The sequence below is a fragment of the Xiphophorus maculatus genome, chromosome 6 (genome assembly GCF_002775205.1).
Source record: "Xiphophorus maculatus strain JP 163 A chromosome 6, X_maculatus-5.0-male, whole genome shotgun sequence".
Classification (NCBI taxonomy): Eukaryota; Metazoa; Chordata; class Actinopteri; order Cyprinodontiformes; family Poeciliidae; genus Xiphophorus; species Xiphophorus maculatus.
In genome coordinates this window covers 584,143-712,830 of record NC_036448.1, presented here as the reverse complement: position 1 = coordinate 712,830, position 128,688 = coordinate 584,143, and the positions used below count along the sequence as shown (strand labels likewise).

The 128,688-nt window shown below is 38.5% G+C and overlaps 5 protein-coding genes across 8 annotated transcripts in view; 4 read left to right on the top strand and 1 right to left on the bottom strand.

The window, feature by feature from the left end:
- Window positions 1–1,293, top strand: part of LOC102230409 (carbonic anhydrase-like) — an 11,279-nt gene extending 9,986 nt beyond the window's left edge. For all 3 annotated transcript variants that reach the window (XM_005809214.2, XM_023335676.1, XM_023335677.1), the window contains one exon: window positions 1–1,293. This exon is cut by the window's left edge and continues 1,024 nt beyond it. The gene's annotated coding sequence lies outside the window, so the exon portion shown is untranslated.
- A 15,371-nt stretch (window positions 1,294–16,664) lies between these two features.
- LOC111608834 lies at window positions 16,665–20,875 on the top strand. The gene is made up of 7 exons (XM_023335127.1): window positions 16,665–16,918; window positions 17,386–17,417; window positions 17,744–18,009; window positions 18,179–20,035; window positions 20,122–20,193; window positions 20,576–20,635; window positions 20,731–20,875. The coding sequence occupies exons 3-7, from the start codon at window positions 17,751–17,753 to the stop codon at window positions 20,751–20,753; spliced, it is 2,271 nt and encodes a 756-aa protein (XP_023190895.1). The 5' UTR covers window positions 16,665–16,918; window positions 17,386–17,417; window positions 17,744–17,750; the 3' UTR covers window positions 20,754–20,875.
- Window positions 20,876–25,298: 4,423 nt separating this feature from the next.
- Window positions 25,299–45,815, top strand: exoc3 (exocyst complex component 3). Its single transcript, XM_005809213.2, has 16 exons — window positions 25,299–25,430; window positions 25,856–26,014; window positions 30,003–30,222; window positions 30,308–30,480; window positions 32,473–32,685; window positions 33,273–33,451; window positions 33,631–33,747; window positions 35,773–35,890; window positions 37,591–37,716; window positions 40,312–40,412; window positions 40,505–40,615; window positions 41,291–41,432; window positions 41,676–41,798; window positions 41,949–42,110; window positions 44,110–44,231; window positions 45,154–45,815. Exons 2-16 carry the CDS (start codon window positions 25,871–25,873, stop codon window positions 45,353–45,355), a joined length of 2,253 nt encoding a protein of 750 aa, XP_005809270.1. The 5' UTR covers window positions 25,299–25,430; window positions 25,856–25,870; the 3' UTR covers window positions 45,356–45,815.
- Window positions 45,816–50,670: 4,855 nt separating this feature from the next.
- On the top strand, window positions 50,671–68,150 carry LOC102232225 (potassium voltage-gated channel subfamily B member 2-like). The gene is made up of 3 exons (XM_005809221.2): window positions 50,671–50,843; window positions 52,624–53,375; window positions 66,013–68,150. Exons 2-3 carry the CDS (start codon window positions 52,791–52,793, stop codon window positions 67,954–67,956), a joined length of 2,529 nt encoding a protein of 842 aa, XP_005809278.1. The 5' UTR covers window positions 50,671–50,843; window positions 52,624–52,790; the 3' UTR covers window positions 67,957–68,150.
- Window positions 68,151–77,534: 9,384 nt separating this feature from the next.
- Window positions 77,535–114,477, bottom strand: sdr16c5 (short chain dehydrogenase/reductase family 16C member 5). Of its 2 annotated transcripts, none has more exons than XM_005809212.3 (7): window positions 114,363–114,477; window positions 106,572–106,899; window positions 105,826–105,957; window positions 102,231–102,330; window positions 99,479–99,623; window positions 87,126–87,251; window positions 77,535–77,815 (listed from the first exon to the last, which is right to left on the bottom strand). In XM_005809212.3, exons 2-7 carry the CDS (start codon window positions 106,890–106,892, stop codon window positions 77,719–77,721), a joined length of 921 nt encoding a protein of 306 aa, XP_005809269.1. In that variant the 5' UTR covers window positions 106,893–106,899; window positions 114,363–114,477; the 3' UTR covers window positions 77,535–77,718. The 2 variants fall into 2 exon arrangements, with proteins under 2 accessions (XP_005809269.1, XP_023191446.1); XM_023335678.1 differs by lacking the exon at window positions 114,363–114,477 and adding an exon at window positions 114,200–114,305.
- Between the last annotated feature and the right edge of the window lie 14,211 nt (window positions 114,478–128,688).

Here is a 128,688-nt window from a genome sequence, read left to right as displayed (position 1 = left end):
AGACAACTATTACGCGTTCAAAAGTTAAGAGGAGGAGGGAATAATATTTAACAGTCTGGAAAATCAATTTTTTTCCATGTCATTAAGAAAATAAAAAGACAAAAGTTAGGCGTTGATGAGCCATTCTCCTACTTCAACTGAGAGAATGGGCAGTGTAATATTTCAGTATGTACTTCCTCCTCCTCATCAAACAGTTTCTCTCTGACTGAAAAAACAATGCTCTGACTATCTGAGATACCCGACTAAATTGCACAGATATTAGTTAGATCAGCGGCCCATGGAAATTGTGTGGCAGTATCCTGAATGAATATACACACTCATGAAATTCAGACCAATCACACAATCTTTCAGAGAAGGGGCAAAAGGTTCACCAGGGGGACAAACAGCATAAGGAAGAGAACAAAATGATGCAATTTTCTTCATGCAACTGCAACAACAAGAACTGTTTTCAGCAATTTAGCTTCTATAGACCATCAGTTTGGACTGAACCAGCTGATATTCATTTGCACTTAAAAGCTCATTCATTTGCAGGATGTCTTCTGATCACTGATGGATTTCCACGACTTTGTCCACTTCCCTTTCTGTGTGTTCAATACTTTTACCTCTTATTACTGCACATAACTTAATGTCTGAACTTGTTTGTTTTGGTTTCTTCTATATATGGATTACTTAAATTGTTACAAACACCTGGTTAAAAAGTCATATTTACTATGACAAATTGTGATGTGTTCAATACAGCTGTATTCCAAAGTGTCTTTATACAATAGCTTTCCATTTCATGTTCATTCTTTGAACTATTAATACACAAAGACAGCTTTTTAATTTACTGCTTGTCTCCAGCTACTTGAAACTTAAACCTTCTGCTTCATTTTATCTCTAGAATGTTTTGCCTTCTTTTCCTCTGAGGATGAATAAATGCCATTTTTGTCTAACAACAATTTGTAATCTTTGAAACATTAGAATATCTAACTAATCCATAAATAAACGCACCCATGAAATTCATGGGTGTGGTTGTTATTTAAAAAAATATAATCTTTGAAACTTTGGCTATCTTTATACTAAGATTTACTGAGGTCTGAAGAATATGACCAAATGCATAACTGAATATATTGTTAATCTTTAACTTATAATTATATCCTGCCTGTTTATGAAGTATGTGGAGTTATTTCAGATTTGTTTGGTAATAAAAGCCTGTGTGTGTTTTGTAGAATGCTCTTTTCCATGCTCGAGTGTTTTCTAGGATTGTATTCCACTCATTAAATTGCTAAATAAAAGCCGGTATTGAGAATCTCATTTGTGAGTTGGTGAGACTTTATTCCTATATAAAAAAAACCTTCAAATATATGAGTACTTATGTTATAATTAACCATTTAATTGACTATATGCCATTTGTATATTAGAAGTTGCTTCTTTATTTTAGTGCCTAAATGACAAATAATTATATTACCAAATGCAAATATGTGTAACCAAATATACACCAGTAACTATATGAAGAATTTAAGTAAAATTTTATTAAAGCTTGCTTCTTTCTAATTACATATCTTTTAAAATGACACTGGTACTTTAGAAAAGTATCATTCTGGTTTTAGGATGAACCACAGTATAGAGACTGCCCTTCTAAAAATTTTAAATTATGGTATCTCCAAATACGTAGTTACGTGAAAGCTAATTTCTCATTAATGCTGCCTCGAATAATGTGGATTGATTAATGTTTGGATATGAATCTGATTGATAAGGGCTTAATATCAGTTATATACGGCAAAATTCAGAACACTGCGTCCCCATCACTTAGACATCTGAAAGAATCATAGGAAGAAGAGTTAGGGGAACTATTTACTGATACAGCCTGGAAGGCTGCAATTTCAAGAATCCTCTCTTCTTCAATTTGCATTAGACATAGCCTGCTACAGTTTAAGGTGCTGCACAGATTATACTTGTCCCCTAATAAATTATCTAGAATGTGTCCTGGCGTAGACTCACCTTGTGTTAGGTGTGGGCACAGCCCTCTTGATCTCAGTCATATGTTCTGGCTTTGCCCCAGGCTCCTCCCCTTTTGGGAGTCAATCTTTAGGACTATTACATTTATATGTAAGAGGAATATCGATCGAAGTGCTCTAACTGCCTTATTTGGGGTTGTCCCTCCGACTACACCAATAACAACTCAGCAGGACAATGCCACAGCATTTGTTACACCACTTGCAAGACGCCTAATATTATTCAATTGGAAGAGAGCTGCTCCTCCGTCTCATAAGCAATGGATCGAAGATTTTATGTTCCATCTGAAGCTTGAGCATCTGAAACATACAGTTAACGACTCAATTCAACAATACAATGCCACCTGGCAGCCATTTCTTTTGTATTTTGAGAGACTTCTAATGAGTATATAGCCCTCCCACCTGCCCTCCCCTCCTCCATCCCTCCTTTTTCCCTCCTCTCCTCCTCCCTTCTTACTAAATATGTGTTGTCAGCACCTGTTGCCATTTTATTTTTGTTTGTTTCATTGTTGTTCTTACATGTTTAAAACAAATAAAAAGATTTGAATAATAATAAAAATTGTAAATTATTTGAAGTGTAATCTGGATTCACATTCAAGCTCTCAGTCCTTGTGCTTTTGGATCTGAGTGTTTCTTTGATTCAGTGGATCATTCGAATCTTTTAAATAGTTTACAGCATCTGGTTGGCCTTCCTGGTACTGTTCTTCAGTGGTTCAGCTCCTATCTTGCAGATAAAACTTTTTTGGTGGGTATGGATGCATGTTCCTCACAGATCCATGATGCTAATTATTGCATCCTCCAAGGCTCATTACCATTACAAAGTAGGGGATTATGGGTCCCCAACTTTTTAATTTTTACATGTTGTCACTTGGTGGAGTCACCAGGAATCATGGAATAAGCTTCCAGGGTTATGCTGACGATCCCCAGCCAATCACTGGCCAGGGGCTTTTAATTGCATTTCAGACATAAAGACCTGGATGTTACAGAACTTTCTCCAGCTCAACCAGGACAACACAGAAGTTTTAATCATTGAGCCAGAGGATCTGAAAGAAATTATAATTCAAAAATTACAAACTATGTCTTTTAAACCTTCAAAGCAAGTCAGAAGCCTGGGGGTTCTTCTTGACTCTGACCTTACTTTTATTCCACATATTAAACAAATAAATAATAAATAGTTAAAACAGGATTTTGTGATCTAAAAATATAGTCAGAGTTCACCCTATTCTATCTTTCGTCAATACTGACACTCTTAAGCATGCTTTTATTTCTAGCCGTTTAGACTATTGTAATGCCCTGCTTTCTGGTCTCCCTAAAAAACACTGCACAGCCTTCAGCTGTTACAAAACTCTGCTGCTCCAGTGCTAATCAAGACCAGAAGGCAGGCTCACATCACACCTGTTCATTGCAGTGGCTCCCAGTACATCTCAGGGTTGATTTTAAGATTCTTTTGCTGGTTTTAGATGTCTTTATGGTCTTCATTGTTTTTTTTGTAGATTTTTTATTTTATTTTTTTTTTTGTACAGCACTTTGAGCTGCTTTATAGCATGAAGGTGCTTTATAAATAAAATTGATTGAACACTAAATTTGTAGTACTTTGAGATTTACATGTAAAGTATATTATGAAAAAAGTTGTATTATTATTATCATATTCCCCCATTAAATATTTATAGAATTGGAAACAGTTTATACCCACAATGTGGACGGATCATTGTAAATAGCAGTGGTCCCCAACCCCCAGGCCGCACAAGAAATAATGAAATACTTCCGTTTCATGTATTGAGTCTGGAGGATCTTTTATTTTTGAAAATCCTTTAACTGGATCTAGTCGGTTGAGCGCCAACATTGAGCCCACAAGCAGCAGAATGATTTATTTGCTGGGGCTTCAGATCGATGTTCATCATTAATTGTTACCTGGGACAAGCCCTGAAAACACCGAGTGTAAAGAGCCTTTTTCAATAGATCGGAAAAGATTGAGCCGCTTTTCCCAGAACGCGGAAGCTGAGGTGCAAAGAGCCCATAAGCTGGAGAAAGGTTTTAAGATGTTTGCCTCGTTATACACAGATACAAAGGTGAGTTTTACTTTCTTTTAACTTTGTGGCTAACATTAGCTTTAGCTTATGCTAGACATTTTTCTTGTAAAAATGTGCTATTTAAGTATCTAAACATGTTTTATCCATTCTAACGGACAATGTTTTTACCTTATGTTCAAGTATATTACATGTGTTTATTGTCGTTAGTGTCAGAGACCAAGTAACGGGGATTTTACGGTTCAGGCTTTTTGCTTCTGAAGCCTGAGGAACAACAAGCCCATAGCTTAACAGTAGAGCAGCTCTGGTGTCAGAGTTCTAGTTCAGGTGACTGTTCAGGTTCAAAGTTGTTGCTTTTAGAAAAATATGGCCGTGTTCCTTATGGTGTCCGTGTTACTTTGCTTTATTAGTTTTGCATGCTTCTTGTGAAGCAGGACGGTGTTTACAGCAGTGTGTATCAGTAGCTTGGCTGTCTGGCTCTGGTCTGCTCTCTAGTTCCCATAAACTCTTTCAGGCTGAATGCAGAAGTGATTCCATGGAAATAACACAGGAGGCTCCTTTACCTTCTTCTTTAGGCTGAAGAAGTTGATCCGGAGTGAAGTGAAGGCTGTAAACTTTGCTGTGCGGCGTTAGCTTTAACTGGTAGCGTCAAATATTTACAAGCCACCGTCTTCTTAATTCAGGACCGCTTGGAAATCCATGAAAACTTAAAAGCCCATTATATTAGGAAGACAGCAATGTTCATAGTATAGTTTTATTTGCGTCTGAAATAAGACTTTGTCTTTTCTAGCTGTCACGGTAACTGAAAGCGGAAACAAGAGAGCCGCATTTGCGCATGTGGTTGTGACGTCAGCGCGGCAGGTGCAAAGAGCCCATTCAAAAATACAAAAGCCAGACTGAGACTGGGGTTGCTGTGATGGTGCAGGGGTTAAACACAACCCACATATGGAGGCCTTACTCCTCTATGCGGCTGTCGCAGGTTCAATTCCCGGCTTGGCGACCTTTGCCACATGTCTTCTCCTTCTCTCATTACCCACCTTCCTGTCAATTAACTATCAAATAAAGGCCACTAGAGCCAATAAAACCTTTTAAAAAGAATGAGACTGTACAATAAAGGCAGCATAAGAAAAAATAGCATAGCAAAAACATTTCACTTTTTTTTTTTAATTTAAGGAATGTGTAATATAACAATCACGAATTCAGAACTTGATGAATTTACCTGTTTCAAAGAGCCACCAAATAAATCAAATGAAAACAGGAAAAGATTAAACTAAAAACTGTGAATCAGTAGCTGTAATGCCCTTAGTTAAGGTGAGCACTATGCTTCATGTCAGTTGTGCTGACCCAACCCACTGATGGGTGGGTACGGTCTGTTATCATTCTGCAGTCTAAGAACCTGCATGCAGCTGATATCAGACACGAAGAAGCAGACTTTTTCACTCTTTAACACATTCACAGACATTCAGATCATTTGGAACACTTTACTAGTAAAAATACATATTTCTTTAAGATTTCTTTTCTCCACCTTATTCTATTTTGAATGTCGGTCATCTCATATTTTGGACTTATTCCGCAAAATTGATGTATATTAACAAAGTCTTTAATTTCAGAAAATCCAAAAGCTAATTGGTTAGTTTGTTTGTGTGATTAGATTAGTTAGATCAAACTCATCAGTTAACAGGCCATACCCCCAAACTAATATTCTTAGATGAGCCTCCCCAAAATTCTGCAAAACAGTCAGAAAAAAATGATCATGAACACACAAGAGCAGACATACATAATGTCCTAACATTTCAAATCCTAATGAGGTGCCAATGTTTTCAGATTTTTGTGTTTAACTTTTTGTTCAACAAAAACAATAAAAAAGATTATTTTATTTATGCATATTTATAGTGACAGTACATAGTATTCTCTCAGAGAGCTCCCATCAATTTCTGCCAAGGAGTTTATCTTTCCATAGTTACAAACAACAATATTCAATCAACTTTTTGGGGGTGAGTTTATGTGTCATGAATCATAAACAACTCTGATACTTTTTTCTATCTTTTTAGAAAGTGGTTCAAATGTTTTTGAAAATATTTTCCATGGGGAAAATTAGGTCTGCATGGAAACCATGCAGAGGGGAGTGGCTGCTGAAATGACATAATTTGACCATGTGTCAGGTATAATATTCAGTTTGATCTTGTTAGTTTGAATTAATTTTAATGTCTAGAATTTTGTCTGTAATAGATGTTTTTTTTATTGCATGTAGTTATGCAGCCCATTTTTCAGATGTTTTAAATATGGAAAACCAGATCAGTTTTCTTAATATTTCTGTCTTACCTTCAGAGTTTTAGATGTTCCTCTTCCACTCTATTTATTGACCTACATATCAGCAGCAAGAGGCTCTGACTGAAGCATGCAGGTGAAGAGGCTTTAGCAGAGACTGCCTTAAATCTTTGGAACAAAGAAACCAACATCTATAAATTCTATAAGCGGATTCAGATGTTAACAGTTTAAACAAAAGATTGGACATCTCTTATCAGCAAAGACATAAAGCTGTAGATCACACACATGCACGCACCCGCCTTCTCCCCCCCCCATACACACATACTCCCACACCCCATCTTTTGTGTTCAGCCCAAACCAAGTCTCATCTTCACATGTTTTTAGATAACTTTATGTTATGGCTACTCTTGCAACATAAAAATGTCCAAATATGAAAAAATACCAGAGTAGTTTTTAGGAGGAGGTTTTTGACTCACTCAAAATAAAAAGCACTCGCGGAGAGTTTTCTGGTTTTAAAAGGTGTGTTCTCTTTACTTATAAAAATAACAGAAACATTCTCTGAGTTGACTTCATGCAAAACATTTAAACATAAAAGTTAATTTGTGGTAGAAAAACTGTTTCACTCATCACTCCTTCACCAAACAATCAGATCAACCACAGCAGAAGGCTGACTGACAAGGAGGAGGGGCTAAGCAAAACAAACAAATAAATAAACAACAATAGATCTACCATTCACATAATCTTGGATCTGTAACATTAATAATTTAGCAAAAAATAAATTAATCTAATTCTTAATAGGCTCCAAAATTCTACAAACTGGACTTAATTCCCCATCAGGACAGCGCCTTGGTCACAAACAGGTTAGAGGTTTTAAGGTCATAATGATGCCACAGAAATGGAAAATATGCAAACTGGAAATCTTTGAATTTAAGTTAATGTTAAGCTCATATTGCTGCCTATTTCAAACCTTGCTTTCTTTTGCTTACACATTTTAAAAATGTGCAAGATGTTTGATGGTTGTGCAGAACCATTGAAATTGTTTTTAGAGAGGTAAAAAGCATTTTTAATATATGCTATAGGTCAACTTTGAAGCTGCAAAATAACTATTTAGAGGGTATCATGAAAAACTTTTTTTTTTTTTTTAAGATTTATGTCAGCTGCTTGTGGAAAAGCTAAGGTGAAAATATTCTGTCAGTGGTTTATGTTATGTAACCGAAACAATTTTGAAAATGCAGTTTATCTGCAATTCAGGAAGTGTACATTTATGTTTTTAAATTGAAATCAGAAAAACAAAAAACTGTAATTCAAAGAAGATTTAGTTTAGCTCAGTTCTGTTTTTCTTTTCAGTTACAGATTTTAGATCTTCAGATTCAAATCTGCTTTTGTTAAGTTCAAGTCTCAGTCATTATTATTTTGACTTTCAGGTTGCTGGTTTGAACCCACAACCTATTATTGTGTCCTTGGGCAGGACACTTCACTGTGTGCTTGTGGTGGTCAGAGGTCCCAGTGGATCCAATTGAATCACAGCCTTTCTTCAGTCAGTGTGCCTCAAGGCGACTACAAAGTAGCTCACCACTATTAGTGTGTGAATATACAGTATGTGTGAATGACTGAATGTAGCATAAAGTGCTATAGAGTCCTCTGGACTACATACAGAGCTATACAAGTTCAGGCCTTTTACCATATTATTGTCCTATCAGCAGCCCAAACTGTCAAGAAGTGCGGTGTGGAAGGCGGTGAGGCAAACGCTGTAGAACCAGGTTCAAATGAAAATGAAGGCTTATTGTAGAGAATAGTCCACAAAAAGTCCAACAACCAGGCAGCACGGCAGAGCAGAAAACCAGGGCTCAGCACCGGTAGCAGCTGGAGGCAACAAATGGACAAACAATACTGACTGGATGCATTGACAAGGACTCAACAAGGAACACAGGTGGGGTTAAATACACAGAGGGTAATCAAGGAAACGAGACACACCAGGGAGCAATCAAGGGGTAAGACAGGACAACAGGGAGACGCGGAGACAGGAACTCAAAATAAATACACAGAAGAACTCAAATCAACACAGATCACAACACAAACACTTTGCATGATACACAAACATGCATCAGAATGCTCCACCTTCACTTACAGTTACACATTATCTGTCACCAGCAGAATGTGCTGAGGAAGAATATTTCAATTTGTAAAGATTGTCATTATCCACAGAGAAGGCTCACAGACGGAGACAAGATCAGAACCATGCTCAGGAATGGTACAAGCTGAGTCAATCAAGGAGGACCTCATCAAGAACGAGGGAGGTGTGCCATGTGAGAGGTCATAGCAGTGCTGAATATCTTCCAAAGTGAATAATCAGTAGGATTAAAGGAAGAGCTGAAACACATTCTGGAATTTCAGGTAGCAAAATAATATGCCCAGAATTAAAATGTAAAGTAGAAAATTTCTGAAGAAATTCAAAAGGTGCCTTCCAAAGCATGCGTGTCGGTGGGAACCTAGCGTTCTAATGATGCCAGTGTTCTGACTGTCTGTGCCAACCAAAGATCCGTCCTACTTTGTAGCAATACGTATACACACACCAACATAACATTGGTGTGTGTGTCTTACTCCGCAGATTTGTTATTGATACATAACAAATGTATGTATTTGTTATGTACATTCTACATAGTCTGTGGAAGTTTTCTTTCATTTGTTTTATTTTGTCAAAGATTATGGTAAGCTTAATTTAATGTATTTTATAACTGGCTTTTCTGCTCCATTACTTCATATATTAGTTTACATGACAGGTGGCTTGTAAACACATTAATAAACGTCTTTAGTTTGCTATCTGCAATATTGTTACAATATTGAATACTCTAAAGAACAAAGTCCTATTGTCCAATGAATTTCAGTGAAAAAAAGCAGTTTGAACAACTCATTCTAGTTCAGGAACCATAAGACCCGACCTGAAAGCTGTTTGAAGCATGTGCGAGGTCCATTTGTCTTCTTTGATAGTACCAAGATTCATATCAGTACCTCAATCACAGTAAAAGCACGGATGAAGGAGAGAGATGTGTGCTGCCCTCTCAAATTTTTGAGGATGGAATGAAAATGAATGACATGAGTCTGAGTTTTCCCTTCGACATCAGAACTCTCTGAAGCACTTTGATGGAAAACCCTGAGCCCTTGAGTCATTTTGAGAAGATTTTATGGAAGCAGACCGTCGGCACAATGTTATAAATAAATATCAGGCCAATAGAGCAATGTTTGTAGGTGTGAGAGCAAGTTAAAAATCTTAAGCTGTCAAAAATCCAGTGTGTCTCCCACTCTAGCAGGGCAGATATTCCACTTCCTTAGTTTCCTTAGTTTTAGGAAAAAATAAAACTTTGTTGAGCCTGGAGACAAGTTGTGAAAAAACATAAATAGTATTGGGATACTGTCTTCACTTCTCAACAAAGCACAGATGTCTCTACAAACTGAAAGTGGAATGCAGTTTTAAGATGAAGCAATGATGGCACAGCAAATCCTCAAAAAAGTGGATTTTCAGGATTTTAAAGACCAGACTTCATTGACTTGAATTGGGTTTTTGAGCAGTTTGTTGTTGTTGTTGTTTTCACCTATTTCATTGCGATAGTAACTCAAAACACTAACAGAATTCATAGCACCCGTCTCTAGATCGAGCCACACCTTTTGATATAAATATTGTTGGTGTAATATTTGGTGTAAGTCAGTGACTTCTGATATTTTGCCTGCAGTTAGTGCTTCGGTGTTTTTGGGCAAAGTTTTTCTCTTATTATGTCGCCATTGTAAGTCAAATGGCAACAGAATTATTACACTTCATTACACATAATTTCATTTATTAATTACTTTGTTTTGATTTATTTTAATGTGCAGGTTAGTAGGTTTGCTACCAACATTTCATCTAAATTTCATCTCAATAGAAATGTTAGAAATAAATTTACTGAGGGAAAACATTGACATTTTCAAAACAGATCTTGCCAACTGTAGATTAACATGATTTTATCGTAACTTTTACAGGATAACATATAAATAAAACCTGAGGCAAAACTTCTACATTTTTAAGGACTAACTTGTGACTATTACTGTTCTGACAAGCATCATCACATCAAATCAAATTTTATATGTGTAGCACATTTTGTAATTGCCTTTATGTGGTTCTACAGATTCAGGTCAAAGTCCATCACTGATGTCTAGTTTCTAGCTGTAATAACTGAAGCTGTGCATTGACTCTAGATCGTTCCTCTTTAGGTTCAAATATAAGAACTTTGGTTTTGTTTCTGTTCAGCTGGAGAAAGGTTTGGCACATCCACACATTTATCTGTTCTAAGCATCTGTTCAGTGATTGGATGAGGTCAAAGGTCACCTGGTGACATTGTAATATAGAGCTGTGTATCATCCACATACTTATGGTAGCTAATATTATTTCCTGTTGTAACCTGAACATATAGATATTGAATAAGAGAGGTCCTAGGATTGAACATTGGGGTACACCACATGACTTCTATCCGCTTCGATGAGAAGTATCCTGTTCAAACAAAAAAATCCCTGTTCTTTAAGATTTGAACTAGTTGTGACGGACTGGAGAGTCCTACCCTTCTCTCCAGTCGTTCCAATAATATGTCATGATCAGCAGTGTCAAAAGCCGCACTGAGGTCCAACATAACCAGCACTGTGGTTCTTCCACCATCTGTCATGTGATTCATGCCACTGTCTACCTTTTTATGTAAGCACTATTAAAAGACAGGCATCAGACATACCTATTAAAAATAGTGAAAGTATTCCTTTAAAGCAGGGGTCTCAAACTCCAGTCCTCGAGGGCCGCAGTCCTACAGGTTTTACATGTGCCACAGGTACAAAACACTGGAATGAAATGACTTAATTACCTCCTCCTTGTGTAGATCAGTTCTCCCAGCCTTGCTAATGACCTAATTATTCTATTCAGGTGTGGTGCAGCAGAGGCACATCTAAAAGTTGCAGGACTGCGGCCCTCGAGGACTGAAGTTTGAGACACCTGCTTTAAAGCGTGTGTATAGAGTCAGATAGTATCTTCAGCTATTTACTGTTAAGGTTTCTTTATGAAGTTTTAGAGGTGCAAAGATAAACATTTTCTTTCTTTCTTTTTTTTTTTGGCCATGAGACAAACGTACGTTTTTTCTATGGGAAATGACTCGACATTGCAACAAAACGTCGCCACTGAAATAATTCTGATTAATATCTACTCATCAGAAAAACTTTCATTTATAGCTTAGCTAGACTCGCCATCTAGTGTTAGAATTGCAGAATGCATCCCTGTGATGCGGCCCTCTGATTGGCTTCAACATTTTCAGCTGATCTTAATAACTGCAGAGTTGGCTGATTACCGTACTTTAAATTTAGAAGTTAGTAAGAGTATTATTGAAGTAGCAAAAGAAGCAATCCCAAAAGGTAAAGGGATTAAAAAGAAAAGAATAGTCCCCTGGTGGAATATAGAATGTACAATGGCAATTAAAGCAAGGAATAAGGCTTTTAAAACACTTAAAAAAGATGTCAGTTTCCAAAACCTAATTAGTTATAAGAGGAAACAAGCAGAAGTCAGGAGGAAGATTAGAAATGCGAAAAAGTTTTATTGGAGTAAATATTGTGAATCATTAGGAAAAACTACAGCATTAGATAGAGTATGGAATACAATTAAGAAAATGTCAGGAATGTCAAAGGAATATAATTTCTCAATACTGAAGAATAATGGAAATATGATTATAGAAGATAAAGATAAGGTAGAATTATTAGTAAAAGTTTTAGCTAAAGTGCATAGTAATGAAAATCTTAGTGAAGGAAGAGAATTAACGATGAGAAAATATAATGAAAGGATAAATGAGGAAATGGTTGATAATGATACTATAAATATGAAGTTTTCAATGACAGAATTAAAAAAAGCATTAAAGAATACAAAAAATTCAACACCAGGGGAGGACCAAATAAATTATGTTATGCTTAAAAACTTGAATGAAAGGAGTAAATTAGTTTTACTAAAACTATATAATAAAATATGGGAAGAAGGAACTTTGCCAGATAAGTGGAAAGAATCAATTATTATTCCTATATGTAAACCAGGTAAGGATCCTCAGTTAACTGAAAGTTACAGGCCAATAGCGTTAACATCTTGTGACGGAAAAGTAATGGAGAGAATGGTGAATAATAGGTTAATTTACTTCTTAGAATCAAGAGGAAAAATAAAATATCAATATGGCTTCAGGAAAGGAAGAAGTACAACAGATCCTATGGTACAGCTTGAACATGAAATCAGTAAAGCACAGGTGAATAAAGAGGTTTTAATGGCAGTGTTCTTGGATATTGAGAAGGCATATGACATGTTATGGAAGGAAGGTTTACTGATTAAAATTAGACAAATAGGGCTAAGAGGTAAAATTTATAATTGGATTAAAGATTTTTTAACTGATAGAAATATAAGAGTTAAAATAGGAAATGAAGTAAGTTCAAAATATTTAACAGAAAATGGCACTCCTCAAGGTAGTATTATAAGTCCAATGTTATTTATAATAATGATTAATGATATTTTTAGTAAAATCGAAGGTAAGTTTGGAATGACTTTATTTGCGGATGATGGTCTTATTTGGAAACGGGGAAGAAATATAAAATTTATAAATGATAAAATGCAAGAAGCGTTAGGTAAGGTAGAAGATTGGGCGCTAGAATGGGGATTTCGAATTTCAAGTTCAAAATCTAAATTTGTTAACTTTACTAATAGGAAGGTAGGCACTAATATAAAATTAAAAATGTATGATAAAGAAGTAGAAAGGGTAGATAAATTCAAATATTTAGGTTTATGGTTTGATAAAAAGCTTACATGGAAAATACATATTAGTAAAATGTCAAGAAAATCCGAGCTCATCCCGCTTCCCCATGCTGGAGATTTTAGTTTAACAGTAATAATAAATAAAGTTATCTTTAAAATGAATCACTCAAGTGACATCAAGGCCCAACAGTAGACTTAAGTGTCAATAAAATAAATCTGGTTGTGTGTGTGTTGTTTTTGTCTCATGCAAACTTTGCTTTAATTCTACTTTTCTCTATCTAATCATAAGAAATCATAGTCAGTCAGAGAGAGTCATTAAACAGGAAAAGCAGGTTTCCTGGAAAAAGAGGAAGTTTCCAGCCTGCAGATTTATAAAAAATAGCTGAGACTATTCCTTATTTTAAATCATGAAAGTTTAAAGAATGAAATCTAAACATTTTGGTAATTTGATAAGATTCAAAGTAAAATACTTATATTAATATTGGTTTACTTGTAATAATATTTACACGAACATTTGTGGGAACACTTACAAGAAAAACAAGTAACTGTAACTTTAGTATTAAATAATTAGAATCATGGATTATTCTTGGTTTCTTTTCAGAAAAACATCTGTAATAACTCGCATTAAGATTATAATAAGTATAATTAATAAGTTATGGTTATAAAATCATAAATGAATGATAAATCAGAGAAGCTGAAGAAAATAAATGTGATATAAGTTATGGTTATAAAATTATAAATGAATGCTAAATCAGAGAAGCTAAAGAAAATAAATGTGATATAAATGTGATTTTGACATTGAACTTGAAATGGTGTAAGAAGGTGTAACTGCAATTAAACATCACTGATATGTTGGAGGTGGATGGTAGGTGAAAGGTGAACGGTTAAGGGAAAAAGAGGAACTAACAGGAGAGCAGAGATGATCAACGCCTTATTTAGGTGAAAGGTTGTGCAGACAACGGACATAGGAGGTTGAGCAACCCTGAGACATTAGCACAGACATTAGGACATAATGTCTGTAAGACAGTGATGGATATGAGATCATCTGTCTAAGCAGACAGCCAATGAAAACGCACCAAAAGGTGGATAAACCCTATAAAAGGTGGGTGCAAAAGAGGAACTGTTCGTTGGATCCTCCGGGCAGCTTCGAGCCAAGATCGAGATGGACAAAGAACTCTGCAGCTGAAGAAGAGCCGGGGCCACAGAGCCGAAGACTGTCCTGCCATGGGGACCAACCCGTCAGGCCCACAACCTGTGGCTTCGAATCGCACTTCTCTCATCGGCTGGGTTCAGACCCCAAAGACAAAGATGAAGACAAAGACAAAGGCAAAGACAAAGAAGAAGAACTGCTGCCTTTTTTCCTGCCAGCACCAAGTCCTGTGTGACCTCACCATCCACGCGGAGAGGAGGCTCATCAGACCTGCGGAGATCCCTGCCTTCATCGATCGGCGTCTTCCTCCTGCTGCAACATCTTCATCATCATCGAGCCAGGTCTGGGGATCGAAACGCCAAACTCCGTCCGTCTCTCTCAAAGGTTCCCTTTTTTAGTTCTCAGTGTCAGCAGTAGGGAAAGATAGACTAGATGATTGATTTTACTTATTTGATTATTTCTGATACTGAATTAAGCTGTACTGACCCTTGCAAAAATGCCTTACTAATAAAATATTTAGCATAAAGAAAATCTAAAAGATGTTGTGGACATTCAGTTAATGAGTCACCTTAAAGTTCTTTGATGGTTGTAAAATAGCTGTGATGTTTGATTCTGAAGAGGAAGAAGTGGAAAATGTTTTTAGGTTGCTGGTAGCCCAAATGTAAAACAACATCCTTGGGACTCGCCCGAGTCACTAAAACCTACCTGGTTCAATAACAAATGCAAGTTGTAAAATAGAGAACGAGCGACCGTTAACAGGTGTGCTCTGTGAAACTAGTTGGCTGTAGGCTGCTCAGTCTGGCTAATTCACAGGGGGAAGAAGGGTGGGACACCTGGATGTAGACCGTCAGAAACTAGGCGAATCGTTTCTCGAAACCAGCTTAAACAGAGTTTACTTCAGTTCTGGACAGGGTAAATCCCAGCAGATTTAGGAAACTCAATTAACCCGTTAGAAGGAGAGCTGGTAGCACATCTCCCCTCTCAGAAGAGGAAGTACGAGAGTGAGAGAGTAGAGACAGAAAGGAGGGGGGGGGGTGTTGCGCAACAACAAAAATAATAGAGAGAAGTAAAAAAATATTAAATATCATGAGGTGTTTAAGAGGTAAAGAATGGGGAGCAGGTAGGAAAACTTTGAAGATATTATATATTGGACTTATTAGATCGGTAATAGATTATGGATGTGTGGTATATAATTCTGCCTCAAGTAACTTATTAAAAGAAATAGATAAAATACAGTATCAAGCGTTAAGAATTTGCTGTGGGGCAATGAAGACAACACCAGTGTCAGCACTACAGGTAGAAATGGGGGAAATGCCATTGGAGTTAAGAAGGAAACAATTAGGAGTAGGGTTTTGGGCAAACGTAAAAGGGCATAAAAAAGTTATCCTATAAATAATATATTACAACCATGCCAAGAAAGTGTTAAGAATGTAAATGTAAATAGTTTTGGATGGATAATAAATAAAGAAATAAAGGAAATAGGATTAAATCAATGTTTAATTAGCCCGGTGGTGGATTTTTCATGTAATCCACCTTGGATACAAAAAGAGATGAAAGTTGATTTAACATTGTTGGACGAAGGAAGACAAACAGTAGAAGGAGAGGTGGAAAGATACATAAGAAGGGAATATGGAGAATACTTACAAATATACACAGATGCATCAAAAATGGTAAATGATAGAGTAGGGATAGCATTTATAATTCCAGATTTAAACATCATGGAAAATAAAAGATTAACGGATAGTTTGAATGTATACACAGGAGAGTTACTGGCTATTTCAATGGCGTTAAAATGGAGTGAAGAATTAAGGGAAAAGAAAGTGTTAATTTGTTCTGATTCGAGTAGTGCATTAATAAGTATTATGGAACAAGAGTCGGAAGCAAGACAAGACATTCTGATAGATATAAATAAATCAATACATAAAATGGGAATAAATTGATCTACTGTTAAATTTATTTGGATTCCAGCTCATACCGGAATAGTTGGAAATGAATTAGCAGATACATTTGCAAAGAGTGCGAGTAAGAGAAATGAAATTGAATTGGAAGTTAAGTATAGTAAAAATGAGATAAGGAGTATAAGTAAAATATTTTACAAGAAGAAGTGGCAGGAACAATGGGAGGGTGAAAAGAAGGCAAGGTTTTATTATAGTATTCAAAAAAAAAGTGGGGGAATGTAGAAAGGAAAATAGGAATAAACAAGAGGAAGATATTATATCTAGGTTAAGATTTGGACATGTAGGGTTAAATAGTACTTTGAAAATAATAAATAAACATAGTACGGGGTTATGTAATTTTTGTGGAAAGTTGGAAACAGTTATACATATTTTTATGGAATGTAATAAATATAATCTAGAAAGAGAGGAATTAGTAGAAGAGTTAAATAAGAATAAAGTTAAATTAAATATTAGAGATCTGCTACAAAAATCATCTGGAGATGTGGTTTTTAATTCCGTGTTTAGGTTTCTTAGAAAAACAGGTCTAATAGGGAGATTATAGGGATTAGACATCTGGTTCATACTCCAGTCCAGAAGGTGGCGGTAATGCACCTGAAAGTTGTTTGCCAACCGCCATAAAACAAAAAGAAGAAGAAGAAGAAGAAGATTACCGTACTTATTGTCAGGTGTGTCAGCTGTGATGTTTCACTGACTGGCTGCACTGCAAGTGGATACTTTGTCCGGCTTTCAGCAAGGTACAGGAATTCTTTCTCTTTGTTCATATTACTGTTTTTTTTTTTTTTAGTTTATATCTTGTATTAGTGTGAGACCTCTGAGGAGGGTTTTATTTCAGAGTGTGAACTTTTCATCTTTAATCATACCGCATTCTCACAGAAAAACACTATTTTAGGGAATTTTTTCATATACAATTGTAAGTTCATGTTTATCTTTGCAGCAACATTTGTCTGTACAAAATGAACCAAACAATATACGTATATCTTTGCCTGGCATGGAAGATGGATTTCAAGGCTTTTATGTTGAATTATTTAACTTTAAACAGGTAAACTTTCAATTGTTAAACTTAATGTCTAACAAATTAAAAAACACAATATTTTGGTGAAGCGAAAAGTTCTAACTTATGAAGTCAGTCTATGTTTGCTAAATGGGCTGGTATAAACCTCACTCAAGCTTGGTTGTTTTAAAATGTTTTTCTCTCTCCCAGGAGTATTCTTCTTTGCTTTGAGACCTTGTTGGGTATGTAATGATGCTCTATATCAGGGGTCTCAAACTCCAGTCCTCGAGGGCCGCAGTCCTGCAACTTTTAGATGTGCCTCAGCTGCACCACACCTGAACAGAATAATTAGGTCATTAAGGCTCTGGAGAACTGATCTACACAAGGAGGAGGTAACTAAGTCATTTCATTCCAGTGTTTTGTACCTGTGGCACATCTAAAAACTGCAGGACTGCAGCCCTCGAGGCCTGGAGTTTGAGACCCCTGCTCTATATGATGAATGATGGAATTTATTTTTAATTTGCTAGAACAGTGTTGCACAACTAACTCCACTTTCCTAATTCTGTAGTCTGAATATGGCAGCGATTAACAGACCACTTCCAACTCATTGTGAACCTGATGGAAGGAACCCCAGCAGTGGTGTGGCATCGTTGGCACAGCAGGATCCAGGTCCACAAAGTGCTGCTCAGGATCTGGGATTTCCCCCACATGCCCAACATCCCATCTTTGCCCATCCTGTCTTGTACATTCCTGCACCACTTCCACCCCCTTTACTTCAATACCAGTGGCTGATACCCTTCTCCTATAACCCCTCTGCTCACTTCCCAAGCATGGGTGAGTAATGAGTTCTTGTTTTAGCAAGTGTGTGTGGTTTAGAAGTTAGATTTAGTCTCAGATTTACATAAATGATCCTAACCCATAAATTTCAAAAAGCTACTTTATTCCTTCTATTTTACAGCAAAATATTTTTGTGAAAAAAACCCAAACTTTTTTTATCTTCTAGGCTATGGTATGATTGCACCACCTCCCCCACTACTCCAACCCCCTTACATGGAGACTCCAGGATATATTCTCCCTCATGTTCAACCAGTTGACTACAGGCGCTTGCACCACCCACAGTTACACACTCAAGATGCATCCCATCAGAACCCTAATCAGATGCGAAGAATTCGCCCAAATCATTTTATCCCTGTAAGAAAAACTGTGAATTCTGAAGTTCAAACTGAGCCTGCACAAAGAGGCATGCATGGGTATGACATGGGCTCAGATTCTTGGAGGGAAAGTCGTTCAAATTCTCCATGCTCCCCAGCCTTACGTTCCCCCAAGCAAGCCTTAACTGAGGTGGTAGTCTGCAAGTTGCCCAGCAGAGAAGAAAAAGACTTGCAAGTGAATGAGCCCGTCGCAAGTACCACCGTCATAACAGACTTTCACAGACAACCTGTTTCATCAACTGCTGTTGAATCATCTGGAAGCACAAGGCAAGACACACAAATTAATACTGACCAAGAGCCTATCCCTGACTTGCTTTCTAAAGATGGGGATTTCAATATGAGGATAAGGTCTCCAGATGGTTTACTTCCAGTGTCTAGCTCATCTCAGAAAGACGATGCTGTCCTTAAAGAAAGGCGCATCTCTGTTCCTGACATGTTGATGAACCGTGGCGGTGGAACACCACAAACAGCGCTGCTGAAAACGACAGATGTGGAGCTGTCCTATACTGATATTTGGATGACATCTCAGCATGATGTTGAGCTCAACAAACCTTTATCCCACAATTCCAGAGAAACAAACATTGGTTCTGTTAAAGGACTTGGCACTGGTATTGATGAAGGTATGACAAGTCCAAAAGTTAGTGAAGTGCTCTTCAGAAGCCTTCGACTCCCTTATTCTACAATGGATGCATTCCTGGAGTCTAGTACACATGAGGAGCCTGTAGAAGTAAGCTTTTCAGAAAGACATTCATTAACCTTCATAGATGATGTGCAAAATTTCTCCTCCAACAACTCTGAAACTGAGGTGCAAGAAAATTACAATAGGACATATCTACATAAGATCTCAGATGTTGCACCTCATATGTCTGCTAGTAGCTGTCGGGTGAAGAGAAAATCCAATGAATCCATTTGGTCTGTGGAGTTTCTGCCTGCCTATGTCCCTACTAGAGAGTGGCTGTTACAAAATGGCATGTTGGAGCAAAGTTATGGCAAAGTTAATGAAGAGACAGAGGAAGCTGAAAATGCTGGACTCTTCAACCAAAATGACAACCTCATGAATGAAGAAAAGAGAGGGCACAGCTTATTGACCTGTGTCTCTGTTCAAGTACCAGAAAACTGTCTTTGTTCCAGTATTCAAGAAGAGGAGCATAGTCCTGTGAGAGAGACAGGAACAGAAATGAAAGGGGATGTATCTGGATCTATAAAACCAGAACAAAGTCAAAACTTGCTTCACTCAAAAAAGAATGTCTCGTCTCCTTCCTCAGCTCTTCCAAGAAAAGCCGCATCTACTCCGACTGAAAGGGATGAGGCTGAAAATAGGTCTTCTGAACCTGAGGATGGTCAAAGCCCAAACCAGAACACCCTGATTGAGCTGCAGCAGAAAAGCCTTTCATCCTCTGAAGAAATATCCCTCGATTCTGCAGCAGAGGAAATTTCCTCATCAGCCATCCAGCTGATTTCCCAGAATGCAGTGGACATCAAAGATGATGAAGTTCAGATTATAGTTCAAAATGTAGCTGAAGTGTCTCTATCAAAGGGAACTTTGGTGGACTGTGGTGTCCAATGTGATGAATTCCATGAGCAACTTTGTTTATGTGGGGAGCTGAAGAATACTGAAACAAACGGAAGACATCATTTTAAATCTTCAGGTAGTGCTTTTCTTATTTAGTAATGAACGTTTACTTTGACTTATCCATAATATATTGATTACTGAAACTTGAGTGTTATCTTGTAGATATAAAAAAGGCAATTGATGGCAGAACTGGACAGCAGAGAAAGAATGGGCAATGGAGGGGGACAGGTCAAGGTAATGCAACCTCATTTGGTTCCATCAGGTGTAATATGTTCCTCATAATCTTACAAATATCAGTCATAGCACAGTTGATCAATCAAAAATACTTGCGTGTTGTAACTCTTACTGTTGGGTGTATTCAGTCATTGTAGATGATTCTTTGAAGAAGAGCTATGTTTGTACAGCAGGACTGCACTCTTAGTTCACTCTCATTAAGTGGATTCTCAGTGTTCATTATGTTCATGTTATGAAGCTTAATCTCCAGGAAAGCCAGAGCACAACCAGCTTTCTTTATCAACTTGTTCAACATTAAATTTTTTTAAGTGGATTATGTCCCTTTAAATGGACAGAAGGTTTTGCTCCCTGATATTCTTTTGAACAGTTTTTTATCCCACAGAGCGACAGTTTAACCATCAGGAAGCTCATAGTGGATACTCTAGAGGAGGGAAAACAAAAGGTGAGGATCTTGTTTTCCTCTATTGTTTGACATGGAGTTGTTTCTTGACGTCTGTATTTGACAGCGAGGACTTGTTTAATATTTTGCTTTTGCAGGTGGAAGAAAACCACGGTATTAACTGACCAGCCTCAAGACAATAGTTGGTTTTTAAAACAATTTGTTCAAACTTGAAATGAAACATGTTTTTGTACCTTTCTACTGAGTGTGTTTTGCTGTATATTAAGTAAATAAAGTTGAAATGAAGAATTCTTTGCATCATTGTCACCAGAACCTTCTTTATCAGGTTGTTGAGCTTTTTTTAGGTCCTTGGCTCTGATGCTGCTGAAACAGATGAGATGACGTTCTTAACAACAGACTTATAGAAGATTTGCAGCATCTTGCTGCAAACCTTGAAAGATCTTAGCTTCCCCGATGAGTTCAGGCTGCTCTGTCCCTTATTATACCTGGCTTCGCTGTTGCATTTCCAGTCTGTTGTCTAGATGAACACTGAGATATTTATATTCCACCACCTCCACTTCTCCCATGATGGAAATAGGGTTTTATCTAAATCTGCTGCCTGCTTTGTCTACAGGACATTGGGTTTGTTGAGGCAGGTATATAATGGTGTGTGAGCTACATTGGCAGAATAAAGCAGTAAAGAGATTTGTAGGACATAGATGTGCAACTTAATGTGGATCAAAGCACAAGGTTTTGCATGTCTGCCTTAAAGTAAAAATCTCCAATAAATGGATATTTAGAGGTTGACAGCTTATGTTATTGGCTTGGAAAATTCTTTTTAGCAACACAATTCATAAATATTTGGGTACAATTTTTGTTTTCAAATAAAGTCCTAGTTATGATCTAACTAAAAATAAAACCAAGGTGTGGTAAGCCAAATACTTTCTTACCATATTGTCAAAGGATTTTAACTTGTTTCCACCTGTATCAACTGTCTGTGCTGATGAGTTATATTTCTACCATTCAGAATGCAGTTGGGGGTCTGCACAAAAACAATGTATGGGGCTGTAAATTGCCCTGGGCCACACTTTGGACATCTCTGCTGTTCAGTAGACTACTGACATTTGAAGTCCATTTTTTTGGTTGGTTTTATATGATGCATTTTAACTGCATACTGATCATATCTGGAGTTTGCCATACTGTATATCAAATCATCATTACAGTTACTTGAGGTCTATGTTGTTGTTGCATCTTAATGTACTTAATATTGATTAATTATCCTACAGACAATTTATTTCTCAGTACCAAGATTTTTCAATCATTATGCCTGGATTTTATTGAAGGATGTAAGGACATTAGCTTCAAATCAGTTTGTGTTTTTAGGTACAAGTCTTTGGATCCCAGCCAGGAACAAAGACTTGTATGTCAACAGCAAAGGAAAGGATCAAGGAGACATGAGAAGAGGATCTTTGGGCCAGTACACGTTTTATAAAAGTTACATACTGCAGCATTTTTAGACGCAAGTACTTACTTTAACTCAAGTAAAAATCTTGAGTGGTACATTTACTTTTACTAGAGTACATTTTTGTCTGTTTATTTGTAATTTTGCTTGTATACAGTGTTTGAGCACTTTCATTATCACTGTTAGTACGTATATCTGTACAGCAGGGAGAGCTGCCGAACACAGTTTGAAGAGGTGCAACTATTGTTATCTGGAAGACTTAAAAAAATAAAATTACAAACTCCTATAAATCAAATCAAATTTTATTTGTATAGCACATTTCAGCAGCATTTCAAAGTGCTTTACATCATAACAAACACAGAAACACAAAGTCAACAAGTGGGTTCTTGCTTTTGCATCCATAAAAGGTTTACAGGTTACACTCCTACTGTGTTATATGGAACGAAATACCTATTGGTATTTTTATTCCCACTCACTCTCACAATCATGTAGTTTTAAACAATGTAAACAGCCTTTCAACGGGCTTCCAGCACGAGGCTCCGTACACCTCTTTCACGGAATTTCGAACAAGGACTCCACCGTCCCTCACGGATTTTTGTGCAATTCTATAGTATAAGAATTTTCTCATCAGCTTCACACAGCACAAATAATTTTGCACCAAAAATACTTTCACACTAAATGTCAAAATGTATTAGTTGATGTGGTGTGATTGGCTGATTTGCGTTGTAACAATGTTTCATTCATCAAAACATGTATATTCAGCATCTCAATATCCAAGATATCAGATCTGGAATATCAGTAGAAGTTATCTTCACAACCTTTAAAGATAAGTTAGAATAACCAGGAAAGTAAAGAAAAATGCTCTATTAAGAACTAGACATACAAGTCTAAATTACAGATTATATTTGATAATCAACCATTAAAACACGTTTTACTGTTTTTTACAAAGTATAATGATGAACCAGTTTATGTTTGTTAGTCACCTTTGCAGGATAAACAAGCATTACCAGTGTCTAACCATCTGTCTTTACATTTTCAAGACAAACCGGATTGATCAAAAGAAAATTATTTTTCTTTTCTTGCTTAATCTTCAGTTACACAGTCCAGCAGAAGTTGTTCATAAGCTGACAGAGGATCAGGCTATTGAGGAAGAAAGGTGGGGCAAGGGAAAGAAGATTGGTGCCCTGGTGGACATCAGAATGTACTGAGGTTATCAAGAAACAAAATAAAGCTTTCAAATTATTAAAAAAGATATCACAACTTCCAGAATCTGAATGAATACAAGAAATTGCAAGCAAATGTAAGAAGAATTATTAAAAATGCAAAAACAGATTGTTGGAGGAGTTTTTGTAATTCAGTAGGGAGGGAGACAGATATTTCTAAGGTCTGGGCAACAATTAAAAGGATGAATGAGATTAAAAGAGTGACTGGATATCCAATATTAAATGATGGAGAAATAACAGCAACTACTGACAGAGAAAAGGCAAAAATGTTGGTAAATAATTTAGTTAAAATTCATAGTTCTGAAAATATTAGTGAAGGGAAAATAGGAAGAGAAAAGACCATTTTAGAGAACAAGGAATTATTACAGCAAATGGGAGATACAAATGATCCATTGAATATGTTGTTTACAATAACAGAACTGAATAGGGCACTTAAAAAATATAAGTTGTAAAAGTTGTATTCATAAGGGAAAGAATTATAAAGGGTTGACTGTTTTTGATAAGAAACTAACTTAGGAAAATCATATAGAACATATTACGGAGAAAAGTAAAAAGGTTCTTAATATTATGAGGTGTTTAGCAGGTTGGCATGGGGTGCAGGTTTTCAATCACTTAAAAATGTTTGTGTCTCTAATTCGGTCAAGGATAGATTATGGGAGTGTGGTGTATGGTTCAGCGGCTAAAACTAGATTTAAAAATTAGATGTTATTCAAGCTAGAGCATTGAGAATTTGTTTAGGGGCAATTAAATCGACTCCAGTATGTGCTTTACAAGTAGAATCAGGAGAAATGCCATTATGTATCAGAAGACAACAGATAGTGGTTAATTATTGGATACATTTAAAAGGACATACTGAAGATCATCCAGTTAAGAAAGTATTAGAAAATTGTTGGGAAAGAGGAAAGGAACAAATGATAGTTTTGGGTGGGTTGAGGATGACAGAGCAAAAACATTTTATGTATATAACAAAGAATTTAGTCCAACAGTATTGTGGCCTTTGAGACCTACATGGACATGGAAATATATTAATATAGACAGATCACTATCAAATATTAAGGAAAGAAATATAATAGATATCTGCCAAGAATTTTATAATCAAATACAGAATAAATATAATGATTATTTGCAAATTTATACTGATGGTTCGAAAAAACCCAAAAATGAAGCGACTGGTATAGCAGTAGTGATTTCTGAATTAAAGATTAATATTTCAAAAAGAACATCTAATTATCTCAGTATATATGCAGTAGAATTATGTGCTATATTATTAGCTTTAGAATGGGTGGAGGATACTAATATAAATAAAATAATAGTTTGTAGTGATTCATTATCTGCATTGTTAAATATTGGAAGAGGAAGTACAAATAATCATCAAAATATATTATATGAGATTATGGCTGTTCATCATAGAATTTGTGAACAAAATAAAAATCTAATATTATTTTGGACTCCTGCTCATGTGGGTATTTTGGGTAATGAAAGAGCAGATAGGTTGGCTAAGGAGGCTATTAAAAAAGAAGATATTGATATGCCAATAAAGTTATCTAAATCTGAAGGCAAAAGCATAGTTTGGAGAGAAAGTAAGAAGTTATGGAAAATTAGGTGGGATAATGAAATAAATGGAAGGCATTTATACAGGATACGAAATACAGTTGATGTAGTAAAAATTAGAGGAATAAACAGGAGGGAGGAGATAATTATAAACAGAATAAGAACCGGTCACAGTTTTTTAAATGCAACTCTTTTTAAGATGGGAAAACATCTTACTGGTTATGTAGTTGCTGTGATGCTGTAGAAACGATGGAACATGTTTTTATTAGTTGTAGAAAATATGTAAATCAAAGAAGATTATTAAAAACGGAATTAGGTTTTAATGGGGAATTGAAATTTGAGAATGTGGTTCATCAGTTTAATAGTATTGAGGGGAAAAAGAAGATTTTTCATTTTTAAAAAAATACTGGGATCATTATGAGAATTTGAGGTATAGATATTAGGATCCAATAGATGGCAGTAGTGCAACAATAATGGATGCAAGCTGCCGTCAAAATCTAAAGAAGAAGAAGAAGCTAACAGAAGAGGAAGAGGAGGCAACAATACAACAAAGGCAGTTTCTATGTGAAACATTGTTTTATTTGTAGAGACAAAGACCAATTTTCTTCTGTAACTTGCTGAGGTAAGAATGTTTCCTGGTTCCTGTAGAGAAGCGCTTAGAAACACCAAGAACTTCGTGTCTCCAATTAGCTTAGCGATGCTATGGCAGCTTCAGATGACCTTTCTTGATTTATCAGTTCTCAGTTATCGTTTTTCTGACAAAGTCAAGTTGTGCTGTTGTTATTTTTTCTATGGGAATCTACGTCACCTTCGCTTACATGCCAGTATAATGTTCTTCTGGTGTTGGTAGCGATGACCTGCTGACGCCATTAAAGCTGTGGTCAGCTGATCAGATCCAGAGTCCCCAGATAGACCGAGTCTGCTCAGTGTCCTCAGTGGAAGTAGCTGCAATGATTAAGAAACTTTTCTACCAGCAGATTGAACTATTAACGATCCCCGTGGAAGTGACAAAATTCCCAAATTGCGATTTCAACCCTCCCTCCGTAGGTCCAGATATTCGTCATGGAGGAGACCAGCAGGGAGGCTGTAGCGACTGCAGTGCAGCGTGTGGCCGGCATGCTGCAGAGGTCCGACCAGCTGGATAAAGTGGAGCAGTACCGAAGGAGAGAAGCCCGGAAGAAGGCTTCGGTGGAGGCCAGACTTAAGGTACTTCACCACATCAAACCAGCAGCACTGTAACTGAATTGGAAATGTGTGAACAGTCTATTCTAATATACAATATATCGAGTCAAGCACTCAATCCATCCCTTTCTAACATCATCAGTGGATGCTGAGGCACATAAAGCCAAAACTGACAGCATTCTAGCTTATAACCTCCAAACATCATGTTTTTTTGTTGTTATTTTCCAGATTAGCTCAGGGACCGTTTTTAGAGGGGCTCTTGTTACCAAAAAAAAACCTTTTCTGACCTGCAATCCTGATCTCAGCCAGATTAAAAAAAAATATTAGGGATGACATAAAGGGGAGCGCGAAACAGCAGTGTCTGGCCTCACACTTGCAATTCAAAATTTCCCATAAACAAGCTATAGAAAGCTACCTTAAAATAATAATCGTTGCTAAATGTTTAAAAGGGCAGTAATATGTAAAATAGACTTTTCTGAGCTTATATAATGTTATGTTATTCCCTTATCAAAAACATACCTGTAGTGTTGCTTTGATTCTGTCTTACATGTTTGAGAAATCTTTGATTTGTTTCTTTCAATTAAGAAATATTTCTAATATTAGACAAATGGTCTCCAGAGTTTACTTAGAGAAAATCATGCATGTTTTCGTGTCATCTCGTCTGGATCACTGTAATGCCTGGATAAAACCTCAATTTTATGGTTGCAGTCAATACAGAACGCAGCAGCCAGATTTCTCACCAAATCCAGTAAATTCTGTCATATTTGTCCTGTTCTATATTCACTACATTGTCTCCCAGTTGATTTTAGAATTTGTTTTAAAGTACTTGTGCTGACATATAGAGCATTACATAGCCACTCCTGATTATCTTTGTCAGTTTGTAACTAAATATTCTGCTGCTTGTGGTCTTCGTTCTCTAAGTCTGAATCTCCTGGTTGTTCCACGAACACTGTTAAAAACTAAAGGGGACCGAACCATTCAGTCGGTGGCCCCGCAGTTGGCCCTTGCAGCTCAGTTTTTCTGACTCTGTCGAGGTTTTTAAAAAGCAACTAAAACATTTCTATTTTCCCAGTTTTTTATCTCTTGATTTTATTGTGTTTCTTATCTTGGTTTTATGTTTTGTATTGTTTCAAGGTTGATTTTTATTGTACAGCGCTTTGTGATTTCATTTCTGTGAAAAGTACTTTATAAATAAACTTTACTTACTTGAGAAATCTTTGAATCTCCCATGGAAACCATTCCAGGGTGTCTGAACACTTGCTCTCACCAAGCGCTGCCTTTTCCACACAGCTTCTCCTCAGAGCTGCAGTCTCCAGCTTAGCTTCCACCTCACAGATCAGCCCTCTCCTGTGATTTCCCCCACTCAGTTCCTTCAGACTAGCGCCATTAGCAGACACCCAATGGAACTGTGCATCTGCTGAGCACATCATGCTCAGCTGTAATGAAAAAACCTTGTGGTGACATGCAGAGAATAGTGGAAAAACCAGGAGCTTCTTTCAGTTGGAGCCATTGTGCTGTGAATTGCGATAAGCTTGGATGAGCATTTTGTGATGATTATTTGAGACATCTTCCCCCGTACACTGGTGGTGGAGGTTGGAGAAAAGATGGAAGGCTGAAGGAGCCGGGAGCATAGAGGTGGTGGAGATGTGTAGAGCACGGCTGGAAAGCAGATGGTGCCATTGATGAAGGTCCGTATAAACAGATTACTGAACGATGACTGGCTATGACAAAGTATGGAACAATGTCAATAGGCTGCGGCGGATGAACGTGACATGGTGATTGGGTGATATAGTTGGGGCTGAAGAGTCTTCCACTCTGAATTTATGCCTAGGCTTCATTTCAACCTGAGATTCACACAGAGAAAAACAGCAATTAAAAAGTTTTGTTGACATAAATGAATTAAAGTTCTTTGGTTCTCAGACCCCAGCAGAAGGCACTGTGCTGTGAATTGTGATAAGCTTGGATGAGCATTTTGCAATGTTGATTTGAGATGTCTTCCCTCGAAAAGTGAGTTCCAAGGCGGAGAGACGGTGAAAAGGGAAGGAGAAGGATGATTAACTAAGGAAGTAGGCGTGCTGAAGTGAGATCTTACAGGCTAAAAATAACAGGCATGGTACAGTTGGGGGTAGATAAGGGCAACAGTAGGGTGTTAGTCAGAAGGCTGACTGTTAAGGAGTATGTGCGGGAACCTGAGGTGATGATATATGATGTGATACTTGATGAATTTCCTTAAGTAAATATTCCATAATGCATAAACATCATGGGTGTCAATAATGGTAAACAGGACTGTAATACTTTGCCTTACTTAAAAATTTTAGTCATTTGAAGGTAAACAAGAAACAACAACTCTGTTTTTCTTTTTTAGATTTTTTCATTCAGTGCACAGATTCATTAATTAAATTAGAACATTATTGAAAAGTCCATTTATTTCAGGAACTTTTCAATAACGCACTGTTGAAACAGGGATATCAAGATTTTTACCTACCAAGTGAAACACATTGTTATAGATAATTACACATGCATAGATGTTTCAAAGCCTTTATTTCTGTTCTTTAAGATTCTTCTGTGCTTACAGGTCATAATTACATGACATTTAAAATTAGAACCACATATGATTAATATATACTCATCCTTTAAAACACAAAACTTTGTTTTCTTTTCTTTGTTTATTCTGTGATTTTATTTTTTAATTCTCTTTTTCCTTTCATTAATGTAATGCACCACACCATGTGTTTCCTACTTTGATATTAAATAAATAAAAATAAAAAAATGAATAAAAACTAAAACTAATAAAAAAGCACATTTTTAAAACACCCTAATTAAGAGTTTGGGTGTGCGTACCCACCCGAATGACTCAACTGCTTGTTGAGAAAAACCAACAGCTGACAAACATTTGATTAACGTTAGGTGTAAATTTACGTCAAATTCTTGTAAATAATAAGTTCTATCAATTTTGTTTTTTCCTTAAGTAGCTAAAATATACCTGTGCTAGTTTGGAAACTAAATCTGTAGTTAATTCTTATATTTGGAAATGTTGTTACTACTTTGGAAACTTTTATTACTAAGAAATTAGGAACACACCAAACTAATTTGGTGTAGGGTTGATGGAGATGTTTTTTGTCAAATGTCCAGTGTGATGATGTGAAGATCTTAAAATGATATATTTGACCACTTTTTGAATTTGTTGGATCTAATTCAGCTAACTTGTCTTATGTATAAGTTTTAAGACATTATCAGATATTATTCTGTCAATGTCTTTGCAAGAAATGAACAACGTATATTTTTCAAAGAATCAAGTCGGAATGTGCTAGGAATCAAAATCAAATCAAATTTTATTTTTATAGCGCATTTAAGCAACAAGGCATTTCAAAGTACTTTACAACATAAAAAACACAAAACTACAAAGTCATAGAACAAACCACTTGATGCCACCCACAACCTTTTCTTGGAGTTTTTGTAATGTAAAAGGCTGTGACAAACAACAAATGCCTTTGAGAAATTAGCGGAAAGGGAAAGTCAGCATTGTTTGTTTTTTTTGTTTGTTTGGGGTTTTTTTTATTATCAAAGCTTCAGTTATGCCATTTAAAACCTTCAAAACAACAGTAACACCACTGAAGTTCTAGCAAAATTATGACTGAAATGGAGGCAAGATAAAGATCTGCGGAATTAGGGCTGTATTAGCATTAGGAGAACCTATTGTGTTTGGAGGCAGATGTTTATTTCTCAACATAAAAGGAAAACAGTGTCATTCCTCATTTTGTTGAGCCTGATAAGTAATTTTTTTGTCAGTATTCATATACATGTTAATGGTAGTAATCTTGCCGAGTCTCTGTAAAGTTATACCCCCTCCTATACAGGTTTACTTAAGCTTAAACACTAGCAGATGGCAGCTGTGAGAAATACAGGAACCTCTTTTAATCGGATTTTTGGTTTAATCTGCTGTGTTTTGGCAGGTTTGACTCACCCTTAAACAGTTCCAATAACTAGTTCTGTTTTCTGTGATTTTTTTCAGGCAGCAATCCAGTCTCAGCTGGATGGTGTTCGCACAGGATTGACTCAACTGCATACCGCCCTGCTGGATGTCAAAGATATCCAGAGCTCTCTGGCTAATGTGAGCAAAGACTGGAGGCAGAGCATCAACACTATTGAGAACCTAAAAGATGTGAAGGATGCTGTTGTTCAGCACAGTCAGCTAGCTGCTGCCGTGGAAAACCTGAAAAACATTTTCTCTGGTAAGTTTTGTCATATTAAATCTAAAATATGAGTGTTTTGGATCTGGTTAATGTTCTGTATGCTGTTCTATTGTTCTGGGTTCAGTTCCAGAGATAGTGCTGGAGACCCAGCAGCTGACTGAGCAGGGGGAGCTGCTGCAGGCTCACAGGAAGCTGATGGAGCTGGAGTGCTCTCGCGATGACCTTATGTATGAGCAGTATCGTATGGACAGCAAGAACACCAGTGACATGAACCTCATCTCTATCTACTTTGAAGATGTAAGTGTAGCTAAGTGCAATTATAAGATGTTGCTAGCTTTAGTAAGCATCCTGCTTCACTCTCAAAAGCAATACACACCTCCACAAATCTTCATAGTAAGGAGGGATCAATACACACCTTGATATGTCATGAAGTCAAGGATGCACATGAAATGATTCACAACTTTGGTATCAAGAAACAGAACTGAGATCTTAACAATGTTTCACTCACTACAGAGTTTATGCAGTTAATATTCAATGATGTAAATATTTTAAATGTTAATTAAAATAAAGATGACAAAGGGATTCGAGACTCAGTAAAATCTGTGAAATATCTCTGAAGTGTAACGGAATAGAAACAAAAGACAGCAGCTGTACAGTCTGTGGATACAGGGAGAGTTCCTGAATGATCATCCACTGTCTATCTGAACTGAACTCAATTGGATGCAGATAGAGCATGTTAAGGGAGGCACTCAATAACTTTCTGCATTAAGCACAGAAGGCATTTGTTCAGTCTGCTTGATGGGTCCAAAAAACAGGTGTTCTTCAATACAACAGCCATTGTGAAAAGAAGCTGCCCTTCAGCAGATGGGTTTTAGTTAACATGTCACACTTTCATGCAGTAAAACTCCTTTTCCTCCTAAAACTCAGTAGGTTAATGCAGTGTATTTTTGTTTTTAAACCAGTATCTACAGTACATTCCTTGTTGTTCAGTCCATCATTACTGGAGACCCAACAATGCTTAAAGACCATGCAACCTAGATGAGATGGAATGATTTGCCATGGAAGAATAGGCTCATACACTGCAAGAAATATTTGCCAACCTAGTGAAGAACTACTACAGAGAGAAGCTGTTGTCAGCTGTCAGAGAGACCACATTACCATTAAATCTCAGGAGGGTTAACCCTCCTGTTATGTTCTGGGTCAAATTGACCCGTTTTAAAGTTTAAAAATAGTTGGAAGTATTTTTTTTGCATGAAACATTTTCTATTTGTCTTAATAGGTGTACTCTACATATAAATTGAAAATTTATTCATTTTACACATTTGTACCAACCCCTAGGTCTACTTTTTACATAGATACTGTTCAGGTCAATTTGACCCAGCAGTCATGTTAAGGTGCAAAAAAAGATGAAAAAATGTCCATTTCTATATGTTTCCTTGCAGCTATGAAGCATACTTCACCACACACACACACAAACACATCACACCACACACATACATGCACACCCCGACACACACAAGCCCACTTTCTCACTACTCTCTTTACTTCACTAGGAAACTGCGAGAAAACAGGTGTTCATACAACTTTTGACTGAAATCTTTTCTGTTTCCGTGGACAAGCTCCACCTACACTGAGTGACACTCAGCAGAAGTGGGGGGAAACATAAATACTCTCTACATGACTCATTTGTCTTGATTTTAATCAGCAGGTCAATTTGACCCAGAACAGTATGTGTGTCTCAAATTCAATTATAAAGATCACCCATTGAAAAAAAAAAAGTGTAAAATAAAAAAATTTACCAAAGATCAATTTCAAGGAAATTTATAGTTTTTTTGTGTCTAGGTTTTTTTCAGTGGACATTAAAAATGTAAATTCCATTTTTTATGTCCAAATGAGTAAATGAGTAGGTTGTCGTCATTGATCCTTAATTTCTGAGAAATAAAAAAACATCATTGCACAAATATTGATTGAAATGGTTAATATTGGAGTTAATAATCAGATACAAAAATGTTTTGGAGGAATTTTTTGGTTTCTGACACTATTGCATGATTAAACACTCCCCGGGTCAAATTGACCCACGAACATTTTTGCTGTACCCTAGAAACGAACATAACAGGAGGGTTAAGCAGTTCAAATGGTTTTGATGTTGTCTCTATGTGAAGAAATTTTTTTTTATTGTTGCATTATTGTTGATAAAACCAGTTTGGGTGTTCTGATGGCTTTAACATTTCCAGATATAAAAACTCTATAAGTGTTAACTCTATAAATGTTTTCCAATTTTTCTGCAAGGTACAAAGACTATCAGATGAGCTTGCTAAGCAGTTGTGGATGGTACTGCAGAGGTCCATGGTAACTGTTCGTCGCGACCCTACCATGTTGGTGTCTGTGGTCCGTATCATTGAGCGAGAGGAGAAGCTTGACCGGCGGATGGTTGACCGGAAGAAACAGACTGGCTTCATTCCACCTGGGCGACCCAAACACTGGAAGGACAAGATGTTTCAGGTCAGAGGAGCTTAAATGGATTTACTCATGAATGCTTCTCAAAGCCTTCAAGTTAAGAATATTACTGAAACGGTAGGCTCAGAGAACTACTTCTAGGTCCAAATACTTCCAAGTCCCTTATTGGAATGCAGTGCTTTAGGCAGACATGGATTACTTTTGGACATTTCGTAATTATAAATCTGGACAAACAAAACTCAACTGTGGAGATCCACAAGGGTCCTTTCTTGGACCACTTTAACATCTCTTTTATTCCCGTTGTTGAGATCTCTTACCATATGTAAGCCGGTGACAGTTTTGTCAATGTATGACCCTAGTTCTGAACTGATAGTCAAAAATATGAGGATCGCACAGTCTCAATGGGGTTGAGAACCAGAGCATGCAAGAAACCTGGTGTAGTTTGGGCGTAGAATCTAAACCTCTACAACTACAAACACTTTAACTCAGATACAAAGTCAAAATGTGTATGAGTTTGTGAAACTTTGAATGGTGGAAATCAAAATGAGTCTTAGTCTTTCTATTCCACCTTTTTCTTCTTCCTTGCATACACCATCCTTTTTTGCTCAATCTGACCTTCTCCTCCTCATCAGGTGTTGGAGGGTACTGTGAGCACACGCATCGAGGGCACCCAGGCAGTGACCAGAGAGGCTGATAAAATGTGGCTTGTTCGTCTGCTGGAAATAACCAGGAAATACGTTCTGGACGACCTTATTGTTGTTAAAAATCTCATGGTGCAGTGCTTCCCCCCACACTACAACACCTTCAACAGGTGACGCATTTGGAATTCTTACTTCTTTGTAGCACTATGCACAATATAGTCTTTTCATTTAGAAGCAATAGATTTTTTTAAAGCTCTAAGTCAGAAAATCTAAATTAAACAAAAACAACTTATGAAATAACCCTGAATGGTAATATATTGTTCAATTTCTGGATGTTTTTATGGTCTAGATTTTTCAGCCTCTATCACAACGCTGTGTCCACTCGTGTGAAAGAGCTGGCCTGGGAGGATCTGGAAGCTAATGAAATTGTGTCACTGCTGACATGGGTTCTCAACACTTATAAGAGGTTAGTTTGTTACTCAACACCTTTGGTTACGATACATGTTTAAAAAAATCAAAAACATTTGAGGTTCTGGTCGGACACTGTAAAGATGGTAGGTTGGTAGAAAGGCTCTCGAGAACTGGATAAATTATTACAGAATTATTCCCATTCAGCTTAGTAATATTGCATTACAAAAAGCAGTTAAATAGTGTAAGACTGTAATGAAGCCCAAACAACAATATAACAATAGAGAAAAGAGGACAAAAAGATACAGACAGAAAAGTTACATCTAACTTATTAAGTTAAGTTAACTTAAGTTAGCTTATTAAGGTAGTAGGACCTAAGGGCAGAATGACTAGCCTGGAAATGTTAGCTGATAGGGTTCTGCCAGGAAAACAAAGATCAACTTTCAACTATCAAAGAGGAAATAAGAAAAGTGAACGCAAGAATTAATGAAGTAGAGTGACGGCTGGAGAAGATGGAGGACTGGACCTAGAACACGGAGGAAATAGAAATAGAAAAATGCAAATAGGCCCAGCCGATGTCCCGCCCCCGAGAGCAATATACTCCACTGTGATTGGTAAGTTCGTTCAGCTCCGCACACAACACTGAAAAGTGCCAATTATATCAAACTCGCGGGCCGCACTAACATTAAACTTTCATATTAAGGCGGGGGCCACAAACTATCATCCCGAGGGCCGCAGTTGGCCCGCGGGCCGCGAGTTTGAGACCCCTGATTTAAACTAAGACTAAGAATGACGGGATATTTAAAGGATGGATTAACTTTTTATTTTTCCCAAAGGGGACATTTCAGTGTTTTGAGAAATGTGTCTAATGTGTTGGAAAAGGATGACTTCTTCAGATATTTGCAGGTTAGGACATATTTTAATCAAAATACACAAGACAAATAGGAAACAGCCATACCAAGATTTTTATTTTTAATGTTTTTTTGTCTTTGTTGAAATCAGGTTCATGCATGAAATTTGTTTCTATACTATATTCTGGCATCTAAACAAGGTGATACAGACTACATGAGAAACAGCTGGGTGAAAGAATAAAATGTAATCATCTCATCTGAAGGCTGGGAAAGGCTCGACAAATTATACTGTATGGCCAAATATTTGGGGTTACAAAACACTGTTCGATATTTTGTAACCCCAACTCAGAAAAAACATCAGGGCAGTGGAGACACCTGTTGGAGACTCTATGGAACAATTGAGGCCAGTCATTGTCATATTTTCTGGGGTTGTCCAGTGATTAAACTATAGTGGGAGTAGTTATGAGATCACTTATACAACATCTTTACTGAGAGAATCCCCTGTAAATGTGAAGCCCTGTACTTAAGAGACATTCCATTTGATAACTGCTCTCTGAAAGATTAAAAAGTGTTACTACTGGCAGCAAGCAAAAAGACAATCACTAGGAAATGGTTCAAACTTAAAGCACCTACAGTTGACTGCTTCAAAATTGTACTGGACATTTGCATTGTAGAGAAGTTATCATTCTCTGTTAAAGGTTGAATGGAATAATTTTTCAGGATCTGGTCAAAATGGACAAACTGTAAAACCAGTAATCCCCATGGATTAAATGTCTTGTCACATGAAATTACTGTCATGTTATATAGTAATGTATCCCTGTTTTGATTCTGGCAAACTTACACACTTGATTGTGTTTCCTCCAAAAACAAGAAGAATGGGGTCAAGCCCCTACTTGCGTTGTTACATTTGTTCTTTTATTGTAAAAAAAAAAAAAAAAAAGAAAAAAAAGAGGGGTGGGGGTACCTGGATTAGCAAATGTTGGTCTGACACTCAATCTGTGAGGTGGAAGTTGAATTGTACACAGAAGAGATTGTAACATTTGATCCTAATAAAAACAATAATAGAAAAAAATCAAACCCATTTAAACTTGCAACACAAATCCATATTCTGCTTATCATTTCTAGTCCCTGCTTTGTTGTAGTAACTTACAATTACACATGTACATGAATTATTTTATGTTTATTTATGTGTATTTAACATTTTACACTCTGGATATCTTCTTGCTATACAGCGTGGAAATGATGGGGCATCCAGATCTGTGTTCAGAATTTGACATCAATCAGCTTGAACCGCTGCTGCCACAGGAAGTAGTGGATAACCTGCTTAGCAAATATGTGAAGACGTTTACTGTAAGCTTCACACACACACACCTGTCACACTAAAAGACATTCTGCTGGGTTTGCAATTCCAGTTCACAGGCAAACTGATCATTTGGAGTCAAAAAGCTGAGCTTTTCAAATGGAATAAAAATAACTTCTCAAATTAAAGACAACTTTATTTTGGGTTTATATGTCCGGACTAGAAATTATTAAAAAGAATCTTAATACACCTTCCCCGCTGGAAGGTTAACGGCCACATAAATTAAATCTCTCCATTTGCCCTTCTGTATCTAGCAGAGATGCGCAGTGCAGTGGATTTAGCTCATCATGGGATAACCCTGGACTGCAGTGGCGGTCCAAGGTTGTATGAGGCCTTGAGCAGAATTTGATTTAGGGGTCCCTCTTGCTGCCAAGAACATCGGCACCTCTAACAGCATTTCAACTTGGATTTAGTAAAATCTGGGAGAGGGGCCTAGTTTATTATTATTTTTTACATTTTTTCTCCCCTCCAAGGGGTCTTTTGTGGGCTCTAGTATCCCTTATATGAAAGTAGGCTGACAGGACAGGGGGAAGAAGAGGGGAGAAGACATGCGGCAAATGTCGCATGTCTTCTCCCCGACGCGGCCGTACGATTCCGCGACGCGGTCGTCGCGGGTACGATTCCGCGTTGAGGACTCAAGGCCTCCAAACGTGGGTCGCGCTATCCCCTACGCCACCACAGCACGCCCAAGGGGCCTAGTTTAATTGGCCAACCTAAAAAGCAATTAGTGATCATTGTAGTTTACTAAGATGTATTTGTGAAGAAACAGAGCTCAAACTCAGATTAAACTCATAGCATCAGATTGTTGCTATGGTAACAAAACTAACTGAAGATTTTTTTTTTACTTTTACAAAGTAAACTTGCCATCTCCTTAAAATTTTAAATTTAAATGTTAAACGATTTAAAATCTTTTATCGATGCTGAAACAATTAAATTTTAACAGCATTGACATTCTCAATAAATTAATGTTAAAATGCTATGTTAAAGTCTGTCTTAAAATGTTAGCATTTTGGGGAGGCCCTGAAGGACTGGGAGGCCTTAAGCAGCTGCTTAGTTCATTTATGGCATGGGCTGGTTAGAATAGAATAGAGTAGAATTCAACTTTATCGTCATTGCACTGTCGTAAGTACAAGCAACGAGATGTAGTGAATGTGATCAACTTTACACTGTGCTGTTAGATTCACTAACTGCTGACTTAATTCGGATTTAAAAGCAGTGCAAATAATTGATATTTATTTTAATTGTATTTTTTTTTTGTTTATTTTTAAGATTCTATAGTTGTGGGTTTAAGTATTGTCAGCAATATCTTCCAGTAACATAATTACCCAGCAATGTTTTTTACATTTCCTGTCAACTTAACATACAAAAACATGGTGAGCCACTGTTGGACCGCCTCGGCGCCCCGACCACCAGGCTTAGCAAACTTTCTGTGGCGAAACCTTGGTGTACATATTTTAGCCCATTTTTTTTACAATTATATCAATTTCAATGTGTGCATTGTTGCATAAAAATTAAACTTAAAAATTAAGGTAAAATCTTTTGAAGTTCATTGTAGACTGATTTTAATATGCGTTTTGACTGCTGCCTCCTTTATAGCCCACATCTCTAAGATGAGCAGTGGTTGTTACACTAGTTGTGTTTTATTTTATTAAATATGTCCATATTTCTTTGATTGTGTGTGTCTCTCCAGTCTAATATAACAGGTTGGCTGCGGAAGGCCCTGGAAACGGATAAGAAAGACTGGTTGAAAGAAACAGAGCCTGAGGCAGACCAAGATGGATACTACCAGACCACGCTGCCTGCCATCGTCTTTCAGGTAACACACAGTTTGTCATGGCATTGGAGGAGAACTTTTGATACTGTTCCTGATTTCATTTACAGTCAACTTATTTTGTTGTCCATAACAGATCAATTTTTCTGTATAGATTCTAAATGTTGCTCCAACTTGGGAAAACATCTAGAGAACATAGTTCTAAGAAGCTGCTCTTTGACTGACTGCCCTGTTGCTTATGTTATAGGATGACGTTGTATGAAGTACATTTAAGAAAAATTATGAAAAAAGGTCAATATTTTTAACACCTATTTCAAAAGGTCTATTGTATTGACTCTATGCACGTAACCTCCTGTTCTTCAAAACATGACCCACTGTGCCATAATGTCAAAACAAAGTATACACGTGTTGTCTCCTGTAAACCTGGTCAAAAGAAAGACAGTTGAATTCTCTGCAAAAGTGGTCATAGGTTGCTGTGCTGCCAGCTGCCCAAACAGACAAGGATGTAAACCAAATATAATTTTATCATAAGCCTTTTCATGAGGAAAGTCAATTGTAAGGACTCCGTGTTTGCAACAAACATTTTTTACAAGATAAGATTAACAGTCATAAGTAAGTAAGATTAGTAAGATGTAATCAAATATTGCATCATGTAGCCTACTGTGTACAAAATAACTGGTTAGCATCTAGACTTTTGTACGTTTTCAAGCCTTCTCCTGTGCAACGGGAAGCACTTAATGATATAGTGGTGTAATTTATGCGACATGAATTCAAGCAAATTCTGTAATTTGATCAAATCAACAAAAACGTCAGAAGGGATAACGGATGGTCTGCTTCTGAGGCAACTACTTCCAAGATTTGTAAACACAACTGTCTATGAGCCCTGGCCAGGTGTGTTACCTGCACAGATGAACTAGCTTGACTTGAACAAGTAGAAGCCAAGTACTGGCAAAAAATACTCTGGAGGCAATCCAGAGTACTGATGTACTCCCGTTCCTCACTTCCAACGTCTGTCATGGTAGAGTTGGGTCTTGTTGAAAAAAAATTACATTGCAGACGATATTCCACATTTTCTGCTTTCCTTTTTAAAGTCACTACTTTAAAAAAGTGTTTGTATATAAATACTAAATATTACAATATGTTTTTAATGCATCAACAAAAATATAAAACAGATGACTAGAAATGTAAACTAATTTGGCTTAAAAAACCCAGTCTGAAATCAGCTAATAAATGAAAATAAAAATATTTAAATACACCAATTACTGTACACAGTTGTGGTTCAACAGAACATTAGTTTTACAGGATGTTAAAAAGTGTTTCCCCCTGATGGTGTATTTTTAAAGAACATAAACCGTATGTGCAAAACTAAGAATAATGTTTATTTTACTTTTAAAACTGCTCAACTACCAATTTTATGTCACATAAAAACCCTGCAAACAAAAGCTTGCACACACTTCCTAATGATCAGGAGCTTTGTTCATTTTCATTTTGTCCATCTGCCACTGACCTCTCCAATGAAGTAATGACTGTCAGTGCTTTGATTTTTAGCTTTCATACTCGCCCCTCCTTGCATCCTTGCCGCAGCACTGTTTTCATTGCTTTAACAGCAATGAGCGTGCTGTTTCATATTTTTCCTAAACCAATAGCTAGTTTGGGACACGGAGCGATGAGCACCTTCAACTCCAGCTTCTATTGAGTTATTCAAATGTTTTAGCAGACCTGACTAGCTGTAGAGAGCTAGCTTGTTCTCAATGTTTCTGAGTAGCCTCATATCTTTGTTCCTCCAGACAAAACAGTCAGGAAATATTTGTCCTGTTTCATACATCTCGGTGGCCCTGAATCTTGCACTAAGCTTCAAGTTATTTATTTATTTTTTGGGAAGACGTTTGTGTTTCAGAAAGTTTTTCACCGTATCTGAATGGGTCATTTTAATTTTTTTTTTCTGTGTTGAGAGGAGAGGTGAGCCAACGCAGAGCTGGGCTCCTTGTTACAAGATAACGGCAGGTATGGGAGCTGCAGTGGCCAAAACACTACAGAGGCTATTGTCTATGTTTTTGCCCTCCAGCAGTGCGATGGGGGCGGGATCTTGCACTTGTGACATCACGGTGCAAGAGGTCCATAGTCTTACCTTATCGCAGGTATAATTCTGAGAAATTCAGTCCACTCCAGACTGTAACCAGTTGACCACCTTCTCCCTTCTTCTTATGGCAGTTCAGCCATGTCTGCCTTCACCTTTATAGCTTGAATTTATCTGCATGGATGATGGGGGGACATTGTTCCACCATAAAATTGGGATATCACAATAAAGTTTATTTTCCCAGACAAGTTTTTATCTATTTCTTTGCCGGTGTTATTGTGAATGATCTAACATGGCCCAGCCTTCTGGCATGGCACCTCAGCGTGATAAGGGTTAGATAATTGGGGCCAACATGGCACGGCAGTTGTTTAGAGGTTTTTATCTCCAGCAGTCATTGGGCAGAGTACATCTGGACTAGTCGCCAGTTCTCTACAGGGCAACATAGAATTAAACACAGGACAAGCAACCATGCATACACACACGCACACACCCAAGGGACATTTAGAAAAAGTAAAGTAGTCACATTTTTGGTGGTTATATGTCTTTCTTTAAATCTTCACCAGATGTTTGAGCAGAATCTGCAAGTTGCTGCCCAGATAGATGGGGACTTCAAGGAGCAGGTTCTGAAACTCTGTCTGAAACAGATGAATTCTTTCCTTATGAGGTATTCCCTTCAAATACTCAAACACCGTAATTGAACCTCATATGAAAATATTTCTGCAGTATTTATATTGCGCTAATGTGCGTTCCATACAGGTATCGGGAGGAGGTGGTAGTCTATAAAGAGGAACACCTGCGGGACAGACAGCTGCCTCAGTGTTACATACAGTATATGATCGCCATCGTCAACAACTGTCAGACATTTAAGTAAGACTTCAGTTTAAACATCAAAACGTAACTTTTAGTTACTCTTACATTATGTAAAGTTAGTCCAGCAGTTCAGGCCTCTCCCTGTTTGGCAGTCCTGTGTTTTGAGTCTTATTGTAGATTACCATGATTGATTCCAAGCAAAGACAAATCCAGACATGGTCAGAGGTAAACGTTTTGTTTTTTTGTTGTTGTTGCTGTTTTGTTTTGTTTTTTTTCCCCACAATCAGAGGTTTAAATAAATCTTTTTTTCTTCACCAGCTACTGTGGCTGGTGGAGAAATTTTTTTACCGGCCAGTCAAGCTTTTCACCACACACTGTTTTCCTATTTTTTGTGTAATATGTCCTTGATAACAAACTCCACCAGTAAGATCACATGTACAGTTATTCATGTACAGTTTAGTAGTCACAGTTTCCATCTTGAAGTGAAAGTCAAAGAAACTTTGCTATAATCAAGAGTTCTTGATTTTACAAAACTTAAAAATAAGTCTTGCATTTCCTATGTTGAGCATTTCCACATTTCACACTGGCTACAGCTTCCTCAGATAGTATTCAGTGAAGATGAATACTATCGGCACAGTTTAGAGATGATCTTATGGTCCCACTCCACTCTTAATGGTTATGAATACTTGTGGCTTTTCAGGGTCAGTGATTGTTTTCATCTGGGTTCCTCAGGGAGTCCATCAACAGTCTGAAGAGGAAGTACTCTCAAGCTTTGGATCCCTTTGATAGTGACGCTGCAATCGAGAGGACCCTCGGTGAGGTTGTGAAGGAAGGCTGTCAGTTTCTGCTGGATGAAGTCTTCTTAGACCTTGAAGTAAGACTTACTGGCATCAAACTGAACTAGTCTGACTGTACAACTAAGCTATTCATTAAGAGGTAGAGGGATCTAATGAAGCTTCATGCAGAGAAACAACTCAGTTTCTTTGTCACCTCACCCAACTATCCCTTTCCCTCACACAACTGCTGCTGTGGCACGCTCTCTGACTTCTTTGTTCTGCTCCCATCCCGATGCTTCCAGTTTATGTGACTTCTTTGACTATGGTTTTGTGTTAACCAGAGTCACCTGAATGAGCTGTTGACCCGGAAGTGGCTGGCAGGTTCTCATGCTGTGGATACCATCTGTGTGACGGTGGAGGACTACTTCAATGACTTCAACAAGGTCAAGAAACCTTTCAATCAGGTACGGCGAGGCTGCACACGGAAGGTCTTCTGTAGTACTAAATTAAATGTTTGCATTGGATGAGTCAGATATAACCCAACCAGGTAAGGTCCCTGTTAAGAAGCTCTGTGAGTACTATGACCTTTGACCTGCTGGATGTGCTGTGTCCAGGACATGACCAATGAGGCCCTGCGCAGGGTGGTGGTGGAGTACCTGAAAGCAGTGATGCAGAAACGAATCACCTTTAAAAATGCTGATGAGAGGAAAGAGGGAGCAGAGAGGATGATCAAAGAAGCAGAGCAGTTTAAGTTCCTCTTCAAGAAACTGGCAGCGGTGAGTTCACTGCTCCAGGATCTGTTTTAATTCTTTACTTTAAGAATGTTTTTATATACATATACAAAACTGAGAAAAACAAGGGGTGGGCAAAAATGAAAGAAAAAGACAAATGAACACTGGAGTGTGCCTCCAGTAAGAGCACTTTGAATTAAAGTGCAACTCTTTTAGACCCAATCTGTTCTTGTGTTTTCTGTCCTCAGTCCTTCCTTTCAATCTTTCCAAACATATATACTTTTGCATTCTGATGTAGAAAGTGATCCTTGCTCTTTTGAAGATATCATGGACTATTTCAACCTTTATTGCGGTTATTTTTTACTCAAGCCATTTTCTCATAATGACTTTTTTTCAATTTTATTTGATTCTCAAAGAAGGCAATTTTACATTTAAGACTGGACCATATCATATCATTCCCAATAATACTGGTACAAAAGACTTGCCCGGGAAGATAAACTTTATGGTGATATGCTAATTTCATGACATAAATATCATCACGGATGCAGCGATACTTAAGTTGTAAAGGTGAAGGCAAACATGGCTGGAGACATGTGATGATGCTTCCTATAGTTGTTTACCAACTGCCATAAAAACAAAGAAAAAGACTGGTTTATAGTCTGGACTGAACTGAATTTCTCATCCATCTGTGATAAGGTAAGAATATGCAGAAGCGTAGTTGTTTTGGCCGCTGCAGCTCCCATACTCGGAGCTCAGCTCTGTGTCAGCTCACCTCTCATCTCAACACAGACTGAATGAACCTGTTAACTGGAAGCTTAGGACAAAGTTCCAAGTCATTAGGAAGCGTGTACAAGATTTTATTGTTTGCAGGGATTTTATGTGACATACATTTTGGTGTTGAGCATTTTTAAAAGGAAGATTTCCTTTTATATTAAAACAAGATTCTTAGTTTTGCACATAATGTTTGTTTACCTCTGTTTTTGTTTAAGAATGCACATCTTAACATCTTATAAAACTAATGTTCTGTTGAACCACAACAGTTTAATTTGTGTTTATGTATTTTTTTTTCCATTTGGTAGTTGATTTCAGACTGCTTAATGTAAGCCGAATTAGTTTACATTTCTATTTATCTATTTTGTATTTCCTTTGACACATTAAACCTAATGTGCACCGTTGTCTTGCAGCAAAAAGGTCCGGGATCTTTCTGCATGGAGAAAGACTCCGGTCAAAGAAACATGACCGTCAGGTTGATTGGCCTCTCTAAATTCTCCTTATTGTGTGAGTGTGTGTGTGCATGAATATTTGTCCTGTCTGTCTCTGTGTTGCCCTGTGACGGGCTGGTGACCTATTCAGAAACAAAGTGGTACTGTGCATAAGTGAAACAACCGTTAAAAATGTCCCTTCCCTGAGAAAGATTACAGCATTTGAAATGTAAAATACAATAAAGTAAAATTAAAAAAACAAATTCAACAGTGAAAAATAAAAATAAATAAAAACCATACTGAATATTGATAGAGTACTGTATATCTACTATAATAGAATAGGTAATGGCTTTCCTGACAGCTGTTCTAAGGATGGAAGCATCTGAAACGAGTATTGTTCCTTGTGCGTTACTTTGTCCCAGAAGAGCAGAATGTCGGATTGGAACGTCGGTTTGAAAAATGCTCCTTAAACATTAGACACCTCTTTTCAATAAGAATTATTATTGAAGGACTAGTCCAAAACATATAACCTCCAACTGCCTCCAACGAGATGACTTGTGAAGTTTGCGATGTTTCCCCTTGGATTTCATGATAGCTTTCCATTTTCATGTCCTGATATGAAAATGACCTTCCTGTCTCCCATTATTGTTTCACGTGCAGTGAGTGAGCCTTGGGTTTTTGTAAACCTCGATGCAATTTTAAGATTACCTTTGATTATTGATTGGGTGTGTGTGTGTCCAGAAACACTTTTTCAATAAAGCAGATTACCAGGCTGTTCACACACTAACCGTGGCTGAGGAGGGTTCTCTGCAGGAAGCATTAAACAGGCTCTCTACCTGCAGGGTGAGGACACAGACCGGCTCTGTGGCTCCATCACTGCCATCGCTGAAGTCTTCAAGCTGACTGACCCCACTCTGCTCTTCCTGGAAGTCACCACTCTGGTCTCCAAATACCCTGATATCAGGTGGGCACAGCACATGCACATTCTTCCTGTTTCCCATCTGCAATGCTTAGAGCTGCACTATACATATAGCGTATAGTTACTGCTGTTTATAACAGAAAACTACAGTTGCCACTGCTGCCACCAAACCAAGATGATGCCCCGTCTACTACAGGTAAAATAAGGATCTCTGTGGCATCGATCTATGTTTTGATAGATTTTAGCACCGTTACAGAGGTTATAGGTCAACCACACATCTATCCAAGGTTCAGTTTATTGATCTTTGAATTTTTCTATCTAAAACACTGTAAATAAATAAAACATTATTTTTAGCAAGTATGGAACTAATCAGTTCAGCAGCTGGGAAACAGTGATAGCTTCAAACCTTGGTTTCCATTTACTGAACCATACACCCACTAGGGAATCACATGGTCTCCATTTGGAAGAAAAGACATTTACAACTGGATATCATCAGCATAACAATGATAGAAAATGTCCTTAAATGATTAAAGTGTTTGACCAAGAGGGAGCAAATAGAGCAGAAATGACAATGGCTCCAGAACACAGGCCTGTGGAATGCCAAAATGAATAAGACAGGAATGGAGTCTGTATAAGAAGGTTGATCCAACAGACAAGTAAGAGGACTACCATTTTAAAGTAGAACGTGAAACACCAGCAGGATAGGCTGAGGAGTTGGGCATGGGCAAAGCATGGTCAACTGTGTCAAAAGCTGACGTGAGGTCCAACATGAGCAGTAGAACGTTTACCTGTGCCAGGCTGCATCAAAATATCATTCTAGATTAAGAAGTGCTGTTTCAGTTGAGTGGAACAAAATGGAACCAGTCCTTCATTTCTAGTGGAATCATTTCAGTCTACATCTGTTAGTGACCAGCTCTAGACCGGTCCTGGTAAGAACCATCTGAATATAACCATTTTGTGTCTGCAGGGAGGATCACATCCAGGCACTGCTGGCTGTCCGCGGGGACGCCAGCAGAGAAATGAGGCAGATGATCATCGGGACCCTCAGTGAGAACAAAGTGTCCTACTCTGGTACCACACAGCCCATATTCAAAGACATTACTGTGCCCACCATCACTACAACCATGACCTCTATGACTTCCATGGCAACCGCAAAGCTGCTCAAATAAAGCCAGACGGCCTGACACCACCACGTTGAATCACAGCAGCACAAAGAAACCTATTTTTCTAAATCCGGTGTGATTTAAGCTTCGTCGGCTTCTCCTGTTACTCTTTCTGTTTTGCTTTATTATCAAACTCATCCCATGTTTTCTTTTAAAAACCAATAAACGCTGATTACTAAACTGGACTGTCCTTATTTAATAAATTCTTTTAACAGGCTCCTCTGTTCCTGCTAGTTTATGTCATGTTACACTGTTAGTGTTAGCATTCGGCTTAATCACAAACTTGTACTTCTGCATCTGTTGGTTCTCTGTTGTTGATGTACTGACTCAAAAATACAACAGAAGGTAGATGTTAGAAGGTGAAGAAAGCAGCTCTTTAACATTTCTGTTAACGGTTTTTACAAAATTGTAATTTGTTTTCTTTGTATTTTATTGTTAGTCCTCAATAAATTAGATATGACTAATCTCCTACTGGTCTCATAGCGAACCTAAACTCAGGAATAATGAATCTACTACCTCTTTGGCTTTTGACCTTGTATAAATTATATATTTTTTTTGTCTGTATTTTCTAATTCTTTCATTTGTTTCAATTTCTAATATTCAGTTATTAACTATTGTTTTTGTTGACCACTTTAGTCAGTGTCTCTTTTGTTTTTTAGTTCAGTTCAGAAGAATGTTATCCCAACGGGAAATTAAAATGTTGTCCACGCCGTGCAGCCGTGCAGAGACCTTTGGGCCCCATAGGAGATTTCAAAACACCTTACAGCAATAATAGGCTGAATAATGAAAACCCATATTCACTCAATACAGAATTGGATCACGTTATAACATTGTCATCAGGTACAGACAATGCAAAGCAAAATTAACCTTTATTTTACCTAATGGGTACATTGTTGTCTCTCATGCTGTTAGTCCTGGAGGGCAGGGCTGTGTGGCGATAGTTTGGACATGTTCTGAAAAAAAAATAGTGGGTACCGGTACATTGGAAACAGAATCCTGAAGCAGGATCTTAAGCTGAAAAAGCAAAGGACAGGATGAGCCAGAGGAAGGTGATGTGCTGTGGCGACCCAGACTGAAAAACCAAAAGAAGAGGAACTAAACACTCCAGGGCTAAGACATGCAATTTGATATTTATTATGAAGATAAATTATTTTAGTGGTTAATCACACATGAATCTGACACATACTCTGCACTGTATACTGCTTTATGACCATTATGCCATTAAACATTGTGGTGAAAAAACTGCAAATTCATCCTTTAAACATTGTCCTTACCAGTGGTGCGTAGAGTATCCAGAAATGGTTCTCAAGTAAGAGTAGCACTACTTTAATATATTTTTATTCAAGTAAAACATAGTCATCTAAAAACATTACTGATAAAGTCATCTGATGGAGAAACAATTTTATGTGCAAATTCTGGAACTTTAAAGACTAAAATGAAAGGAAAATATATAAATATATATTGTATATATTTATATATATATATATATATATATATAAATAACACTTTAATTTGACTTAAAATTCATAAAATCAATACTTGCAGCAAGCACCTGATATATTTGTGTGTATGTATGTTAGAACAGCATAATGTACTTTCAGCTGCATTATGATATGCTTATGTGCTTACTGCATCTTAATCTCCAAAGAGTTAAGCAGAACAACAAAGCTTGTGTACCAAAAAATGTCTCACTTTGTCTCTGGTGTGTTTTGGTTAGAAAGTGTTTGTTTCCCATTCAGGCTACCAGAACACAGAATGATCAATTACAACACACTTTCCAGGTCATACTAATAACATTGTGTTTTTAATATATTATCTTTTTGGTAACACTTTATTTGATGGGGTGTGCATAAGACACATATGACACTGTCATAAACTTGAAGGAGTCTTTATGAATGTCTATGACTGTTATTTACATTATTTACAAAATAATGCGAAATTGGCACTTTTGATGGACTTCTAATCTAACTTTTAAAGCAACTTCTCATTAAAAGTGTCATTATTTACTGAATGACACTTCATAACACCTGTTACTATGTTCCTAACAGGTGTTATGTCATGTTTATTATGACAGTATCATATTAGTCCTATGCACACCCCGTCAAATAAAGTGTTACCCACATTTATCAAGAGTACTTCGCCAATATACTATCACAGAATTGTACAAATTGTCAATATATTCAAAGTTTACAGACAACATGCTTATGAAAATTGGTACAATAAAACAACAGATACACTTTAGAGGAAATGTGAAAAATGTTTCACCAAGGACAGAATATTGTTTTAATACAACGTCACAGTATTCCAGTGTTACTGCAGACAAACTGACATTTCTCCTTCCTATGAACAGTGAGGATTAACAACAGAACATTCCCATTCACTGCACTTTACAGAAACCTACAAAAAAAGAATAAAACAATAGAGAAATTAATCAGAGTACAGAAAAATGGCAAAGGAAAAAGTCAAACTTACAATTTCAGGATGTTGTGGACTCGCTATGTATGTGACATCATCAGAACTGATGATGATTGGGACCGGAGTGAAAAAACATTTCTGAGTGACTTAATTGCCTGTTTATGTTAGAAGTAGAAAAAATAGTCAGTAATATCATAGAATCTATTGATTCTATTAAGTTGGTTTAAATGTGAACTTAAGGGAGAAAAACTACCTTAAAAGCTACCTTAAAAGCTACCTTAAAAGCCCATCTCCAGCAGTCATCAGATGAGAGGCAGAATTCACCCTGGACACTGAAAGCTAACAATGAATAAAATATATGAGAGACAAATGGTAGATTAACAAGGGGAATAAATTCTGTCCAATTATTTTTAAATGAAATCATGTTTATTAAGCAGTTAGTGTTGGAAACACACCAGTTTTTACTGTTGATAGAAATGTGGCCAGCTGCTCAGTGTAAAAAAATAAAAATCCTTCCACCATGAAGACGATGTCTTTAGATTTTCTAATTCCTGATCCCTGGTTTCCTCTTTCATCTGAATTTGCTTAGACAGCAAAAATATGTTGAAGATAAAAACAATGATGAACGAGTTATAACAACGGCCTCACAATATCAAAGTCTCTTTGGGATACTGAGCTTAATTAAAACCATTTTAGGAAGAAAACTATATTAAGTCGCAACAAACAGAACCTCCATGCAGTTATAACATGAAGCTGAATGATTGTTAAAGTAATAATAAAAGTCACAATAAAATTGATAAAATAACTATTTCTGAAACCAACGTAAGTTTGTTTTTATCTGTACTGTACTGTTTATCATTTTAATCAAACTTACCACCAGCTAGAAACATGTTAGCAGCCTTCGTCTCTTCGGTTCCTTTCGTGACCCACATTTCATTTCCATCCGGTTCTTGTCCTGTTGTGTTACTGTCTAACTTGGACTAGGACGTCACCACCTTCAATTTACCAAAACTACTAACTATTATCAAGGCCCTCTCTACTTTTAAAGCAATATTATGCGAGTAAAAATGGCGAATTCATGATTTTTCTTCTTTTTATGGTGATTTTCAAATTTTAAAGTAAACGTTAAGTGAATGTTAAAAAATTCTGTTTTGAGCATATATTTTAAAATATGCACAAAATATCTTTGACAGATATTTTAAAGATATTTTAAATATACACTTGAGTAAGTGTATACATATTTTGAAAATATATACTTTCATATTAAATAAAAGCTTACTTTTATTTCATATATTTCTTAAAAGTGTATTTTGGTACAATTATATTTAAGAGTGTTTAAAGTTATAATGCCAAAACAGGTACAATCATACTTTTAGTATACTTTGTATATATTTAGTACACTTAAAATGTACTTACACAAATGTAAGTATATTTGAAATATATTAAAGTATTTTTTTCATTAGGGCTACCAGCCTAAAAAACATAAAAGCATTTGATGCCTTCAAAGAGGCTTTTACAACTTCTTGCTGTAAAAGCAAAAATTTCAATTTGATCTCCGATAACAGATGATGTAGTCATGTTTTGTTTATTATTCAAAGTGGTTCAAAAGTTTTCTTTCATTAGTGGTTTTGTCAAGGACAGAACCACAGAAAGCACTGCGAACCTTCAAATCATTAATGAAGCAGGGCAGATGTAACAAGCTGAACATGGGATCATTTCTTATGTCTTTGTTGATTTTGACTTGATCATTTTTCATGTTCTGCCCATCGGCCTGCTCTCTGAGGGACAGTTTTCTGACTAGTCCATCACTGACACCATGCTCATTAAAGCAGTTGGCGTGTGGGCCGGTACCAGGTCCTACGGGAGAATAAAGGAGGATTTCCATAAAACTTGAAGGAAGCCTCGGAAAGAAATGTCCGAGTTTTCAGGCATTTGCCACATTCAGTTGTGCTGACTTGATGAAGCTGGTGTCTATCTGCAGCATCAGTGCAGATAGACACGGATGACTCCCAATGACTGCTGCATGCAAAAGTCATGTGTGTCCATGCAAAGAGAGACCTGACTGGGGTTCAAACCCAGAACCTTCTTGTTTCAAAGCAACTGCTCCACTGTGCAGCCCTGAGAGAAATTAATCACTTCAATTCCATTTATTTCACAACAAACGTCATCTCAAGGCACTTTCAGTACATTAAGCGCAAAGTTTGTTACTGAAAGTATTTTAAAATGTTTCTATCTAGATAGATTGCATCGAGTCATTGATTTGCAGAATTCACTCCTCCTGGACGAACACAGAAGTGACAGCAGACAATCGTTTGCGTTGTGTTGTGGACTTTACAGCTTCCCCTCATACTGAGCATGCGTGACGATAAAGAGGAAAAACTCCGTTTTAACAGGAAGAAGCAGAACTAGAACCTGGCTTGTTCTGAGCGACCGGCTGAGGTTTAAGACAGAGCAGAATTCATAAAAATAAAACAGATGAAATTATAAACATACAGATCAATCTGTGGCATGTTTGTTTCACTTTTCGAACCAAATTACTGACTAAAAGTTAAATGGATGTTTTTTTCTAATTTATTGAGAATTATATTTGGGTTTGTGTAAAAGTCTTTGTGTAAAAGTAGCTTACACAAATGTAAGTATATTTGAAATATACTAAAGTATTTATGTAAAAGTAGCTTTATTAAAGGATGACTTCGAACTTCTTGTATTGTGTTTCCGTGGTGTTAGTGCTTGCAGAGGAAAGTAAAGTAAGTAGGCGAGCTGGAGTTCAGCTGAAACAAGCTGTTGATCTGGAGCTGTTCTCGGTGCTGAACCGCTAAATCCAATTAGCTCCCTCCCCTCCCCGCCCTCATGGTGTCCCTTCATCCTGTCCTCTTAGGAACGATAGTTGCGGGCCAGGCGGTTCCTTTGTATGCTGTGCATATTTTCACCCTGTTTTCTGCTCTTCGTTGCACCGAAATGTGGATTTTCAGCGCCCGACGTAAAGATCCCAGGTCAGCGGCCGGAGGGGAGCGGAGCGGCTGGAAGCTGGGCTGTCCTGGGAAATAAAAAGTTCGGCTTGTCAGAAGACTCAGCAGAGGTAGGCTGAACACACACTCCGAGGTTGGTCTTAAAGTGTGAAATGTTTTAGGGATTAGAAGAATGTCGTGGATGTCTCTGGTCCGTCTTGCTGCTTTCAGCTATTAACTCATGGTTTCTCATTTTTCACTGATTTATTTTTCGTCTTTCTTTCTTTCTTTCTTTCTTTCTTTCTTTCTTTCTTTCTTTCTTTCTTTCTTTCTTTCTTTCTTTCTTTCTTTCTTTCTTTCTTTCTTTCTTTCTTTATATTTATTTATTTATTTATTTATTTATTTATTTATTTATTTATTTATTTATTTAAAGGGAAAATGAACAGCATTTTATTTTATCAACCTTTAATGAATGTCCGTTTCTTGCGTTTTTGTTTACTACAAAAGAAGACAAATATCAGGTTTCTTTCCAGGAGTAGTTTGTCTGTGAATAGGAGAAGTCGGAACTGATTTTTTTTATGGTGACGTAGCAGTTTAGTTTATGACGTAGCAAAGTGTCCCAGGAGAAGATAGACTGGCTATAAATAACAAAGACAGACCTGAGCCATGGGAGTTGCAGCCTAAGTTTCTCCGTGGATTAGTGGAATGTTACACAATCAGGTTCTCCCAGAGGGTTGCGGAGGGTTATATTGATGCTCACTATAAAATCGTACATACCATACCACTTAGAATTCGTATGATTTAGAATTTTGACCAAATGTTTCAGGTTGTCAAACAAAGGTTAATGCCAAAAAAGATGGTATGAATAAATATAAACTTCAGTTTTCAAATCATGATATTAAGGGAAAACCTACCCAAACCAAGCTGAATCCATATTCATATGTATTTGTAATTGTATTATAAAAAAAAATAATACTTTTGTTTTACAAGCTTCATCCAGACCTGATCAATGCCAGGCTTGCAGCATTAAGGCAGCAATATAATAGAGCATGTCGATCGCTGAACAGGATCATTTTTGAAAATAGTGGCGGCCCATGTCATGGAGGATTTTCATGAGCTGTCCTGTGAGCTCATTGGAAAGATTATACAGACCACACAGTCCAAAAGCAGAGGATGGTCATCTAGACCACGGGCAGTTTGAATGCAGAAGCTAGTGCAGTTCAATAGATCCAGTACAAGCCCCACCCCTAGCCCCGCCCCTTCATTTTGATGGGCGAGTTTGACAGATAAAATTATTTCATGGTGACACTGCAGGAACAGGAACCGTTATATGAACAAATGCACATTTAATGAATTACCTGCATTGACTTGAATAAGTTTGCATGTTAATGTTTTAATGACATATTTAAAAACATTATTTCTTTTAAATAAATTACTTAACATTAAATTAGATATTTATTTTTTCAAGGTTCATTTAATAAATAATTTAATGATGTGTTTATTCATTTAATTTTGTCCCTTTTAACTCTTCATAATAAGTAACATATCATGCCCTGATTGAAAAAAAAAGAACAGATGATAAAATAAGTCATTGACATCTATCGGGTTCCGAAGCCCGAATCAAATATCTATGAAGGAAACATGGAACAGTGCTGAAAGTTAGTAACATATCTTGCCTTGTAGATATTATTTCATGATATTTTTAGATATGTTACAATAAAAACAATAAAATAACAACCAGCTGGAGTTCACAGTATCTCTATACTGAAATGTACTGGGTGATATCAAAAGCAATGTTTGATCCCTTTCATGTTTTTCTTTAGATTCAACAGAGAACAGTCTCTTTATTAACTGAGATGAGTTTAAAATGTCTCGTCCAGCTTCTGTCACATGGGCTGTTTTGTTCTCCAGAAATGGATCTCATCAGGAGAGGAACGGCCTGAACACGGAGAAGTGAGCTCTGTTGGTCTTGTCTAACCAGCCAACACTCTCATCCCTTGGAAACAGTGAGGTCTCAAAACAAGCTCCAATAGAGTTGACTCAGATTCACAGGAAGGAACAGAACCAGCCGTCTCACCATGACAGACAGAGTGAGTTTCAACGCTCCCAAAGTCACCCCCCGGCCGGCCGCGCCTCCTATGCTCCCACCTGAGCCAATTGATATCATTCGCACCAAAGCTCGCTCTCGGCGAGTCCACCTCAATGTAGGTGGTCTCAGTCATGAAGTGCTGTGGAGAACACTGGATCGCCTGCCTCGAACCCGTCTGGGTCGATTAAGAGACTGCAACACCCATGAGTCACTGCTGGAGATTTGTGATGACTACAGTCTCCATGAGAATGAATACTTCTTTGACAGACATCCAATGGCTTTCTCCTCCATCCTCAACTTCTACAGAACAGGGAAACTGCACATGATGGAGGAGATGTGCGCTTTGTCCTTTGGTCAGGAGCTAGACTACTGGGGAATTGATGAGATCTACCTAGAGTCCTGTTGCCAGGCACGGTATCACCAGAAGAAGGAGCAGATGAATGAAGAGCTAAGAAGGGAGGCTGAGACGCTGAGAGAGAAGGATGGAGACGTTGAGGAGCAGGGCTGTTGTCCCGACCAAAGACAAAAGCTTTGGGATCTCCTGGAGAAACCCAGTTCCTCTGTTGCTGCAAAGGTAACAGTACACACACACACGCCTGCACACGCCCGCATCCCCCCCTCCCCCCCCACACACACACACACGCCCACCCCCACATGCGCACACACACACAATCCCCCTGCTGGTGAAGAAAACTGAAATGATCAGCTATAATTATTTCATCTCTTCACCAGGATGTTTGTCTGATGCTTTCGCATGTGGATAGTGTTTACAGCTCACAGCTGTAGTTTACTGAGATCAGTTATTTTCATAACAGTCGACCATGTTCTCTCCAGCTCAGTTTTGTTATAACTGGTCCCATTCTGACTGATAATACATAACTGTCTTTACGAAGTCTTTATCTTACATCTCATATCACAGGCCCAGATTTAGGCCCATTGGAGGGTTACCTACCACACGTTTCTTTAACTCATGCAGTTGACAATAGACTAAGAGTAAAGTTCAACGTCATATTCAAGCACAGTTAGTCTGATGCTAGCCTGCCTGTTGCCTTTTTACACTCTTCTGGCCGATTCAAATCTCTCCTCACAGGCAGTCCGGGCTTTCTCCCATTTACTTGTTTTTCTCTGTTAGAATTTTCAACCGGGTCAATCAACAAACTGAAGGAGAAGTTTGAATGATGATGTTGATCTTCTGCGCTGTTATAGAATTGTAGCCTGCCTGTAGTTTTAGCAATGACAGCGGAGGAAGTGAAGGAAGCTGTTCAGTCCATGTTGGCCATGCTTCTAAATTTTCAATTAACAATAAAAGCCATCTGGTCCTCTTTTCACAGTGGAGGACGGTTGTTTCTGGCAGGCAGGCAATTTCTGGTCAGCTTCATAGCGTCAACCTGGTGCATTACATACTTCACGGCCAAATGTTAGCGACTCAGTATAATTTAGAACTTCAACAGACTCCAAGACTCCAGGAAGCAATTAATTTTTAATAGCCAAGAGCCCTCTGCCAAAGCTCTCTGTGTAAAGCAAAGTGTAGAACAAAGGGCTGGTTTTTCACCAGTCCATCGCAGGGCAGCACAGAGACAGACAGGACAGACAATAATGCACAAATTTAGAGAACAATCAACCTGACAGTCATGTTTCTGGACTGTGGGAGGAAGCCAGAGTACCTGGAGAGAACCTGCGGATGCACAGGAAGAGCATCCAAACTCCATGCAGAAAGACCCCGGGCCGGGAATCAAACCCAGAACCTCCCTGCTGCAAGAAAACAGTGCCACTGTGCAGTTCATAGTTGTTTTGTCAAATTGATAATGAAAATAATATAGTTTATAACAGTTTTTCCAAATGGGAAAAAAAATAATTTCGGGCCGTGTAGATATTTGTATCAGGGTTCCTGGTGATAAACTATTGCATTTTCATACAGATAGGAGATGGAAACAGAAAACAAACAATCTTGTTTATTTATTTTCCTTGGAAGTATTGTTTTGTATTAATACAATTGTCTACTTGATTGTATGAACTGGATATACTACTTATTATCTAGTCAGATTGGATGTTTCCTTTTGTTTTGTTTTCTCTTGTTCTATTTAACATTTCTACTCTTACAAGCAAGTGAAAATTTACTCAATAAAACTAGATTGTTTGACAAGATGTCAGTGCTTTCTTCTGTAAGGGTTTGTTAAAACCTGCATGTCCACACTGTAAACTGAATAAATACTTTAATTGTACCCTTATATATATTTATTATATATATATATATATATATATATATATATATATATATATATATATATATATATATATATATATACTTTCACAGAAGTGGAAGTGCATATGCTGTGCATTGCTCTCTTCCACAGCAGAGCGATGCACCTGCCTGTTAGGAAGCAACATATTAGACTGTATGCTGTGACTGGCAGGCCAAATCCATTGTTCAGCTCAAGTTGCTGTAAAACTGTGGCTGGGATTTTTTTAGCCAGTCTGAGTGATCTCTAAAATCCATTCAGATAAGCTGTGCACTATAATTGTTAAATATTGGTGAAGTTCCCATTTTTATGGATGAAAATGAAGTAAACACACCTAATTCTGGTGACACTGAACAGCATTTTCTTTACTTGTAAACCGATTGTGAAGTCACCATTACCTTGTCTCTCCAGAGACTTAGGATGATTCAGGTTGTGGCATGATGGGTTCACCATGCAACCAGCCTGCACATACATGGATGACAGTTCTGTAAAATACCTTTGCGAGGAGCCATTGTTTATCAAATGTAGTTCCTCATTCTAAACTTAAGAGTTAAGCAATACTTGAAGCTGCTGTCACAGTTTTCTGTCTTATCATATAGACTGGTGTTTAAAAAGCAGCTGTTTTTTTGGCTCTGAACATAAAGAAATGAAGATCATTTGGTGGAAAATCAAGTCATGTGATGCCTTTGAAGTATTTCTGTTGCACTTCTGTTTACACTGGAGATGAATGTGGTGAAAGTCAAAGTGTGCTGTTGTGTTACTACATTGACATAAGCATCTCATTTTATCAATTTCTTCATATTAAAGGACTGACCATCAGTCCCCATAGAAGATTTGATAATTATTAGACAAATTAATCTAACAGGAAACAATTATGTGTAAAGTTTCACTTTCAGTTTTAGAGTTCATCTCCCCTTGGTGTCTGTTTTAGGTAATGTACTGTTTGTGGCTCACTGATGTGACATTTAACTTGCAGTGGTGTTGACCCAGCTATTCTCAAGTCTTTGTAAAGCAGAACTTTTCAGCACCAGTGGCGCTGGTGTATGGCAGCCTTGCTTCTGTCAGATTGCCCCTGTGGCTACTGTCCAGTTGCTCACCACCACCACTGTGTGAATGTGTAGTGTGAAGTGCTTTGTGGTCCTCTAGACTTGATAAATCTTATCAAGTCTAGAGGCCATTTATCATGTCCAAAGATCTGTCAGCTATTCATTTATAGAGTGTTTGCATTCTACAGTGTTAGTAAGACGATGTGGGAGCATTGTTTTATTAAGGGATAGTGTTTTCCACACTATAAAACATTTGAAGGTGGTTTACCTTGAAAATGAAAGTCTACCTGCTGCCTTGAAAAAGTCAACAAGAAAATTGCTTTGGTTTTAACTCAGAAATTAAAATTCATGAAGTTGATTTAACAACAAGGGACAAGCTGTCTAAACATGTTTTGTTAAGTTCATTAAATTTGATTTGTGAGTTTTAACTTAATGCTGCAATTTAAACGAAATAAATTTTTCATAATATGCAAGAAAAAAAAAATCCCTCCTGTAGTTAAAGAGCACACAGTTCTCTATTTGTGCTCTATTAGTTTTACTCACAATATCCAGTTAAAATTACTATGCCTTTTTCTTTAGAATAATATAAATTCTTGTTTCAAGTTACATGAACAAAATTTCTGATCTGATAAATAAATTTTATTAAACATCACAATGAATTCTGCTCCAAAACATTTAGTGTGAATTCTCAAGCTTTACAATCTGTTAGTAGCAATAAAACCAACATTTGCTTTAATGACACACAAGGGTTAGATCAATGTAACACACTTCCATCTCATTCACGGTGCCACACAGGAGACAAAAACACGCTGCTAAGCACACTGGGAAATATTTCCCATTTCTGTCTTTTTCTTCTTTCAGTTTTTTTAAGTACTAACCTAAAAACTCTAGTTTATCCAACTCTTGAAGGTTTAACAAAATTAATAAAAAGTTAAAACAACTTACTGCTCTAAATTTGTCTTTCATAAACTCGCACATTTAGGTTCAAAATCTAGATCTCGCTAAATTTATTTGACCTAAAAAGTAGAAGATAGTAGACACAATTAAATGCAGTTCAAATGTCTTACAGAGCAACACTAAAAGGCTGTTATGGAATAGTGTGTGAGGCATCAAAACCTGTCCAATCTAAGTTATGTTTGCACAGATGATTGTCCATCATCTGTATGTTGCTCGGCTCAGGCACAGATGACATCCGGAGTTGTCTTTGCAAATTAAAAAAAAGGTTTTATTTACCTTTATACAAAAATACAGCTTGACATACTCGGTGCCTAACTCTCCCCAGAAGAACGGAAACCGAGCACTGCAACCCAACGTTCCAGGAACACACATCAAAAACAGTCGCATTCAATGACATAAAGGAAATATCAGTTACTAAGTTATCAAGCTACAATGAAAAATGAATGAACTTATTATAATAAACAAAACAAATTGGGTGGGGTACCTGTGAACTATAATACACATGAACAGTACAATAAATAAATAAACTAATAAATTCAGGGTCTCTCACATGTACCTACTTCCTGCAAGAAGTTGGTATAAGTCAATCCAAAGAGTAAAGGTCAGCAGGAACAGAAATTGCCGTGGAAATACAGTTGACACCATTACTAACACGGCTGTTTGACTAGGATGAAACTATCCCACATGTATTGTTCATGTTGCTGTCCAACACAACACAGTTATGTGGTCCTTCAGACAAAATATTTAAGTGTTTTTCTTTTACTTGAGTAATGTTGTTTTGAAGTAGCACTACTCTTTCCTAAGTATAATTTCTGGCTACTCTAACCACCTCTGATCACTTCACTGAATGTTTACAACAAACATGCAAAGACACAGACACACACCCACACAATTCAAGGTAAATACTTCTTTTATGTACACAAATTGCCTTATTCTATTGTTATCTTCTAGTAGGCCAGTAACAAAAAAACTTTAATGACTCAGCTATTGCTAAAGAACAGTAGCTAAAACTTAAAGGGCTGGAAAACCAAAACAAGGAGAAGGTAAAGCAAGACAACCTATAGATATGTTTAAGTACTTTTTTTCTGCTCTGTCCTAGGACAACATGTATGTGCAAGAGTGTGGAGTGATAAAGGTTTTACAAGAACCATACTAGAGCATCTCAAACATTTGCATGAACAGTTTTTTGAAGAGTAAATGTTAGTTTGATCTGTTCAAAGGTGAAGTTTTAAGGTAAGACAAGAGAGGACTTCACCAGTTAGAGATGCAGAAATAGATTTTTCATTAGAAACTCCCACAAATCAAGGACTTCAACTGTAAATATCAATACTATAAACAACAATCCATGATTTTTCATTCTATGGTCAACATCGTGAATATTGTGTTATTGTTTGGTTATGTATTATACTCTGAATAAATATGTATATATCACCAGAAAACTTGAGATGATGGTTTGTCCTTCTGACAACAAGGTCAACAGTGTACAGGCTACACAGCAAAGAAGCTGGCAGAGTCTTTGCAACTGGAACACATGTACTGAATATTATTACTGGAGAACAGCCGAATGCTGAACTGTGTTAAGCACAGCATAAAATTAATAAACAACAATTTGTCAATACCTCCTCAGTATGGCTTCATTTTAGGTAAGTTCACATTTTTTTAGGGCAGTCAGCACATTTCAGTACTGCTTTCAGAAGAACATTGAGTTGATCCTGAACAAATTGAGAAAGCATGTGTTAAACTTTTCTCCCTATTGACTATTAACATGGACGTTAGAACTAGTTAGAACTTGCTGAAATCTTTCTTATGTTTTTTGAGGAGCTGGAATAGTTTGTGGTTGTAGGTATAGTGTGTTAGTGTAATGGAGATTGGAACAGGGGACACCCTCCAGGTTGAAAACATTTGCTTTGTAGACAAGAGATGGCCCTATCATACCTATCTGTTGTTGAGAGCGTCATCTCTTCAGCCATCATCTGTTGGGGCAGCAGCATGAGAAACCAGGGATTCAAAAAGGCTCAACAGGCTGATAAAGAATGCTGGTTCTGTTCTGGTTCAGTTCTGTTCTGGTTCAGTTCTGGTTCTGTTCTGGGGATGACTGTGGAACCTCTGGAGATAATGATTCAAAGAAGGATTCTTCATAAAATCAATAAAATTATGGACAACCCTGACCATCCTCTTCAGGAGACTGGCTTGAGAAAACAGAGAATCTCCAGTCAGAGGTTTCTTCAGATTCGCTGTAATACAAACTGCTACAGGAGATCTTTCCTGCCAACAGCCATCAAGATCTACAATAACTCTTTGAAGAATCTGAATTCATGAGTTACAACAACACATGGGGTTACAAAAGTATTTTTGAATTTGAATATTAATCATTCAGGTACAGCACTTTTCCTCTCCTGGTTATAGTCATTTTGAGGCTTGTAGATGTAAAGCAGTTCACTGTCATTTTCTATTCTTATTTCCGTCCTTTGGAGGTATCTGTCATAGTGGCAATGAATGGAACACAACAGTTGTGACAGCTTGTTGACACAGTTCCCAGTTAATATCGTAGGACTAAAAGCATCCAGATTATGATAGCAAGAGCTTTCATGCAGTGGAAAAGACAAGTGTGAACTTATTTTTTAAGTAGCTGAGGATAATAATGTTGCCTTCCCTGGAATTCAAATACAAACACCTTAACATACTTTTATCCAAGTCCCAGACATACGTATAATATTCTGTGAAAGGTCTACAAAGAGCTATTTATCTTCGGTATTCAACTTTATCTTAATTAACACCAAATTGCAATCCACATTATTTGATTTCTATATTTTCAGTTGTGGTTGTTGTGTTATAGTGATGAGTACCCTGACTAGTGGCAAGCTTCTGTAACTAAGGGAGATTGTTCTGCAGTTTATAGAACAATCAACATGAAAATGTATCATACACAAGGTGAAGAAAACAGGGCAGCTCTGTCTGCAGCTTCTAAGACCTTTAGGAGTTTCCAGAATGCATGCTACCTTTTTTGCTTAACTGTTTAACTCGTTATTTATTTATTTTTAATTTTAGCTAATCTTTGATGCTTAGAACCCAAACCATGTTAGAGAGTTAAAATAAAAACAGTAAATAATTATCGCTGGTAATATTTCAGCAATTAAAAAATACAATTCTTAATTTCTTGATCTTAAACATCAAATTCAATTCAGATTCAAAAACAACATAAATAAATAAGATAAATTAATTAATTATTATTTTAAATAATAATTAATTCTATATTAATACCTCTTGATCTTTGAGTCTTAATGGTCAGATTTAAAAAACAGCAGACTGCAGCAATTCCTCATACTGATAATGTATCTAGTGGCAGCAGAAAGGAATGTTCACCTTTAACAGGAAGAAATCTCTAGCAGAAGCTGAGCCTGAATCAATGTGAGCTGCCATCTGTCACAACCGACAGATATACATAGCAGCACTGATCCAGGAGTACTTTCTATGTAAAATGAATCTTTCTCTAGTCATACTAACCACTTTCACACTCAAACCAGACCCTCCCCGCCACAAACACGAAGCTTGGGGTTAAGTTGTTCACCCAAGGGGAAGAAACAGAAATCAAACCCACAATTTTCTATTTGCTAGACAATTGCTCAAGCCCTAGCGTAGTGCACCTGTGGCTCAGTGGAAAAACATTCATAATACTTCCAGTCAGAAGAAATACTTTGGTCAAAGTAAAAGATTATATTCAGTCCAAGCCTGCCAGCACTGTGAATCATATTGAACCTAGCTGTTTATAGGGGAAACAGGGACAGAGAAGTCTCTCAAGTTCTCTAACCACATATCAGTCAGGACTCTTTAAAATCAGGACCTGTGCACCTTTCCCCATCTTCCAATTTTATTTCCCATCATATCCACGTCCTCCCCATTTATTAAAACTATTGTGAAATATTACAGTGTCCAGTGGTACTTGGGGTACTGTGCATTGTTTAAATAGAACTGTGAACACACAGTGTAACAGTTGCTGAACATTTGGAGGTCATTGGATTGATTCATGTCTGAATTACCTCCCTGTAACAATGGATCAGAATGAGGTATATAAATAGAAACGAGATCTGCAGAAACAGCAGCTTTCCTATGGATCCTTGTTCTTCCAGAAATACTTCTAGGTATTGATTAGGACTTGGGTTTCTCTGTCCAGCCACTTTATCTACCTCATTTTCCGACTGTTTGTTTCCTTATTCTGGATCATACATGACTTCTAATAAGTCAACCAATGGGATTAACTCTAAAGCAATATCTATCTATCTTTTCATTTTTGGTGACATCAGAGAAGGGATACTGAATCCCAAATCTAAGGCTTGAGTTCTTTCGCCTTAATTCTTCCTCCTCCGACTAGCTTCTAAAGCAGCTTGTATGTTCCAAGTAATTCTTAGAATCTGCCCTGGGTGCCAAGGTCACAGCATTTGGCAGCCATTAAGCCATTAAGATGCTGCAAGGTAGCCAAGCTTGGATACGCCTGCTCTTTACTTGTTTTTGCTTTATCTCTCTTTTCTACATCTTTCTTCTCTCCTTTTCTTGGCAGTTGTTTTTGACTATGTGTTCCCTTTGATACAGTTATTGAAAATCCCTTAAATGTGGTCCATTCTGCTGTGTGAACTGTAAAGCAAAGTGTTTCCTGGAATGACCCTGTAAGCCCAGACAATCTTTGAACAGGTTTGGCTGATACAATCAGTCACATGACTTCATGACTCTAAGTAAAGTAAATGCTGAATAAATGTACTACAACTAAATATTTCCTCATTGGTTTCATACTCAGAAATTACAGACATTTGGTCATTATTGCTGTGTTCAATGTATGGATCTCAGTGGCAGTGATGGAGGGTGGTTTAGCTCCCCCTGAAGGAGTCATAACTCCCCAACAAAATATCAGATTATTATTTTCTTTTTCATCTAATTTAATATGTGGTTGTTGTGATATTATCCTAGCAAAACACAACTTATTTTTTTAAAAACCCAGCAAATTATAATCAATATCGATTGATATGAAATGCATATATCTTGATTTCAGTCATATTGTCAACCCCAATATATGCTTTAATTAATATCAAAATGTCACATATTCTCTAGCCATTTTATTGGTGACTATTGCAGATGTCTGGGCTCTCAGTGCACCTCTGTTTGTGTTGAGAACAGTTAGAACAAATGATCCATCGTAACACTCTCAATAAAACGCCTAGTCCTCCCTTAGCACCTGGAGCTGCCACTTATATATCTTAGTGCATCCCAGTTAGTATCAAACATGTCCGTTAGCATGGCTCACAGGAGTCCTGAGCCAGCAATTACTATGTGAAGATGTTTCTCATAAAACATGAATCCTTTCCCTACTGAATCCTTTCTCCGTTTGTTATTAGATGTGCAAAATTAATGTGGAAAGAAAATATCTGGAAATTACAATGAATGGTATCCTGCTGCAGTGGGTTGTGCAGGATACTGAGCAGGCCAGATGTTGATTCAGCTCCACAGGCACGGGAAGGCCTGTGATTTCCCCACACAGTGCTGGTGATGTTCAGCTGTCTCTCTGTCACACAGCCTGGCATCCTGTAGAGAGCTATATTTCCCTACATTTGTTTTCCCAGCATGATATCACACATGGATTATGTTCAAATGTGTAACAACTCAGAACTTTTTCTTCTTAGTCTTCCAATAACCATCCAATAATCTGGCCTCTAGGAAATCTGATATGTTAACACACACACTAATTCACATATCAGATATTATTTATATTACATATGTATGTAGTTTCATTTAGAAGTCAGTTTTGCTTTTTCATGGTACTGTAAGGCAGCAGTGTCCATTACTCTAGATAGGGATAGACCTGCAGCTTCATTTGATACCTACCTTTTCTTAGTGTGGTCATTTACAGCTTGATTCTTTCTGTCCTGGGCAAAAACCACTTCTGACCTCTCTCTATCTTTTCTATAGTTAGCCACTAAATCCTATTACAATTATCTTGAAGTGTCCTCTCAAAGGCTGTAGGGGAAAGACTTGGAGCTCACTTGACTAACACATGACATAGGTTGTATATAAAATAATTGTAGATCGTCTTTGAACACTATTCTAATAGTTGAACCATAAAAAAAATAATTTTATGTTAAGCTACTTTTTAAGAACATGAACAGTGGTGTTTACCAACTAGGAAAAGGTAAAAAAAATGAAATGCTATCTGGTGATTCCATTCAGCCAGTCTCTCCGCAGTTTGTGCTTTCTGCAATACCTCCAGCGACAAAATGTAATTTACTTTGCTAAGAAAACCCTCCGTTTAAAGCAGTTTATTTTAGAAATCATGGTCAAATCACTGTTACATCATTAAAGACTTCTATTTTTAGAGCCTAGACAAGACGCAGTGCAGTACAGTGTGTACAGTACAGTGTGCACATGTTAGGTGTAATGTGCATTGATAAATAATCTTATTTTATTACTACATTTTGTTGAACCATTTTAGCAAGAACCTCTCTCCCTTTCCTGTATTACTGTAGATGATGTAGATGAAGACATTCAATTTTTATTTGGATAAAATTATCACAGAATTTTTTAAAAATATTTTTACAATAGAAAATATTGGCAACCACACCAGTTATTTGTCTTTAAATAACCACACTTTTTGTTGAGTTTATTGTTGAGTAGGCAAAACAATATTTTTTTGGCCCTCAAGTCTTTTTGACGATTTTGGCCTATGTGACAAAACATCTGGACAGCCCTGCCGTAAATGTTTAATGCATGAACCTGCTCTTTAATGAAACCTCAGTTTAATATCTGCACCTTGCTATTTTTATCCTGTAAGCAAAACATTCTGTACCCATGTGCTTCAATCAATGTGTATCCAATAATTTTTCATTGTAAGTATTTTCATGTTATTATGGAGATACTTAGTCGAACAAATGCCCAACTGTTGTAAATTGTGAATATAAAAATTTTATATTACATTCTTTGACCATTAGTTGGTTGGAACAGTTGAGTCTCATAAAACACGATTGATCATGACAGTGAGTCTGAATCTGTTTGTCTTGGCTCAAATATTTCTGAATAAATAGAATCTTGACTGCAGTAAATCATGGAAATGTCATCAAAATAATTGTAGTTACTTTATAAGAGCAAAACACTAAATCTGTTTGACGTTATTCATAGTATCTGATTTGTGATCATTATTTGTGTATTAATTCAACTGCCTTTGAGATCTAATTCATACCTGAAAGTCTGATCTACTGCCACTGGCTGTGAAGTCTGTGTAGCACAACTTTCATTATAGTTGTCATAGAGCCACTAGGGTGTACTTAGGGTCTTTGTTGATGTTCTCATGGAGACCAGAATGCACATCATCATCGACAGTCATGCTTCTAGTTAGATGGTGGCATGTATATTTAACATAGAAAATGATGAGTAACACCAAAGAAAAATAACAATGATGCTTGTTTAGAAAAAAAACTTGATACAGGAAACATCTACTGTTTCTAAGGTGCAAATAACATCTCTTAGTGACAGCATGAGTACAGTCACAAATTAATATTCTGGTGAGAAATTATTGTTCTTGACTTTCACTTTAAAGAAAGCATTATTTTGGTACAATGCATTGGGTACAATTTGGATCACAACCAGTCAAACTTATGCATCCCATCAATATTAATTCTGTTGGTAGGATATCTGAATTTAAATTATTCTGTGTCTGAAATACAGATTATGATTTCATTTGGCATATGTCTGCTATATTTTAATGTCAGTCTGAACAAATTGAGTAGGAGGGAAAATGCCAGGCTAACATGTCCTGTGTCTTCTCCTGAGTCTCCTCTCAGTGGGACGTGCCTGGATCACCTCACCAGGGAGGCGTCCAGGAGGCGTCCTAACCAAATGCCTGAGCCACCTCAACTGGCTCCTCTCGACATGGAGCAGCAGTGGCTCTTCTCTGAGTCCTCACTGGGTGACCGAGCTTCTCACCTTATTACTAAGGGAGAGCCTAGACACCCTGTGGAGAAAGCTCATTTTGACTGCTTGTATCTGTGATCTTGTACTGTCACTGCCCAGACCATAGATCAGGATAGGAATGTGCCCTCATTATTGCTCTTATTACATGGCATAAGAGGAGACATCTACCAGCACTCCAATGCCAGACTGTTAACTATCGTGGTTTCTCAGATGAACGTTCGGACTCCATCTCAGATCACTCACCTTACTGGAGTCAGACCCACAGATCTCCAGCAGTTCCCTGGACAAATCTAATCAAGCTGGCAGCCTTGAATTTCTAATCGCCTTGTTCGTGCAGAACCGAGTTCAAACCTGTTCTGTCTTCCTCTGCGCTCCCGACCATCAAATCAAGCAAATCATCTGTCAAGATATCATCCAGCCCTCAGAGATACAATGATCACATTACGATTAATCTTCAACCACTCGCTCGATCCCACTCACCTCTTCCTGGCGGATATTATGCTCTTCATCTGCAGTATCTGGTTCATCTCCGATTCTCCAAACTACCTGACTGTCCGCCCTCACAGTGCGCTGTCTGTTCTGGTTTCCTGGTTCCTCGTCCAATCACCCAAGAACTTCAACATTGAACATTTCATATTTTGTAATAAATATTTTAAACTGATTTGTTGGTGTGGGTCAAAAATATTTCCAAAACCATGACATTATATAACTTGAAATGAATTTGATGTTTCATAAGGTATATACACTGGAATGCTAGGAAAACTGACACTAAAAAAACAGAACTCAAATACTTGAAAAGTTTTATTACATAATAGTATTTCATTAGAAGTCAACTAAGGAAAGAAAGGCAATAGACATCCATCGCAGTTAGTTCACAAAAAGGAATGCCACATCTATTATTACAATACCAGGTTTGCTCAAACATAAAAAAGATCTGCAGCTTTGTATAAATGTAACTATAAAATGATGTATGTTAAAAAGCCATCTAACATTCTTCATTGCTGTGTTTCTCTTACAGGTCCTGGCCATGGTCTCCATCCTGTTTATTATCATCTCCACCATCTCATTATCTCTCAACACTCTGCCAGAGCTTCAGGTTGTTGATGAGTTCGGCCAGTTCAATGATAACCCCAATCTAGCCCATGTAGAAGCAGTGTGCATTGCCTGGTTCACTATGGAGTACCTGCTTCGGCTGCTGTCAGCACCTAATAAATGGAACTTCATCAAAGCACCACTGAATATCATAGATTTGCTGGCTATATTGCCTTATTATGTGACCCTCTGCCTAACTGAGTCTAACAAGAGTGTCCTGCAATTCCAGAATGTGCGCCGTGTTGTCCAGATTTTCCGTATTATGAGGATCTTGAGGATCCTTAAACTTGCTAGGCATTCAACAGGACTCCAGTCCTTGGGTTTTACATTGCGAAGAAGCTATAATGAGCTGGGTTTGCTGATTCTTTTCTTGGCTATGGGCATTATGATCTTCTCTAGCTTAGTATTCTTTGCTGAAAAGGATGAGGATGCAACTAAATTCACAAGCATCCCTGCCTCCTTTTGGTGGGCCACTATTACAATGACAACTGTTGGATACGGCGACATCTATCCACAAACCCTGCTTGGCAAAATTGTAGGAGGGCTTTGCTGTATAGCAGGTGTGCTAGTCATTGCTCTTCCCATCCCCATAATTGTCAACAACTTCTCAGAGTTCTACAGAGAACAGAAGAGGCAAGAAAAGGCTATTAAGAGAAGAGAAGCCCTTGAAAGAGCCAAAAGAAGTGGAAGCATTGTTTCGATTAATTTGAAAGATGCGTTTGCCCGTAGTATGGAACTCACAGACGTGCTGGTAGAAAAAAAAGAGGAAAGCAAATGTCCAGTAGATAACCACCTGTCCCCTAGTCGTTGGAGCTACCACAAACATTACTCCAATACAGATGTCAGTAGCCCAGCAAAGTCCCAGCCGTACCAAGAGGTCACGCAGTGGGCTTCCCCTGGAGCAGGAAAACCACTGTTGAATAAAACTTCTCCTCGACACCTTACTGCAAAGCAACATGACAGTTCTTACAACAACACAGGAATCACCCAGGAGCAGCAAGACAAATGTATAGAAGAGCCAATAAACATGGATATTTTGACCTCTAGTCAAACCCAACCGGCTTCACCTAAAGTCGGCAATAGGGAGAAACTTCTTGGTTTGGTTGATTCTTCAGGTGAAAAAGACAAAAAAAGCTCTTTGTTACCAAGTGTAGTGGAAGGTCAATGTAGTCTGAGGCACTCTATCCCCCCTCCCTTAGATTTAAGTCAAATCAGCACAATGGAAGCATGTCAGCGCCTGGACAGTGGCCAACCAATGACGATAATCAAAGAGGGTTTGTATGAATTTGTGTCCACTCCCCAAAGATCAACAACTGAAGAAAATCCATTGTTACCACAGAGAGTCAATGATTATAGCAGTCCTCCAACAATTACAACTTTAAATGTGGACTTCATTGGATCGGAAGGTGATGTTCTTACAGCAATTATGACACCATTAGCAACCAAAGACTCCACTAGCTCACCCAAGGTTGATCAACTACTTTCTGAAGATGTGTTTTCTATGTTCTCTACTTCTCCCAGTTCTGCTACACCTGACACAGTGTCTGTGCTAACAATACCACAGTCTCCATCCTTGTCACAGGAGTCTGCCCGCCCTGTTGGGGAGAGTTCCATAATCAGGAGCTTAGAAGGTGAAGGGCAGCACACAAGCTTAAGCCAGCAGGGGAAGAATCACATGGAAAGGGCTGCTACTGGCTCTAGCTCAGCTAAAGCAAGCCCACTCAACTGCACAAATGAGCTAGTGACTATGAGAGAGGCAGATGGAGGAGGAGACACGGAGGGTAAAGGACAAGGACAGGGTGGGGAAAAACAAGAAAATCACATTGCTTTGGATGGAAGTTTGACACCACCCTGTGAAACAAGTATGTGAGCTCAATGATAAGGATAGATTGAAAGCAGAGATAGAAAAAACACATAAATAAAAAGAAACAAAAGCTTGTGGAATGCATGGTCATGACTTTGTTAAGAGTGATGGATGGTTACCTGATTGAGACCTCCTCCATGTTCAAAAGGACACTGAACGCACAAATTGTGGAAGCACAAACATAGATGTTATTTAAAGAAAGAAAAATAACTTCTGTTCTGTCAATTTTAATGAGCACCGATTTTGTTTGTGTTCTAATTGCTTGAAGACAAACCTGTACAATGACATGACTGAGAACAACCAATGATGAACTGCTAATTTTGTAAGACTCAGAAGAAAGCAAAACAACGCCTTGAGTAAATGAAAATATTTGTGAGTGTCATGATTTTTTTTGTTTGAATGCAATTTTGTCTGTTTGGAAAAAGAGAGTGGAATTTCACTCTTGTTTTCTACTCTGCAGTTTTTGCTTAGAATGGATAACAGGTAACAGTAAAAGCAGGATGACATTTTAGCTTTTGAATTTGTCAATGCAACGTTAACACATAAATTCAACAAATGTAGAAAATCATTCATCACGTAATAAACTCTACAGTTGGTCTTCCCATCTGTTGGTGAGTGAATTAAAGACGTAAGCATCTGAGCAATACATTACATGTGGGGTTGATGACTTTGTTCTGTTTTATGAATATTTAAATTTTTGTAACTTTTTCTATCGTTCTCTTTTTGTATAATCCTGTACTGACAGAGAACTGAATCTTTATGATAAAATAAGCAAAAGGAGCTGTAATCACTCCTGTATTCATCACTGTATGCACACTTTTGAAAACGGAATATCCAGCATCATATTTCTGACAGGCAACATCAATAATAAGCAACCCTGGAAATTAAAAGTGCAACAAATCTACAGTCATTTTCAATAAATCAGAATATGTGTTACAATGTGGCTCATTTGTCAGATTAAAATAATCTTTTGAAAATAACAACCTTTAAGCAGATATTAAACATACTTTTCATTAAGCCCAAATTCTGTATTGTTTTTTATTGATCTAATGTAATATTCTAATTTTAAATGTCATGTTTTCATTACATGTAAGCAGAAAATCATCATGATTAATATAAATAAAGGCTTGAAAACAGTGTGTAATGTGTTCCACATGGTGAACTGAGTTACTAAAGTAAATACAATTCTTATTTATTGAATATGACTGTATTGAGAAAGATTTATACTGTCATTGTTGTATGGATTGTGTAATCAACCTTGGCTCTTGTCTTTTAGTTATTTCATTCGTGTCTGTAATAAAATCCCAGAATGCACATCCAACTTCAGATTCGGACATGCATCTTAAGAAACAGTCCAACCAGTGGAACTAAACCTTTACTGTTCCAGTGTTTTTCCTACTGCTGCCACACAAGGAGGTAGGATGAAAGAAATTCCTCCCTCTGCCTGCAGAAGAGGTTCACAGAAGCCTGTGAACCTCTTCTGCAGAGGTTCACAGGCTTCTGTGTGTCTTTTTGATACTGCATTCCACCTTCAGCTGTTCTTATCTGTGGTTTCATTATAGACATCCTCTACTTCCTTTAAAACAACTTAAATTATTTATTTTTTGACAAAACTCTTCTCTGAGTCGCTTTCATACCCAAAAAGTTCTTACTTGGAACTTTTTCACCTGTAACTAAAGATTATGAAGTGTAAGACTTGAGGGTGTCCAGATACTGTGATGCTCCTTTGTAGAATAATCCACAGACACAATTGAACTCTTTCTCAATGTTGAACATTTAATTTCCTTAAAGCTTCATTGAACCCCCCAAAACTTCTTCTCAATCCTTTTTACCCATCTGGGGGAACATTTCACAGTAAAACATTACCCTTCAAAGTAAAACATTTCCAAAACATTTAACATTTTCATTACTTCAGTTTTCATTCTTACACTATTTCCCCCCTTACAACAAAAGAAGCTTCCCCGCTTCAAACATAGCAAACAAAATGGGCTGATTTAGTACAAGAAAACAGCCATTTTCATAAACCAGAATCATACTATTATATGGAACAGCAATGAACTCTTATCACGGGGACCTTTCACAGTAAAACCTCACCCTTCAAAATAAAACATTTCCAAAACATTTTACATTTTCATTACTCCAATTTTCACTCTTACAGAAGCATGAAATGATTATGACATGGTCTCTCACTCTCTGAGGCTGCAAAACGTCCTTATAATACAGGGCTGAGTGACCTTGTGTAAATGAAACATACAAATGCTTTCAGTATGCCCATTTTTATAAGCATTTCATAGAGACCGAACATCCCTTTTTACTGTGCTCTCTAACTGGGCGAGAAGGCGAAGCAGACTGGCTTCACTCCCCACCTTCAAGTGGAATCTTTCTTGCATATTGTAGCTGCAGTTGTCAAACTTGTAATGTACAATAATCAATTGTTTCCTGGTATTTCAATATAAAGTGGTTTTGATGGAATTGTTTTCAAATCTTCTGGTCTTGCAATGGGCTGTATGGTGATGCTGTTGTTGGAACTTTTCTCTTGCAGCAAGAAGATTGTGGTTTTAAATCCCGTCTGGCGTCTTTCTGCATGTCTCTTCGGTGCATGCACAAGTTTCCAGTGGGTAGTCCTGCTTTCACACACGGTCCAAACATACGCCTTTTGGGTTGTTTCTTTTAGTCCTTATGAGGGAGTTTGTATGTGCCTGGTTTTTTAGGTTTATTTGACTTTTAGGATCTGTTACAACTGCACTACGCTTCAAAAGTGTTGCATGTGATCATGGTTATTTGAAAACCTGGATTCCAAAAAAAGATCAACTTTTCTATTTAGAGGTTTGTTAAAACAGTGCCCTCTACAGGCTTTCTTCAGTACACAAAGTGGTGGGAGCCACAGAAGCAGAAACAATAACTAATCTAATTTATTCTGTTTTTTCACTTCTAGTAATTCAGTTTAAGATTAATGGACCAGTCAGAAGTTAAAATGTAAATTCACTTCATATATGTAAGTTACATTTTTTGTTCAAAATAATTTGTTTGAATTTTATAAAATCAACATTATACTCTGTGAAGTATGTTTAGAATAATCGGTGCCTTTTCATAAATGAATTTATGAGAAGGTGAAAAATATAATTTAGGATTTGTTAGGACTGCCTTTTATTAGTTCTAACTTCATACTTGTATTCTCACAGAATTTCTCAAATAACATTGTTTATTCTTTTACTGCTCTGTTGTCAACATAATTCAGTCAACTAAAAAGTGCCCACCATAGCTGAGGTCCATGTACTGTCATTCACAATTTCATTTTGTAGTTTGTCTCTTTTTTTGGAGAACATGTTCACTTGGGCTCAGTTTGTTAAAAGGTTTAGCTTGGATTATTTTTGTCTCTTAGTGATGAAAAATTTAATGTAGCATGGTAATACACAAAAGATAAACTCCAGATTCATAAAATGTACCTAGATTAATTTTAGAGATGGTAAAAATTAGGTTGCTAAAACTAAAATGATTTGTCCTCCAGGGTTAGATGACCTATAAGGTATTGACTTGAGAATCAAACACATGGAGAAATTAAAACTCTTCTTCAGCACACATAAGAGGTTTGTGAGAATCTCTAAGATAACTTATTTTTGTCTTTCCTGAACATTAGCCACCATGGGAACAAACTCTGTTCCTCAGTTTGTGTTTGTACGAGTTATTCTTTGCACAGTAGGACACCTGAGGGCAAATAGAAAACCAGGCACTGAAAACCTTGAACTATCCTCACTGCTTGAATTCTGTTGTTGTACTCTTATCATTCCACTGTTTTTCCATCTGCTTTTTAAACGACTACAAGATGCCAGTGAGTTAGTTTATGTAAATAAGTAAATGTTGCTCATAATGACTTTTGATTCTGTTACAGAATGACAGAAAAATAAACGTGTTCATTCAAACAATGTTTTTGTAGGATGTCTATTTTTTGCTGTGCTTCAAGAACAGGGAAATTAAATCAGCAATGAGGCAATGGATCACATATCAGCCATCCTAAATTAAGCATCTAAAATAATATTTTTAAATGACCTCCAAATAACATGAAATTGGTAGATCTCAAACTCAAACCAATTTCCAGGAAAGTCTGTTTGTGGACAGACTAGACAAATTTTTGTCTTCACGTATAAAGCGTGCGTGCGTGCGCACAAAAAATGTGCGGCACCACATTTTACGCACAACTGGGCATGTATAAAATTGAACTTTGTGTCAAAGTTTGTGTAAATTTACGCACACTTTTTCGCTGGCGTGAAAATGTTCTGCAGCCAATCAAACTGTTTCTGTGAACAATATCAAACTTCAAACGATGAAAATGAGGCGCACAAAATAAAGAAAATAAAAATAAAAGGATGTAAAAACTTCACTTGAATGTAAATAGTACATTTCCTCAGTTTTTGTCTCATAAGAATGTAACGCATTGGTCTGAATGCATCTATGGGGTAATTTAAATCTCCTGATCTGCTGATTAGCTGTTTGGTGTTAATCAGCAGATTAATCAGTAGATTAACTCCAAACAGGTTTGATTATTTTTAAGGTGATCAAGACACGCCAATAGAAGGATTCAGAGGGAGCGTATGTTCAGAGATCATATTGATCTGTTAGGAAATGTTAATGATGGTTTATTGATGTTTAGATTTCCCAAACTGATCATCCTGGAGCTCTGAGGAAAGAGCCGTGTGGTACCGGTACCGGTGGAACTTCAGTCATCTTTCAGTCGAGCCGCCCGCTGTGTGAATGAACCTTTATGGACAGAAAACATCTCTATTCTGTAAATATACAACTTCTGGACATGATTCTATTATTTAGAATAAACATCCACATTCCCACTCAAAGGACTCTCTGACTCTCTGTCTGTCTGTAAATCCTGGCTGAACGCTTTGCTGCACGGTCACTTTATTTATTTATTTGGATTTTTTTCTTTAAAATGTATTATTTTTGTTTTTGTGAGGTGACCTTATGTGCCCTGAAAGCACATTTTACATAAAATATATAATAATAATAATGATCATTATTATTATAAATACTCTTACTGCTACAAACAAGGACGTTGCCATGGTTGCTGCTTCACGTGGTGGCTTCAGGGTGGACATCAGCATTTAAATTTGTCCGTATGCCAAGTTTTAGTGTGAAAACTGCGCACTCTTTTATAAATGATGCCCCTAGAGCGTATCAGAAATTATTTTTCCTGACTGTTGGTTTGAAACCAGTTTATGCCACAAGGGGGCATTGTGTATTTGTCAGTAGAACTTAGTGGGCTCAATTGTTGTCCGTAGGCTCTGTGGAGCAAAGCTGAAGGCGCGTTATTGTGCTGACATCCCCATTTCTTTTCTTTTTTTTTTCTTTTCTTTTCTTTACAGGTTAAAAAGTGACCTATCCTGTCTGGGGTGGAGCTCTGGGCCACAGCCCATAAAGCAAGGCTTAGAAAAGGCTTGTAACAAAACAATACAAATAACAACAATAGTAAAAAATAAATGGAGGAACAACAAAAAAAGGTTGTCCAACAATTAAAAATTTTCATCTGATTAATCACAGGATTGTTGTGAATTACTCATGAATAGAAATGAAATTAGTTAATAAATGAGTTTAAAATGTTTTTATTTGGGCTGTCATTAAAATAGAATTCAACAGTACAAGGCAAAACATGGTGAAGTTTTTAATGTCTTTGATGCTTTTGTGTTTATCAGTGCTCATGTTTTTATTTGTTTACAGCAGCTGAGTGTTGCTTCAGTCATGAAGTTATATGTAAAATAATGCTTCTCTATGCTGTGTTGTCAACAACAGTAAAATGATTTTGAGATTCTTCCTGGGGTCTGAGTGCTTGCTGTGCTGCAGCGCCAGAGAAGCACAGAGTAGGAAGAGAGAAGATGGACAGGAGCGAGGAAAACTTTGTAAGAAAAAGGAGATTGGCCCCTGTAGAAACAGCTGAACCAGGGACAGAAATTACAAACTGATAATGTAGAAAAAGTTTGGAAATCTGTTCAATTAATCGCTAAAAACGATTAAAAAATGTGAATTAGTGCATGATTAATGCGTTGATTTTGACAGTACTAAAAAAATTAAACTAAGACATCTTTCTCAAAATATCTCACTGATTCTAATATTTGTATAGATTCTTAGGCTATCATATATATATATATATATATATATATATATATATATATATATATATATATATATATATATATATATGTACCGTATAATAACCTTAATTAAGTAGGTTTCATGACCAAATTAGTTAAAAATTTAATATATCAGTTGGGGGAAATTACTATGATCTACAGTAGGCAATGCTTGACATTCATCACATATTAGCATATTAGAGCGGGAGTGAGAATGTGTTGAATTTTATGTACTTGTGAACCTGTTGCTTTATTTTGTTCTTGGTAAAGGGCAATGTCTTTGAGGTAGGAGCAGGCACGTGCAGAGGGGGGCGGGGACTTGAGCCCCTGCCCCTTTTATCCTCGATGCCTTTAGTGCCCTTTTTGAGTTTTTTCTTCTTTTTCAAAAGATTTTCTTTTTTCAATTTTTTATTTTTATTTTTTAATCTGTAAGTCAGAAGGCCTGCTTGTGCCCCTCAGCAATAATATTTCAATCTGGATAGACTCAGAGAAAAATAGCAGTTAGAAGATTTAATAGTACAAAGTTCTTTGGCGCTTGAACCCGGCAGAAGACTTGTGAGCTGAGGATCACCAAGGGCAGGTGATCGGTTCGGGCGAAGCTCAGCGTAGTCTTCCCCCGGGTCCGAATACTGGTGGTGGAGCGGAGCCTTGAGATGAAGGAGCGCAGAGGGAGCCAGGAAGGTGTCCGTCGGGATGAAGGTGGAAATGGGGAGGAGGCGGATCGAAGCGCGGCTGATGAGCAGGTAGACCCAACGTAGCATGTCCTTTTGAAGGGTTGGAGCGGCGAGGCGCACCTGTCCTGATTGGCTTCGGCGGGGGCGTGGTGAGTGGATGATGTGGATCAGCTGTGTGTTTTCTCCCAGCTTGAATTTTCGCCTAGGCTCCATTTAGCTAAATAAAATAATTTAGCAAAAATAAACTAGTCTGCTGCCCTCAGTCTAATAATAACTCTCAGTTTCTGCCTCCATGTTGTTCAGACACCGGGTCCATGGTGAGGAGGAGGGGGGCAGATCTGGACCCTCTATCAAATTATGGGCATGAATATTTTTTCTTAAAATGTAGGTCTGATGCTGACGTTAGAAAAACTGTTTCTATTTATATTTTCATAATTGTCCTCGCAATAGCGGGACAAAACCCGCCTCGCCCCAGTCGTAGAAAAAAAAAATATTTTCAATCACTGTTCAGGTGAAATCACTCAATCAGGTTTATTCATATATTGTGCACAAAACAGAGAGCTTGTAGGACAATCAGTAATGAAGCAGGTCTGGATGAAAAGCTCTGTCAGGCAGAGACAACACATGAGTTTTATACCAAAGATAAAGAATTAACAACAAGGGGCGAGACAGTCTGGTTCTGATGCAGCTGTAGAAAACAACTTCCAACCTTCTACATGTAACCCAAATAGTTCTTTTGGTGAGAGTTCACAATCATTCATATAACATGACATGCCAAAATGAAATGAATCAAAATGTCCCAAAAGCATCAGCGGACTGGCATATGGGTATCCCCCGGTGGCCCATATCGCAGCAGCTGTTCCTCCAGGGCCGGGCCAAGGTAATATGGGGCCTTAGACAGAACCCCCTCCCTCCGGAACCCGTCCTACTAAGAACCTCAGCATCGCTAACATGTTTAAATATAGATAAGGTGAATCTGTGAGAGGGAGACCAGATTTATTGGCCAAGTTTAAAATCAATCACTAATTATTGGTTATTTGCTGTGATGTATTTGTGACAAACCCAACTCAAACACAAAGATTACACTATATTGTAGCCATGGTAACACAACAATCAAACTATCAAGATAATTCTTTAAACTTTTACAAAGCAAACTTTCTAATTAAATCCTAAATGTACATTTTTTTCTCAGCTGAATACATTAAATAAAATGTAATAATTATGTAATAACATTGTCATTCTCTATAAATGAATGCTACAGGTTTAGATCTGTGGTCTGTGTTAAAAATTAAAAAAAATTAAACAATTTCTAGGGCCCCTGAATGTCTGGAGGCTCCTGCCAGCAGCTGCTGAGTTTTCTTTGCCTTGATATCTCAGTCTTATAATTCTAGATCTCAGAGGTTTAACATCAAACAGTTATATAGAGTTAACCCCTTTGAGGTTTTTTGATCTATAAATCAGTCTGTAGCCAAGTTGTTGTAGAGGTTAAATAGATATTATTAGGGCTTAATTAGTAAAATGGCAGCAAATTTGCTTGTTTCATAACTTCATAACCAGAGACCTTCTCTCCTCTGTATAACAGCTACAATGTCAGATCAGCTCAGCCCTCCAGGACTGTCAGCAGCAGAAACAGCAACTTTATACCTGTTGGGGAAAATAGACTACATTTGCTTTGTATTGTCCCCACATGATGGCAATGATATAGTAGGATCCAATTAGATTGTTGATTAATACGTGTTGTTGCTATGTTGTTGTACGGTGTTTTAAGATCTTGTTCAATGTGCCCTTTTTTAACTTTGAGCCCCTGGCCCCCCAAACGTCTCTGCACGGCCCTGGCTAGGAGGTTATGTTCAGAGATTATTCCACAGCATAAACTCTCTGACTCCCAACAACTCGTTCTTCACATTAATAGAATAAACGTCATGTTCACCTTTTCTGAGTCAGAGTGAATCTTTAGCATTGCGACCTTTAAGATGATGGAAAAGTTTAGGTACATTACTTCCACCCTAAATCAAAACATATAGTGTCTCTTTTTCCTTGTGTTTTAAAAGATTTTCTGTCATTTGCATGTCTTCATATGGCATATATAATCCTGAGGGACTATCTCTTCTCACTTTTATTAACATTAACGTTCTGCAATCGGCACTTACACACTTCAGAGTTTCATCTTCTGCACTCCTAAAATTAGATCATAATAGATCATTAAGATTATTGTCGTTTGATGTTTGTCTATTGGCATGTCATTCCATGACCACATGACAACACATATGTCAGTTTCCCTATCAACTAGGACTGAAATACATTGATATTTCTCTCATTAAAATGCAAAATCAGATCTTTCTGATCTCTCTTTTTCTCAGCAAAACTTTGGTAGTTGGGTTTTGTGATGAGTGCAAACAATCTTTTGTTGTGCAAAAGGTTGTTTGCACAAAAGGTTGTGCAAACAACCTTTTTGATGAGTGCAAAAAGGTTGTTTGCACTCATCACAAACAACCTTTTCCAAGAAATAAATCCATTCTCTGCATTTCCACTTGCAGAGAAGCAACAGGTTTTGTCAGGTGTAAAGGCAGCAAAGTGACAAGAGATCAGGGTATGCAGGTTCACACAAAGATAAAAATATTAAGATGTAGAATAAGGAACTAAATTAACCATAATATACTGTCAGTAAGAACAAGATTATTATATAAAATATTGTGCTTAAATCAGAAACAAATCAGAAATATAACTTTAGTAACAACAGACATTTTGTTCAGGGAACTCAAAACATTAAGCTAAATAATGGACATTACTTTATTTAAAAGGCAGTCCTTTACACAAGTGGTATTCATTTTCTATGTACAATTAAACAATTAAATGTTTTCAGATTAATTATGAAGAAACTTCACATAGTTTCAATGTTTTAATATCTTCAATGCTTTAATATCTCCTTCATGTAAATCCTCTTCTAATTGACAGCTCTCTCACTCTTGCTTTTTGGAGCGTCCCCTAAATGTGTCCATAAGATTGAAGGCTCCCAGGTACTGACCCAGCAGAATGCCCTGCTTCATGGGCAGGATGCTGTTAAAAGAAATACAAAGAAATGATTAGAGTGCTGAAAGATTGTGAATGTTAAAGCACTGGATTCATTTCCCCCAATACACAGAGTCAAGAAATTATCCTTTACAGATTTCTTCAAATTTTACCTTTTGGTTACAAATGCTTCAGATGGCCAAATAAATTTCAATATCAGAAATATATCCTGAGTAAATTGAAAGATCGTTTTCAGTTGATGATTGCTTTTTTTTGTTTTAGATGAAAAAAGCTATCCAAACCAGCTTGGTGCTCTGTGAAAATATAACTGCCACTGTTAATTACATTGTGAATATATTAGTGATTAATTACATTTTTGATTTAAAGTCAAAAGTCATACTGAACTCCAATTAATAGCAAATTTGTAGAACCAGGAATTTGTTAAACAAAACCTGCAAATCAAATCAAAGATGCCTACAAAATCTTAAAAATCAGAACATCCCACCAACAGAAATGTTAAAAACCTAAGAAATTAAGTCAATGAAAGCAATTAGTATGAGAACCTATCCAGTGAACTGACCTCCCAGTCCCTGATTGAGGACTCATCCAGGAGATAACTAAGTGTGTTTTCACAGCTGATAGTCTGGTAGACTCAGTTCAACTGGGGACCAAAATTGCAACATTTGTTACATTTTCTGCTTGTGCGGTTTGCATTCTTGCCCCACTGCGTTAAATAAACCAAATCATTCGAGTAGCACATTTCAGAGACAATGCAGTCCAAAGTGCTTTATATCCTAAAAACACAAAAATACAAAGTATAACAATTATGACATTACAATTTGTCAAGTACCATCGTTACAGATCAGAATGTTTAATGTTTCATTGATAATGTTTCAAAAGCAACTCTAAACAGGTGGGCTTTTTGTCTAGATTAAAGGCATTCAAACACAACAAAACACCTGTTTTGCAGTTTTCTGGAAGTTTGTTCCAGATTTGAGGCTTTATAGAGACTGAATGCTGCTTCTCCACGTTTGGTTCTGGTTCTGGGGATGCAGGTTGATACAACAACTGCAGGGGCCTCATGTATAAGCGTACATATGGACAAAAAATGTAAACGGCATATTTTACGCACAAGTCAGAATGTATAAAAATGAACATGGCATGAAATTTCTTTATTTAGAATAAATGTCCACACTCCTCACTCTCTGGGATGCTGTCTTTCTTTAAACGCTCTGCTGTAGAAACAGGCATTTCCACTTGGATCTCTTTATTTTCTTCTTTGTCTGTTTGGAATTTTGTCTTTGAAATGTATAACTTTTATTTTTGGTGAGGTGACCTTATGTACCCTGAAAGCACCTTTTAAATAAAATATGTAGTTATTATCATAAATACTAATAATGCTGCAATCAAGAGCTGTTTCCATGGTTACTGGGACACGGTGGCAGCCTTCCGGGTATTTATACTAATTTACATATCTAGTTATGGATGGTGACAGGGCGGACCAGCAGCTCTGCTCCGTTTCCTGCAAATTGGGACTTATAAAGGAAAAGTGCACAGGTATGTGCGTACCCACGGCTTTGTACATTTAATTGTTTTGTGCACCGCACTATTCTAAATTTGTCCGTACACCAATTTTGGTGCTAAGCCATTCAGTGATTTATAAACTAACAACAGTATTTTAAAGTGTATTCTTTGAGCTACAAGGAGCCAGTGGAGGGACTGGTGATAGAGCCTCAGTCTATCACACTGGTGCTCTATCACCAGTGTGATGTGCTCACTGGTGTGACATGCTCTATCTTCCTGGTTTTAGTCAGAACCCCAGCAGCAGCGTTCTGGATCAACTGCAGCTGTCTAATTGATTTGTTAAGAATACCTGGCAGTGAAGACACTGTTGCAGTGATCAATGCAACTAAAGATAAACGCATGGATGAGTTTCTCTAGATCCTACTAGGACATTAGTCCTCTAATCCTGGAAATGTTCTTCAACTGATAGAAGGCCGACTTTATAACTGTCTATATGTGATTCTGAAGGTTCAGGTCAGAGTTCATCCCTACACCCAGATTACAGGCCTGATCTCTTTTTTCCAGCTGGAATATCTAAAGCTGTGAGTCATGTCTAGATTGTTCCTCTTTAGGTGCAAAGATGACTTCAGTTTAGTTCAGTAGGAGAAAGTTATAGCACATCCACATACAAAGAACCACTGAAGAAAACATTGAGTGCAACTACCTTGTTCATGAAAAAAGTGAAGTGGCATGATATTTTAGCGGTAGAAGGATTTCTCATGGTCTTTAAAGAATAAAGATCTCACATCAGATTTTGAATGCACATTCACACCTCCCCAAATGAACCGGACGTCTAAGGAAAACAAAGTGGAGTTTGATTAAAGTGGACTAAACACTTTATTTAGAGTAAATGCACCCTACATAACCCAAGATAGCATCAACAACTCTGCAGGCCTCACTACTTCATAGATATATGATATTCTTGCTTTGACAATGGGAAAAAGATTGGCAAAAATATTATGTATGGGAAAGTTGCAAAACCAATGGTGACCGCCCTCCAAAAAAACACAAAGACCAGTCTCACAATTACCAATAAATATTTTAATGACCCTCAAGCCATTTAGGAAAGTATTTTGTGTATTGACTAAACAAAAGTGACATTCTTTAGAAGATGTGTATGTACATAGACAAACAAGTTACTAAATAAACCAGAAGAAGGATCTTTATAAACACATTTATATATCCTCCATAAAAGGATTGCAGCAAGTAGCTCCAGATTAACCTGAGGTTAATATGTATGTAACCATATCAGAGAGCAGCAGTTATTCAAAAAAAAAACAAAAAAACTGTAAACCTTCTGATCTCAAAAACAGGCATGTTGTAAAAATGAAAACAGATTTGAATGTCCCAAACTACAGGGAAATTGAACCATTTAACTCTAGTTTTTTTAGTGGCTAATGTGAAAACATAGTTTGTGCTAGGTTATGATTAGGGTGTACACCCTGGCCATGGTCTCTTCCAGCTGCTGCCATCAGACAAGAGATACAGAGCAACAAAAACCAGGACAAATCGCCTAAAAAACTGTTTTTACCCGATGGCAATCATGGCACTAAATTTAAAGGCATAAGAACTTCTGCTCTTGACACCACTTTGTTAAAAAATGTAAATTCTGTTGCGACACCTCCAGGCGCTGCAACCATCTTCTGATGTCTATTTATTTTTCATTTTGTACTATTTATTTCTTTATCTTTTTTGTGTATGTATGTATATGTATATTGTATATTATGTATATACACATAACCTGCATTTTAACTCGAGTCAAGCAAATCTCAATCTCGTTGTAATCTGTTGATGACAATGACAAATAAATCTTATCTTTTTGTACATACACAGACAGACACACCACATGTCCAATGTGATGTTACAGGGCGAAAACCAATTGGCAGTTTGTCAGGATTTACACAAGCTATTTTTATGTGAAAAAGGTTCTACAAATAATATTTGTCGTCAATTATTTGTTGTGTCAGAATTATGTTTGTTCCTTCCCAAATCAATGCTTGTTAGCAGCTTTAGAATGACTAACAAACCTCAACAACAATGACTGTATTCAAAGAGGGAGAAAACAAAGGCAAGAGAATACAAAACATTGTTAGAAGCCTAAATACAATAGCTTCCATGTAAAAGAAAAAATATGACAGGCAAAGTGTTTTCAAGAGACACAAATCTTTACAATAAGAAATAGTCACTCTTCATAGAAATGAGGAAACAAGAGGGAAGCTGCCTGTGGCTTTGAAGTGCTATCCCGGTAACATTACCATGAGTGGGGAAGTCAACTTTCTAACCGAGAAATTTCATAACCAGCATTTGGCAGAGCCTCTTCACTGTTTTTGTTTGTTTGGACATGGACAGTCTGGCAGCCATCTTTATCTTTAATAATATTAGCCAGAAATTTTATTTGTGTGAAGCTGGGAAAATCTTAGACTTTTACTTGACTTTACCAAAGTACTTTGACAAGTATGTTGGTGCTTCTAACCACTAGTAAAAAACAGAAGAAGGGTAACTTAGAGAGGTTGCCTGTTAGTCCTACTGCCAAAGACAGATATAAGATTATTACACACAAACACAGATGAATAATTTTGAATCTACCACAACTTAAGGACATGTAAGTTGAGGAAACAGATTGACAATATGTAGAAACCCATACATACAAGGAGAAGACTAAACTAACAACTTCAGTTATTACAACTAAAAACCAGCAATCAGGCCCGAAACCTGGGAGTAGTGATGGACTCTGTCCTGAACCTCCAGAGCCACATAAAGACAGTTACAAAGTCAGCCTTCTATCACCTGAAGAACATTTCCAGGATTAAAGGACTAATGTCTCAGCCAGATCTAGAGAAACTCATCCATGCGTTCATCTTCAGTCGTATTGATTATTGCAACAGCGTCTTCACAGGTCTGTCCAACAAATCAATTAAACAGCTGCAGCTGATTCAGAACGCTGCTGCTGGTGTTCTCACTAAAACCAGGAAGGTAGAGCACATGACACCAGTTTTAAAGTCCCTCCACTGGCTCCCTGTAGCTCAAAGAACAGACTTTAAAATCCTGTTGTTAGTTTACAAATCACTGAACGGCTTAGCACCACAATACATTAAAGATCTGCTGTTGTTGTATCAACCTTCCAGACCTCTCAGGTCTTCCGGTTCTGGTCTGCTCTGCATCCCCAGAACCAGAACCAAACGAGGAGAAGCAGCTTTCAGCATCTATGCACCACAAATTTGGAACAAACGTCCAGAAAACTGTAAAACAGCTGAAACACTGACTTCCTTTAAATCTCAACTAAAAACCCACCTGTTTAGGATTGTATCTGAAACGTAATCAATTACAAATTTAATGATGGAACTTTACTTAATGTCATGTTATGATTTATGTTGCATTGTGTTTCTGTGTTTGATATGATGTAAAGCACTTTGAAATGCCTTGCTGCTGAAATATGCTATACAAATAAAATTTGATTTGTTTTGATGAAGACTCTGGAGAGACTCATCCTTTAGCATCTCTGGCTTTTGGTCCAACCACACTTGGATCCCTTACAGTTTGCCTAACAGCCCAGACTTGGACTTGAGGACACCATCATCTTCCTGCTTAACCATGTATACAGTCATCTGCACCAGTCAGCAAGCACTGTGAGAATTATGTTCTTTGACTTCTCGAGTGCATTCAACACCATCCATCCGTCTCTACTAGGTGAGAAACTGATGGCAATGCAGTTGGATCTCCCCTTGTGTCCTGGATTGTGGACTATCTAACTGGCAGAAAATAGTTTGTGCACCTGTGACACTATGTATCAGACAGTGTTGTCAGCAACACAGGAGCTCCACAAGGGACTGTCCTCTCTCCCTTCCTCTTCACCCTCTATACAACTGACTTCAGCTATTGCACTAAGACCTGTCATCTCCAGAAATTCTCAGATGACTCAGCTGTGGTTGGTTGCATCAGTGAGGGCGATGAGGTTGCGTACTGGGCTGCTGTGGACAACTTTGTCACATGGTGTGGGCTGAACCACCTGCAGCTCAATGTGACAAAGACCAAAGAACAGGTGGTGGATCTGAGGAGGAGGACCAGGATGCTGGTGACCCCTGTTACTATCCAGGGGGTCAGTGTGGACATTGTGGAGAACTATAAATAACTGGGACTCCACATTGACAATAAACTGGACTTGGTCAAAAACACCAATGCTGTACAGGGAGGGCCAAAGTCACCCCTTTTGTCTCATCCCTGTTGGGGATGCCAACAGACTGAACAGACTAATCTGCAAAGCCAGCGACGTTGTTAGAAAATTGACATTAGTGAATTGCGTAAGTCTTAACGACCCAAACGTTTTACATGTGAGTGGATAAATAATGAGAAAAATGACCCAAACTTCAGTGGCTGGACACCATTGTTACTTCTACTACTTCTACTAGCAGGGGAGCAAGTACTGCTGTCCAAATAAAAGTCGGCATGTTTAAAATACACAGATACCTTTGCCTGGTTTGTAGGGTTTTGCAACCATTTGTCTGTGTGCTCTGTCTGCTGGAAGGAGTGTGTTTACCCACATGCCAGTGTATCTGACTCAACGTGTGTTGGTAACTGAGAGTGGAACCGTGTTCTCGTCCAGATTTTGTCATCGGCATTCTTTGCGAAAACCGGGCAAGCAGTGTAACGGTTCCTGTGCAGTTTAATGTGTCAGCCATGAATCCAGCTTGAGAGGGAGCTATATGCACACAAGGTACCTCTTAGGGACAGAAATAGCTCACAAACGGATTTCTTGGTACTTATATAAGCTAGTAAAATCAACAATATTAACTGTGGATATCTCCAATTACTAATTGAAGTAATTACAATTATTTTTACTTCAATTAGGGATGCTCCAATCAGGTTTTTTGCTGCTGAATCCGATTTCAATCACTCATGAGGGCTGATCACTGCGATCACCTGGATTGACTGTTAAATTTTTGCTTTAGGTATAAATCCTACTGTGTTATCTTGCAAAATGGAAAAATGATCTGGCAATATATTCACCTAATTTAGACATAAAACATGCAAAATACTTGCAGGCACAATACAGCAGCTACTCAGTCAAAAGGACAACTGAAAAACCTGCAATCAGTTAAATAATATTTAGCAGTAAAGCTCTTGACAGTCAAAATTATATATTAGTCAAATAAATCTAATAACACTGCCTATATCACCTATATCAAATAATGTTAAGTAAAAAAGCAAACATGCATTCAAAGTCAAATGCCGGTTGCATAAAAATAAGCAATCATGAGTTACTAAATCAAAACTTCATGAGAACATGGCTGTTTTGTGCTGGCTCTGATTGGTTGTTCTGACTGAGCTGAGTAATTCTGCAGAATGCCAGGAGGAGGCAGAGAAGATTGATTATTTTTCAGAGATTATCTGTCTTATTGTCTTATGTTAGGACAGCAAAAGTTTTAATACATATGTAAAATATTTTTTGTTTGTTTTAGTTACATGCTGCAGCTTTAATTAAGCAGAAGTTTGGTGTGAGAGCTCACTGTTGGGTCGAAGTCGAATGGTGCTACGTCTGTGAAATATTACTACTGGTTGCGCGTAGCAGCGGTCCAACAGCGAGAGTAGAACCAGCACTTTTCCCACCACTAGCCCGAAGACTTAAATTATTTTTCAGTTTATTTACTTAGCTTTCTGACGGTTAGAAAGCTAAGCTTTGGTAGCTGTGCGTTGTTCCATCTGCTGTCTGGCTGCTCCAGATGCATTTTTTTTCCCTGCAGTGAACCTCGATATAGCCATTCTCTGTCAAGTGTTTGTTTTTTAAATGTCATATTAGACTCGTTGTTTGTCCTGTTTGTCTCTCCATTGCCCAACGATGGACTGGTGACCCTAGAACTGAACCGCAGCACTGTGGCCAAGATTATCCAGCATTTTTAACTGGATCCACTCAGAACAAACCTCCGTTAGTCATCCAAAGAATGACTAACATGTGTTCAGCATGTGTTCAGCGTCACATCCAAATGCTGTCTTTGAAAGACAGGTGCAGGGGTTCTGTTAGCATTGCTGTAGAGATTGAAGAGGTGGGAGGTCAGCATGTCAGTGCTCAGACCATATGCTGCACATTACATCAGACAGGTCTGCATGGCTGTCACCCCAGAAGGAAGCCTCTTCTGAAGTCTGCACACAAGAAATCCCGCAAACAGTTTGCTGAAGACATGTCAACAAAGGACATGGATTACTGGGATCATGTCCTGTGGCCTGATGAGACCAAGATTAATTAGTTTGGTTCAAATGGTCTCAAGCATGTGTGGCGGCCATCAGGTGAGGAGTACAAAGATAAGTGTGTGATGCCTACAATCAAGCATGGTGGTGGGAATGCCATGGTCTGGGACTGCAGAAGTGCAGCAGGTGTTGGGGAGTAACACTTCATGAACTCCAATATGTACTGTGAACTACTGAAGCAGAGCATAATCCCCTCCCTCTGGAAACTGGATCACAGGACAGTGTTCCAGCATGATAACGAACCCAAACACACTTCTAAGATGACCACTGGTCTGACTTCTTTTGAAGTGCAAAGAGTTTTTGCTGGGGGGCGTGGCCATGTCAAAGTCAGAGATAATGCCGTTGACATACATTTGGCTTTAAATTCCACATATTTCACTCGAGCCGCACCAAAATCACTATGATTGATCCTAGTCCAAACCCCAACAGGAATGTATTCCAATATTTGGGGGGCATGGTCTAATTCCTCCACAGCGCCCCCTAGAAATTTTTAAAGAAAAAATTAAACAGCCCCAAAGCAATACTTTGTTCAGCAATCTTAAAATTCATTACACATATGTATCTTGACAGGACTTTAAAAAAAAGTCTCTCTGATCTATACTCCAAAACCAACAAGAAGTCGGCCATTTTGGATCAAAGTTGCCATTTTGTCTTTAACTGCTTTGTACCTGAGTGAACTTCTCCCACAGCTTTTGACATACTGACTCCAAAATCACTAAGCACAGTGCTGAGGCACTGAAGGTCAATACTTATCAAAATTGTTTTCCTACATTAAAGCATGTGGGCATGGCCAAACCTCAAATCTGAGCATTTGCCATAAAATGTCAAGTTGAAATAACTTCCACACATCAGCTCAGAGCTGCCCGGGACTTTATCTGTCATAACCAACCAGCACTGATCACATTGACATGGTCAACTGGTGACATCACATTAGCCCAGCCCCTTTCAACAAAACGTCACCTGTTTTCCTGCTGGTTCTCTTGCTTTTGGTCTACAATTCAGAACAATTTAAACCTGTGTTTAATGACAGAACAAAATGATGGTAAATTCTTCTCTCACTTGGTTCACTGCTGGCTGAACAATGTGGCTAAATGGCAAATTTCAATCCCTCGCCGTTTGCATATGGTTGGTTCTAACACATGCATCATCTGATTTGCATCAAATTTGACATGGCTGCTCTTTGCCAGAGAGATATATAGGATTAAATAAGAAACTGACTTCACTGTGCCGCCTAGATTATTCCAGAAGCTATATCTCCCTAATACATCATTCGATCTGCATGAGATTTTTTGTGCATCATCAGGGAGTACTGCTGAACACATTGGTGTATACCATCTAGTGGACAGGTGCCGGAATGGCGCGAGAGTGTCAACAATGCTTACAGGGTAGAGGTGCGGTAGCTCCCGTGATCTCTGCTAGGCCGGAGTGGCACTAAGCTGCAAGGGAGATGCTGCTTGTAGCTTTATTTTTCTAGATCTGTTTTTTCTTAGACTTTCTAGGACTAATTAGAGCAGAATGTTTGCTTCTAGTGTAAGAGGAAACAGCGTAAACTCACTTCTTCAGAGCAGTGATGAAATACATGCTTTTAGGCAGTAGAAGGTAGACTTGGTCTGTGAGGACAGCATGAATAATCTTCTTGGCTACCTTCTCTGCATTTAGGATTGGCAGGAGTCTTGGCCACCTGTTGACGACAAAAAAAGTAAGAGAAAAATGAGATGACAACCACAGTCTAATTCAAGCAAAAATATTGCTACTATGTAACATTTTATGTAACACTTTCTCAAATTAAAGCAGTGGTAGTCTTTCCTGAAGACTGAACTTTAGTTTTGTCATGAAACATTACAAAATGTTGCATAAATGTTTTGCAATGTATTAAACAAGTAGTTTAAAACAACAAGCAATGTTTTGAACTACTTATTCAATATTTTGAACAAGTAGTACTTATTCAGTTAGAACAAGTACTACTCAAGTGAGAAATTTAGCTGACTGCTGAAGCCAAAATGCACATCATGTTCTTCTACTCAATGATACCTCTCTCCATTCACCATCAGCACCATTACTGCAACTAACAGCTAAACACAGCTTCCAAGACAGCCTCAGAATCATCCTCAGCCAATCCAAGCTGGGACATACAGGTTTCTATCTCTGATTCCTTTTGTGTTCAAGATTCAAATGTCCCAGTTGTGTGTATTTCAAAGAAAGGGTGATGCCTAGTATGCTGGAAGCTTCTCCACTTCTTAACAGGCTATAGAAAAGATGCCAGATTCACACAAAATTTGCACTACAACCATCTAACAGCCATTAACTACAACTTAAAAAAAGACTAGGAAAACATTAAATTTGACTATTTTGGATTGGCTGGAAAAAGTCACTGCAGAGAATTACTTAGCATGGTGATACAGTATCAATGAATTTATTGCAAAACCTTTTGGAGAATTCTACTACCATTAGGGCTGGGACTTTAATGCATTAAATTTGATTAATCAAATCTGTTACTGCGTTAAAAATGAAATAATTAAACTAATGCAATTAATCACATTTTAAATTTAATTTATAATTGACTTTTTACATGTTTGTTCATTTCTGGCACACCTGTAAATCTGCCACACAAGCGACCTCCAAAGACAACAGCCATGGATGACAAAGCCACTTCTTTTAACCCACTGGGGGTTCAATTTTGCTTTAAAAATCTGATAGGATGCTGGAAAAGACTATATTGTTCTCTTCAAGTTGTGCTCAAATTACTTGACCTATCACTGAAGATATTCAAACCTAAAACAACCTCACAATGCTAAACATGCTGAAGCAGCACAAACGTCCCCAACATTAACATCCATAGCTCACATTTCTAAATATGAATGAATGGATGACTATGAATGATCAAGGAAAGCCCTTTGTTCCACGTCTCATCGTTAGAGTCAAACACCAACTTACACACTGAACCGTTTCCTTCTAACCTGCTGGCCAGGAAGAACATTTATTACAAAACCTCTGAATTGTTCAAAGGGGAACTTCTAGAAAGTGGTCTGTGAACCCCGCATTTCTGCGTTCCCATAGAGATGTGACAAGTCTCTTGACCTGTCTCTCAACTCCTCAATGACAAAAATACTTCCCTCAGTCTTCCAGAGGTTCTTCTGAGAATCTCCAGCTGGGACACCAGCTTCCTCACGCCTGCCATAAAAGAACAAGTGTTTTTTCTCCATTTTCCATCAATTTTTGGATTTTTAGACATTGCTTTGACCCAACTGACAATCGACTCAAAGAGAGATCGTTCCATTATCTGGGTTGAATTAGGTGTTTGAAACTAATTATAAATTCCCTTTCTGTTGCATGCTTGCTTAATATTTTGTGGATTATATGCTGTTATTCTTATGTTGTTGCTCTGTGGGGCGTGCCGTGGTGACGTAGTATTTGGAGGCCTTGAGTCCTCGACGCGGCTGTCGCGGGTTCGACTCCCGGACCCGACGATATTTGCCGCATGTCTTCCCCCCTCTCCTTCCCTGTTTCCTGTCAGCCCACTGTCATATAAGGGACACTAGAGCCCACAAAAGACCCCCTGGAGGGATAAAAAAAAAATGTTGTTGCTCTGTCATTTTAAATCTGCCACATGTTAGAGATTGTCTAGTTCCAGAACAAATTGAATTTATTGGCTCTCTCACGTTGCTGCTGGCGTTCTGACTAAAACCAGGAAGATAGAGCACATCACCCCAATTCTAAAGTCCTTCCACTGGCTCCCTGTAGCTCAGAGAATAGACTTTAAGATACTTTTTGTAACATAACCACCATATTTGTTCTTTTAAATTAAAAAGTAAGTCTATCATACTGTTTAAGACTGTTTTAGTCATTCGACTGTTGAATTTTCCTAAGTTTCCACTATTTAAAACAGATTTTTGGACAGCATCATGCTGGTTCTAGGTGTGGCTGTGATAACCAAATAAAAAGGTGCGTGGGCGTGCAGCGGCGCAGTCAGAGAGGGACTGTACCATCACGACTGTACAGTGTGAGGATTGTTATGGATATTTAAAACAAGTAAAAAATGAAAGAAAAGTCAAACAGCAGAGTTCGTCCCAGCGCCACAGATCGTGTGCTTGGAAACTGGATCGGAACCTTGCACCCAGGAAACGTCGCCCGGTGCAAGAGAACGCCACCGAGGGGGAAAAAAGACACTCCAGGTGACATCCAGGTGGGACATTTATTTATTTTTTTGAGCTGACATCGTCTGAGTGATTTAAATATAACCTTATATTATTTTTGAGGGATTTTGGTTACTGATCTGCTATTTATCAGAACAACTATTATTTCTTAGTACTATGTTTTTTTGAAAAAACACTATTGTTAAAAATCAACAAATTCCATATCAAGTGGTTGAATATATATTTTCTTATTAAATAAATTTGTGTAACATATTTACGTGATACCTGAGAAAGAACCCCCTTGATGAAATTGTGAAATCTGCTCTAAGTCGAGCTGAATTTTAGTTAATAATCACTGGGCCGATTAGCACCACAATACATTTAAGATCTGCTGTTGTTGTATCAACCTTCCAGAGCTCTCAGGTCTCAGAAGTCTGCTCTGCATCCCCAGAACCAAACGTGGAGAAGCAGTATTCAGCTTCTCTCCACCACAAATCTAGAACAAACTTCTAGAAAACTGTGAAACAGCTAGAACACTGAGTTCCTTTAAATCTAGACTAAAAACCCACCTGTTTAGAGTTGCTTTTGAAACATTATAAATGAAACATTAGACATTCTGATGAGTAAAAATAGTACTTGACAAAATGTAATATTTCCATTGTTGACTGTGTGTTCTATGACTTTGACGTTTTGTGTTTTTATGATGTAAAGCACCTGAAATGCCTTGCTGCTGTAATGTGCTATACAAATAAACTTGACAAAAATGCCAGTCATTCCTATGTTAAAATGGGCTGCCAAACCTTTGATTAAACATCATCTCTGTAACCTTAGTGAAATGTAACCATCCTCTTTCAAGACACTGTAAGAAATTAATTAATATGTTTCATAAGAGTCCCTAAGTCCATGACCATTTCTCAATCATAGAAAATTATTGAGAAATGCAGTCATTTCCAATCTTACTGGTTGCATTAGCAGACTGTTAGTCAACATGATACTACTAAAGTGGCTTTAGGGCATTAACAGCTAGCTCTGGTCTTCTGGGAAAACAGGGAGCAGACGTAGAAGCATGTGGCTCTAACACGATGCATCACTTGGTTTGAAACATCACTGCAGTAAAATCTGCACTATCTTTTAAACTCTTTAATCATGACCTGTTATTCATAGTGTTTGTTTGCAGTCCCATGACTAGCTAAGCTTTTAAGATATCTTTAAACTTCTTATCAAAGCCTTCAGTCACATAAATATAGTAAATAATTTGATAGTTAGAGGACACAGATCTGCCCCCTCCTCCTCACCATGGACCCGGTGTCTGAACAACATGGAGTCATTATTGCTGTATGCCAGACTAGTTTATATTGCTAAATTATTATAGTCAGCTAAATAATATTGCTGAGGGGCACAAACAGGCCATCTGACATACAGATAAAAAAAATCTTTTGAAAAAGAAAAAAAATCTCAAAAATGGCACTAGGGGCATCAAGGATAAAAAGGGCAGGGGCTCTATATATATATATATATATATATATATATATATATTAAGATTAAGGTTATTATATAGGTGACTAGAAAACTACTAACAATGCATGGAGGGTTCCATCCCAAATCCAGCACCCTGAGACTGTACACGAGCCGCAAGGAAGGAGGCAGAGGACTAGTGAGTGTGAGAACCACAGTCCAGGACGAAACAACTAAGATCCATAAATATATCAGGGACAAAGCCTCAACAGACAATGTGCTCAGTGAATATCTCAGACAACAGGGAACGGCGGTTGAGGTGCCAGAGATACCATCATGGGAGGACAAGCCCCTACATGGGATGTACCACCAGCAAATAACCCAAGTGACTGATATCAGTAAATCCTACCAATGGCTGGAAAAAGCTGGACTCAAGGACAGCACAGAGGCCCTCATCCTGGCCGCCCAGGAACAGGCCCTAAACACCAGAGCAATAGAGGCCCAGATATACCACACCAGACAAGACCCAAGGTGCAGGTTGTGCAAGGAGGCCCCTGAGACAGTCCAGCACATAACAGCAGGGTGCAAGATACTGGCAGGGAAAGCGAACATGGAACGACATAACCAAGTTGCAGGCATAGCGTACAGAAACATCTGTGCAGAATATGGACTGGAAACCATCCATCCATCCATCCATCTTCTTCCGCTTATCCGAGGTCGGGTCGCGGGGGTAGCAGCTTCAGAAGGGAGGCCCAGACTTCCCTCTCCCCAGCCACTTCTTCTAGCTCCTCCGGGGGAATCCCGAGGCGTTCCCAGGCCAGCCGAGAGACATAGTCCCTCCAGCGTGTCCTGGGTCTTCCCCGGGGCCTCCTCCCGGTGGGACGTGCCCGGAACACCTCACCAGGGAGGCGTCCAGGAGGCATCCTGACCAGATGCCCGAGCCACCTCAACTGGCTCCTCTCGATGTGAAGGAGCAGCGGCTCTACTCTGAGTCCCTCCCGGATGACTGAGCTTCTCACCCTATCTCTAAGGGAGAGCCCAGCCACCCTACGGAGAAAACCCATTTCGGCCGCTTGTATCCGCGATCTCGTTCTTTCGGTCATGACCCAAAGCTCATGACCATAGATGAGGGTGGGAACGTAGATCGACCGGTAAATCGAGAGCTTCGCTTTTTGGCTCAGCTCTCTCTTCACCACGACGGACCGGTACAGCGCCCGCTTGACAGCAGACGCTGCGCCAATCCGCCTGTCGATCTCCCGCTCCCTTCTTCCCCCATTCGTGAACAAGATCCCGAGATACTTAAACTCCTCCACTTGGGGCAGGACACCCCCCCCTGACCCGGAGAAGGCACTCTACCCTTTTCCGGCTCAAGACCATGGCCTCGGATTTGGAGGCACTGATCCCCATCCCGGCCGCTTCACACTCGGCTGCGAACCGCTCCAGCGAGAGCTGCAGATCACGATCTGATGAAGCCAAAAGGACCACATCGTCTGCGAAAAGCAGAGATGAGATCCTAAGGCCACCAAATCGGACCCCCTCAACACCTTGGCTGCGCCTAGAAATTCTGTCCATGAAAGTGATGAACAGAATCGGTGACAAAGGGCAGCCCTGGCGGAGTCCAACTCTCACCGGAAACGAGCCCGACTTACTGCCGGCAATGCGGACCAGACTCTGACACCGGTCATACAGGGACCTGACAGCCCGTATCAAAGGGCCCGGTACCCCATACTCCCGGAGAACCCCCCACAGGGCTCCCCGAGGGACACGGTCGAACGCCTTCTCCAAGTCCACAAAACACATGTAGACTGGTTGGGCGAACTCCCATGCACCCTCCAGGACCCTGCCGAGGGTGTAGAGCTGGTCCAGTGTTCCACGACCAGGACGAAAACCACACTGCTCTTCCTGGATCCGAGGTTCGACTATCCGACGGACCCTCCTCTCCAGGACCCCTGAATAGACCTTGCCAGGGAGGCTTAAGAGTGTGACCCCTCTATAATTGGAGTACACCCTCCGGTCCCCCTTTTTGAACAGGGGGACCACCACCCCAGTCTGCCAATCCAGGGGAACTGCCCCCGATGTCCATGCGACATTGCAGAGTCGCGTCAACCAACACAACCCCACAACATCCAGAGCCTTAAGGAACTCCGGGCGGATCTCATCCACCCCCGGGGCCTTGCCACCGAGGAGCTTTTTAACCACCTCGGTGACCTCGTCCCCAGAGATTGGAGAGCCCAACCCAGAGTCCCCAGGCTCCGCTTCCTCAGTGGAAGGCATGTTGGTGGGATTGAGGAGGTCTTCGAAGTACTCCGCCCACCGGCCCACAACGTCCCGAGTAGAGGTCAGCAGCACACCATCCCCACTATAAACAGTGTTGGTGCTGCACCGCTTCCCCCCCCTGAGACGCCGGATGGTGGACCAGAATCGCCTCGAAGCCGTATGGAAGTCTTTCTCCATGGCCTCTCCAAACTCCTCCCACGCCCGAGTTTTTGCCTCAGCAACCGCCCGAGCCGCATGCCGCTTCGCCCGCCGGTACCCATCAGCTGCTTCCGGAGTCCCACAGGCCAAAAAGGCCCGATAGGACTCCTTCTTCAGCCTGACGGCATCCCTCACCGAAGGTGTCCACCAGCGGGTTCGAGGGTTGCCGCCGCGACAGGCACCGACAACCTTGCGGCCACAGCTCCGATCGGCCGCCTCGACGATGGAGGCACGGAACACGGTCCACTCGGACTCCATGTCCCCCACCTCCCCCGGGACGTGTTCGAAGTTTTGCCGGAGATGGGAGTTAAAGCTCCGTCTCACAGGGGATTCCGCCAGACGTTCCCAGCAGACCCTCACAACACGTTTGGGCCTGCCAGGTCTGACCGGCTTTCGCCCCCACCACCGGAGCCAACTCACCACCAGGTAGTGGTCAGTGGACAGCTCCGCACCTCTCTTCACCCGAGTGTCCAAGACATACGGCCGCAGATCCGATGAAACGATGACAAAGTCGATCATCGAACTGCGGCCTAGGGTGTCCTGGTGCCAAGTGCACATATGGACACCCTTATGCTTGAACATGGTGTTCGTTATGGACAATCCATGGCGAGCACAGAAGTCCAGCAACAGAACACCGCTCGAGTTCAGGTCGGGCGGGCCGTTCCTCCCAACCACGCCCCTCCAGGTCTCACTGTCATTGCCCACGTGAGCGTTGAAGTCCCCCAGCAGAACAAGGGAGTCCCCAGGAGGAGCACTCTCCAGTACCCCCTCTAAGGACTCCAAAAAGGGTGGGTAATCTGAACTGTCGTTCGGCCCGTAAGCACAAACGACAGTCAGAACCCGTCCCCCCACCCGTAGGCGGAGGGATGCTACCCTCTCGTTCACCGGGGTAAACCCCAACGTACAGGCGCCGAGATGGGGAGCAACAAGTATGCCCACTCCTGCCCGACGCCTCTCACCTTGGGCAACTCCAGAGTGGAAGTATGTCCAGCCCCTCTCAAGGAGACTGGTTCCAGAACCAGAGCCGTGCGTCGAGGTGAGACCGACTATTTCTAGCCGGAACCTCTCGACCTCACGCACTAGCTCCGGCTCCTTCCCCACCAGAGAGGTGACATTCCACGTCCCAAGAGCCAGTTTCTGCAACCGAGGATCGGACCGCCAGGGTCCCCTCCCTCTGCTGCCACCCATCCCACACTGGAATTTATTTACTGGAAACCCCGAGATCAAAGTGGGAAACACCCCCAAAGGTGACGGAGAATGCCAGAGCTAAGATCCTGTGGGACTTCCAGATCCAGACAGACAAAATGGTAATGGCGAACCAACCAGACATTGTCGTAGTGGATAAACAACAGAGGAAAGCCGTTGTGGTAGATGTAGCAATACCAAGCAACTGCAACATCAGGAAAAAGGAGCACGAGAAACTAGAGAAATACCAGGGCCTCAGGGAGGAACTGGAGAGGGCCTGGAAGGTGAAGACCACAGTGGTGCCTGTGGTCATCGGGGCCCTCGAGGCAGTCACCCCCAAACTGGACCAATGGCTACAACAGATCCCAGGAGCAACATCAGACATCTCAGTCCAGAAATGTGCAGTCCTTGGCACAGCCAAGATACTGCGCAGAACCCTCAAGCTCCCAGGCCTCTGGTAGAGGACCCGAGCTCAGAGGATAAGAACCACCCGCGGTGGGTGAGAAGGGAATTTATTTATTTATATATATATATATATATATATATATATATATATATAGCCTAAGAATCTATACAAATATTAGAATCAGTGAGAGATTTTGAGAAAGACTTGGATGTCTTAGTTTAATTTTTTTAGTGCTGTCAAAATCAAGGTTATCATATAGGTAAAAAGAATAATTTACATACACATACATACATCTCGTTGTAATCTGTTGATGACAATGACAAATAAATCTTATCTTATCTTACATGGATGCAAGCACATACACCCCTACATACATACGCCTAAGAATCCACACAAATATTAGAATCACTGCAAGATTGTGTTTGGTGATATTACTTTTATCTTAACTGTGTTTATTGAAAAATAACTGCATTGTTTTGTGCCTATGCTGCAGCTTGATAGGTAAATGTGATTGTGTATGCCAACTAATATTAGGATAAATTATCATGAATATTCATTAGCGTGTCCTTATTAATTTAGCTGGGAGTGTACAAGTGGAGCCATACAGTTTCTGTTTGTTCTCACATCTATAACCAGCACCCTATTTAATTATTTAATTTCAAATGTTGTTTATCATCTTTCTAACTGGCGCCTTCCTCACTTTTGTTTTGATGTTTTTCAGCTGCTGCTCAGCAGTTTAACTCAAAGCTGACTGACAAGAACTGCAGTGAAACTGTCAAGAAGTGGCTTCATTACGCTTCAGAGGGGGAGGAGGGCATCAAGGAACCAAAGTCACACCAACCAGAGTCAAACGTGGGTTACCCCAACACATACTGTTTCCCTGGTTCATACAGTACAAGGCTTAACCTCATGGACTCTGTTCTTCCATGGACAATAGACTGTTGTTCTGACAGTCAAAAAGGAGTCAAAAATGTTTACAGATTTATATCTGTTTTCCTAGATAAAATCTAATATTAATGCTTGCTGTCATTTTTAAGTTTGTTTTTCCAAATATGCAAGTAAGACAATTTTGAACAACATAATACCCATCATCTGCCAACAAAACTGTGTGTTTAACACCAGTAAAGAAACTTTTAATGGTATGTTATGATGTAGAACTATCAGACCAAAAAATGTACATGAATCAATGTTGATTCCTTAACTTTGATTCAATGTAAAATCAACATAAACATATGTTGACCAAGAACAAAATAAAGCAACAGGTTCACAAGTCAATAAAATTAGCTCTAATATGTGATGAATGTCAAGCATTGAATACTGTAGATGATGATGGTTGAATCATTTTTGATATATTGTCAGTTATGGTTAAAATCAAGGGTCTCAAACTCTAGTTCTCAAGGGCCGGTGATCTGCAACTTTTAGATGTCTCTGCTGCACCACCTGAATAGAATAATTAGGTCATTAAGGCTCTGGAGAAATGATCTACACAAGGAGGAGGTAATGAAGCCATTTCATTCCAGTGTTTTGTACCTGTGGCACATCTAAAAACTGTAGGTCTGCGGCCCTCGAGGACTGGAGTTTGAGACCCCTGGAAAATCCGAACGTTGATTCACCGACCACTTTCAATATTATTTCAATGTCAAGCTTCAACATGGATTCAATGTTTCTGCCTAATGTTGTTTCAATGTTGCTTCACTCATATTTTGCTATCTGGGTCTTTTCAAGAAGATAAAGTCTTTAGGGTGTCCTGAATGTTTAAACATATCGTTCATCCAACACAGTTGGATCAAAAGATTTAATTTCTTCCTCAGTGTGTCATCAAGTTCTGCAGAGGCAACATAATTAATCAACAGCTGAGATGAAACGGGGGCATTTAAAACACTCCTTGAAGACTGGATTATGACACCAATGCTTTGTATCTTTCAACGAACATGGGTAAAAATTTATAGTATATACTTTGCAATACTGATCTATGATATAAATTGAAAAACACATTGCTCTACAACTAGAAATTAAGAAAACACAACAATTTCATGAAGGTCCTGACATCTTTTGTCAATGAGCATATTGATTATGTCACCCAGTATTTTAACCTACCCTAATTTATTTTTCTTCTGCTGTCTCTTGCTCACATAAACTGTTTTAAAAAAGCTGCACTCATTCTTTTTTTTCTAATTCACATTTAATGAGACAGGTTGTGTCATTGAGTTCAAGGATTTCATTTACAAGATATGTATTGTAATGTTTGTCATTTGCTTGGAAAATATGTCTGAAAGCTTTAGTCCATTTAGATTATGTTTGTAACTGCATTCACTTTTTAATAAATTCTTAATACTGTCCTGTAAGTTGTTTGCTGTTTGTTTTGCCTTTTAACCTGTTACAGCACATAAAAAACAAACAGTATGGATGAATAGCTGCCTGATTCACTGCACATTTTTCAAGCTTTCTACAGTCATAGAAACAAAATAAACCCTTTTGGCTCATGTTTAAATTTTGGTCATAAGGCAGTTAAAACAAATTTTCCTCTAAAATAAAATCCTGATTCTTTTGTCAGTTAGCTGACAAAATCATGAACCATGTAAATTAAAGACATGTCCAATTTTGTCTACTTAACAGAAAATTTAAAAGGCTTCCTTAGCACATCTCTGCCTAATATCACCAATCAACAACAAAATCACAGTTCAAAGAAACTTGGTTTAATCTATTCATTTTGATAGTTAGGCATGAGTGTTGACCTAAAATTTTACAATTTAATTCAATATTTTAAATTATCATATTAAAGGCCTTATAATCAAATTTAGAGCAAGGTGAGCATACACACACGCAGCAACCATTAGCTTCCCTTGAGGGAAAATGTTTGGCTCTTTTTGCATGAAATACCCAAAGTCTGCTCCTGAAAAACACCACAAATCTTTTGGTCATCCATGAATAAAGTGATATTAAGTGATATTAAGTGATAACAGGATAAGCAAGATTACAAATAACAGTGAATACTGTGCAATAGTTAAATCAGACCACCTCCTTAGTCTTGATCCTGTAAATATTATTACTGTTTGTGTTAGATAATTTCCTGATCTAATAAGAAGTGCAGCTTTACCAACACAGTTGGAGGAATAGAATAGAATAGCCTTTATTTTCACAGTGGGGGAACTCAGGTGCAGAATTCTCTTCTCAAACTCTGTTTTATGTAATTGTAGTTTTGAATTGTTCTCATCTCTCCCACAGTCTAGTGAATTAATTTCTCAGTTTTTTTCTGTATAATCAGTCGTATTTACAATCATCTTCAGAACTCAGGAAAAATAAAATCCACATTAAAGAAAACTCTAACTTTCCCATGTTGATGATGGTTGGGATTCTACGGAGGACCAAAACTGACATAATTAAAAATAAAAGCAGAAATGCATATTTTTTGTTTATTCTTATCCTTAAACATGTTTTTGTCAAGAAATGAAAATATTTTCTTTTGCCTTTTCATTACATGTGCATTTCATAAAAACTATTACATATTTTGCTTTTCCTTTTACTTAAACATGCATTTTCATCAAGAAATGCAAGCCTTTGTTCTTTTGTCATCATTTCTTTATTATTTGTTTTATTAAAAGCCGGTATGCAAGTGTCTCTGTTGCTCTGAGCATTTCATTTGCAGACCAAATTTATTCCTAAAAGATAGGTTTTTGGTTTATGCATTTGCAGCTGGGAGAGCGGACCAATCACATAGCTGGTGCCTCTGCACGTTGCCTCATGCACTGTTGCTGCTTGATCTCTGAAGTTTACCTCAGCACAGATTGTGTGCAGCTCCTTTCACTCAAACTGGACACAGGCTGACCTTTATGAATATTTACATCAATCCCCTGTGAGGAATTAAGCTTCTTTGGAGAACTCTACATAAAGGTAAGAGTTTAAAACAGTAAGGTAAGAGTTTAAAAAAATCACTTGCCTCCCCTGACCGCAGGTTGGTTTCAAAAGTATCTCTAAGCAGGTGGGTTTTCAGTCTATATTTAAAGGTACTCTGCATTTGAGTTGTTTTGCAGTTTTCTGCAAGACAGCACATTTTATATAGAAATATGTGTTATTATGCATTATTTCTGTTAAACTCCATGAGCAAGTCCTTGAAAGATTTAATATCTGGAAAATTGAACTTTTAAGTGTGTGTGCTCAGAGGATTTTGTCCCAAGCCCCAAACGATACCCTGTTCACATATAAAACACCTGCAAAGATTTTAACTCAAACTGATTTTAAAGGAGAAGGACCTACTTGGTGTGACATCCATCAAACATCCCAGTGTTGATAAAGTAGGGGCACACAATGGTGGTTTTGATCCCATCTTTTCCTGTTGCTAGAAGCTCCAGGCCTACCGACTCAGCAAAACCTACAGCTGCAAACTTACTGGCACAATAGTCTGTAGAGAGAAGAATCAACACACACAAAAAGTCAACAAAAGTACAGTCTAGTTTCATCAAATATTTAAGGACGTGCTATTCATTGTATCAATGACTCAAAAACAGATAGTGGTAAAGTTTATGATAAATATAAATGAATGATTTCTTTTATCACTGTATTCAGATCAAAGTCTGAATGCAGTTATGTGAAAAGATACAGATCAACACCTTTCAATAGCCTTTTATTAGCTTGTTCAGTTATTGTTTTCACAAGGGTTTTTGCATTTGTTTTGGGATTGACATCAACATTTCACAACGAAACTACTACATTTATCTATGGGACACAGAATGGATCTGATTGGTGAATGGTATGTTGGCTGGATATTCTCAAATTATTTGAAGACAGTTACTTTAGGGTATTTAAACTTCTTAATTTGAAGAAGTTGATGAGAAAGTTTAGCAAACACTATCACACATTGTTCTAGCATTTAGATTTCTCTTCATTCTAATTTACCAAAATCAGGAAATTATTAAACACATAATATGCCATATAGTTAGAAAAATAAAAAGTCTTTATAAAGCATACTGGTTTGAAATGTATTGTGGATACCAATGGATACCAGTTCAACAAATTTTGATTTTAGGGGTTTAATCTAGTTAGTTTTAGATTAGGTTAGCAAAGAGATTAGGTTTACATTCAGTTGGATGCCCAGGTAAATAAAATAGAAGTAGACTGTATATTCTGTCTGCCCCCAGTCAGCTTCTGGCTCTGCTGGAAGTTTCTTCGTGTTAAAGGGGAGTTTTTCTCTCCACTGTTGCTACATGAAAGCTTGGTATGAGGGATTGCTGTAAAGTCCGTGACTTGAATCAATTGGTGGGTTTATTTTGATATGCTCCTTGGAATATCTGTAGCGCTGCAGCTGGTGCAGAATCAGACCCTGAGGAGACCCATAAATATCACCATTGAATCATTATTTATAATAACCGATAAAAGTGTTTTGTGGTTTTGTAGTTACAGTTATGTTCACAGTAATAGTGTGTTTAAAAAGGTAAGTAAACCTCAAATAAATTGTATTTTAGTGAACACAAATGCATTGGCGACACTGCACATTCTATTTCAAAGCAAGAAAATCGGAAAATGTAATTGGATACGATAACATTTCACAGAAAGTCAAGAAATATGTTAAAAAAACAGAATCATTGACATCTTTCTTCACAAACTCAAAAATGTATAAACTAAGAAAGACTTAAAGATTCAACTTTCCTGAGAATTATAAGCTAATGTTTTGTTGCATAATCACAGATTCTGATAACTGCTTCACATCAGTACATGTAGTCAACCAACTTCTGGCACCGGTCAACAGGTATTGTAGCCCAGGACAATTACAATTTAATCCACAATTATTCAGCATTTTTTGGTTTTGCTCATGAATAGCATGTTTATGTCAGCGTTTTGTATGGGATTAAGATCCAATGATTGTGCTGACCACATTACTTGAATTTTGTTTTTCTGGAACCTTGATTTTGTTCGCTTACTGGTGTGTTTGGGGTCAATGTCTTGTTGAAACACCCATTTGAAGGGCATGTCCTTCCAGGGCAAAATGACTTCCTCCAGTATTCTTGTGTTTTCAAACCTATCCATGATCCCTGATATGTGAAAAATAGGACACTGTAGTATAAGGATCATTCCCATATCATGATGCTTGAACCACCTTGCTTCACCATCTTCACAGTGTACTGTGGCTTGAATTCAGTCTTTTCAGGACTTTAGTCCACAGAATATTACACAATTTTTGTTTAGGCCGGTCATTGTGTTCGTTGGCAAGTTGTAGCCGCTCTACTAATCTGGCATGAATTATTCTAAAACAAGATTGTACTTTACTCAGATAAGAGGTTAAGTATGAGGTGAATCACTCATAATCATTAACTATTTCATTATTGCTCACTATAATCTTTGACTTTCACTGATTTTTATTAAATAGGCTTTTTTATTGATTTGTCTGACTATCATCTTTTTAAAATAAGCAAAGTGGGTATATACTGTATGTGAATGTAGTGTTTTATTAAATCAAGATTCACCCAATTCATAGATTTTTGGTCATACATTTTATCAAAAAAGAACTCTATGGACAATTTTAGCCCAAGTATTTCAGAGAAGGCGTTGGCCAATGACAACTACTGTCCTTGGAGGAACAAAGGTACTTTGTACTTGTTGGTCAAGTGCTCCTCTACCTCTACCCCACCACCACAATCAACACCTACAGCATCAACACAATGTTGTCTTTTAATACTTTGGACAGAACCTTAATTCAGATTCTCAGTTTACAATATTTCACCTTTGATTTATTCTCTTCAAGTCAAACTCAAGTTTGAGGAAATAAGAAGTCAGATCCCTGCTGTGCTATCTCATTAACACGGGAATACACACCAGGGAATATGGAGGGTGGATATGCTAGAATCAGTGTTGGAACAGATGATATTTGAGCAAGTTGGGCCTTTCTGACATGGCAGGCCTACAGTTGTGACAAAGAGCAAGTCTCACATGCTTCATGGTGCGCAAGCACATGTCGGATCCTAGGACCAGCCCCGCTTTATCACGTCAATTGTATGACCGAAAGAGGACACACCTGCTAATCCATTTACGCCAATGAGTCCAGCAGAGCTGGCAATGCTGACCAGATGGCCATGGTTATTGGCGATCATGGCAGGTAGAAAGGCCTTGTAGGTCTGAGAGAAGGAAAACAAATAAGAAAAAATAAAAATAAAATGCACAACTGTTATTAGTAAAAAAAATAATACATGAAAAATGGGAATGTACAAACTACAAAGTAAAAAATTATCTACCACATTTCACAAAAGATTTAGTGTTAGATGATCAGACTAATCCTAAGAATAACAATTATCTTTTATAACATTCAGACAGACAGACAGAAATGTAATTTTCCTATCAACTTAAAATTTCTGTTTGTGATATTTAATAACTCAATTATTTCAAAATTTCATATCTTTCATTATATTTTTCACTCTTGGATGTTGCCATTTTGACACTTGTGCAATGTATGCTGGGTTAATAATGCCGTTTGGTCCGGCAACACCTGTTTAGCGTCTGGTCTTTGGTCTGGAAGTAAACACAGGGAGGCTAACTTTACAAGAGTTGTTTTTATCTTATTGCATTTGACTAGTGTAAATTTAGATAATGGCATCACTGTTGGTTGTAATTTCAAATAAAAAACAAAAAATAAAAACAGAAACAGTGAGGTGAGTCTTCATCACCTCCCAAATGAAGAAAATAAAGAAGAGAGCAATGGGAAAAACCTTTTGGAAGAACATAACTTCATTTGAGTCATATGCACAAGCAAAACTGATGAAGGATCTAACGGGTCGTTACCCTGCAGGCAATAACCAAATGCTGTGACGACAGTTTTCATCCATAACACACCTAAGCCCTGCCGCCAACTAGAGATCAAAAGATGCTGGGAGAAACATCAGAGACAGGCAGCGCTGGAAGCTTTTTTAAATGATAATGGAGATATTGCTACTGGTGCCGGTACTAAATGAGAAACCACGGACCCGAGACCAGACCCAAAACAGGAGTTACCGGACCGAAGACTGGAACAGACACAGAGCATGTGTGGGTGAATAATTATGTTGTTTGTGCTAGGGATGCCCGATCAGGTTTTTCACTGCTGATTCTGATTCCAATCACCCATGAGGGCCGATCACTGCCAATCACCTGGATTGGATGTTAATTTTTCGCTTTAGGTATAAATGATACTATGTGATCTACCAAAATGGAAAAATGATCTGGCAATAAATTCACTTAATTTAGACATAAAACATGCAAAATACTTGCAGGCACAATAGAGCAGCTATTTAGTCAAAAGTCAACTGAAAAACCTGCAATCAGTAGAATAATATTTAACAGTAAGATTCTCAGTACCCTAAATTATTCATGAGTCAAATAACACTGCCTATAACAAATAGTGTCAAGAAAAAGAGGAAACATTCATTCAAAGTCAAATGCAGGTTGTATCAAATACTTCTGTTTCTGACTGAGCTGAGTAATTCTGCAGAACATAGGGAGGAGATTATTTTCCCCAGAGATTAACTGTCTTATGAAAGTTTTAATATACATGTACAATCTGTTTTTGTTTGCTTTAGTTACATACTGCAGCTTAAGCAGACGTTCGGTGTGAGAGTTCACTGCCAGGTGGAGGTTGAGCGGCGCTACATCTGTGAAATATTACTACCAGTCTCGAGTAGCGATGGTCCAACAGTGGGAATAGAATCCAAGATCTTACACCACTGGTCATCCAGCTCAAAGACTGAAATTATTTTTCAGGTTATTTGCTTAGCTTTCTGACCGTGATGCTAATACGAGTGAATGTTAGTAGTTGTGCACTGCTCTACCTGCTGTCTGGCTGCTCCGGATGTGTTTTTATTTTTTCTGATATAACCATATTCCCTCAAGTGCTTGTTTTTTAAGTGCCATTAGATTCATTCTGTTCATGCATTTTGAAGTGCTTCACCCCAGAGGTATTTTTCCATTGTAATATGTAAACTTTCCCATTCGCGCTCAGAGTTGAATGTCCACACTATTTGCTTAGGATTTGTTGCGTCATGCTTGCGCAGTGTGAAGGAAAGAGGAGATCAGCTGCACACAAAGTGAGATACATGTGAACATTTTTGGTGATTGGCAACAAGAGCCAGTGATTGGCGATCATATACTTTTTTTTTCTCCCCTCCAGGGGCTCTTTTGTGGGCTCTAGTGTCCCTTATATGAAAGTAGGCTGACAGGAAAGGGGGAAGGCAAAGGGGGAAGATATGCGGCAAATATCGCCGGGTCCGTGAATCAAACCTGCGGCGGCTGCTTCGAGAACTCAAGGCCTCCAAACGTGGGTCGCGCTATCCCCTAGGCCACCACAGCACGCCCGATCACATACTTTTTCATGGATATCGGCCGATTATGATTGGTGGCCAATCGATGGGCACATCTCTAGTTTGTGGAGTTTTAGTCAGGAAATGTGTTACGGTAGTGTTCTAGGTCACTTTGACCTGAAAAGGATGTCTGCATGATTCAATAAAGGTCATTTGGATCCAAATATCAGAAGGAAGTTTATGTCTGGATAGATAAGGAAATAACTCAAAGTGCTGTAAGTAGTCACATGGGCTGTTTGAAACAGTTCAACTGTGGACTGGAAGAATCCACAGTTCTTAATCCATAGACTTTGGGGCGTGCTGTGGTGGCGCAGGGGGGTTAGCACGCCCCACATTTAGAGGCCTTAGACCCGCGGACGTCGCGGGTTCGACTCCCGGTCCCGACGACCTTTGCCGCATGTCCTCCTTCAAAAATGGCGCCGGCTCAGCTGACACACACACGCTCCTGTCGTGTGTGTGTTAATCTGTGTATAAAAAATTTCTTGCTGTAACTGCGAAATAATTTCCCTGCTGGGATGAATAAAGTAATTCTTCTTCTTCTAAGAAATGAGCCAAGTAAACTGCCTATGTCGAAGGAAAGATATCCTTTGATCGACACATCCAAATACACACCAATAGATAAGAAATCCTTTAAAAGGGTCAGCAACCATTGAAAGTGGGTGATTTGGGGAGATTTGGGATATTTTGTGAGCTCTTCAGAGGTCTGTTGCAGCTGTTGAATTAGTAATGTGTATGCAGACTAAATAAATTTCCCCCCAGCTGCACTGATCGGAGTACAGAAGATTCGAGTCCTGTATGATTTTATTTTTCACTCCATCAGTTTGCCACTTTTTATTACCCAATAAATGTCAGCTATTTACCGGATCACACCATCCAACCAGCGGTACATTGTTTCATTTATGAAGCTGAAGGTGGCAGCAGCAGCAAACACCAGCTTCTTCTGCCAACTCTTTCTCTTCCTCCAATTGGTCCTCCTCATCTTCATTATCTCTTGTGATTTCTACATTCCCATCAATTTCAGCGCAGTCCAGTTCAAACTGAAAAGGCCTAACGCCGTTATTCAATGCCTTTGTGGCTGGACAGAGCTTGCGTAGTTGGACCTAGCAAATGTAATTTACCCAGAATGCATTGCAGAGTGACATTTTATTTAAATTTATAAAACAGCCTACAACACTTTCTCTGTATTGTTTTACATGTGAAATAAATATTTCTCAAATAAAGTTTATTGTTTCAACTAATCATGGATCCCTTTAATAATGCTGAAAAATCAGTATTTTGACTAACCCAGAAGTGAGCCATAGCGTTGACCTCCATGGTCTTTTCAATCAGAGAGTCTGGAGCATCCATGAATTTCTTCCCTGTCACAATTCCGGCATTGTTCACCAAGATGCTGACATCACCCACTTCTCTCTTAACCTGCAAGGAGAAAAGAAGTATTTCAAGAAAAAATACACTTACTTGTACAAACTTATTGGCCCCGGAACCTAAAGAATGACTGGGCCAAGCAGGCTGGAATTTAGCACACATCCAAGCCACTTACAGGCATACAGCAGATACACTCCATTTCTATTGTAGGGTTTTACCACCTGATCTTTTCAAAATTAAAACTTATTTAATTCAATTCCAAGTAGACACAATCCCACAACATATTCTACAAAATTAAAAGTTTTTATCAAATAAAGAATTAACAGCATTGCAGATTCAAGTAGTGTTTAGGGTTTACTAATCAAGGAATTGATTGGTTGATTATCAGGAGGTGTGAACATTTCAATAAAACGGGAGTTTTGCCAGTTGGCATGCAAGCGTTTTAACACAATGCCATCATGGAAAGAAATCAGCGATGATCAGTAACTGTTACTGCCTCCAAACAGTCTAAGCTCCACCATTCTACTTTACTGTGAGAAAGAATTTTCCCTAATTACAAACATCTAAGAAAGCAGCTTTTTCTTGAGGCAATTGAGGCCATTTTACCCCAAGGTCAGTCCATATGTAAACACTACTCAGTTAAACGTGTAAAAACTAAGACGTACCTGATCAGCCACTCTGTAAACTTCATTCTTGTTGCTGCAATCACAGACGAAGCAGTGGACTCTGCTGGCTCCACCATTTTTGGCCAATCTTGCGGTTTCTTTTATGCCCTCCTGGTTAATGTCCCACAGAACCAGCACGGTACCATGAGCCGCAAACTCCTGAGCCATCAGGCGACCGATTCCACTGCCGGCGCCTGTGATCAGAACAACCTCCCCAGCTATGTTCTTTTTCTTCCTCGGAACCAAGAGGTGAATGAGAGATTCTATGTTGTACCATAAAGAGAGAAAGAGGACCTGGATTGATTCCAGAAAGAAATTCATGATGAGTCTGTAGAAAAAAAAAAGAAGAAAAAAAACATATTAAAAATAAGCATAATAAGGTATTGATTTGATTTCTTTTGTCTGATATTTTGTTACAATTATATTCAGTTTTATCTAAGTGCTTCTTATTTATTACATACTGTAGATGTTCATTACCTGGCCTTACCTGTTCACTGTTTTTCAGATGATCTCACAAAGCAATCCATTAAAATGTTTGGTTAGTCTTTGTTGTTAAGCACTATATAAATCAATTTCGGTGAATCTGGATGTAAAACCCAGAATAGACTGATTTTGAATTTTACTTATCTTGTCACACTGCCTACTCAAAGCACTTTACAAAAGAGCTATATTCACCAAGCTGCACTCATGAAAGTGTACGCATTCTTACACCAATACGCAGATCAGTGGGCAACTTGGGGTCAAGTGCCTGGCCTTAGGGGGACATGGACCAGTGGCAGGAGGAGGCTAGAATCAAACCCACAACGTTTGGATTGCAAGACAACTACAGTACCAAATTTTTCAGATTAAAAGAACCTTTTGAAAATAACCTTTAAGCAGGTAGTAAACATGCTTTTCATTAAGCCCACATTTCTGTTTTTAAAAATAGTTTATTGATCTGATCTAATATTCTAATTTTAAATGTCATATTTTTATTAACTATATGTCAAAAATCATTAGCAGAGTAAAGGTTTTCTAACAACTATCTGTGTGTTCCTGAAATTAATATAATAATCTAGTTTATTGAATGGGTCTGTCCTCGATTCACTGAACTCTTCCCCAGAATAAAAGATAAAAGTGAAAGGCAATGAGATTTGCTTAGTCGCTATGCTAACTCGTAACATAACTTGCTTTTTGTAGAAGAGGATTGCTCAGGTCATCAAGCTACCCTGAGCAATATTTGGCCAGCAGTTATAGTAGTAGAAAGGTAACATGGGAGTGTGATTTTCCTACAGGACCATGTTTCCCAACAACCATAAAACAAAAGACTGATATGCAACAGTGTGACAGAGTTAAATTTACAGATGGAATGAACAAGTTGTCCTCTGTACTTCTCTTCTTAGTGCTCACAAAGCAGACTTTACTTCATCTAAGCCATCTTGGCTCTGCCTCCCCAGAGAATCCACCACTCTGCATTTCAGAGGTCTGAGACTGGGTTCCAGAAAGTAGCTTTACACCCGTCTTCCCCCAGAATGCGTCTGGCCCCCCAGGACTACAAAACAGGACAGAACCTGTCTGGATCATTAAAAGAAAATTTACAAATAAGCGAAATACACAATCCAACAGTCTGAAATCAAACCTCACACTCATCCTCTGTCTAAAGCTTATACTGGCTCTGCTAAATAAAATATCATTATCAGCAAAAGGTTAATTAGTAAATGACTTCATCACTGAGCATATTATTGATGTTATGTTCCTGACAAAAACATGGCTGGATGACAATACTGAATCGCCTGTACTGACTGAATCAGAATAGAAAACATTAAAGAGGAAGGAGGGGGTGTGGCCTCCATATTTAAGATTTATCTAATGAACTCGTTTAAGGTCATTTGACCTCTTTTGAATATCTGGGAATCATGTGTGTTTATATATATATATATATATATATATATATTTTTTTTCTTCAGAATGAGCTGAAACCAGGCTTCAGTCCAAGGCCTGCATGCATGTCACGATTTACTTGCTCCACAACACATATTGGACCACCGTCGACATCTGCAGTCTGCTCTCCCTAGCTGTAGTTCCCCCTCAGCCAAAGACAGCTGTTGGTGCTTCAGGAAACAAACCCAGATCAACTGGTGACAGTAACAATAAAAATATGTGGAATATCATTAGAAGAATCATCTGTGTTTAATAGTCTGTTTGTGTGAACATATTGACTCAATTTTGAGAAGAAAACATAAAGATGTTTCCCAATGCTGCTTTCCATTGGTGTGAAATTAAAGGAACGGTGCTTGGCAAATATAAAATACAATTGTTTTTCAACTCTGTTCTCCCTTTGTTTTTTTATGATCGTGTGAGGATACTGTCGGCTCCTATTACTGAGTGAACTTTAAAATCAATCCATAGATGGTGGCGTCCATTATTATTTCCATTAACAGCACACTAGTTGCTCTAGTAGAACAGCCATGAAAACCACTCTGGGTATTTTTAAGCCCTGTGATTCCGTAACTTGCCGCACTCCTGGAAAATCTGCAGTTCAAAACACTTTTCTTTTCAAAGTTTTTTTTCCCAAACAGAATTCGTCTTCTGGCTCCTGTCACATTGCCTTCTGTTAAAAGTGTGATTGCTGCTAGCGGCTCTCAGTCTGCGCCTCTGTTGAATCAGGTGACATGCAGTGAGTGCACAGGCAAAGAAATTCCAATACTTTTTGCATGAATACACGGATTGCCTGAGGTTTTTAAAAATTTAATGTAAAAACAACAAAAAAAGGCATTTCTTCTTGAGTTTGTTGGAAAACATAGATTCATACTCACAAAACATACTTCTAGTGCTGGTTGGGGACCACATGTTTAAAGCTGCACTATGTAACTTTTATAAAGAATGATTTTTTTTACTTATTTGTTAAAACTGTCACCATGTGGTGACACCATGTTATGAGAAAGATAATCTGCGAAAAGATCGATTTCCTCCACCTTCTCCCTATGCTACTATTGCCTTCTGAAGAAATGCACCGCTCCCGACCAAAAACAACCAATCAGAGCCAGAAGGAGGCGCTTCATGCTGTCAATCAATGCTGCTCAATGTGCAAAAGGCAGAGAAATAACTTATCGTTACAGGAAAATCATTTATCTGCCGCCATTGGTGGCTATGCTAACCGGCTATGCACTCACAACAGGATCTGCTAGCTGCACCCTAGCAGAGAGCAAGGGGCAGAGGTAATTAATGACTGCAGGATTCCTTATCGTCAGAGGATTATGATGAGAGACGTGACCATGGACAGCTTGAGGAAGAGTTCAGGTTAGCTGCTGCTGCCCTGTAAGAAGGAGTGGAAATGTTCATGAAGGAAGAACGTTTCATGCAGGGAGGAGGCCAAATGTGTGTCTGAGTCCAGGAGGGGGAATCCAACACTAAGCTAGCAGGCAGTCAGAAAAACACTGGGATAACACAGGAATGATGATGGCCCGATGAATTAATAATGAACATGAGATGTTTTAGTAATAAGAATAACTGTGAATTTCAATAGAAAATGTAATAAGTAAGGGAAAACAAATAGAAGAGTTAGAAAACAGCTACTGATACCATTTAAAAATTTGCTTGTACTGGTGGGGTTTGTATCAGAAAAAAACAAACAGTGGCTGGTGAAATGTCTGAGTGGCTGATAAAAAAATTCTCTACCAGCCACTGTGGATGGAGAAAAATTTTAATTTCCACCCCTGGATATATTACCAGAATACAGACCTAATGACACAAGAAAAACGCATGTTAGGAGGAAAAAAAAGTCAACATTTTATGATGATTCCTTCAAGGAAATTGTGATAAAAATAAAATAAAATAAAGAAGGCTGACCATCTTATAAAGTTATACTTTGGCATTTAATCTTTTAACACATCAGCGTCAAATTATAACCAATTGAAAAAATTTCACTGAGCACCAGCAGGCAGTGTGGGTGAAGTGTCTTCCCCAAGATCACAACAACACTATATATATTGTGAAAATAAATGTATTTAATGGAAACATCACTCTTGAAAACAACTCACATTTTGGACAAAAAATTTTTATGCTAGAAAGAGGTGTTTTTTTTAGCAGTGTCGGAATTGGTGCATTTTGCAAAAACTTGGTATGTCATAATTTGAGTGGATGATTCCAGTTTATATATAGCAGCAAAGAGCTTGTAAGCCCTGGCCTACAATGCACAAAGCCTTAATAAGATGCTGACCTCTCCTCTGATGGGTGATGAGAAGTTCTAGAGCCATGGCTGTAATATGAATAAATCTCATGCAAGCGTTTACTTCAGTCACCACAATGATTTTTAATGACTTATCATGTAAACAAACTTATTTACGTGGGATTTTAATTGTATTTCTTATTTAATGGAAACACCGCAATTGTAAAGTAGTGTTTTTGACAATAGAAAAAAAAAAAGTTAAAAAATTGTGCTCATTTGCATTGAAAATGTAGTTGCTGATATTTCCATTGGAAATGTTTACTTTAATCATTTTTATTTAATCAGTGTTAACTTTACAATTTAGCCCTGCATTACAATAGAAGGGCTCATAATATGCATCTTGCAGACACGTCCCAGACCTCGGCCTGTTGATCAGTATTTGTACTCATAAGGTATGATCATCTCCAACATTTTACAATAACTATTACTCCAGTTACCAATAAATATAAGTAACTCAAATAGCTTTTGCTAAGTGAAGCTATAGTTTTACACAGGCACGTGCAGAGAGGAAGGGGTGCAATGGGGGCTAGAGCCCCTGCCCCATTTTTCCTTGATGCCAATAGTGCCCAATTTTTTATTTTTTTTCATCTGTATGTCAGAAGGCCTGCTTGTGCCCCTAAGCAATAATATTTAGCTAAATATAAAAATTTAGCTAAATATATTAGTCTGGCTGCCCTCAGTCTAAAAATGACTCCATGTTGTTCAGACTCCGGGTCCATGGTAAGGAGGAGCGGGGAGGATCTGGACCCTCTAACTACCAAATTATGGGCAAGAATATTTTTTTCATATACTGGTTTGTAAATAAAAACGTAGGTCTGATGTTGACGTTAGAAAAACTGTTTCTATTTATATTTTCATAATTGTCCTCGCAATAGCGGGACAAAACCCGCCTCACCCCTAAACTCAGAAATGCTTCAGCTGCAGAGAAAAATTCTGACTTTAACTTAATCAGGCTGCTAAAATCCCGGTTCACTACATGCAGTCTGAGTCGGTCCCACCGACAGATATAAAGAATATCTGTCTTTATATCAGACATCCTGATATAAGACACGATACTGCGACTGTCACCACGAGTCGCGACACACCTCAAAGCCCTGGTACCACCTGCTGACTGTTCTCTGCTTCTCCTTAATGTTTCTACCAGGCACATTAAAGCTGCTGCTGACGGGATCTGGGCTGGAGGGGAGCAGCTGTAAATAGAAGTTATTGCAGAACCTCAAGTGTTAAAGGAAGATTTGGCCCATAGCAACTGGAGTTCACAAAATAAATATCAGCGAAAATACTGCAGCAGTAATTAGAACCGCAGCATAAAGCCAAACATGCCAAAATGAAATGAATCAAAATGTCCCCAAAGCATCAGCGGACTGGCATATGGGCCACCGGGGGATACCAGGTAGATTCCAGGTAGATTCCAGAGATGCGGATCGCAGTGGCTCTTCATGCAGGGCCGGGCCAAGGTAATATGGGGCCTTAGACAGAACCCCCTCCCTCTGGAACCCGTCCTACTAAGAACCTCAGCATCACTAACATGTTTAAATATAGATAAGGTGAATCTGTGAGAGGGAGACCAGATTTATTGGCCAAGTTTAAAATCAATCACTGATTATTGGTTATTTGCTGTGATGTATTTGTGAACAAACCCAACTCAAACACAAAGATTACACCATATTGTAGTCATGGTAACACAACAATCAAACTATCAAGATGATTCTTTAAACTTTTACAAAGTAAACTTCCTAATTAAATCCTAAATGTAAATTTTTTCTCAGCTGAATACATTAAATAAAATTTAATAAAATTGTCATTTTCTATAGATGAATGCTACAGGTCTGGATCTGTGGTCTGTGTTACAATTTAACAATTTCTAGGGCCCCTGAATGTCTGGAGGCCCCTGCCAGCAGCTTCTGAGTTTTCTTTGCCTTGATATCTCAGTCTTATAATTCTACATCTCAGAGGTGTTAACATCAGTTAAACCTCTGAGATGAGAGTTAACCCCTTTGAGGTTTTTTGATCTATAAAGCAGTCTGTAGCCAAGTTGTTGTAGAGGTTAAATAGATATTATTAGGGCTTAATTAGTAAAATGGCAGCAAATTTGCTTATTTCATAACTTCATAACCAGAGACCTTCTCTCCTCTGTATAACAGCTACAATCTCAGATCAGCTCAAATCTCCAGGACTGTTAGCAGCAGAAACAGCAACTTTATACCTGTTGGGGAAAATAGACTACATTTGCTTTGTATTGTCCCCGCATGATGGCAATGATATAGTAGGATCCAAGTAGATTATTAATTAATATGGGTTGCTGCTATGTTGTTGTACGGAGTTTTAAGATCTTGTTCAATGTGCCCTTTTTTAACTTTGAGCCCCTGCCCCTCCAAAGATCTCTGCACAGCCCTGGTTTTACATAACTTTGGGCCATAGTAAATTTTAAAGCTCTGTCATGAAATACTTTAAAATTGAAAACTAAACACATCTAAGACTCTAAAGGCAAACACATCCTCAGTTTACAAGGCTGGAACCCATCTGTGTGTTTTCTGACGGAGTCCGAAAACACATGCCGCTCCATTCTGAATAATGAGAATGTCCGACAACATGTCCACTTTCAAGGCCTTCCTTCACTGGAGCTGGACATGTTGCTGAAATCAAGCAGGAGATCTGTGGTGCTTGAAATAATAAACTCAGCTGTTCACTAAGTGTGCTACCATGTGGGTCAACATGCATGAGTCTCTTATCCTGCTGGTAAGTTTTAAAAGCAGATGAAAGATCCATTACTGAACCAACTGGAGGAAAAATGGCCGCTTTGGATGATGTAAGTGTGTTGTGATGTTATCACAGTGATATCCAGACATGATAATTCTGACAGTGTTATCATGGAGAGTGAAATATAGCACAGGCCCAGCTCCAACTCAGCAGACTGAGTCAGCAGCTCTCAGACTTTGATCAGGTCATACAGACACAGGGAGTTGATGGGCTTCCAGCTAGAACTTCTACATTAGTAGTTGTAATGACTTTAGAAGGACACATTTAAATACTCATTACATACAGGTTCATAAGTGATTTAGATTGGTTCAAATACAGGTGGAATACTGCTGAAGAATTGTGGATTTTAATATAGATTTAATATTAAACGCGCTTAGAAAAGTGGTAAAAAAAAAAAAAAAAAAAAAAAGCATTTAGTCTGATTTCCTCTATTGGGTTGTGCGGTTGTTTTCTAAGTAGCGCTGTCTGAACATCAGTACTCTTGGTTTCTGGTTGCTTCTATAACTTCCGAACAAAGGAACAAATACAGTAAACAGAACCGCACAACGTCGCGTTGGGAGTTTTTCAGTTGCTATGAATAATTAGTTGATTTAAATAAATGGATTTCTGGCAAGAGTTCAACTTGATCCTGCAGCTGGAATAAATCAATGACGGAACTTACCTTCGGAACAGAGAAAGTTCAACAAATCCTGCTGTCAGTTCTTCAAATGCAAATAATAAATCAGCTAGAAACTCGACCTTTACTCTCGACATGTTCTAAGATTATTAAACGGACTCTGATCTCATAAAAACCTGGCTGATGAAATAAGCAGGCTCTTACATACCGCGGTGCAGCAGCAGGTCCACTTGGTTCAGTTCTGGGTTCTGTCACGGTACAAACCAGGCGTTTTCTGCAGCCTGGGGCGTAAAAACAGTAACTGTCACCACTTCAGCTAAACCAGAGAGGAGGGGCCGGATGCACGCAAAGCATGGTGGTACATTGAGTTCATAAAGAGTCCCTCTTTCTTTCTTTCGTTTTTCCTCTCTTTCTTTCTTTCTTTCTTTCTTTCTTTCTTCCTTTCTTTCTTTCTTTCTTTCTTTCTTTCTTTCTTTCTTTCTTTCTTTCTTTCTTTCGTTCTAAATCACAATTGTGAAATATGATTGCTGAGATTTTCTGTAAAATAAGACTCAAGGTACTTTTACTCTTATATGACTGTGAGTCTCGTAATTATGACATTTTTTTTTTAAGTGACTGAAATGGTCTTTCACAATATTAAGTAGTACAAAAATAGTAAAACAGATTAAAGCTGCAAGCAGCCTCGGGCGGCCCTCGCAGCAAGCGCCGCTCCGGCCTATTGGCCACCGCGGGGGTTCCGGCCACCGCAGAAGCTCTCGCGCGTTTTCCAGAGCCGCAGCCCGTTCCCCACCGCGGAAGCTCTGCCGCAGTTTCCAGCACCGCCGCCCGCTAGCCGCCGCAGAAGCTGTCGCGCATTTTCCCCGCCCGTCCACCGGGCGACACGCGTGAATGCGTTTGGCGGCGCTCCCCGACGACTGCCAAAAAATCTGGTGCAGATCGGTCGATGCGTCGAGGAGATACGGCCGATGTATTAACTTAGGGGGCGCAGTGGAGTCAAATTACATCTCAAACCCGTTGGGCTCTTTAGAGGTGAACAAAGGTCATACATATCCAGTTTGGCGCCAATCGGATGATCCATGTGTGAATTAGAGCCAAACGTATGTATATGGCGAGGGACTGATATTCGCCATTTGGCCACGCCCACACGGTTCAGCCAGCAGCGAGCATTGACAGAGTTTATCATCCGAATCACCTTGATTAGGTCAAGAGAGCCATAGATGAAAGTTTCCAAGGAAAAAAATAGCACTTCCTGTTGTGAGGGGGCGGGGCTTAGATGACGTCATAATATGATGACGTAGGATCGACGAGCATCCCACCAGATTCACTCAGGCAAAGTTTGGTGCAGAAGCTATGGACCGTTCACAGTAAAATATGAGACTTCCTGTTGTCAGGGGCCGTGGCCTAAGTGATGTCATCATTTTACCATTGGATATTATTGGACACAAGATGATGATCAATAACTGAAGGTTTGGTGTCTCTGTGAGTTTTTGTGTTAGAATTACAAATTTTTAATTGTTTCCTCTTTATTGCAAAATTCAACTTAGTCATTCGTAGGGCAATGCTGCCCTCTGGTGTCAAATTACTGAAATAATGAAACTATTTCAGTGGCCAGCAGAGGGCAGCATTGCCCTACAAACGACGAACATGGACTGTTTATCATGTAATTACACAGAAGATCTCTCTAATTCGTTCTGAGGGGGCGGGGCTTAGATGACGTCATAATATGATGACATAGCATTGTCAGGCATCACACCAGGATGAGTCAGGCCAAGTTTGGTGCAGCTCGGTCGAAACATGTGGAATCTAGAAGCAAACGTATGGCATCGGCGTTACAGGTCACTTCGCCACGCCGCCACGCCCACCTGCTTCATCGCAGCCGGTCAGGGCTTGAATCCACAACACACCAACATGTCTTCTGTCTCTGGACACAGCTTCATGTTGATTAGGTCAAAGTGCTAAGATAGCGACCGTTCACAGTAAAACATGACACTTCCTGTTCTCAGGGGGCGTAGCCTAAGCGATGTCATAATTTCACCACAGGGTATTTTAGGACACCTAATGTTGATCAATTACTGAAAGTTTGGTGTCTCTGTGAGTTTCTGTGCAGGATATATAAGAGTTTCGTGTTTCATGGCGAGTAGGTGAACTTTGACCCCTGGTACCCCCCCTTCAGCAAGCTCATACAGTCACCGTTTTGATAACTTTAAATCAAACATGCCTTTTGATCAGACTGACCGAGTTTAAAGCCGATCAATCGAAATCCCTAGGAGGAGTTCGATCAAATACGAACGCTGTAAATGTCAAAATCGAGGTCCAAAATGGACCTTCAATACAAAATGGCCGACTTCCTGTTGGGTTTCGACCATGGCTCTAATAGACTTTTTTGTACGTCCTGACAAGATACACATATGTACCAAATTTCGTAATTCTAGGATAAAGCATGGCTTGGGGCTGTTCATTTAAAATACTCTAGGGGTCGCTATAGAGAAATTAGGCCACGCCCACCAAATTTTGTTATGAATTCCAGTCGGTGGGTGGATAAGGATCCATCCTAGTGAGTTTGGAGCAGCTGGGCCCGAAATTGTGGAATTCAGAGCCAAACGTATGGCAACGGCGTTACAGGTCACTTCGCCACGCCGCCACGCCCACCTGCTTCATCGCAGCCGGTCAGGGCTTGAATCCACAACACACCAACATGTCTTCTGTCTCTGGACACAGCTTCATGTTGATTAGGTCAAAGTGCTAAGATAGCGACCGTTCACAGTAAAACATGACACTTCCTGTTCTCAGGGGGCGTAGCCTAAGCAATGTCATAATTTCACCACAGGGTATTTTAGGACACCTAATGTTGATCAATTACTGAAAGTTTGGTGTCTCTGTGAGTTTCTGTGCAGGATATATAAGAGTTTCGTGTTTCATGGCGAGTAGGTGAACTTTGACCCCTGGTACCCCCCCTTCAGCAAGCTCATACAGTCACCGTTTTGATAACTTTAAATCAAACATGCCTTTTGATCAGACTGACCGAGTTTAAAGCCGATCAATCGAAATCCCTAGGAGGAGTTCGATCAAATACGAAGGCTGTAAATGTCAAAATCGAGGTCCAAAATGGACCTTCAATACAAAATGGCCGACTTCCTGTTGGGTTTCGACCATGGCTCTAATAGACTTTTTTGTACGTCCTGACAAGATACACATATGTACCAAGTTTCGTAATTCTAGGATAAAGCATGGCTTGGGGCTGTTCATTTAAAATACTCTAGGGGTCGCTATAGAGAAATTAGGCCACGCCCACCAAATTTTGTTATGAATTCCAGTCGGTGGGTGGATAAGGATCCATCCTAGTGAGTTTGGAGCAGCTGGGCCCGAAATTGTGGAATTCAGAGCCAAACGTATGGCAACGGCGTTACAGGTCACTTCGCCACGCCGCCACGCCCACCTGCTATGTCAAAGCCGGTCGGGGTTGGAATCCACAACACACCAACATGTCTTCTGTCTCTGGACACAGTTTCATGTTGATTAGGTCAAAGGGCTAAGATAGCGACCATTCACAGTAAAACATGACACTTCCTGTTCTCAGGGGGCGTGGCCTAAGCGATGTCATCATTTCACCACAGGGTATTTTAGGACACCCGATGACGATCAATCACTGAAAGTTTGATCCCTCTATGTGTTTTTGTATAGGAAATATAAGAGTTTCGTGTTTCATGGCGAGTAGGTGAACTTTGACCCCTGCTAACCCCCCTTCAACATGCTCTAAAACTCACCAATTTGATAACTTTAAATCAAACATGCCTTATGATCAGACTGACCGAGTTTGAAGTCGATCAATCGAAATCCCTAGGAGGAGTTCGATCAAATACGAAGGCTGTAAACGTCAAAATCGAGGTAAAAAATGGACGTTCAATACAAAATGGCTGACTTTCTGTGATAGTTGGCTTATAACATTAAATGTAAGTTCTGAGACATTTGGTGAGCTCTACAAGTGTACCAAATTTCATGTCTCTACGATGAAGTACGTTCATACCATTGTGTGAACAGAAAATTGCTAGTTGAGCAATTTTTTTTGCGATTTTTGCGACAACCTTAAAATTCAAAATTTTTAAATTTTCTAGTCGCGACCGCCAAGTTTGGTGAGTTTTTGAATATGATAAAGCCCCCAAAAAGGCCCACGAAGAGGTGGGAAGAATCGTAAAAATAAACAGTACAGATACAATAGGCCTTCGCAGCGCTTTGCTGCTCGGGCCTAAATATGGTAAAATGTGATCAGAAAACAAGGTTTGCTGATTGTTTTGGAACACTTGCAAAACAGGGTCCAGCTTTTGTACAAGAGGATGAAAGTAGTGTGCTACCATGCAAAATGAGAACTACCTTTATGACAATAGAGCTGACAAAGTTGGTGCCACTGTAATTCAAAACAAAGATGCTCATAGAGTGGAGATTTTGAGATAGCTATAGACCATTGAGTTATAACCCTACATTGGCTTTTGGATAAGGAAATAAAGAGTTTCCTAGATAAAGCTACTGAGGATAGCCATGTCACAAAAAGATAATATGATTTTCTTTAGCAACAACACCCTGTGAGGCCTGTTTTTGACACATTGCCTAAAATGCACAAATCTAAGGTAGAACCTGTTCCTGGTTGTCCTATAGTTGCAGGTAATCAGTCTCTAACAAAACTTCTTACTATATACATCAACTCCCATATTGTACAGCAGCTTCGTTTTTATGTTAAAGATACAGTTCATATTTCACACAAATTTCATCTATCGTCAAACTTTCTGAAACTGATGCACTCTGCATTATGGATATTGTCAACTTATACACAAACATCCCCCAAAAAGAGGACTAAGAAGCGCTGGTATATTATCTGAACAAGAAAGAAACCTCTATACCCTCCACAGGCTTCCTGTTAAATTTGACCAAATTAGTGTTGAACAAGAACTGTTTTTGATACAAAAATTCCATCTTCAGAGCCTACCCTTAAATTTTTATTACATTGCAGCACAGAATCAGTTTCCTTTCTAGATGCACTTCTTAATAAATCAGATATACTTAAGACTGTTGTCTATATGTTTACATTACAGTAGTTATTTATCTAGTCTTAAGAAATGTCTTCCTTTCAGTCAGCTTCTGGGAGTCAGAGGGTTTTGTAATACAAAGGAAGCTTTTAACATACAAGCTAAAGAGCTATGTGACAGATTTTGGGATAGAGGTTATGGGGGCCAGATATGAAAAAATGTAATGAGGAAGTTAAAAGTCTGAACAGAGATGTAGTTTTAGTACCTAAACCTCCTTCTAAGGTTTATCTTTGGCCCGTTTTGTCTAGTGACCATACCCCAGTCCACAGCTTTAAGAGGTGTTTTGCTAATAAGTGGGCCAAGAATTTGGGGGCTTTGTAGTTAGACCAGACTGTTATACCCCTTCTCCTCACTTTTTGTCTCAAATACCTTGTGGTAATTTCTCGTTATAGTTGTGCTCAGTGTAGTGCGATGATTAAAGGCAATGTGTTCTTACATTTTCATACAGGTGAAAAGTTTTCCATTTCAAATAAAATTAATCAAATTTAATTTAATTTAATTTAATTATCAGACTAAGAGATAAAGTTTTGCTACACAGGGAAGCACCTTTGATCCACTATTTAGAGACAGTAAGAATTCATTTTGAATTGTTTTCTTTGACTTTTGTGATTGTATGTATTATGATTTATTCTATTAATGTTGCATGTCACTGATTATGCTCATTTATCACAAATGTTTCTTTTTTGGGTCTGATTGCCCAGCTAATCAGACCCAACATGTACTACAGTAAAGGAAAATATACATTCTTTATGCCACTCATACCTCTAATGTTTCACTGTCTGATTTCTTGTTACAGGAAGCAACACTCAGTAAAACTTCTTAATTTGGATGAGATGTTTTTCAATGACTTAGTGTTGACCCAAAGGGACTTCTGATGAATGTTCAAGAAAACTGTTTCATCATTTTATATTTCTGTTCTATTGGCCAAACCATGTATTGCTTTGTTCACAGTTGCTCCTTCTTATGCAAGCTTCTTCTGCAAGCTGGGCAAGATGTGGCCTAAAAGAAAATGTTACAGAAATACGTAAAAAGTGTGAATTTAATAAGCTTTTAATTGCAGTTCTAAAACCTAAAAACCTAGGGCTGCACAGTGGGGCAGTTGGTAGCACTGTTTCCTTGCAGCAAGAAGGTCCTGGGTTCGATTCCCAGCCCGGGGTCTTTCTGCACGGAGTTTGCATGTTCTCTCTGTGCATGGTGGGTTATCTCCAGGTAGCCCGGCTTCCTCCCACAGTCCAAAAACATGACTGTCTTAATTGGTCTTTCTAAATTCTCCCTAGGTGTGAGTGTGTTTGTGTATGGTTGTGTGTCCTGTCTGTTTCTGTGTTGCCCTGCGACAGACTGGCAACCTGTCATGGTGTACCCCGCCTCTCACCTGGAACGTTAGCTGGAGATAGGCACCAACACCTCCTGACCCCACTAGGAACAAGGATATAAGAAAATGGATGGATGGATGAATGGACGGGGCAAACAGAGACTGAAGAACAGCAGCTCCATTTCTGATCCTGACTGACCTTACCTCACAAAATCCCCTGGTCTTTAATGAACTTCCCCTCTAACAGCGGTTTCTCCTCAGCTCTCTCTCATTAGAAAACACAGTATGAAAATGTTAGGCTAAGAAAATAACAATCAGTGGTTACTTCAGGCCAATTTAGCTAAATAGGAAATATTTCTCTGCCTGCAAAGTCAAGTAATTCTGCTCGTAAAAATTATGTTTTTATTTTCTTTCATTCTTTCCAATGAATCCAGTTTGTATTGTAAAATGGTTGAAACAAGTCCACACAGCTCCGAGCAGAAATTAAGTGTGAGCACGAGGAGAAGTTTTGAGTGCAATCATTACACATTTTGAGAAGAAAGACATGAAGTCCTGCTTTCAGACCGAACATGTGTGCTTGGATTATGGCAGAAAAATTCCCCCATAGCCTTTCAGGTTCTTTTGGTGAGAGTTCACAAGTATTTAATATAACATGATCAGCAGATGTTAATTTATAATAATTTCCCAACCACAGTCCCTATACTTCAAAATATTTCAGTTTAATAACACTCTTTTTATTAATCTGTGCTAAATAAAGTATGTTAGTAGCAATATTATGTGGGAACAGTGATGGCATAGTTACTTTGAAAAAGTAACTTTAATCGGATTACTGATTACTCCTTGAAAAAGTAACTACAATCAAGTAGATCAAGTGACTACTTGATTTTTAAAGTAACTAAGTTACATTAAAAGTAACTTTTTTAGTTACTTTCAGCAGCTGCTAACAACAACGTTGTGAAAATTACAATGATCTTTGCCAATACTTAATTGTAAGCTACTGTATTTTATAATGGTAACATCAACATCAACAATGTGTCTCCACTTATAAGGTTGAACTGAAGAGGAGATTGTTTAATGGTTACAACAGTACAAATAAAAAACGTGATTAATTTGTGTTTTCCACTGTTGTCTGCAGGCACGTGCAGAGGGAGGAAGGGGTGGGAAGGGGGCTTGAGCCCCCGCCCCTTTTATCCTTGATGCCCCTAGTGCCCTTTTTGAGTTTTTTTTTTTTTCAATTTTTTATTTTAATTTTTTTTATCTGTATGTCAGAAGGCCTGTTTATGCCCCTCAGCAATAACATTTAGCTAAATATAATAATTTAGCAAAAATAAACTTGTCTGGCTGCCCTCAGTCTAATAATGACTCTCAGAGCCTCCATGTTGTTCAGACTCCGGGTCCATGGTAAGGAGGAGGCGGATCTGTGTCCTCTAACTATCAAATTATGGGCAAGAATATTTTTCATACACTGGTTTGTGAATAAAAATGTAGGTCTGATGTTGAGATTGGAAAAATTGTTGCTATTTATATTTTCATAATTGTCCTCGCAATAGCGGGACAAAACCCACCTCGCCTCTAAACACAGAAATGCTTCGGCTGCAGAGAAAACTTCTGACTTTAACTTAATCAGGCTGCTAAATGCCAGGTTCACTACATGCAGTCTGAGTCGGTCCCACCGACAGATATAAAGAATATCTGTCTTTATATCAGACATCTGATATAAGACACGGTACTGCGACTGTCACCACGAGTCGCAACGCAGATCAAAGCTACGACACCACCTGGTACCACCTGCTGACTGTTCGCTCTGCTTCTATTTAACATTTCTACCAGGCGGGTTAAAGCCGATGCTGACAGGATCTGGGCTGGAGGTTCGCGGCTGTAAATAGAAGTTATTGCAGAACTTCAAGTGTTAAGGGAAGATTGGCCCATTTAGAGTTCAGAAAATACTGTAGCAATAATTAGAACCGCAGCAAAAAGCAAACATGCCACAATTTAATAGGGATTCCAGATAAATTCCAGGTAGATTAGGGTTAGGACTCTGCTCTCCAGGTAGATTCCAGAGATGCTCATCGCAGCGGCTGTTCATGCAGAGCTGGCCCAAGGTAATATGGGGCCTTAGACAGAACATCCCGCCCCCCTTAAACCCTTTGTCATGAGTTTAAAATCAATCACTGATTATTGGTTGTTTGCTGTGATGTATTTGTGAACAAACCCAATTCAAACACAAAGATTACACCATATTGTAGCCATGGTAACACAACAATCAAACTATGAAGATGATTCTCTAAACTTTTACAAAGCAAACTTTCTAATTAAATCCTAAATGTACAGTTTGTTTTTTCTCGGTTGAATGCATTAAATAAAATGTAATAACATTGTCATTCTCTATAAATGATGCTTCAGGTTTAGATCTATGGTCTGTGGTACAATTAAACCATTTCTAGGGGCCCCTGAATGTCTGGAGGCCCCTGAATGTCTGGAGGCCCCTACCAGTAGCTACTGAGTTTTCTTTGCCTTGATAAGATGATAAGTCTTATATTTCTAGGTCTTAGAGGTTTAACATCAAAAAAATTATATAGAGTTAACCCCTTTGAGCTTTTTTGATCTATAAAGCAGACTGCAGCCAAGTTGTTGTAGAGGTTAAGTAGATATTATTAGGGCTTAATTAGTAAAATGTTTATTTCATAACTTCATAACCAGAGACCTTCTCTCCTCTGTTTATCAGCTACAGTCTCAGATCAGCTCACTCCTCCAGGACTGTCAGCAGCAGAAACAGAACTTTATACCTGTTGGGGAAAATATGGACTATATTTGCTTTGCATTGTCCCCACATGATGGCAATGATATAGTAGGATCCAATTCAATTCTTGATTAATATGGGTTGTTGCTATGTTGTTGTAGGGTGTTTTAAGATATTGTTCAATGTGCCCCTTTTTAACTTTGAGCCCCTGCCCCTCCAAAGCTCTCTGCACGGCCCTGGTTGTCTGGAAAAACTCTAAGAAGGATTTTAAAGCCCCCATATATCCCCCCAGCCTCCAGGTTGTGCGTTACGGCCCTGCGTTTGGTGTCAAAGCGCAGCGAACAGAGCTCCTCCTGCAACTCCACGACTCAGATGGCTGCACAGATTTGTGACACTTATCTTAATATTAATAATTATAATGGCGTTAAGTTGCCATTATAATTATTGGCAACTACGGACACGGTTATTCGTGGCTGTTTTCACGTTTATTGCGCTGTTCAAATTAGTCTCAATTGCAGTTTGCAGTTTTCTGGAGCGCAACGCGAAGTTCGACGTCATTCAGAGGTAATATATTAACTTGACATTAACAAAGACACAGCGGGACGGATCATCCGGGAAATGATGGACAGGGAGAGCCTGACTAAAACTACCTTAATGACGGACAAATTCTGGGATTTATTATGAGTCTCTGCTTATTTCCAAACCCAAATGAGCAACTTCACGTTCAAAAACGAGCCTAAAAAGGCGCAACCCGCCACTTTGCAAGCGACTTAAACAAATAATCCCAAAGCCGCTTATATTAATCGGACTTGGTCACAGAAACTCAAAATAGTTCCAGTTTTTCCACCAACAAAATGCGCATCTCCCTCCATTGTTTACATTTCTGTCGCATAGAGACGTCGGTCACTCGACAAGATGCGTAGAGAAAATACAATTAAATAACAAAAGAAAATAGTAACGCAAAGTGATTTCGATAAGTAACTGTAGTCTGACTACTGGATTTGAAATAGCAACGCGTTAGATTACTGGTTACTGAAAAAAGTGGTCCGACCACACCAAAAGTGTCAAAAGTGTTACTGACATCACTGTGTGGGATTGAGGCTGTGTATGTCTGTGGTGTAATAATAATGTATTAAATGATAGGATATAAAGTGCATATCCTATCATTTCTGGTGCACACTGACCTATGCAGTCCAGTGGACACGTTTTGACTGCGCTGCATTTGATAAAGACTGAAATACAACTTATTAATGCGCAAAAAAAAAGTTTACAGGGATCTGTATTTGTAGATATCTGTGTTTACTAGTGCAAAATGTAAATTTACTCCTAAAACCTCTTGATGCAATATATTTTCCAAAATGCTTAGGGATTTGTTCTGCACACCAAATGAAGTAATACAAAGTAAAGTAGATATTTGTAATAGTCATCAAGGAATAACCCTGAAAGACGTAGACCTTTGCTCCGCATGCAGAAGAAGATTTCTGGATCTCTGCAGGATCCACTCACAAAGATGATGTTGATAAATGACAAAAAAACAAATATATTCTGCTACAAAAAAGCAAAAAAAAAAGAGGACAATTCCCTGAACTGCAAGCAATTTCAAAGTTTACATGTAGATTTTATTGAGTTAAATAACTATCAAGGTAAAAAAAAATATGTCTGTGATTGTTGAAGCATTTTCAAAATAGATCAAATATTTTCAGTAATTAATCCTGACACTTATGATTGTAAAATTATTCTTTATAGATTTTATAGTGATACGTGAACACATTTTGTGAACAATACTATTAAAATTGTTGATCAATGTTGAAAATAGATGTGAAGAATTATTGTTCATACCATCCTTCAAAGTTTAGGGCTGATTGAAAGATTTTAGAACAATAAAAACTGGGTTTTTTAAAGGGTATTGGAAGAAGCATTGGGTAATTCTACAATTAAATTTATCTCAGAGAGAAATGGATGCAGTTGATTATATATAAAACATTTCAGTAAAGGAAGTAACTGCTGACCATGGCAAAGCTGTAAAATTGCAGATATACACCTCAGATTGTAAAAGTAGCTTTCCTGTAATGGTAGCCATTTGGAGATGCAGGAAGGACTGTTTACAAAAGGGGATGTTCTTCTAATGAGCACGGTGACAATAATTGCTACAATGCTGTACCCCATTGCCATATGAATGACAGTGAAGGATCCAGAGTCTGTGCTGTCTTTAATGGTTCCTTTGATTACCGACCCTAAGTGGGAGTGTGCTGTTGCATGCCAGTTGTTGACATTTCACAGATTTATACTACAGAAGTGCTTAGTTGTTGCCATCTAGTGGCGGAATTTATGTACTACATTTAAGAGTGCCGTTTTTGATGATGTCATAAAAAGCAGACCAGGCAGGAGAAGACAAAGCATGGTTTGCTCTCAGTAACACTGCAACTTCGATTTAGTTGGTCTTTGAAAGCACTGTTAGTATGTATTCAGTTTTGCAATGGATATTTTGTTGACTAAGAAAAAGTTAGCCATTTGTATTAAGCAATATTTCTTTTATAAGAACTTTTACAGCCTTGAGCTAATTATTTTCTCTGGAGCAAATTTATTGTACTTTTATGTGCGGTATTGTTTGCTACTGTGTATTATTTCTGAAAGTTTGTATGTTTATTTCTCAGTTTCACCCTACTTCAGCTGGCTTCAGTAAAGAGTCAACGTAAGCACTCTTGTCTGTGTGGTCATTTTGGAGAGGAGTTTATCTGAATGTCGACTCCAACAAGGCGATGGAGGTTGACGACATGACAGTAAAACAACACTTTCTGGCAGACCACCTTCTACATTGGAAGAACTAGTCAACTGGAAAGACCCAGCTCATCAAAAGTAAGTAAAGCGCTTTAGTCTTCATCATGTCAAGGAACAGCGCCATATCAGGATCTGTTAAAACAAGGTCACGCATCTCAGGCTCGTCTGAGCAGTCTACAAGTTCGGCAGCCAGCAAAGCAGCTGCAGCATTAGCACGTGCAGAAGCTGAAGCAGCATTTGTTGAGAAGAGAAGAGATTAAACTGAGGATAGAACAAGCAGAGCTCGAGGCTTCAACACAGCTTCAAAAAACACATTTAGAGGCTTCACTGGATAAAGTTCGTTCACAGAAAAGGGCGGCAGCTGCAGAGGCTAAAGCAGAAGTCTTAGAGTCAGCTGTGGAACAGCATATGGAGACCTTCAGTGAATTAGACGTTCCAAATGAGGATCCAGAATCGCGCACAAAGGAATATGTAGAGGAAGCTATCCAAAGTGAAGGCATGCCTAAAATAAAAACCTACTCATGTGATACAGAACTGCAACTTACAACTTCTAAATGTAGAACCTTCAGGGGAATGCTCATTGAAGAAAGAAAGGCTATTTTAAAGAAATATGGTATTTGCTTTAAGTGTTGCAAGGCTCTACATTTGGCAAGGAACTGTGAAGAAGAGATAATCTGTGAAGAGTTTGGAAGTAAAAAACATACTACAGCCCTACACCCAGGGACTGCACCGTTGTCGAACACCCCAGATTCTCCTATATCAGAAAACAGCGGAGAGAGAATAAATGACAACAAGGAAGAAGTTGCTTCCACGACGTGCACCAAAATCTGTGGCAAGAAAATCTCCGGACGTTCCTGTTCTAAAATATGTCTTGTGAAAGTATTTCCTGCTGGTCGTCCCGATGCTGCAGTTAAGATGTATGCAATATTGGATGATCAAAGTAATAGATCACTTGCACAATCTGAATTTTTTTATCTGTTCAATATATCAGGGACAGCCACACCATATTTCCTGAAAACCTGTGCAGGAACCATGGAAACAGAAGGCAGACAGGCTTGTGGCTTCATGGTCGAGGCTAATGATGGCAGCACTCAGCTCTCTTTACCAACGTTAATCGAGTGTAACGAGATCCCAAATAATCGTTCGGAAATCCCGACACCCGAAGTGGCATTGAACCATAGCCACTTGACACCCCTTGCAAAGTATATCCCCGAGATTGAGGAGCAAGCCCCTATTGTGCTCTTATTAGGCAGAGACATTATCAGAGTACATGTGGCTGCCATCAGCAGCAGTTTATACAGTTTGGGTTAATTTCATGATTCTAAGTTGGTGTAGATAAGTTAAAGTGATGTAAAATATTTATACTTATTATTAAAGTGTGCAAATGGTTCCGAAGCGGAACCAATGTTTAATGTGTTGTTTTGTTCCGGCACATTTTATAGTGACACGCAGCACTCTGTGTAAGGCAGCATGCTTCTTTTTTGCTGTTAGTGGATGGAGAGGTTTCGGTGAGGCATTAAGGCTCGTGTAGCTGGATTGCAAGAAGACGTTACACAGAGTTTTTTGTATTAACCCTTTCAGGTTGAAGCGGCCAATGAGGTACGCATTTTTTTGTACTTTAATTTTGTGTGTAATAGTTGTCCATTCTCTATATGAATGTGTTTCTGTAAAAAATGTATTTTGTGTTTATACAGTTCTCACGGCATAGTTATTAAATGCCAGTAACAACGAAAAACGCCTTGTGTCCGTTTTCTGCTTGGAGGGAGTTACAGTACATAAGGCTAGAAAACAAGTAAATGGCCCGCATAATGCACCATATGCTCAAAAATTTGATTTGGGTTGGGTGATTGTCGGTGCTGTATGCATTAGAGACATTCATAAGCCATCTGTGGTGACCTCCTGTTACACCAACATCTTAAAAAATGGACGCCCCTCTCTATTTGAGCCATGTCCAAAGAGTTACACAGTTAAAGAGCAATATCACTGTGATGACTCCATGTCAGTTTCTTCTTTAAAAAAAGGTTTCATCACTTGTGAAGGCTCTGATGCTGATGTCTTTCACTTAACAAAGGATGATAATTTGGAGGCTCCTTCAATAGAGGACATTCAGTTCCTTACAATCATAGACAGAGAAGTACACCAGGATGAAAAGATCAACTGGGTCGCTCCTCTTCCTTTCCGGACATGGCGACCACAGCTCCCAGTGGACGACCCCTGGGCTAAACTCGCTCCCAAAGCACTGAGGTCTGAGATAGGGGAGAAACAGGACACTGAGTCCCAGGAAAAAGAGAAGAAGGGAGACGGAGAGTCTCCAACCCCCATGGAGGACGGCGAAATGACCAACAAGAGGAAACACAGCTCAGCCACCTCCTCTCTGTCTAAGGGTCCGGTTCGGGGCACTGAAAGAAGGAAGAGGTCGGAGGAGAAGGAGGGGAGAAATCCGGGAAGGCCTTTGTTCGCCAGGGTAGCTTTACCATCGAGAAGCCCAGTTCAAGCGTCCCTCCAGAGCTTATCCCTCGTATCAACAGAGGCAACAATGAGCGGGAGCGCAGCGACTCCGTGGGCAGCATGGACACCGCTACTCTGCTTAAAGACACGGTGGCTGTCATGGCATTCCTAGAAGCTA

Excerpts from the sequence above, each read along its gene's own strand:
- LOC111608834 (XM_023335127.1), top strand. The coding sequence starts at position 17,751 with ATGGCAGCGATTAACAGACCACTTCCAACTCATTGTGAACCTGATGGA. Across the intron at positions 20,036-20,121 it reads ACATCATTTTAAATCTTCAG|ATATAAAAAAGGCAATTGAT; the intron begins GTAGTGCTTTTC and ends GTTATCTTGTAG. Across the intron at positions 20,194-20,575 it reads ATGGAGGGGGACAGGTCAAG|AGCGACAGTTTAACCATCAG; the intron begins GTAATGCAACCT and ends TTTATCCCACAG.
- exoc3 (XM_005809213.2), top strand. The coding sequence starts at position 25,871 with ATGGAGGAGACCAGCAGGGAGGCTGTAGCGACTGCAGTGCAGCGTGTG. Across the intron at positions 40,413-40,504 it reads ATGAATTCTTTCCTTATGAG|GTATCGGGAGGAGGTGGTAG; the intron begins GTATTCCCTTCA and ends CGTTCCATACAG. Across the intron at positions 44,232-45,153 it reads TCCAAATACCCTGATATCAG|GGAGGATCACATCCAGGCAC; the intron begins GTGGGCACAGCA and ends TTGTGTCTGCAG.
- LOC102232225 (XM_005809221.2), top strand. The coding sequence starts at position 52,791 with ATGACAGACAGAGTGAGTTTCAACGCTCCCAAAGTCACCCCCCGGCCG. Across the intron at positions 53,376-66,012 it reads GTTCCTCTGTTGCTGCAAAG|GTCCTGGCCATGGTCTCCAT; the intron begins GTAACAGTACAC and ends TTTCTCTTACAG.
- sdr16c5 (XM_023335678.1), bottom strand. The coding sequence starts at position 114,291 with ATGTCGAGAGTAAAGGTCGAGTTTCTAGCTGATTTATTATTTGCATTT. Across the intron at positions 99,624-102,230 it reads TGGCGTAAATGGATTAGCAG|ACTATTGTGCCAGTAAGTTT; the intron begins GTGTGTCCTCTT and ends TTCTCTCTACAG. Across the intron at positions 87,252-99,478 it reads TTTGATGGATGTCACACCAA|GTGGCCAAGACTCCTGCCAA; the intron begins GTAGGTCCTTCT and ends TGTCGTCAACAG.